The sequence below is a fragment of the Cryptomeria japonica genome, chromosome 7 (assembly GCF_030272615.1).
Source record: "Cryptomeria japonica chromosome 7, Sugi_1.0, whole genome shotgun sequence".
In the NCBI taxonomy this organism is placed as follows: Eukaryota; Viridiplantae; Streptophyta; class Pinopsida; order Cupressales; family Cupressaceae; genus Cryptomeria; species Cryptomeria japonica.
Window position 1 is genome coordinate 328,185,316 of NC_081411.1, and position 144,179 is coordinate 328,329,494.

A 144,179-nucleotide genomic window follows, 5' to 3' on the forward strand; every position below is an offset into this window, starting at 1 on the left:
ATAGACAAAAAAAACAAAAAAAACAACATGCAACTAAAAAGTAACATGAAAAAGCAACATGCAAGCAAAAAGTAAAAAGAAACATGCAACTAAAAAAAGGAATACGGAAAAAAGAAGCATGCAACTAAAAAGAAACATGCAAGCAAAAAGTAAAAAGAAACATGCAACTAAAAAAGCGACATGCATTAAAAAATCAGCATGCAAATAAAAGAAAAAAAAAAACATGCAAGTGAAGAAAATAGACAACTATCTGTAAATTAAAAAAATGCAAGCAAAGAAAGACAACATGCAATGAAAAAAGATACATGCAAATTAAAAAAAAAAAAAAAAAAATGGAAGCAAAGAAAGGTGACATACAATGGAAAAGCTACATGCAAATGGAAAAAAGCAACAAACAAATGAAAAAGTGAAACACAAAAAGAAAAAGAAAAAGAAAAGCCGCTTTATGAATTAATCCCCTAATTTGACTATGTGCAATTTGTCGCATAATTGAAAGATTAATCCAGGCCTAATTATGATCTAAGTGCAATTTGTAGGAGAAATTGAAGCTTAATCCAAGATTAATTAGAGTTTGCATGCAAGTTGTTACATGAAATTGAAGATTAATTTAATCCTAGTTAGATTCTAGGTGGAAGTTGTTGCATAATATTGAAAGTTAACCTAGTTCTAATTAGGAACCAAATGAATTTCTTTTTTTTCAATTTTACGTCTTTGATCAATTAAGTCCTGCAACAAGCACATTAGCTATTTTGAAACATGCACAAAAACAATGACGACCATGGAAACCAAGAAATTTGGTCTTCTAGAACCTGTATCTAATAAAAAATCTCACAAAAAATATTAAATTAGATGCGTGCTCATGTTAGGTTCACCAAGGAATGTGAGGTAGGAATTTCGGCAAAAGAATCATAACATATAAAAATAACCAACCACAAAACTAAATGCTATGGAATGTAATCCTAACATATTCATTGAAAGCATGAAGATAAAATACTAAAAAAAAATGCAAACCAATGTAGGTATCTTCAGTGTTCTTCTTTCTTCTTCAAATTATTGTGGATCTCACCTACAAAGCAAGTGTATTTTGCAAGCAAGATAATGATAGCAAATTGGACAACGTAAGGATACTAGAAGCGTGGTTGTTAAAAATGAGCAATGAGAGCTCAATTTATAGAAATATATTGAGATTGATTGAATGACTAAGATTGAAAAGTTTTTCGGTTAGATTGACGGATCTGATTGAGCTCATGCCAAAGTTGCCATTCAGGGAAGGATGGAGATAGAAGAAAGCAAATGGGAAGATATTATGAGAATAAATAATAAAAAATTTAGTTATCTTCTCATAAATACCAAATTAGCAAGTTGAAAATATCAGAAGATTTTAATAATTTAAAATTATTAAATATCTTCATTCAAAAAGATAAAATAGAAGAATAAAAAAAATCTTTTTATAAGAAAATTAATAAATAAGATATATTAATTGTCTTCTCACAAGAAAAAAATAGAATTTTGAAAATGCATACCTGAGTTTTGAATTTAAAATTAAAATTAATGAGATATTTTTCAAAATAATTAATTTTTGAAAATCAAGGAAAGATATTAGTTTCCAAATTCGAAACTTAGGAGGATTTTATGAGAAGATTTAATAATTAAAAAATATTAAATATTTCCAAGAGATAAGAGAATAAATTGGAAGAATAAAAAAATAAAAAAATGTAGGAAATATTCTCACATGAGAGGATAAATAGAGATAATTAATAATTAAGATTTATTAATTATCTCCTCATAAAAAGAAAATAAAGATGAATTAATAAATAAAATTTATTAATTATCTTGATTTTGGAGGAAGATAAATATGATAAATTAATAAAAATGATTAATTAACTTATTGCTCTTATTTATGAATTAGTCAATGAAATAAAATAAATTTATTTAATTAATGGACAAAGGAGACAAATAAATAAATAATTTATTTTATCTATTTAGAATTTAGAAGAATTACTGGTAAAAGGAGGTTTAATTAATTAATTAAATCTAAGAGGTCAAATTAGTCAAACTGACATCCATAAACCTCAATTTAGTCAAATTAAGTCAAATTAGATCAAATTGGATCAAATTGGACAAAAATGGGAATAATTGGGAGAATTAGGTTAGTAAAGACTATACGCATGATATGTTAAAAATAAGAAACATGGATGTTGACCATTTTTTAGTGTCTACAATAATTATACAAATTTCAAAACCATCCCTCTATTTTTTTTTATATGACCAATAAGATAAGATAAGGCTACATAGAATAATAAAACAACAATCAATGATATGATATTATACAATAACAATGATGTTCATGATATAATGCCTGGTTGGTCTTGACAGCAATAGGGAAATAAACGTATAGTGCATGCTTTCCTAACAGATACATTGTAACTCTCTAGATTAAATCATACAAATTTGTATTGACAGTTTGATGGATTACCCAATTTTATAATATAAAACATATTAAAATTCATATCTCAAACACCGCACATAATCAGCGTGAACAAAGAGATATCATTCGTGGTAAGTTTGATGATATCAAATCGCTACTGGACCTTTTTATTACGTAGAGCCAGGATTAGTCATGTTGAAAGACCTCTCTGAAGTGGATTTTCTAGGACTCTTATCTGGGTACCTGCCACATTTTAGCCCCAATCCCTGATTCCACCAATGCTCTGATTTCCAATTCCTTTTTCACTTTTTTGTCCATAGGCTGGGTCGCATGAAGGGACGTCCTTAAAAAAATAGAGTTGAAGCTGTTAATTTTTTTAAAAAATATTTTAAAGTTGTGGTTCCATAAATTTTATAGAGGAATGTAGTTTAAAATTTAAACTTCTTAAATTCAAGGAAGCTGCTGATCACATTAGTTTTATTTTTTATTTGGGTGAAATATTGTACATATTTTTGTGATATAGAAAGTATTTCAAATACAAGATCTTGTCAATGAATATTTATTGAATTATATCAAGGAATATGAATCTTATGTCATTCAAACACAAAGATAAAAAGTGAGTATATAAATTTCATTTTCTGTATAATCTTTTTTTTTAAGAGCTCATATTTTCTATGAAAAATTTCCAAATAATCCTCTATTAAAAAAAGAAAAAAGAAAAAAGAAAAAATCTTCACAAGACCTCCTATTCCTTAAAAGTGGAAGGTTAAGCTCCACCATGAGACCTAGCCTTATTGATGTTTTGGTCCTTTCCTTTATTAGATGCATGTTTCATATTTTTTACTATTCACCCACCAAGGTACCTCAACAACTTCTCAGATTGCATTAAGATTTTGATTAAGAAATGCAAAACAATTTTCTAAGCATGCTTCTATATGCATTTTTTAAATAGAAAAAGTTGTTTGCTTGTGTGGGCTATTATAAATATAGAAGGAAGCGAGGGCATAGATTTTCAATGACTTGTAATTGCCATTTAAAATATTAGGCGAAAGGATCTAATAGTTAATACCTTAATTTCACACATGTCAATATCCTAGTTAGAAGCTTCAAATCATTCCCCAATTTTTATAGCAGCTTACTTTGTAAGTCCCTTGCTTGTAACTAAGGTTCAAGGCCACATCATCAAATATGATGCCACATCAACATGGTATTTCTTGAGGTGTCCAAAATGGCCGAAAAAAGTAGAGCAAATACTTGTCCACTAAACCATGTTTTATTGGTGTACTGATGTGATATCACATGATTTATTGCCTTTTAGATCTAAGGAATGCATTTCATTCAACTATGATAACTCATCATCAACACTAACAACTTTAAAGTCACAACTATTAATGCAATATTATTAAAAATATTGAACATTGCAACATGTTCAACTATTGAATCCTTTCCCCTCATTCATTTTATATTCAAAAAAATGATTTTCTAACAAATTTTTGTTTGTTTGTTGTGCTACAAATATATTTTAGTATATTAAATGTTACATGTCTAAATAGTAAGTTCTGATTTACATTCTATGAAATATAAATTTTTTTTGTAATGCACATCCTCAATAATATTATGTTTCCAATTATAGTTTCTTGTAATTTAAGAGTTGTCTGATTTACATTCTATGAAATATAAATTTTTTTTGTAATGCACATCCTCAATAATATTATGTTTCCAATTATAGTTTCTTGTAATTTAAGAGTTGACGGTAACAATCATTCCTTGATTGCATATGGGTTACTGCGATGCCATTAAGATTACTAACTATGCATATGAATTAAAATATAATTTTATTGATGCTTCGTTAGATGTGTTCTCTTTCACTTTATTGTTCACGAGTCTACCGTTCATTGCAGTAGAAACTGGTCTATGTTGGTGATGGATCATTATCTTCCACTGGAACGATTTCCATCCTAGTTAACTATAGGAGTAGACTAGAACTTCTTTATATATAATCATGTTCAGTCTGTTTGTACCTTGTCACTATGTATATAATGTACAATGAAATCATTCATGAGATTGTAATGATGCTGATACTTACAGGTGTATGTGCGAAGTACTATAGTCAGTTATATTAGTGATTTTATTTAACTAGTTGATCTTACATATTAATAGATATAAAGGTCCAGTGTAGATTTAGGTATACCTATTGTTATGGTCATCTTATATTTTTATTGGTTTAAATCTTATAATGATAATTCTTATAAAGTTTAAACTGATCTCAAACTGTAAGAGGGACTATCCATTCTCATCAATTGACCTTTTAACTTTAACGGATATTAATTTTGATGATAGACCAATAATTCTAAGATTGATGAGTAATGATTTTGATTATTTAACATACTTTCAAATATTCTCAAATTTTTGGCTAGCCTTAAACCACACACACTAAGCAACATATTAAGTCTAGAGAATATTAGTTAACTCTGAGTGTTTAACACTTTTAAGCTTAGAAGTGTATTATTAGTGTGACCACATGCCTTAAGCAATATATTAAGCCTAGAAAATGTCAGTCAATTCTAAATGTTTAACACTTTTAAGCCTAAAACTTTAAGCTTAGTGTGTGAGATTTAAGCTATTCCCAAATTTTTTCCACGAAACATCCGACCCTTAAAGTAGAACTGAATGAAACAACTGTGCAAGTTACATTTGTTTCAACTGTAAATCAGTATAAAATGGAAACAAATTATATGCTTTTTACCTATTGCTTTTTAAATTATGCAGGTTTACTTTTGACAGGCACCATCAGTGTGACTCCCTCATGAATTTTTCCAGCCCTCAAACTCTAATACCAGTTCTTTTCCTCAAACCGGCAAAACAGTTGGAGAGTTACAGACGGGATTAGACCAGATATGTTGAGTTTAATATAGGCCATCTAATAAACATAGAGAATATATTCAATGAAAAAAGTGTTCTTGAAGAGTGTGTTCAGATTAATTGCACATGTTTTGCCTAGGATGAAGATAATGACGATGTCTTTCTCAGTGGAAAGAGAATAAAAAGGACAATATAAATGTATTGGGAGAATATAGGTACTCTGAACGGAGAAGATAATATTCGTTTGTCGATGACTATCTACCAATACAAATTTGTTTGGTGTACGGGAAAGCTTTCTCACCATAAGAGTTTGCAGACAAACTATGCATATATTTTTCGTCCAGATTACTTGCTGACATGCTTTTGAAGATCTTTCAGACTATTGGATGCTTTTTCATTGTACTAAGTTCGGTGAGATTAAGTGGAAGTGTCAACTTAGTGGATTACAATTTATTAAATTTGCAGCTGTATTAAATATAGGGAAATTTTGGAAGTGGATTTTGGAAGGGTTCAAATTTTTGTACAACAAGCAAATAGAGCAAGTATCTTAAGATATAGAACAAATGTATCAAAAATAAATAAAAAATGAGATACAGCGAAAGCCAGATTACCAAACACAACTCAAAAGTAAGATACAATTGGGTACTTTGGAGGCAAACCTAAACAATACTAGACCTAAAAGCAAGATACAATAGGATACTTTGGCGTTTAATCTAAACAATGCTAGACCCAATCAAATTGAAATTAATTTTAAAATATTTTAATATGAAAGGATTAGGTTATGACATTGATACAATGCTAGACCCAATCAAATTGAAATTGATTTTAAAATATTTTAATATGAAAGGATTAGGATTATGACATTGATACTTTTATAGATGGAAGGTAGTTTAATAAAACATTATCCAACAATTTTGCCCTTATAATATCTTAATGTTCGCAATTTTTGTAGGGATTAGTAGTTAGATAGAACTCAAAGGGAGTTAAATATAAATTTAAATATTATATTCAATTTGTTTTATAGGTCAATAAATTATAATTGATCTTTATATTTTATTAGTTTTTTTCTTATTGAAGAGATGATAATCTTTTCATAAGTATTAAATAAAATTATGATCATGAAATAAAAAATTATACTCTTCATTCTCTATCAATTGCCCAAGGGACATAAATTGCATGTTTTTCAATTTTCAAGGGTAATTTATCTATGTGTAGGTTAATATTTAGTTTTTGATTAAAATATGTGGGGAAGGGTCCCAACCCATTACAAATAAAAAATACAAACCATTAATTTTAGAATAGAATCAAACTAGTATAGAAACAACGAAATAGGGCAATTAGAAAAAACACAACATAGATAGAACCAAAAACAATCATTTCAATACAAACAACTAGACCAAAGAAAGACCATGGTTACCTAAAAGGTAACCAAACTATGACATAGCCCAATTGTATTGAAACAAAACTAATCAAAATAAGCTATTGAGGATCAGAGTTAGAATCTAGGAGTGGGATCAATGGGATAATCAGATATTGTGAGGTAGAGAGAGAGTCAATTCTTCTTTTGTGGCAAACAATAGTCCAAGAAGAACCATGTTTTTCAAAAAATTGAAAAGGAGCAGTGTTGGAGGAGCCATTAGAGGTAAAAACCAAGTCCAACAAGCAAGTTGCCAAGTCTAGAAGGGGAAAATGATAATCTAAAAAAAGGAAGTACAAAACCATGAACGAGATGATACTAGAACGCGAAGGAGCACCATAAGGAGGGAAAGGAATAGCATCAACATGAATTGTCAAAATACGGGCTACATAAGTAATGACAACCAAAACTATAACAATGAAAGCCAACAAGATAGGGACCTCCCAAGTAGAGGCCAAAGGAACAGGGATAACACAATCCACCTTAATAATTAACACAACTAAGGATGGGGAGCAAAGTTTGTAGGAGAACCTAACCTAGAGTTTGAATCCACAAGAAACACCATAAGATGATAACGTTTAGTGTCCTTTCACCAAGTTAGAGAGGAATGAAGGCGGGAGCCATGGCAACACGTAGAAGAAAGATCTCTCCATAATATTTAGTTTTTGATTAAGGGTAAACAGGTTTTGAGGGGACCCGAAACCCCACAGGTTTTGAAGGGACCCGAAAAACTCAGATTTTACCAGGATCTGGAAACTACAGTACAACATTGCTAAAAGAAAAGAGCATCAACATAGCTAGAACAAAAAAAAAATCATTAATTTTAGATTAGAATCAAACCCATTACAAGTAAAAAATGTTAACCATTAATTTTAGATTAGAATCAAACTAGTATAGAAACAACAAAATAGGGCAATTAGCAAAAACACAACATAGCTAGAACCAAAAACAATCATTTCAATACAAATAACCAAACCAAACAAAGACCATGGTTACATAAAAGGTAACCAAGCTATGACATAACCCAATTGTATTGAAACAAAACTAATCAAAACAAGCTATTCAAGATCAGAGTTAAGACCTAGGAGTGGGATCAATGGGATAATATGAGATTGTGAGGTAGAGAGAGAATCACTTCCCCTTTTGTGGCAAACAACAGTCCAAGAAGAACCATATTTTTCAAAAAATTCAAAAGGAGCAGTGTTGGAGGAGCCATTAGAGGTAGAAAACAAGTCCAATAAGCGAGTTGCCAAGTCTAGAAGGGGAAAATGACAATCCAAAGAAAGGGAGTACAAAACTATGAATGAGATGATGCTAGAACTCAAAGGAGCACCATCAGGAGCGAAAAGAATAGCAGCAACATGAGTTGTCAAAATAGGGGCCACATAAGTAATGACATCCGAAACTATAACTATGAAAGCCAACAAGATAGGGACCTCCCAAGTAGAGGGCAAAGGAGTAGGGATACGACAATCCACCTTAATAATTAACACAACTAAAGATGGGGAGAAAAGTTTGTAGGAGAATCTAACCTAGAGTTTGAATCCACAAGAAACACCATAAGGTGACAACATTCAATGTCCTTTCACCAAGTTAGAGAGGAATGAAGGCAGGAGCCATGGCAACATGTCTCCATAATATTTAGTTTTTGATTAAGGGTAAATAGGTTTTGAGGGGACTATAATTCCAGTACAACAGGTTTTGAGGTGACCCAAAACCCCACAGGTTTTGAAGGGACCTGAAACCCTCATATTTTACCAGGATCTGGAAACCATAGTACAATGCTACTAAAAGAAAAGAGCATCGACATACCAACAACCACACCATAAACTGGACATTAAATCATCCCTAACACATAAATAAGGGTTTTACAAGGCTCCCTTAACCTATAGATGTTTCCATGGGTGTATCCAGGCACCCATCACCTTCAACAACATTAGATTACAATAGATCAACACATTCTCACAATCTGGATAAATGGGATTTTGAAGGGCTCCCTTAACCATCATCATGAGTTTTAAACTAGCTCTCAAAACCAACAAGGGTTTTCCCAGGCTCCCTTAACCTGTAACAAAGTATTCAGCCTACTAACAGCACAACTAACCCTTAACCAAAAACCACAACTGGCCAGACTGGGCCCTTTAAAATTGCTAGCATCCAGCTTGCCTGTGGGAAGAACAAGACTCCCACAACCAGCACAAATGGAAAAGAGAAAAAAACTGAAAGCACAAGCAACAAACAACCAATCTGTGGGTTTTACTAGGTCTCCATAATATTTAGTTATATATTACACTTTCGATAATTAAATGTTTTAATGTAAGGTTAATTGACTATTGATTTCAAATTTAATATTTATAAGCCTATATTTTATTTATTTTAAAATATAACCTCTTAATTTTTTCATTAGAGGTGATGTCTTGACCACTTTATCTTAATTGTATAAGTAGCTATAAAATAGATTTGGCCAACTAAGCAGAAGGGATGCTTTATTTTATATGGTGTAGTATTTGTGATTAGTGATAGTGCACAAATGATGTAGTAGATGAAAAACAAAGTGTAAATGTGTCAATTAAGAGTTTTGATGTCATGAGGAAAGACATCATAAATATTTTTTTGTAAGAAGCAATAGAAAATAATGACCACTCTCGATAATGTGGATGGAGTAAATAAGCCAATAACTTAGAAGAATTTTTTTGTATCTAGGAAAGAGTGAAATTATCCACCTAATTATAGTTTTAACAATCACCAGAAAATGACATTGACAAGATTTGTATGGTCAAAGTGAACAATTAAATGATATAATTGCCTAATCTTGAGTACATAAACTAGGAATGCCATAGAGAATTCACAATAAAAGAGGCAAATAGATAATGTCACAAGAAGAATGGGGACCATTGATTGATGGAGAAAAGAGTAAGTAGGAAAAATAATAGAGAATCTTCAGATGATTGGTGGAATTAGTAATTTAGACACACTACCAAATAGACATCCCAATTAGAAGACTCATGGAATTTGAATAGATATAGAAACTTTGAGGAATTAAATCATTTTAAGGGAGAATAAAAATATAAGGAAAAATATATTAGGAGTTGATAAGTTAAGAATATAGCCAATAAAATAATTACAAGGAAGTCCCTGTGAGAGATATATACTTATTAAGAAAGACTAGAATTTTAGACTAGAATCAAACTAGTATAGAAACAACAAAATAGGGCAATTAGAAAAAACACAACATAGCTAGAACCAAAAAGAATCATTTCAATACAAACAACCAAACCAAATAAAGACCATGGTTACCTAAAAGGTAACCAAACTATGACATAGCCCAATTGTATTGAAACAAAACTAATCAAAACAAGGTATTGAAGATCAGAGTTAGGACCTAGGAGTGGGATCAATGGGATAATCTGAGATTATGAGGTAGAGAGAGAATCACTTTTCCTTTTGTGGCAAACAATAGTCCAAGAAGAACCATATTTTTCAAAAAATTCAAAAGGAGCAGTGTTGGAGGATCCATTAGAGGTAGAAAACAAGTCCAACAAGCAAGTTGCCAAGTCTAGAAGGGGAAAACAATCTAAAGAAAGGGAGTACAAAACCATGAATGATATGATGCTAGAACTCGAAGGAGCACCATAAGGAGAAAAAGGAATAGTAGCAACATGAGTTGTCAAAATAGGGGCCACATAAGTAATGACATTTGAAACTATAACAATGAAAGCCAACAAGATAGGGACCTCCCAAGCAGAGGCAAATGGAGTAGGGATAACACAACCCACCTTAATAATTAACACAACTAAGGATGGGGAGAAAATTTGGCAGGAGAATCTAACCTAGAGTTTGAATCCACAAGAAACACCATAATATGACAACATTCAACATCCTTTCACCAAGTTAGAGAGGAATGAAGGTGAGAGCCATGACAACAAATAGAGGCAAGATGTCTCCATAATATTTAGTTTTTGATTAAGGGTAAACAGGTTTTGAGGGGACCCGAAACCCCACAAGTTTTGAAGGGACCCGAAAAACTCAGATTTTACCAGGATCTGGAAACTACAGTACAACGCTACTAAAAGAAAAGAGCATCAACATACCAATAGGGACACCATAAACTAGCAATTAAATCATTCCTAACACATAAATGAGGGTTTTATAAGGCTCCTTTAACCTACAGATGTTTCCATGGGTGTCTCAAGGCACCGATCACCTTCAACAACACCATATTACAATAGATCAACATATTCTTACAATCTGGACAAATGGGGTTTTGAAGGGATGCCCTAACCATCATCATGAGTTTTAAACTGGCTCTCAAAACCAACAAACAAGGGTTTTCCTAGGCTTCCTTAACTTGTAACAAAGTATTTAGCATACCAACAACACAACTAACCCTTAACCAAAAACCACAATTGGCCAGACTGGGCCCTTTAAAATTGCTAGCATCCAGCTTTCCTGTAGGAGTAACAAGACTCCCACGGAAAAGAGAAAATAAATAAAAGCACAAGAAACAAACAACCAACCTATGGGTTTTACCAGGTCTTCATAATATTTAGTATAGGAGTTGAGGAAAAATTAACTCTACAGCTCCCAAAGATCACCTGCATGCAAACCTATCACAGAAGGAGAGAAGCAAAAACCTATGGAGGCCAAAATTCAGAGATCTAGAAAAGAGGAGTCATAATGATTGTGCAACAAGAATGCAATTCAATAATTATAATTGTTATGAAAATACAAGGAGAGAATCCTTATAAAATGATACTTTAAACCCTAAAGGAGAAAACCCTAAAGAATTATAAGATTCCTAAGTTTAGCTTAAGCATACTTTATAATAGAGTCATAATTAAATAAATAATTATTAACTAATAAAAGATTACTCTAACATCCCCCCTTAAGATGAACTTAGGGAGTAGCTAAAAAACAACTAAGGAATAAAAAATAATGTAAAAAATGCAGGAAAGCAACAATGGGTCCCAACAACTAAGCCTAATGAGGTACCTAAGTACAATAAAATCTCTGTAAACTTAAGAAAAAAGAGAAAACCCCGTGGGAACAAAACTCCTCTCCAAAAAGAGACAAAAGCTCAAGTGAAGGATTAAGAAGCCTCCAAACAAGAGTGTTCTAGAAGATAAGAACAAAAAAAATTAATGAAGAACACCACAAAAGCATGAAATAGCTGCAAACACAATCGAAAAGTAACTGCTGATTTGAAGAACCTCCTCTAAAATAGAACATGACTAGGTAGAGAAGACTATAATCTCCGTGAGTGCCCTCAAATGACACTACTCGAATCAGATGGCAAACAAAGGTAAGCAACTAAACTCAAAGATACAGATGGCACGAAACACCAAAGCCTGAAGAGATGATCAATCAAACCAAGGAAGCATTAGAACCAATAGGACAAACCTCTCCATAATGCTGAAAAGGGAGAGGGATAGGTACACTAAAAAGAATGGCCAGCAAGAACTTTGTGACGAAGAACCAAGAACATCAAAGGTGCAGAGAAAGTACATAGTGTCGTGGAAGGAACATTGACTTGACACACATCATGAGGCTAATGTATTGGAAGGAACACTCATGTGACAAAGGTAGATGGAAAACAAAGGCAAACATCAACCCCCCCCATGACACTTCAAGTAGTGCATGTACAATAAGGCACAAGATGTGCAAGATCCCAAGAATACAATGCATGATGGCACTTTATCTCAGTGTGTTTGCATAAATAAAATGTGACAATGATCAGAAGAGAAAGAAGACTGGAAATAGAAAGAACAACCAAAGACAAGACATCCTACTCAAAGAAAGAGGTCCTAAGACCTGAAACATCCAAGATGTTCACTAGAGTGCTAAAAAACAAAAAACTAAATAAAATATACTCGAACCAAAATCTGGAAAGAAAACTTAGATGAATGGAAAGTACACAGTCAATCTTTCCAACGATATAAAGTTTTTGAAAAATAGAGTTCGAATGCTCAAGTTATGTCTCTCAGAGTGTAAAAAAGTATCTCTAACTTTGATAGAAAAAAATGCCATAAAAAAAACAAAATCAAAAGTTCAAACCCCTAGATCTGGATAGAGCTCAGAAAGAGCTTTCCAACGATATAAGTTTTTCGAAAAAGCACCTCCGTATGACCAAGTTACGGCCAAAAGAAAACAAAATCCCTCTTGTAGGGCATAAAGAGGGTAAAAACTGACAAAATTTATTTATTTATTTATTTTTGACGTATTTGTAGGTACAACCGTACAGATTTTTGTGCCTTGAAAAATGTGCCAATAAAAAATCATGCCCCAGATGCCCCTATCACTGAAAATGGGTAAATTATATATCAAAATTCATGGAATCAACCTTCTAAATCCAACTATGAGGTCCTTTTGGCACCCAAATGTACCAAAAAATAAGCTACCCCTAGAATTGAAAAAAAAAACCAACAGCACAAATCCCCGAACACACAGATCTAAAGAACAAGGCGCAAAATCTCTCATGTAGAGAACAGGGGCATGTCGATCTGGAACTATGATACCATATTGGCGTTGAGGAAAAATCAACTCTACAGCTCGCAAAGATCACTTGCATGCAAACCTATCAGAGAAGGAGAGAAGCAAAAAAACTATGAAGGTCAGAATTCAGAGATCCAATTACCCTAAAGAGTTATAAGATTCCTAAGTTTAGCTTAAGCATAGAGTATAATAGGCTAATAATTAAATAAATAATTATTACCTAATAAAATATTACTCTAACAATTAGTTACATATTACACTTTCGATAATTAAATGTTTTAATGTAAGGTTAATTGACTATTGATTTCAAATTTAATATTTATAAGCTTATATTTTATTTATTTTAAAATATAACCTCTTAAATTGTTCCTCAGAGGTGATGTCTTGACCACTTTATCTTAATTGTATAAGTAGCTATAAAGAAAGATTTGGCCAACTAAGCAGAAGAGGGGTGCTTTATTTTATATGGTGTAGTATTTATGACCAGTGACCATTGAAAAATGATGTAGTAGAAGAAAAACAAAGTGTAAATTTGTTAATTAAAAGTTTTGATGTCATGAGGAAAGACATCATAAATATTTTTTTTAAAGAAACAATAGAAAATAATGACTAGTCTCGATAATTTGGATCTAGAGTAAATAAGCCAATAATTTAGAAGATTTTTTTTGTATCTAGGAAAGAGTGAAATCATCCACCCAATTATAGTTTTAACAATCACCAAAAAATGACATTGACAAGATTTGTATGGTCAAAGTGAACAATGAAATGATATGATTACGTAATCTTGAGTACATAGACTAGGAACACCATACAAAATTTACAATAAAAGAGGCACATAGATAATGTCACAAGAAGAATGAGGACCATTGATTGATGGAGAAAAGAGTAAGTAGGAAAAATAATAGAGCACCTTTAGATGATTGGTGGAATTAGTAATTTAGACACACTACCAAATAGACATCCAATTAGAAGACTCATAGAATTCACATAAAGATAGAAACTTTGATGAATTAAATCATTTAAAGGGAGAATAAAATTATAAGGAAAAATATTTTAGGAGTTGATAAGTTAAGAATACAGCCAATAAAAGAATTACAAGGAAGTCCCTGTGAGAGATATATACTTATTAAGAAAGACTATAAGTTGAAGACTACACAAATTGTTAGATAATTTTCCAAAGAATTATAGAATGGATTTTCAAGTAAATATAAGTGAGCTGCACCTAAGAGTAGAAGAATTGAAGAAGTTTGGGTAAGCTTGTGGGGTCTATGATTTGACATACCCATTTGAACTCTATTTTTATTTCATAAATTTGATGTATTATGATACTCTATGTGGTTTTGGTGATTTTGGATGATTATAGACACATATGTTATGAAATATTTTCAATATGCTATTATCCATGATTGTTATGAATATGCACATAGCTTCTCACAGCTATGTACACTTTTACTTATCCAGTTTCCCATGATGAATGTGGATAAATGTGTTAATAAAATAAATTTGGTGAGATGGTAATTTAGATAACTAATCATTTGATTTATTTCATAATCTTGTAATGAGTTGATTGTGAAATTGATAGAATAAGTTTACTTTTGAACATATATGAATTTCTTAATATAGATGTTACTTTTAATTAATTTTGAAAGATTATATTCCATTCAAGCATATAGATGAGATTATCAGTTTCTTTGGCTATTATGTGTTGCATATATTAATGTGCAAATTTGAGTTTGTAGGAATATTATTCCATGGGCCATAGAAATTGAGGACTTCCCAAGATCCTTATGTGTTAACCATGAAGTAAAGACCATTCCCATATAGAAGGGCTAAGGTCTCATATATAATGTGTTTAATTTTGTGATGCGTTGAGCATGTGTATTTATAATGGTTAGAATGATAAAGTACATGTTTGGGGTTAGGGATTTTGTTTTGTCATTTTTAAATCCTTAAATTCAAATGCATACTTTAAGTTGACTTTTGAGGGACTTAGAAAATATCATTTTATGATTTTTTATAATTTTTAAACCCCGAAGTGGATTATTTGTGCTTATTTATGACCGTATCTTGGACAATATTCAAGATATGACAAATCCTAATTTCCCTTCAACGAGGGTAACCAAATTTTGAGCCTTGTCGAAAACATAGAGTATTTGGTTCTATAATTTCATTTATGAGAAGTGACTTGAAAGGATGGAGTGTCCAAGATTACCCATCTTGTTTTAATGATTTGAAGACTTTCTTATTAGAGTGAAGTACACTCTATAACCTTAAATCTCCCCAAAATCTCAAATTCAAGTGTGACTATATTTGGATATTATAGTTTGGGGAGAAAAGTCCAAAGAGTGTAACTTGTCAACCTCACTTTCAAAGTACTCAAACTTGAGTTCCCTATTAATCTCTCATTGGAAGAATGAGAGAGGGTTCATCTTCTCTTTTGCAAATTGTGATTTTCATATGATTGTGGAGACTGCTGATATTGCTTGATTAGGAAGGAAATGTGGAGAACAATTGGCTTGGATCCCTCCATCATTTTCCTATCAGCTTAATGAAGATTTGTTTAGGTAGTTTTTGTGGACTATACTATATTGTGTAATTTTACACGTTATATGTTAATGCATTTGAATGTGATATTGTAAGTATTTTGAATTTGATTTTTGTTTTGTGTATATTGTTTGAAAAAGGGTTGTAGATGACATTCTCATCGATTTTTGGGAGAGTAGTTTGAATGGGTGAGAGGGGAGGACCTTCCACAAAAGAAATCTCTCCTTAGAGAAGGAGAGAAAGTGGATATGAGTACCCCTTTTCAAAATGTGCTTATTGTGGAAATTTGGAGACAAGTGTAACATGGAAATGGAGATGTCATGGTAAATTGACTTATTGAGTATATGTTTACATGAATTCTCAAGGAAGTGTTTTCCACTCCCTCTCCCCATTTATTGATCCTAAGTCGATTCAAATGTTTCAAGTCATTTAGGGATTTGTGTCAATGTGTTGTGTCTTCTTTTTTACTATTGTATTAGTCTGCACTCAGTTTCCCTTTAGTAGTCTCCTGACTTAGTGGTGGTTAGATTTCATCCTAGGTTGGGATGTGACCTTCTTATGGCCTATTGGAAACATCTATTTTTATATTGATGTGTAGATGGATGAAAATTTTAAGTCTTATAGTTTTTTATTAGGGGTAAAACAAGTTTTGAGGGGACTTGAAACCCCATACAATAGGTTTTGGAGGGACTCAAAACCCAATAGATTTTACCAGGATCTAGAACCTAACAAAGTAGGCTACTAAAAGAAATAAACAATGAAAAACTGCAGCCAAAATCCAGTAAAGATGACTAACACCAGCAACATCCAGCATAGTCACCCCACACCAAACAAAGCTACAGGTCCAAACTATAGCACAAAAGAGTAATTATTGAGGGTATAACAAGCACCCTCAACCAACTTTCAGGATTTTGAAAGGTACCCCTAACCTTCATTAACAACACCAGATTACAACAAATATTCATACAATTTGAATCTGGCCAATAGGGGTTTTGAGAGGCTCCCTCAACCTTCAAACTAGGTTTTAAAATGGAACCCAAAACTAGCAACCAGGGGTTTTGCCAGGCACCCTCAACCTTAAATGAAGAGCTTAGAACACCAAACACAAGATTTTCCCCAAACCAAAGACAACAGAAAGATAGACTGGGCCCTTTAAAACTATTAGCAACCAACCTGCCTGTGGGATAAACCAGGAACCCACAACTAGAAAAAGGGGGAACAAAGACCCCAAAAACCATAAGGAAGAAGGCAAAACCAAGAAATAATAAAAAGGAACCAGTCTAGGAGACAAGCTGGGAGTCTGGGAAAAGACCTTCCAGACCCACCCAAGGAGACACCTTTGAGAGAAGAAACATGCAACCATAGCCAACAATAAGAGGAGCACCAAAAGTAAAAAATCACCAACATTCCATCTCTCCACCTCAATAGGAAAGAGCCCCACCTCTATAGGACAAAAAATGAAGCAAAAAGACAACAACCAATGCTCTCTAGTAGCAAGTAGAAACCTGTCCTTTCCCCTCCACCAAATGTCCACCTCCATAGAAAATATAGTCACCTCTAACAAACAAGGAGGGGAAAATAACAAGAGCCAAGAAACCCCTCTCAAAGGTTCACAACAAAGATAACTCTCCACCTCAATAGGAGAATAGCCCAACAAAGAAGAACCAACAAAAGAAGCTACTTCAAAAAACCAAAGCACCAAAGGCCAAAACTACAAAAAATCCTCAGCACAGAGGAAAGGAGAGAACACAAAACAATAAAAGAGCCTCTCCAGAAGAGATCTGCCAGGGTCCGAGATCTTCCTAGTCACCCAAAACACCTCCATCACTACCGCAACCTTCATTCCTTCCCCTGCACCAAACTCCTCCACCCACCATTCCAGCAAAGAAGAGCCACGAAGAGCCCCATCAGACAAAGTTCGTGGCATGGAAGGTGAAAGGAGGAGAGGGAGGAAATCATCCTCATCCGCAGCACCATCTTCCCCATCTTCTGCAACTCCTTTGCACGAAACCCCTCCCGCTCCCACTCTCCTGATCTCCATTTTAATTTTATCGCTAGTTATTAACATTTTAAGTCTTATAGTTGAAGAAGCCAACTATTTTTTTTTTAGTGAGAAATTCATGTGAAAAGAGAGAAAACTTATTTTCTATGTAATGAAGTTGTAAACCATGTTATCAAAGAAGGGAAGTTATGAAATGGTCAATGATATGTTTGTTGTTATTGTATTGAAATGTATGGACATTTTCAAAGTTGAATTATAGTTCCTTCCTTTACATTATAACTATAAAAAAAAAATGAAAAATTGAATTATAGTTCCTTCCCTTACACTATAACTATTAAAAAAACAAAAAATAATCTATTATGTCATCACTTCAAATTCTATATTTAATTTCATTCATAGTATCTATTTTAGAAGAAAAGTATTGAGAGTTTATAAGAAAAGGATTACATTCTTGTTTGAAATATGGCTTAAATTTCACACTAGTACCTGATAATTGTCATTGCAAAATAAAAGAAAATATTAAGATGAAATCTATATTATAGTTAGAACAATGTAAATGATATTAAAAAATTTCAAACACCATCTTTTTGTGAAAGACTACCATTACTCTTTAATAACCATATTAGGAATCTTGAGATCTAGATAAGCATAGCATAATATCCATAGCATAATCTATGTTTCCAAAAAAGAAGAAAAAGAGAAGGTTGTTAATCTAGTTTTGTTCAATTTATTTATGTAAATAGTGCATGGAAATTAGTATATTTTCTGTTTCTTGTTTTTGGTTCTAAGGAAAAGATATAGTATAGTCATACTTGAATTTCCTTATTTATTGAGAAAATATGTTTACCCATTCTATTGGACGCAACACAATTATTTGTTAAAATCTCCTTAGCAGCAAAGTGAGTTTTCTCATTTACATATATACATTACATTAGGAGATGCCTGAAACAAGAATTTCCTCCTGTGGTGAATGAATAATGGTTTTTAAAATGGCTTTATTTATGAATCTTAGAGGGCCACTATTTCCTTATAACACTATATATATATATATGCAAAGTTCATTTCTTTGACCCATAATAGGTTGACCTAGTCAAGATGTACAGGCCTCCCTTTTAACACCTTGCACACACCTCTTATAGTCAAACTTGGAACAGCTTAAATCATACATTAAGCTTACATTTTTAGACTTAAAACTATTAGACACTCAGAGTTGACTGACATTTTTCGAAGCTTAATATATTGCATAATGTGTGTGGTCACACTAAAAATACACTTATAAACTTAAAAATGTTAAACAATCAAAATTGACTAACATTCTTTAGACTTAATATATTGCTTAATGTGAATGATTTAACATACATGCTCACTTAGAACAGGCCGCATGATCTCTTTGGGTTGCAGCATGATGCCACCATTTTCCTGTTCACATCCTCCTCCGTGTGTGGAGATGCTCTCATCTCTACTCAGTCCTCCCTCTTGTCATTTTTTTTGGCAAAGAGATGATAGACTAGGTTTAGTCGATGAGCTAGGAAAAGGGGTGAATGTTCATATGGATTTTAGGTTGGGAGATTTGTCTTAGCGCTAAGATTAGGGCATGGCAGCCTTAATCTAATATTCCACCTATTTTATCTCTAAACCTAGGTGAAGGCGTTAGGGCATTGTCACCTTTTGAGCCGCTGATTAAAAATGAATGGCAGATGTTGAGTTGTGCCCCGCGTGGAGTAGTAGTATTATCTACGCTAGGGGTAGAATAATGCATTATTTTTTTGTTATGCGAGAAACAGGTATAAAAGCTTTTAAATACACGTTGTTGGTATTTAAGTTTAACTCAGATTAGTACCATGGTTAAATATATACTAAAAGATCATACTATGTAATTTAAAATCGAGTTTATACCCCATAGCAATGCCAAGTTGAATCGGGTAGTTTAAGTAAGACTGGTACACACGGTAATTGTTTTCACTCAAGAGGGTACGACCATGATTACTATAAAATTAGTGCTAATGTAAGTACAATAGTATCGCTTCTCTAATATAAGGGTGCTAGGAATAACATTATACTAGCAATAAATAGTACTATTATGGCTAATTATCTTATTTAAGAGTTTAAGTGATATTATTGTTATTAATAATATCTTTGTTCTATCTATACCATAATAATAATTATCAATAAAATCATTTTTAGAATTAATTCCATCCAAGATCATGTCAATTAATTATATATATTATTTTTTCATGACAACTTTTCTTCCTACTATGATCATACAAATAAGGGCTTTGTACCTCAAATTGTTATTGATTTTAGCTAATATTTCAATGCCTTTTTAAAATCATGCAATCCATTCCATCTTACTTTCACACCCAATGTAGTTATGTGGAATAAAGACATGCCAATTCTAAGAACTTTCCACCTTGGTAGTAGCTTTTTTATCAACAGGTTCCTCCTCCTCTTCACCATAACCTTTAGGGATATTGAGCTCCTCTAGGGATGCCTCCAAGTGTGTTTCATAGGGAGGTGAGTGAGATAAGGAAAATTTATATTAACATTTCGATGTATTATAATCTGTATGTTGGATGCATTATATTTTTTAGATTTTTATAGGAATGTTTGGTCTAAAAAGAAGAAGAAAATTTATATTAATATAATTACTAATAGTATGGAGTAAAAACTGATCATTGTAATTTAAACAATATACTAGAGAATATACTATTGTAGTAGACATCATATAAAAAAAAAGGGGGTAAGATTAAGGATACCATTAAGGAACTTGGTGGAATTTAAAATATGTGTAAATTTAAATAGTTGTATTTCCTTTTCTTATTAAGCTTATCATAATTACTTGGTATGATAACATAGGTTTAGGAAGACATAATGATAACTCACTAAAATTTGTACTCGAAAGTGGAATTATAACACATAGGTATATGTGTATAGAATACCTATCATAATATCCCCTCTCAAGTCTCGTAGTTGAGAATGGAGTGAAGTTTAATTAAGCACAAACCATAATAGATCTATAGCCCACATTTTAGCTAATTTAATTAAGATAATATTATATTTGGAAGGTTGAGTTGATAATGTTAAATAATTAATTACTGATAAATTGCCATCAAAGTTTTAATAATAGCTTTAGCTCAGCCAAATCATAGTTGAGACTAGGACATCTTGAGACATAGGTGATCAAATATGTGAGCTGCTATGCTTGTAGCCACCTACCTTTTGGGACCATAGATGGTGTGGAGACCAAGTCATAGCTTGTGGGACTCAATAATACTTTAGGTTAAACACATATATGCAAGGAATGCAAAAGGATGGTTTACATTATACTTATTGACGGGGATTATCCTCTACTTATCGGCATCAAGAGGATCACAAGAATCTTCTCTCAATCAACAATCTTACATTGGATAATTTTTTTGAGAGGTTTAGAGCTTGGTACTTGTCCAAATATTTCAAGCAACATTAGAGAGACAAGTTCCATAACCTTTATTAGAGAGGACTAACAATATCTTAGTTTGAGAAAAAACTCCTAGATTATCTAGAATACGTGGATTGCCTCTAAGATGAGAAGTTTCTTAGCTAATTTATTGGGGTTTTAATGTAGGCATTTTTGGTCCAATCCATATGGTTGATCTAGAGAAATTTTTGGTTTCTATGGAGAAGGCCCTTATGACAGGGAAGATTCAATAAAGATATCATGAAACATGACAGTAGTCTTAGAACCACAAGTACACTCCATAGGCAGGCAGGTTTTGTGAATGTTCACTTCCTTTGAAGGGAGGATTTAGGACTTCCACTAGGCTAAATAGACCATAGAAGCAAGATGGTTTTTAAGGATGCCACTATTGGCCATGCCAATTAGAAGGTCCTTGACATGACTAGCATCTCAAAGTGCATATTGGTACACCATCATGATCATTATAGTCCTTGAAAGGAGGAGATAATGGGTCTAGCAGGAGTAGTGAATATCTATTTAGTAGGACTTGGTTGGTACCGGTTTAGATATGAGGTACATGTTATGTGTGTGGTTCTATTGGTAACTTGGCTAAGAATTGTTTACAAGGTGTTGTACTTGGAGGATAGCATGCACTAGGTTCTAAACCTATAGTGGTTGATAAAGGGAAGTCCTAAAGAGTATCACCTATCATCTATAGTGGAATTGAAAGATTTAGATGAACAACTACCAAGTTGAGCATCATACCATAATTATTAAGGCCCCAAGTATGATAGAAGATACTCATATTTTTGTTCTATTTGAAACTGAGGAAACTAAATCTTTCATTTCCCCATCTATAGTGGAGAATAGTAGGCCAGTGTCATCTTAGTAGGATGATAGGTGGTAGGTTGAGCTAGCCTTAGGAGACAAGGTGGTTGTAGATTTTGTAGTCAAAGGTGATTAGCTGTGACTTTGAGATCTTACCACTATATAGTCAACCATTAATTTACTCCATTAGGCTCTTTTAGAGTAGTTTTAGGCATGGATTGGTTGGATGCACATGAATATAATATTGATTGTCACTAGAAGGCCATCAAGTGTGTAAACAATCATGGTAAACTAGTAGAGATTCTAGTGTAGTAGAGACCCCTTTCTCTTAACTTGATATCTATTATATACTTGAATGTTTCTTGTAAAAGGGGTTTTATTTGTTGCCTATAGTATTAATTACATGGTTGAGGAAGAGTAAAAGACTCCTCTTGATGTTCATAATATTATTATGGATTTTTTTGATGTGTTTCCACCAGTGATTTTTGGTATGCTACCCCATAGAGGAATTGACTTTCATCTTGACCTAGTACAACAAGTCATGCCTATTTTGAGAGAACCATATAAGATGACTACACATAAGATTAGTTAAATCAATCGACAATTAGAGGAGCTATTAGAAAAGAGTCATATTTATTGTACTGTCTCACCTTGGGGTGCTCCTCTCATATTTATTAAGAAGGATAGATTTCCACACTTATGCATAGATTACAAGAAATTGAATAAGGTGACAATCAAGAATATTTAGCCACTTCCTAGTAATAATAACTTATTTTATCATATGTAGGGTGCAAGCATATTTTTGAATATGAAAATTTAGTATAGATATCATTAGTTGGGGATCACAAACTAATATATACATAAGACTTTATTGAAGACTAGATATGAGCACTATGGATTTATAGGGGTATTCTATAGTTTGGCTAATGCTTTTGTAGTGCTCATGGGTCTCATGAATAAAGTATTTTACACATTTTATATTATTTTTTATATTATTCCATGATGTCATATTGATATACTCATAGAACAAAGAGGAGCATGAGGTGCTGTAGTTTTTGTAGTGTTTAAGAGACCAACAGTTGTATGCCAAATTTTTGAAGTGTACTTCATTTTAATCATAGGTTTAGTATATGGGGAACATCATATCTAATTATGATATCTTCATAGATCCATTGAATATTAGGGTAATTATGGATTGGCCATAACCTAGAAGTGTGATAAAGGTTAGGAGCTTCATGGGTTCAACAAGTTATTATCAACACTTCGCTAATAATTTCTCTAGGATTGTACATCTTATTACTTACATTTAGCAGAAACAGAAGAGGTTTGAGTTGACAGAGTAATGCAAGAGTGTTAGAAATGTGAGTTTAGTGTCCTCATTGATCTCAACTTGATATGCATGGATTTATTTTTGATATGTAAAGGTTTTAAAATAGTGTGTTTAAATGTTGTTATGATGTATGGTTGTGATATAGAGTGAGTATGTGGTGTTTCTAGAAGGCGACTATATAGTAAGGTCAAATATGTGGGAAAGAGAATTAAAAGCTTTTATGGGAGAATGATCCGCATTTATCTACTTTTGAAGATGTTGGCTCATGGTTCTAGATTTAATTTCAATATTCTATGAATGTTTCACTATTATGTTTTCAAATCCTTAGCAATTCAAGTGTTTAAGTTGGTTGTTGTAAATTGTTGACAATCTAGTTGACTATTAGGGATAGTCTGGAGAATGATTCATATTTCTCTGCAATGTTGTTTCATGTGTTGTATCTTGGAGGATATGTTCATATTATTCATATAGTGTTCCAATTCAAAATTCAAGTGTTGGTTTGCTTCACAAGTTAAGTTATTGTTTTGTGTTGTTCAATATTATCATTTGTCTTGGACTATGGCTGACTTAGTTAGTTCATCTTATTTATATGATACTCTTTTGGTCTAGATATGAATTTTAGGTTGAGTTAAGTTATTGTTGTGGGTCTTACTATGGCATGTGAAGATTCACATTAAGCAATTTCCATTGGATAATATTTTTTCGGCTGACAAGTTAATGTACTTTACTGTTTGTCTACATGTTTAATTTGATCCCAATTTTGGAGGATGTATAACTATGTGTGGCTCATTGGAATCAAATTAGAAAGATATTTTATGACATATTTGGGTCCACTTTATCTCCTAGAGTGAACTACATTTAGCACAATTGCTCATGGTTGCTAATTTGGTGTAATTTATGTTTATTCTACTTGTAGCCAAACTATTTGAGAGTCTCAATAAATAAGTTTATATAAATAGATGTGTGGATGTGTGAATTGTTGTGTGGATTGATTTAAAATTATGTGGAATTATATGCGGGAAGAAGAAGTGCGAATATTAGTTTGTGATCAACTTTAATGAATATATCTTTTAGTATGATATATTTTTGAGACAACAAATGTGTGTGTTGTGTTTACCATGATATTAGTCACTTGAATAAAAGGTTCAAGGATGATTTCATGATCAAGAGATTTTATCAATAATTCCTCTATGCTAGCAACTCCTTTTGGTAGATTGTGTAGATTTGTATCATGCCTTGGGATTACATAACTTATCCTAAAAGTTTATTGTGTCTTGCCCTAAGATTGTGTGCCTTAGTTTGCAAGTCCAAATTAGGAGAACTAAGGTTCCTTGGTCTTTTTCCTAAAAGGTATATTTAGTTATTTATATAGCGAGTGTGATTCTCACTGTGGTTTTTCCTATATTGATTTTTCCATGTAAAAATATAGTGTTCATGTGTTTGGTGCTTTTTGCTTCATATTTCATTGGTGCTTTTTGCTTCATATTTCATGTAAAAATTTTAAGCATTTGCTCATCTTTTCATCTCCCCTCTCTATCTTGTGGAGTCTTCAAGAATTGGTATTAGAGTGAGGTTTTTCTAGGAAAGGCTTAACCATTTGAGGAAGGTCTAAGATGGTGCAAGATTGTGGTCATAGAGTACCAAAGTTTGGTGGCTCAAATTACTCCTTTCAGAAGAACCAAATGAAATTTAATTTGCATTCTAGTCTATTTGGAATATGGGGTTCTATTAAGAATGGTTATATTTATTCCAATTGGAGGTCCTTTTAGTATGGATGCGAAAGGAAAAAAACACACTTATCATTGATCTTTTTGAAAAAGAATATGCTCTTTTTTAGTTTCTCTAGTCAATATGATCTTTTTGAAAAAGAATATGCTCTTTTTTAGTTTTTGTGGTTTTGGTGGTCTCACTTCTTGTGAGTTCCTCCCTTTGTGTGTCTGTGTGGTAGTTTTGTGATGGTTCAAGCCTCTTCTGATTTTATCTAATTATAACGTTAGGTGTAAAGTGAACATTTTTTATAGTTTTAGAGGTCTGTTAGCCTTAAAAATATTTTACCTTTATTTTCTAATACTTTGAGGAGTTTAATGAAACTTGGGAACCATGATAATGAAAAAATCACTTATCACGATTGATAATTGAGAGTATACCATAAATGATGTTCAACAAAAAGATATAGGGTTACATTCGCATCACTATAATAATAAATTCTTACAATATTTCTTCTATAAAAGAGAAAACTAGAACAACATGATAAATATACAATTAACTACAATACATAAGCATCATTTTTTTTTTCAATAAGAAGATTTAAAGATGAATTATATTAATATAATATAGAGATTACATATGGATATTTAATTACAAAAGTAGTCAACAAAAAATATTGCAATTTTAATATAAGGCTGAAATGTTATTAAAAAAAAAAGAAATTGGTGTAGTCACCAATTAGGAGAGACCTCAAAGAGAGCAATCTGGATCGATCAACAAGAGTAAACATAACAGAAACAAAAGGATATGATGGATGCAATGTAGAACTAAATGAATTATATCATGAAAACTGTTTACAATCAACCGGTAACAACCGGGTTAAAGAGACCGACTCACTGGCCTACTAAAACACACTTGATTACAAAACAGGTCACAACCGGGACGTCAAATCTTCAGATGTATCTTCTATATTCTATCTATTAACTGATCTCCATTCTAATACTTAATTAAAATGATTTATACCATCCAAGGGGATTCGGTCGACCCCAAAAAGGATCAAATGCCAAAGAACAAGATCCAATGTGTAAAAACAAGGTTGACCTCCACCAAAGAAATTCTTCCAGAAAATCCAAAGGACAAAGTGTAGATCAAAGGGAAGGTCAACCATATGCCAAGGAACATCGGAATCAATGCTTAGGGCTCCACAAGCTATGAAAGGGATTCAATAGATTCCTGTAGATTACAAATGCAAATAGGTAGAGGAAACTAGTACTAGAAAACTGTCTCAGAAACTGATAGCGATAACTTGTTGAAAAATGATCCAAATGCTCTACAGTTTCAAAATAAGGGAGATGATCAAGTCCTCAAGAAAAAATCCAACTCCTTGAGATCCATTGAGACAATGCCAGAAAATGTAGAGTGAAATGCTGAAACTACAAAATAGAAAGAAAAACAGAAAGGAAATATTATTTTGGTTGATGGAAGATTTCCAAGAATCAGGGATGCTCTTGCATCAGACATCTGGGGTTGTTGAAAAAAAGTGAGTCTCTTAGTTTGTTGGGGTCAAAGAAAAACCAAGGTGGTCTACCTCTACTATAAAAATTCATGATGAATCTCCAACTGGTCTGCCTTTCCAATTTATTAGATAATCCTTATATTGATTGCTCTGGGTACTATGCCCAATCCTACTATCCAAAATGTCTTTAATATGATCCAGTTCCTTCTAGGGCAACTATTTCTCCAAGTGTGCAATACTGTCCTCACTAAATTCGGGTTGATGATACTAATGTAGGTTTTCAATGTTAAATACAGGTGAAATACTTAGATTATCCAGTAACTCCACTTCATATGCATTTTTGAAACTGAACTTTCACAAAATCTTGCAAGGTCCAAACTTTCTCATCTGCAACTTGTTATAAGTTCCAACTAGGAATGTTTCTTTTCTCAGATACACCATCACTTCATCACCAACTTAAAATTCCTTATGTCTCCTCTTCTCATCTTCTTTCTCCATATACTTTTTATTCATGTCCTCCAAATATAGCTTAACTTCAATATGTAAGTCCTTTATGTGATCTGCAAATTCTTCTACTTCTACACTTCTCTGATCTTCACTGCCAATATCTCTTAATTCTGATATACCTCTGGGGTGTGTTTGGGTAACAATCTCAAAAGGTGTCCATCCAGTACTCCTGTTTACTAAATTATTGTAGGAAAAATTTGCTTGTGCAAGGATCAAATCCCAAATTCTAATTTTATATTCAACTAAGCATCTTAACAAATTTCTGAAGCTCTAGTTAACTACTTTTGTCTATCCATCAATCTGTGGGTGAAAAGTAGAACTGAACTTCAAATCTGTCTTCATCTTCTTCCAAAGTGTTCTAAAAAAATAACCAACAAACCTAGTATCTTTGTCTGAAACTATGCTCTTAGGTAATCCATGTAATCTCACCACTTCTTTGAAAAATAGGTCAACGATATGCACTGCATATGATGTCTTCTTACAAGGTATGAAATGAGCCATCTTCGATAATCTATCTGCTACTACAAATATAGAATCATTTACTCTTTGTGTTTTAGGAAATCCAAGTATGAAAGCCATGTTGATATCTTCCCAAGGTCTCTTCGGTACTGTCAAACATTTATACAATCCCACATTCTAACTACTACTCTTTTCTACTTGACAAAATCTACAACTTTGCACATATTTCCTAACATCCTTACAAATCTGGGACCAACATTAATGCTCACTCACCACTGCTACTATTTTTCCAACACCAAAGTGTCCGGCTAATCCTCCACTATGTTTCTCCTTTATCGGATTCTCCTGCATAGAACTCTTAGGTATTCACAACAAAACTCCTCTGAATAACATCCCATCCTGAATGAAGTAATCCAACCACTTTCTTTTATCTACCATCACCAGTTCTCTACATCCCAAATAGACTAATTCTCCCTTCATGTAAGTAGACTTCTTAAGATTTGTCAACAAGTTTTCTTCTCTCAACCTCTGCAAAATTGTCTTAAATGCAATAAATGCTCCTCTTTTGTTTTTACTGAAAATCAGAATGTCATCTAAATATACAATAACAAACTTACCCAATAATTGTTTTAATACCTCATTCATCAGCCTCATAAAAGTACTTGGTGCATTAGTCAATCCAAAAGGCATCACCAATCATTCATACAATCCTTCATTTGTCTTGAATGATGTCTTCCACTCATCTCGTTCTCTGATCCTGATTTGATGATATCCACTCTTTAAGTCTATCTTTGTAAAGTATTTGGCTCTAGTCAAACAGTCCATTATGTCATCCATCCTAGGAAATAGAAACCAATATTTAAGTGTGATCTTGTTTATTTCTCTCAAATCAGTACACATCCTCCATTCTCCATTCTTCTCAGGTGCTAATATTGTTGGTACTGTGCGAGGACTCAAACTTTCTCTGATCAAACCTTTCTTCAACAACACCTACACTTGTCTATTCAACTGTTCATTCTCTATCGGTGTCATCTGGTGTGCAACTTTGTTAGGTAAACTAGCTTTGGGAATCAGGTCCATGCAATGACTGATACTTCTCACAGGTGGTAATCCATTAGGCACATTATCTGAAATGATATCTTCATACTCTGTTAGCAACTATTTTATCTCTTCCGGTTGTTCTTCTTCATGCCCGAGTTCTTAGTCTTCTTAGGAACTAAGGAAAAACACACATTCTCATGTCTCATTCCATCCAAGAATTTCCTTCTATCCACCAAACAGATTCTAGTATTCATACAAAATTCACTCTTCAAAGGTTCCTCCAAGGGCAACAAAGTTTGTTGCATCCCATTGGCCACAATAGTGTATGTATTCTTCCTCCCATCATATTTTGCCTATCTATCAAACTGCCAAGGTCTACCCAACAAAAGGTGATGAATATCCATAGGCATAATATGACACAAGACTTCATCATGATAATTCCTAATTTTCAATTTCACTAAACATTGCTCACTTACTAACAACTTATGGTCAACCTGAATCCATGCTATCTGATAAAGCTTAGGGTGTTTCAATCTTTCCAAATTCAACTTATTCGCCATCTCTTTTGAAACAAGATTATTTGAACTACCACTATTAATAACAACTTTACAACACTTGTTGGATACCTAACATTTGGTTTTGAATAAATTATTCCTCTACAAGGGCCCTTCATATCCTTCGGTATGACACAAAGATCTCCTCATAATCAACAGTCCTCCATGCTTTGGTTTATTAGTTGATCTGGTGGGGCTTTCTTCTACCACTATTGTTCTTCTGATATTCTCTGTCTTCTTACATTTGAAAGGAAGATGTCATTCTCCGCCACACTTATATAAAGTTCATCTAAACACTCTCTTGTCTCGTCTTTTGTCATCTTTTCCAAAATTCTCATTCTGGTAGCCTTTCAGTTCTCTCCTCTCATAAAAATTTCTATCATCTTTTTGGTATGAATTACCTTATTTTCTTACTTCCTTGTCTTTGTTCTGATCTATATAGGTTCCTCTTCCTCCTTGAGATCTTCCTCTGGAAAACCTTCCACCTCTACCTCTTTGTATTTGATCATGTCATTTGTTCAGCTTCTCTTATGCCTTCAGGGCATATTGGTAAGCTTCTTCAATACTCTACAATTTGATCAAACTAAGTTCATCTTGTATAGACATCCACAATCCATTCAATTATCTTGCAACTTGTTCAACTTCATCATCAATATGTACAGATCTGATATTCAACTTGTAAAATACTTCAGTGTACTCCTTCACACTAGATTCCTTTTGCCTCAAATTCTACAATTTCTGGAACAAATTCACTTGATAATCAACTGGTATAAATTTTGATTTCACCTTAGCAACCATCCGATCCCATGTATTGATCTTCTCTTTACCTCTTCTCTATCTACCAACTTGGAAATTCTCCCACCAAAGATATGCATGACCTTTGAATTGGGTATAGACCTATTTCACCTTTCTTTCCTCTGCAGTGTTCTCAAAATAAAAATATTTCTCCATCTTTGAGATCTAATCCATCAATTCATCTGAATCCAAGTTTCCATCATATTTCGGTGGGGTAAACTGAGGTTTAGTATTCTCCCTACTCAAAACCTTGAAAAACCTTTCTTCATCAGGATCAATTGACGGTGGGTTTTCTTGTTCTATTGGGGCTTCTTCTCCTTCATCTTCACTCACACCTTCAATATGTCAACCTCTTCTCTGGGCTATCTCAACGACTTCCAATCGACATGCCATTCCTCGCAACATTTCCATCACAGCAGGGTTTGCATTCCCATGCACTCCACCATTCCTATTTCATCTTTGCATCGTCTTCCTGCTAGTCCTCTACAGCTATAGGTCGGGTCCACAGTCTGCCACCCTACAATAAAATTTCTCAGGACAATGCAATCTCCGGAATGAAAGATCGCTCTGATACCACTTGGTGTAGTGATCGGTTAGGAGGGACCTCAAAGAGATCAATTTGGATCGGTCAGAAAGAATAAAAACAATGAAAAACACAAGGATATGATGGAGGAAATACATAACTAAATGAATTATATCATGAAAATTGTTTACAATCAACCAGTAATAGCCGGGTTATAGAAACGGGCTCACTGGCCTACTAAAACATGCTTAATTACAAAATAGTTTGTAACTAGGACCTCAAATATTTATATCTATCTTCTATGTTCTATCTCTTAACTGATCTCCATTCTAATGCTCAATTACAATGAGTTATACAATCCAAGGGGATCCGATCAGCCCCAAAAGGATCAAATACCGAAGAACAAGACCTAACGTATAAAAACAACAAGGTTGACCTCTGCCAAAGAAATTCCTCCAGAAAAACCAAAGCATAAAGTGTAGATCAAAGGGAAGGTCAGCCACATGCCAAGGAACATTGAAATCAATGCTTAAGGCTCTGCAAGCTATGGAAGGGATCCGGTAGATTCCAATAGATTACAAATGCAAATAGGTCTCAAAAATCAGTACTAGAAAACTGTCTTGGAAACCGGTAGCGATAAGTTGCCGGAAAATGATCCAAATGCTCTGCGCGCAGTTTGGGAATAAGGTAGATGATCAAGTCATTGATAAAAAATCCAACTCCTTGAGATCCGGTGAGCCCATGTTAGAAAATGCAGAATGAAATGCTAAAACTAAAAAACAGAAAGCAAACCAGAAAGGAAATATTTTTTTGGTTGATGCAATATTGCCAATAATCGAGGATGCTCCTGCATCAAAAAGAAGGCTAAGAACACCTATACATTGGTAGAGTGCAGGATTCCCAACACTCAACTAGCCAAAATAACCTAGATAGAACAACAATAAACAATATAAGCAATCAACTTCAAAAAGGATGAAAGCATCTCCCCCATACAGTTGATGACAAAAAATAGAGCATTATTAAAACTATTTATTGTTCTAATATTTAATGAGAAGAATTTTCATCCTCATCCCCCTTATTTAGAAGTGACCCTTCAATAAAGTAGAAAAGAATAAAATTTCAATACTAAATCAAGTGATAAGATTGATAACTAATAAAAGAAAAATAAATTCATAATCAATGACATGAATTAATTTATGATAATGTAAATATAAATTTATGTTAAAGTAGACCACTAACTCTAAATACATGAATGAATATATGTTTTAAAAGTTAGGGTATGAAAATGTATTGATAGAAGCACATTTTTTATATCATGACCCTAATAGTTAATATAGATTGAAACATTGGATTTGAAAATCATAACTATTTAATAACATATGAAAAAATATCATGATAGGGGGTAAAACCACATCTCTATTTTTCAGAAATATTGATAAAAGGGATCAATATTGAGGGATTAGATAAATAAAAAAATTAAGAAAATGCATGAAAACAAAAGATTCATTGAAAATATAAGTCTAGAATATATGATAGTGTAAAGTTTCAAAGTGTAGGGGTCAAAGGAATAGAATGTAAAGATTTTGGAATGAGAAAGTATAAAATATTGATAATATAAATGAAAAAGGTGAGATGTGAAAAAAGGCATTCATAGATAAGAAATTTCAAAGTCATTACATTTTATGTAATCCTCAAAAGTTTGCTTGAACCAGCCTATAGTCAAAAACCATTTTAGATTTTCACTCAAAATATTTGATAGCAACATGGGAAATAAAGAGAAACAACACTTGGAAAATTTTTACTAACGCAAATTCATTTGATATTTTCTTAAATTGTTTATATATGGAGAGAATAAGATGAAATAGGTAAGAGGGTTCGCAATAATACAATTTTTTTCATTTTTAGATTGAATCATGACATAGAAAACATTATTATCATAGTTTTTAAGAAAAAAAAAAACCTCACCCAAACACATAGCTTTTCCAAGCTTCTTTGATCCTTTTTCTTTCAAATAGTGTTCACTTGTGTTCACTTATGTTCACTTGAATATCCTATGTAGAATACTTTGGGAAACTAGTTAATAATCTGTTTTGTCTTCAGTTTAGTAGTTATTATGTTTGACAATTTGATTTTAGTTATGTCTCACTCTATTTCATTTTGATATGTTGATGGATTTATTCCATATCCGATAGTACTTTTTTCTATTTATTTACTGCTGATATATTATAAAAAAATTTAAACCCTTTCAAAATCAACCTTTAATCAATATAAAAAACACTTACTTCCACTCAATGTCAGCCAACTGAATACAACGAAAATGCTTTAAATAGTCTGAAAGATCATCATTAGAAGCAAACCAGAAGGAATTCAACATTATTTCCTCGATTTGAAGGCTAGACCAGCACAGCAAGTCCATAGATTAGTAATAATCTCTATTCAAAATATATCCACGTGTCTCGAAATTACCATGGTGCAAAAGATTTCCCGTACATGAAAATTGATACGTAGTCATCTTCAAGCGAATATTTTCTTCTCCACCCAAATTACCTATAATCTCTCGCTGCATTCATATCGTCCTTTTTATTCTCCATCCACTGAAAAGGAGATTGTGACTATCTTCAAATTAGGCCATAACTTCTTTTGAGAAAAAAGTAGCAACCAGAGACAAACATTTACTACAACACCAGAAAGAAAAAGATTTACTCGACAGCGTAAAGGACATGTGAATTTTTTAATAGGGTTCATTACATGCCTCTAGACTGCTTCTCAGTCAGCTTTTCTTTTAATGAGAATTTGAATCGACTGCTTTCAATCCGCACTGATTAAAGTACGAGGAAAAGATAAAGTTCCCATAACGCAAAACATGTGCAATGAATCTGAATAAGCTCTTAATGAATTCTTAATTTGTGAGATTTAAACCATTCGATTTTATTTGAGAAAAAGATAAATCGCTGCAATACTATGATTCTTAGTTATCAGAAATGCGACTGGAGACCTCTACGGCTGAAATTCTCAACGGCCGTTTCCAATCACTAATTGTCAGAAGTTTTTATCTTTTCCCAAACTTCGATCAGTCCAGTTTTATTAATGTCAAAAAAAGATACAGTTAGAATTGACGTTAATTTATTGATTTTCAAGAACAGTTAACTATCGCATTAACTTAAGTTTTTTTCTTATAGATTTATTATTTTTCTCATGCGTGCGAGGTATTTCATGTAAATTATTTTAAAATAAAAAAATAAAATTTAAATATTCTTATAGAACGTTTATAACTTTTAATTTTTATTATATATTATAAAGAAAATTAAAATAGAGATGTGTTTTATAATATTTATTTTTAAATTAATTTTATAATATTTTTAAAATTTTAATTCATATATATTTATTTTTGAAATATATATATATATATATTTGCATATATATATTGTTTCTTATACGCAACCTTTCAATATTCCATTCCTCTTCAGTTCTTGTTTCTCATTTCTGGTACTGTGAATAGCTGTATTAATTACAAAAGATCGTACGGAGGCAAGGAGTTGCTACCTGTTTGAAATAAATTTGTATACTCTAAAATTCTATTTTCTCATATTGGTTTGCTATTAAAATATTTTTTAAGGCATCCTTAGCATGTTCACGCAGATGTTGCCTGTCCAAAATAAGCCTGCGTAAAGTAAAATGCATATGATTTGTTAGCATTTTATACCGATTTACATTTTAAACAATTTCAAACAGAACAGTTCCCAGTCGTTTCGCTCAGGTTTGCTTAATGACCGGATATTTTGTGGAGAAACTTTTTGAATATTTGGAAAACTGTTAAATAATAAAACCACTATTCCATAATCTAAGAGTTATTGTTTCAACTTCAAAGTTAGGGGTGTGAGCAAGAAAGTAACCATGAGGTTTATTAATAGATTGAGGAGGGTTAAAGATAAAATGATAAGAATGGGTAGTCTCTATTCAGCCTAACCTCTTTTTGTAAAATTTTGAACTAACAACCTCTTTTTATAAAATTTTGAACTAACAAAAATGTAACATGACTGTTACAAACTGTAGTTATACATAAATGTACACTTATCTTTATATCTATCAATACATCAAGATCAACTAGCTCCATAATATCACTAATATAACTTATTATATTACTTTGCACATGCACTTATAGGTATCCGAAGCATAAGGTTCTCCATGGAAGATTTCATTCTACATTATATACATAGTGATAAGATGCAACCAGAGTGCACATGATTGTATAAATAAGTAGTATATTATTATATATTACATTACAAACCAAGTAGTTTATTATGAACATTACTATTACTGTATGGTATTGTGATCTTATAATCTCCATTTCGCTGTTTCACATGTGTGAAAAGAGCAATTTTTATAGTTTGAATAGTCTAAAATCGAGAGTTTAATTTAGATCTTTTTATTCTCTATACATAGTAATTTGTATATGCTCTTTTAAGGGTGATTTTGTTGTCATAATGATTCCATTTAAAACTTTTATTGTTTATTATCGATTTTGAGTTATTGATTCAAATATGTCAATGCTTCGCATATCATACCATTGGTCACTAGTTTATTATCTAGTGTAGCCTTATTCTATGCATTATTATATTTTTATGTTCATTGACAAAATAGAATGGTATATACATGTAATGGTAAAAATTGTATGGTTATGCTTTGATTAGATAACACTAGGAGAGGCCCAAACCATTACAAAATTGCCACGCAAGTGCACAAGTGGGAGGAAATCACAATCAGTGAGACCACAAAGACCATAGAAACCAAAAAAAGAAACCATTTTTTGAAAAGAGTAATCAACTAATAGGGACAAGAGCCCCGACAACACAAAATTACATAATCAGAAGAGGGATTAGGAAATCACTTGGAACCATTTTCCTAAAAAACTCCTTGCACTTGATCTAAAGAATCCTAGGGAGTAGACTACTAAGAGTGAGTTTTGAAAGGCTTCCCACAACATTTTACTCAAAATATCACCATAAATAAATTTCTCAAACAAAGACCACAAAGATATGAGGGCACCTAGGTATCTTTTGACAAGAGAATCACCTAGCCATTCCATAAATGCATTAAATAAAATTACCAGTGAATAAAAATAGTACAAAACAACCCAAAGGGTTTTGAAAGACATCCCTATTCCTTGAACTAGTAGAAATCCCTACAGACAAAACATCATTGATCACCTCAACAGGTCCACTATAAAAAATACCACAAGGAATCAAAAGCCCTATAGGAGAAAGCATAGGGAAAGAGGTCTCGTAAAACAATGGAGGTATAACAAGAATCATACCCAACCACCAAGGCGTAAGTGAAAAGGGCTTCACCACAAGATAACTCGGTAGAGGATGTGGGAGAAGGAGGAAAACATAGATATTCAAGAAGAAAAAAAAAACCACCAAGAAAACCTGGTGATCAAAATAGAAGAAAGCACACCAGATGAAAATCCCTCTAGTTAATCCCCCCTAGGGTAACTAGGCCTCAATACACATCCCACACAAACTTGCAACCTCCAACCAATACCTGAATCCAAAAGAAGTGTTGTGTTCCACCAACGAAGAGATTAAGGGAAGAAACCCTATCTTCCAAGAGGGAAAGCACATTAAAAACATCCTTATCACTAATGAAAATCCTCTTACCATTCTCTAACATCAACTACCCATACACAACACCAACAACACCCAAAGAAATGAAAAAAATCCCCATTGCAAGGAGACCCACTAAGACTAGGGGTATCAAAACCTATCATCCCCTAACAATAAAGGAAAGAATGCCTTAGAAAGAACTAGGTCTACAACACCCCAAAAATATTGTAGGAGAACCTATGAATGGGAATTTACAACAAGACACATATAGAAAAATAGTTCTCATTACAACAAGGGAGAAAACTATTACAGAGCTCCCAAAGGCATAGATCCAATTGATTCCAAAGCCCCTAGGACAAATAAGGGCCAAGATATCTAGAAGGACCCAAAAAAATTTTGAGCAACAAAAGGTCATAGGACCATGAAAGAAACCCAAAACCAAAATCAAGGAGGGACTTCATAGAAGGAGTAACCATCTTATAGAACCCCACTAGTTGTTACCAACCAAGCCCACCAAAACAGAGACCAAATTTGATGGTGAAGAGGAAAGTACAACACAAAATGAGAGGACCACAAAGATCTTACCAGAGAAAAATAGGAAGCTTGAAACCCATGCGAGGATCTGGACAAGGGGAAAACACCCACAACCCATCCATATTATAGACAAGAGTTCCACACTTTTCCATATAATAGACCCATCTCCATCTGGGTTATTCTCGCCTTCTCCCTTTGTATATCCCACAACCATCAAAATCCTACCACAAACCTCAAACTGCCTCTTTCCTATTTTTTACTCCTAGTTCTTGTAAAAGGCCTCATGGATGCCTGCACCTCCTAGTTTTTATTGTCCAAGTTAATGTTCAAGGATATGTCAGATCTCGCCATATGAGCTTTCTAGAAGGCGATTTCCTCATTCACTCTTTTGAGGCCTTCAATACTATTATACTTTCCTCCTTACTAACCTCCACCAAGCCCTTGAGTTTCCCCTTTAAATCCTTGATTTCATTCTCCATCCTCTCAATCCTAGCCTCATGCTCTATCTTGATGACCTTAATGTCTTCCACAATTGTTTGGGATAGCTTCAGGAGTTTATCAGTTTTATTAGATTTCGTATTGTCAATGAAAGAGCCAAGAATTTTCTCGATCCCCTCCTTTAGGAAATTACTTTAACCAAAAATCCATTAGAAGCATTTCTCCTGATTAGCAAATGAATTACCCAAGAGCTTGTGAACATCCATTATTTTGTGACATTTAATCTCATTAGGTTCCACATTAAGAGGAATATGAAGTTTAATTTCATTTTCTCCTTTTCCTTGAATCTCCCCCTTTTTTTCAACCTTCTTCTTTTTAATATTTTGCAGGCCCAAATTTTGGGGATGATAAACAAGGGATTTCAACTATTTCGTAGCCCATCTAGGTGGATTTTTCTTGCTACTATTTGTGCCAAGTGTGGGCTTCTGCGAGGGACACTCATCCTCCAAGAGCTTGTATTCTAAATCATCTGAAAGATGGATGTCACTCTAGTCCATAGCCATTCCATCCTCCGCCTCACCAAACTCTGTGTCTCAAACATCATGCACCTCTTGGCTTGCTAAGGATTTAGGGTTTCTCAGAACAGGAGAGGGTTTCACCTCATGAGCCTTAGCGTACTCCATAATTAGGAGGATTAACACCTCATGCAGAACTGGGTTTTCCTCATTTTCAAAATATTTTTGAATTGAGTGCTCAAGAGATGACAACAAATAAAATGGAATTGAAATTCTTTTATCATTCCTAAAGTGATTTAGAATAGTGAAATGGTAGGAAAAAATACTACCAAAGTGGCCATTGAGGGTTATGTACCTCATAATGAGCTCCACCATGTTCACCCAGAGGTTTAGAAGATCTTTTTGATTCTAGCCTCCATCTGGGCTCTTCTTGTCTCTACTTCTTTTACTCCTTTTGTCCTAGAAACTTGAGAGGGCTTCTTCCGAATTTTTCCTCTCCAGGTTGTAGAATTTAATACCCTCCATGTGAAGCCTAGTAATCTTAGAAATGAAGGGTTCATCAACCCTAAACCCCTTCCCATACATGCTTAAAATCCCATTATTCTAGTTTTTAACATACATATCCATGAGCTTGTGGTTCTGGCTGTGGAGTTTTCTAACAAATGGTTCCATACCCCCATCCATGACTTCCCTCTAGACCTCTTCATTTTTCTCCCAAATCTCACATGAAGATGACTCCATTCTATTCTAATCTCCTCCCATTAGGTTGATACCTCTATAAGTTTTTCTAGTAATACTAGAACCAGGTTTCAAATAGACAAAACAAACCATATTATTGTGAATATTCAATTATAAATGAGGGGGTGGGGGTGAATCAAAGATAACAATAAATTGCAATCTTTCACCAATCTGCAAAATACTTCACAAAATAGTTCATAACAAGTACCAGTTTCCACTCAATCAATCACTTAAAGCACATTTACCAAACTACTCATTCATATGTTCATCAATATTTAAGTAATGAAATGATATCAAAACCACACATAAAAAAATCAACCACCATATGAACACAAGAATTTTTCACGTGGAAACAAAAATGGGAAAAACCATAGTGGGAATTGGTACCCACAAGATTTGCACTCTTTCAAAACGCACCCTCTTGAAGGCCTAGCCTAGTTAGAAGCTTTACAATAATGCCCAGTTAAGAGAAGACCCTTTTAGGAGTCACCTCACTGGACGATTTAAACCCAAATTAAAGAGCCACACGGTGAAGAGATTTACAACATCAGGCCTGTTAGAACCTACCTGGTTAAGGGATTTTAATCCTATTGCAACTATTAGGAAATAATAGAGAAATGATTTGGACTCATCACTTCATAGCTTGCTAGTACAGATCCTCTTCAACTCCCATCTACATCTCTCATGCAGACATCTCAATCTGGTTCGACACACACACTTGTTTGATCATCGACACAATAAACCTTTTAAAAATTGACCTAAATAGACTTTACAATTAGGTTGATTACATAAACCTAACCTACAATTAATCTACATCATAGATCATATCAAATCATTACAAATCATTACAGATTATCATACTGATCATTACAATAAATTACAAGATAATTATAGCCATGGAATGATCATAACTCATCATTGCACATCGATCTGATAAGTTGTCAAACCCTTAACACATTCTTCTAAGCACTTCATTGTTTCCCAAGAAATTCGATCCTTGTATGCACCAAAACAACATCTTATCTCTTCACATGAATTTTGAAACGTCATCATCAACTTGTGAACATGAAAAGAATCACCGCCAAACCATAAAACATCACTGGTCAAAGATCTTGTTACCGATTCTCAAACCCTACACTAAATGTACAACAGTCAATTATAAACATGACTTCCAGTTCTCCAAACATGATGTGGTTCAATTAATAGACTCATTACAATGTCATAAGCATACATTGCAAACCGCAACAGTCAACTCAACATGGATTTCTACTGCAACCATCTCCTTGTCTGTTCCTTCTTACCAGTTCACTGTCACTTGGCCATTTTGCTTTGCAACTCAATTCAATTCAAGCCATTACTGGTTACACTTAACCAATAGACTTAGATGACATACCAAGCATAAAAAAATATCGACAAACATGGTTGCCATCAATGACAACACAAATAACTAATCATCATGTCATAATTATATCATCACCAATAGTCCTTTACTGGTACACAATCATCTCCATTAGTTATGATATGCCAACAAACCAAACCCAGAAGAAAAATATGGAAGGTCGTCACCACTTCTTTCTATGAATATCTTTACACATGTGAAAAGTTGTCACATAATGCTCAATCGGGGAGATATTTTTGGCATCGTCCCTCGATGCTTCACACAAATGAAATCATAAGGACTCTTCTTCCCACCACCACTTTTCATCATTTCTAGCTATGCTGAGATTTACCACATGGTTTTTTGGCCTATTACCCTCCCTCAAAACATACTTTATTTCAATTGCCTCAAATTTGGTAATCATATTGAAGCACTCCTACATTAAATAATTAATCAACAAATACTTCTGCAATCAACATCTTGTCTCCTTCAGTCTTCAAATAAATATTGCTATCCTCACAAGTTCTCTAAAATCCTATCTTTATCAGATGTGCATGAATTCTTTCAAACCATCCCCTTGGTGTTTGCTTCAAACCATATAATGCCTTATGTAGTTTTCATAGTGTATCCTTATCTTCTGACAATACAACCCATCTGGTTGTTCAATATACACCTCTTCTTCAAGAATACCATTTAGAAATGCAAACTTTACATCCATTTGATAGACTTTATAACTTTTAAAATATGCAAATGCAAGTAGCATTCTAACTCCTTCAAGCCTAGCAACTGATGCAAAGGTCTCTCTGTAATCTTCACCTTCTTCTTATGCATACCCTTTGCATACTAGTCTTGCCTCTAGGAATTATTTTTGCTAATAGAGCTTAAAAATCCATTAGATTATCTTCATCATCCATATCAGCCTTTCCACCGTCAAGATGACTTGACTTGCATTCATTACTATGACAAAGACATTTGTCTTTTTTGACCGGTACACTAGATACATATGCTTTAAAAGAAGATTCTATCTTAGGTACATTGTTATCAAAACTATTCAACTCAAAAGCATTGATCTTACCAATCAAAGAATTGATAATAACTTTATCATTACTAACTGACCTCAACTCTTGAATAACAAACACTCTAATGGCATAGACACGCAAGAAGGTTTTAAGCATTTTACTCACCATAATATCTTCTTCTATAGTACCACCAGCACTTTTGATTCCACCAACAACTTATTTTATCCTTTGTCCATACTGAGTAACATTTTCACCTTCCATCATTCTCATATCATCAAACTTTCCTCTAAGACTCTCTTCTTTAGCCTTTTGAACATGCTTATCACCACCATAGATTAATTCTAACTTCTCCCAAACTTGAAAAGAAGTCACTAAACCATGGACATCAATATATTCAGTATCAGACAGTGTACTTACTATTGCTTCCAATGCTTGAATGTTTTCTTGTTTCTTCTTCAACTGATCTGCAGTTAGAGGACTAGTAGGAGGTACATACTGAGTAATAGCATGCTGCCAAAACTGAGTACCCATGTACCTTTGATGTAAATCTTCATTATATCACTCCATATCCAGTAGTTGTCCTTAGTGAATTTGGGACCCTCCATCTTCATCATCTTCCTTGAATCTTTTCCTCAAGCGGTTAAGCTTCTGCACAAAGAGGACCTAATGCTCTTCTACCAATTTTTATTGTGAGGATCTGGTTAACAGTGCGAGGGCGGGGTGAATCGGTGATAACAATAAACTACAATCTTTAACCAATCTGTGAAATACTTCACAAAACATTTCATAACCAGTATCGGTTTCCACTCAATCAATCACTTAAAGAAGATTTACCAAACGACTGATTCATATGTTCATCAATATGTAAGTAATGAAATGATATCAAAACCACACATAAAAAAATCAACCACCATATGAACACAAGAATTTTTCACGTGGAAACCCAAATGGGAAAAACCATGGTAGGAATTGGAACCCACAAAATTTGCACTCTTTCAAAATGCACCCTGTTAAAGGCCTAGCCTAGCTAGGATCTTTACAATAATGCCCAGTTAAGAGTATAACCTATTAGGAGTCACCTCGCTGGAGGATTTAAACCCAAATTAATGATCCACATGGTGAAGGTATTTACAAGATCAGGCCTATTAGGACCTTCCTGGTTAAGGTATTTTAATGCTTCTTCAACTATTAGGAAACCATAGATAAATTATTTGGACTCAACACTTCATAGCTTGCTATTATAGATCCTTGTTAGCTCTAATCTTCTTCTCTCATGCAGATATCTCTATCTGGTTTGGCAAACACACTTCACTAATCACCAACACAATAAACCTTCTAAAACTTGACCTAAATAGACTTTACAATTAGGTCAGTCACATAACCCTAACTTATAATGAATCTATGTCATAGATCATACCAGGTCATTACAAATCATTACAAATTATCATAAAATTCATTGCAATAAATTACAAGATAATTACAATCATTGAATGATCATAACTCATCACCGCACATCGATCTGATAAGTTGTCAAACCTTTAACACATTCTATCAAGCAGTTTGCTATTTCCCAAGAAATTTGATCCTTGTATGAGACAAAACAACATCTTATCTCTTCACACAGATTCTAACACATCATCATCAACTTATGAACATTTAAAGAATCACCACCAAACCAGAAACCATCAGTGGTCAAAGATCTTGTTACCAGTTCTCAAACCCTACACTGAATATACAACAGTCAATTATAAACATGACTTCCGATTCTCCAAACATGATGCGGTTCAAGTTATGGACTCATTACAACATCAAAGCATACATTGCAAATTGCAACACTCAACTCAACACGAATCTCTACTGCAACCATCTCCTTCTCTGTTCCTTCTTACCGATTCACTATCACTTTGTCATTTTTCTTTCCAGCTCAATTCAATTCAATCTATTACCGGTTAGACTTAACCAGTAGACTTAGATGACATACCAAGCATAAACAAACATGGTCAAACATGGTTGCCATCAATGACAACACAAATAACTGATCATCATGTCATAATTATATCATCACCAATAGTCCTTTACTGGTACACCATCATCTCCATCAGTTATGATATGGCAACAAACAAAACCCACAAGAAAAATATGGAAGGTTGCCACCACTTGTTTCTATGAATATCTTTACACATGTGAAAACTTGTCATAGTTAATGCTCAATCGGGGAGATATTTTTGACATCCTCCCTTAGGAGTTCACACAAATGAAATGGAAAGGATTCCCCTTCCCACTTCCACTTTTCATCATCTCTAGCTACGTTGAGATTTGCCATGTAGTTTTTCGGCCTCTTACCCTCCCTCAAAACATACTTTATTTGAATTGTCTCAAATTTGGTAATCATATTAAACCACTCCTACATTAAATTATTAATCATCTAGCCAGAGGTAGTCTTTTTAATCAAATGGTTAATTATATTTAGAAAATCACTTTCCAACCAGACTTTCTTGAATCCTCCACAAATAGCCATTTTAAGCCTAATGTAGGCTGCAATTGCCTCAATAAAATTGTTTGTCTGAATGTTGAGTGAGAGTGCCACTACCGAGATAAGCCTAGCATTGTAATCATGAGTAACTCCCCCACACACTTGCTAGCCCAGGATTTCCTTTGGCCACCCCATCATCATTAATTTTGATCCATCCTTTGGGAGGAGCAATCCAAGCAATGTTGGGTCTGATGTGCTTTGTTTTAATAATAGGTCTTGAAATATCCCAATCAATGTGCCATCTATTAATAATATCCCAGTCCAAATTGGAGGGTTGAATGGTTGGATCAAGCTTATGGGAAGGACAAGAAGTAATGAAATTATCCTTAATAGAGGTTTGAATATGTCGAGCAACCATTACAACTAAAGAATCTTTGTCCCTAAAAATTTAGTTATTCCTTTTCTTCCAAATACCCTAGGCAACATGAGGAAGCATAAATTTGCATAAAACACTAAGAGATTGATTATTGAAGAGGCAGGACCATTAAGACCAACAATCCAATAGGCTAGAGGGGAAACACCAACTAACACTCTAGAGATCAAAGAAGTGAGCCCAATTTATACAGTCTATTATTTTTTATTAAATTTTAAATTTATTTTTATAAAATGATTCAATATAATTTATATTAATAAATGGTACCATTTCTCTTATAAAATTTATATTAATACATGTCTAAAAATAAAGGGATTGAATAAACACAAATAGGTTGACAAGAAGAACACATTTTGATTAGTCAGATGAAGATGAGATATTAAATAGGCCAAATCACAAAGAGATTCCACCAATTGTGACTAGCACCTATCTATTTCCACAAGGATCAAACCAAGGAGGTATTTCAATGAATAGATGCTAAAACATATGAAAGGCCAGCCAGAATGAGTAAATTTATAAAAGTTACATAACCAAAATTTCAAAGGAAAAACTTTGACAAGTGCTCCATTGTTGAGCCACTAAAATTTTTCTAGTGTCATACACCCCATTTGTCTATTATTATAGGAACTAAATATTGAAATTAATTAATATTTAATTTAAGATTATGAGTCTTATTTCACTTTATTGCATCATCACAATACTATTTGGGGCTTTGATTGTAGGTGTGACCTACATATTTTATTATCTCAATTTATATTAAATCTTACCCCAATTTTAAATTCCAAAACACATTTCAGATATATACATCATGTTTTGAGCCACTGAGTTGGAATTCACATTAAAACCCTATTATCTTGCATTCCTAAAATGTCAAGAAAATGTTATCAAGACAAGGATGATCACACCCCCTTTACTATGTGTTTTTTGTCCCAAATTATGGGAGGATCATAAGAAGATCCTACCTATTAAAATCTAGCTCCATGTGAAAATACACCAAATCTAAGTCACTATAAAGGTGATTTTGATTACAAAATCCCTATATAATCCATCCCTCTAACTTTGTTTAAAAAATTTAGAACATCTAATCTTATTCTAGAATTTTCATCCAGTTCAAAAGCAATTCTTCTTGTTTGAGAGTATATCTGATTAAAAGATTACTAAACTACAACGAGAACCCTTAATATTATATTTCAATTATGATTTCATTGTGAATTTTATGTGATTTATCATATCATTGTATCAACACATGGAAGAATTATCTTAATAGCATTACATCACCTATTAAATTCATAATCATCTACATTCAAGTATTTGAATTTAAAACCTAGCCCTGCCCTTAAAATTCAATCTTTTACAATTCAATTCAAGTTCAATTTCTATTTCAATTAAAGTTAATTCAAAACTTGTGTTTTGGCAAGTTATGAAAACTTGTACCCACAACATCCTATCTTTCCTCTTGTGTGTAGATAAAGATACATATTGGAAACATGGAGACTAGATCAACATTAGAAAGTAGGTATAGGCTTGTTCCCAAAATGTGTACCTTATTTCTTAAGACCTAGGTAGCAGGGGTGCCCTTGTCTAGGAACAAGGTAGTCATGGTGTCCCTATCCTCAATTTTTTTCCACCATATTGACAAGGATATTCTAGGTTGTCTTGGAGTGTACATTTCTATACATTGGCTTATACTCTATTCACCAGGGCACTTTGAGTATCCCGATTCCACTGATTTAGCTTTGGATTGTAGATTCAAGTTTATAGTTAGATTTTCTATCTATTTATTTATCTTTTATAGAGTATTTGTTTGTTTATCAGCCAATTACAACATTTCATGTTCTCATTTACTTCATATTTTAGTCATAGTTTCACATTTTTTTAATATATCTCTATTGTTGAATCACTTTCCAAATCAGCAAAGGAATAGAAACTCTAGAAGTATCATTTGACTCTCTTCTACAAGAGTTAGTCAAATATGTCATAGTTTCACATTTTTTTAATATATCTCCATTGTTGAATAACTTTCCAAATTAGCAAAGGAATAGAAACCCTAGAAGTATCATTTGATTCTCTTCTACAAGTGTTAGTCAGAGATAATCACTCCTTTAGGTGATTTTATATTCCAATGTATCTATTAAAGTGGATCTTCATCTTAGTCCTACCCAGTTCCATTTTCATCCTTTACATTTTGGTGAACCCAACTATTCCTACATTTGCATATTTTTGTGATTTAAAAAAAATTATTTTTTTAAATTTCATTGCATACATTGAGTGAACATTTCTTTGGTTGCATCTTTAATATGGCATATGAGTTTCTTGTTTCATCATAAGTGCATATGGAGTTGTTATCTTATTTTTATAGTTCAATTTCAATTTTTATTCAAGATCTCCATGATATTCCATTTCATACATATGATGATAACTTAGCCACTCTATTTATCCATAGGTGCAATTTAACCTATAAAGGATTCTCCTACCCATGTGGACACATTATTACAAGAAGATATTATTAACACTTGTTTTAAAACTCTCTTTCCTAAGGATGAAATTTTGATAAATGGTTTTGATCTTTCTCCTAAAATGTACCTCTCTTAGAAGGATATTCTATAGGAAGAGGATGATACCATGAACACCTTCCTTAATGTCACCTTACTTTCTATATGTGGTGTTTTCCCTAAAGATTAAGCATTGATGGATAGTGTTAGTCCTTCTCTCAAAGTTTTTCTTACCCATAAAGATACCTTTGAGTAGGAGGATGAAATCATTATCAATTTTCTTGATGCTCTACTTTCTAAAGATGAATTGTTGGGAAAAAAAGAGCTACATCAAGTCTTGTACTATTCATGTTTCTAGTAATGAAAAGCCTAAAATTCTTAAACATCATACTCAAATGCAAAACCAACCCACAATTAATTATAATAAACCAAAGAAATCTCTCAACAATATCCTAAAATTTGCAAAATGCACATGTAAAAGAGGTGACATGGAAAGACAATTGGAGAAAAAAATGGCCTTGAAATACATCACAAATATAATGTTATTTACAAAAAGCAAGATACCAATATTTTTCTTACTTCTCTTTCTTCCCCCCCTCATCCTAAGAAACATGTTGATAAGGAACATAATGTTTTAATGATAAAGTCCATGATAACTTATCTAAGATTTATTTTTGGCAATTGATTTAAACTTCACCTTCATCACATGGGTTAATTCAAGAATCCTTACAAAAGGTGGTTCCTTGTCCTTCTTCTAAATCATATGTTATAAATTATAACAAGATGAATTTCCTTATATAAATATAAAAGATAGATACGATACCCTTATGATTACTCCTTGCATTTATGAACAAAATATAAGAGGTACTTTTACTGATAATGGGTTAGCACTTTATACTTATTGTGTTAACTTATTAAAAAAAGATAAATTAGGATTATTGTTTCGTTCAACCCAATCCTCTTTGTATTCATGGCTTTGATAATGTTGTAGAGAGTCCCTCAGTATAGTCATATTACCTAAGTCACTCAGTATAGTCATATTACCTATGAAAGTAGGACCTGTGACTTTACCTACTCCTATTCATGTCATTCCCAACAATATTGGTTATAACATTCTTCTAGATAGATCATGGATGCATGCTCTGAAAGTGGTCCCTTCTACTCTTCATCAAACAATAAAATTCATATATGAAAATAAAATTCACACAATCATGGTTTATTCTAATCCTTATTATTATTTTTTATGATGAAGTAGGATGCATAGCTTCCTTTCACAATATGATTCCTTCAACAACATAGTCTCTTATGAATGATTCTTCTTTAACAAAGAATTGTGGTACACACTTGTCTAATGGATATAAGATCTCTCAATCTAGGTGTGAAGCCTTGAAGGAGCCTCATGTGTAATTTATGCAAGATTCTTTTGTTCCAAGTTTTTATTTCAACACATCTCTTGACAATGATAAGGAATCTTTAAAACTTGAAACTAAAAGTGAACCCTCTCCTCTACACATTTCAACACCTATATCTAGTTTTAATCATCAATACAATGGACATGGTTTAGGATGTGTACAACAAAGTTTTAATGGTCATGAGAAGTCTACATCACACTTTTCGAAAGAATGTTTTGGTTTTCAAATTCCTCCTATATGGGCATTCCCTTCCCCATTGTCTGGTACATCTATGTCTTTTTACAACTTCTCATCATAGTAACATAGTATTTTGTATGAGTTTCTTAATGGCAACTTTATTACTCTCCCTATGAAAAATGAAAGAAAGAATCATAAGAAAAATAAACACAATTCTTTATTTTGCAAATATCGTCAAATCCATGGCCATTCCTCCAATGAGTGCCTTGATTTGGGGGATAAAACTCAAAAGCTTATTTTAACTTGTATTATTCAAATACTTAATGACAACAAGTTGGAATTTCATCGTATTCCTTCCAAATAACATTTAAGCTCCTATTATGTGACATTTCTATCTTTATTACCATGGGCTCATTGTCTTTCATGGTGGTAAAATTTCAGGTCCAATTATACTTAATGACCAACATAATAGTCTATTTATTTTTGTCTATGTGCTTTGGGGCAGAATAGCCTTTTCAATCATTATTTATTTCTAGGGATTCACTTTTCCTTTATTGAGCAGCATCTTTTTATAATTTAGTTTCATTTTTTGGATCAAATTATCCTTCATGCAAGTCCATGTGTGTTTCTTGTTTATGACTTATTCTTCCTAGAAATGGTATATCTTTTATGAATAATCTCTCATTTGTGAAAGTGTTCAATCCTTTACTAATAATTCACTTTTTATGAGCATTGGAGAAGGTGTGCATTTTTAGCATCCTTCTCATTTCAAAGATTTCATCTTAATACAAGATTTCCTCTATTTTTGGAGGTTGATATGTTTTGGTAAGGATCTCTTCCTCCTTGTATCTCTCAATAGGATCCCTTTACACTTATTGCAATATACCTCTTTTACAACTATCTATTCCTTACCTTAAAAGAGTTTGGCTTGGATGGTATGAATATTGTCACCTAAAGGATATCTCCTTGGTGATGAAGGTGTTTTTCATTTTTCTTTTATACCTTAAGACATCAACATAGGATGATGTTGATGTATTAAGGGGGGAGCATATATGTGACCTAATTGAATTTTCAATCATCAACTATTAGTTTTGGAGTATTTCATACTCATGTTGTATCCCTTTTTTTTCTATCATTTATGTGATTATTGCATCCTCATGTTTAGTCCTAGTTTTACCTACCATTTATGGGATTGTTGCATACTAATATTTTATCCCTATTTTATCTAGCCATTTATAGGATTATTGCAGATATGCATCATCCTCATTTTATACACCATTTGTCTTATACAAATTGTTTCATCTTCATGTTACATTCCCAAAACCAGACATTTTCTATCATACATCTTATAAAAGTTGTTGCATGCTCAAAAATATACTAAAGACTTAGACGAGGTGCTTCATTCTTGAAACTAGACAACATTATAGAATGATGATATTTTATTAGACCATCCTACATTTATTAAAGTATAAATGTGATAGCCTAATCCTTTGGAGTAAAAAAAATCTAAGTTGGCGTAAAGAAACTTTTATATATAAACTCCCTATATAAGGCATCCTTCTCAATTAATTTCTACTATCTAGAACATCTAAACTCATGCTAACATTATCATCCAATTCAAGAGAAATTATTCTTCTTCAAAATCAAATTTGATTCAAGGAGCAACAAATTACATCAAGAAAAAATGGCAGAGGAGAATTTGAATTTGCAATAGGCAGGAAGGTGCAGAAATGGCGAAGGGAATGCAGACAGTGTCTTGAGGGATGAGGATACGAAAGGGAAAGATGATGGAGGTAGAAGTGAGATCTAGGATGACAAGACTTCAAGTTCCAATGTGTTGCAATGATGCTTTTTATGACAAACTTGACATTTGGCATGTCTCTAAGGGACCCAAGGAATCTTCCAGTTGTTTGGACTCTTCTTCAATCTCTGACTACAATAGGAAATGGTTTGCCCTATTTGGTATGCATCCTAGAGGTAAGTCATTCTCTCTAGTCTCCCACATTGCAGACCTTGTTTCTGGGATATGCTCTATTACGATTATGAATTGCATTATGGATAAAACTATGACCAATATGGCTTCTAGTCTGGTTGGAAAATTTGTGGGGGCCCAACCTAATATTGAGTCTATTCGAGCTTGGATGGCTAAAAAATGGAAAGGCAAAGGCCAGATTGAAGTGGTTGCGATGGCCAATGACTTCATCTCCTTTTCTTTCAATTGTGATGAAGATTTAAAATTTGTGTTGGCTAGGGGACCTTGGATATTGGGTAAATCCTCTTTGGCATTGAAAAAATGGGCACCCAGCTTTAACCCCAAGGACTGGGAGTGTAATGAGGACCCCATTTTGGGTCATCTACCTGGCATATGCTTGGAATATTGGGATAGGAAATTTTTAGTGGGTTGGCTTCTTTTTTTGGAGAAATTTTGTCCCTGGATCCTATGATGGGGACTAAACAAAGAGTAGTTTATGCTTAGATTTGTGTGAATATCAAACAATTAGTGGACCTTCCATTAGAATTAACCTTTACTTTCAAGTTAGAAAAATGGGTCCTAAAAGTGGAATATGAATCCATACATTTTGCTTGTTTTCAATGCAAGAAGGTGGGGCATTGGGCTAGGGATTGTGCTACGAAGCAACCTGCAAAAAAAGCCTAGAGGAAAAAAGATAATGATTCAGCCCCTCCTATGGAGAAGCTTGTTAACCTAGTGCATGGTGGTCAGCCATCTGAAGTGGTGGAGATGCCCATTACTCTTGCACATAATGGCAAGCCATTGTAGGAAGTTCTCAATGATGATAATCAAGCCTTAGCTACTTCTGGGAGTGGTCTACAAGATGAGTCATATATCTCCTTAAATCATGATAATTTTCCTCTTCAGGTAGTGATGGAAGAGATTAGAACTTCTCTGCAGGAAAAGAGTGAGAATCTGGTCTTGGGAATCTCTTCTTCTCCTAACTCGGAAGAGCAGGTCCTCAAGCTAATTGTGGATGTGGGTAATTCTTCAAACCTCTTGAACTTTCAGAAGGAGGCTCTGTAGTTGGAGAACTCTACCTCAAAGATAATGCAAACTAAGTCTCTGATTAATTTGAATCTAGATAATGACCCAGTGATCGAGGGCTCAAATCCTTTTATTCAAGTTAAATCTCAAAATCATCGGCTTAGTTCTCCCTCCCCCTTGGGAACTGGTTTGGCTTCAGGTTCTTTTGGGGATAAGACCAGGGACAAACAAAGAGCTAATTGTGGCTCAGAAACAAGAGGAGTAAGAAGACCCACAAATATTTTTAATAGGGATAACAAAAACAAAGCTGAGATTGCTGATGACTCTCAGGGAACCTTATAGGATATGGTGATTGGCTCCCTAGGTTGTGCTAAATGAAGATCATTTCCTAGAATATAATGGGGATAAACCACCCCCATAAGCATGATCTTCTTTCTAAGTTGGTGAGGGATCATAGACCTTAGATTTTCCTTATTCAGGAGACTAAAATGTTATCTGATAAACTTTAAAAAATGAAGCTCACAATCTTTAAAGGCTGTGGTGTTCATTATTGTGATGTGAATGGTACATTAGGAGGTATTGCTATCTTCTATAATCCTTGGGTGATTCAAGGTACAATTGTTGTGACTAGTCCTAATCACATTGCTAATCGATTCACTAATCTTTTTGATGGTTCTTCTTGGGTTATTTCCAATACTTATGCCCCTAATAGTAAGAATGCTAGAAAGTCTCTTTGGGATTCTATGGTGAATTCTAGACATATTTTTTCTTGTGAGAAGTGGATCCTGATTGGGGATTTTTATACCCCTATCTCTAATTTGGCAAAGATGGGTGGGCCTCCTATTTTTGAAAAAGTAAACAAGACCTATTAGATTTGATTAATTCTTTGGGCTTGCTTGATTTGGATCTTGGGGGATCTAAGTTTACTTGGTTCAATAGACATAGTGGTTCATACCTTGTCCAAGCCAGATTGGATATAGGTCTCCTTTCTCTTGATTGGGTGATTGAATTTTCTTGTAATCTATCTTCTTTATCCAAGATGGGTTCTAATCACTTCCCGATTTCTCTAAGTATCTCCTCCCTGAGTAGGAGAAAGGATTTCCCTTTCAAGTTTGAAAATATGTGGACCCATAATCCTGAGTTGTATGAGAAAATTGTAGAATGGTGGGATATTAACATCCAAGGAATGGCTATGTACAGAGTAGCCAAATAATTGGCCATTGTTAAAGCTAATGTCCAAAAATAGTAATAAGTCCTCTTTTGGGAGATTTTTCAAATAAAAGATACACTAAAAAGGGAGCTTGACAATATTCAATAGTAGATCAAAAACCATCACTACAATTCCCAAATTATGGATAGAGAAGTGTAAATCCTCTTGAAAGTTCATGATATTATATCCAAAGAAGAGGAATACTAGAAACAAAGATCTAGAGATATTTGGCTCAAAGGTAGGGACCAAAATGCTAAATTCTACTAGATGACCACTCTAAAACACATAGCCTCCAATAGAATTAAGAGGATCTCAATCAATAATCACTGGGTTGACAAGCAATAGGAGATGAGTCTAGAAGCTGTTCATTTCTTTTCTTCTCTCTTGGCTGATGAAGGCCCTCTAGATTTGATTGTGCGAGATGAGATTCTCAAAGAGATCCCATCAAGTATTTCCCAAGTAATGAATAAAGAGCTCACTAAAATTTCCTCAATGGAAGAGGTCAAGGAGGTGGTGTTCTTGTTTGAAGGAAATAAAGTCCCAGGTCTGGATGGGTTTCCTATGTTTTTCTTTCAGCTTTTCTGGAACATTATGGGAGAGGATGTTGTGAATGCGGCAAAATAATTTTTTGGCTTCTAATATCTCCTTAAAGAGATAAATTCCACTTTAATTGTGTTGATCCCTAAGAAGCCAGATGCTAGTTGCTTTCATGAGTTCAGATCCATAAGTCTGTGCAATTCTATCTATAAGGTGTGCTCCAAAATTTTGGTTATCTATTTAAAAAAGTTCCTTCCTATTTTAATTTTTGAGCAAAAAAATGGTTTTTTTCTATGACACCAAATTTTGGACTCTATTATTTCTCTCCATGAGAATATTCATTCACTCTCGATTAATAAGAAGCCTATTTTTTTCTTAAAGATCGACCTACTTACTTAGGCTTATGACAAGGTGATTTAGCGATTTCTGATCATAATGATTCAAGCCTGTGACTTTAGTGACCAGTTTGTCCAATTGGTGATTAATGTATCCATACCTCCAAATTCTCTATGTTGATTAATGGTTCTCCATCAGGTTTTTTCTCAGCTTCTAGAGGTCTTAGACAAGGGGACCTCATATCTCCATTTTCTTGCATACTTATGGGAGAATCTCTCAGAAAAATTATGAATAGAGATGTCAAGATTGGTAGGTTCAAAGGTCTTCAACCCTCTTCAGGTATCGAGGTCTACTCGCATCAATAGTTTGATGATGACACTCTACTACTGGGTGAAGGACTAGTGTCGAAAGCTAAGATTTTGAAGCAACTTTTATCTCTTTATGAAAAAGGTTCTGGCCAAAATATTAGCCTTCCTAAAAGCTATATATTCTTCCTCAATACCCTTAACCATAGGCAGATCAAAATTTCTAAAACTCTAGGGTGTAAGCCGATCTCTTTACTTGATATTTATTTGGGGATACCCCTTTGTTTTAGGCCTTCTGCTGACTCCTTTTGGTTCAGTCTAATTGATCGATTCCAAAACAAGCTTGCTGGCTGGAAAGGTGCTCTTCTAAGTCAAGTAGGTAGGCTCCAATTGATCAAAGAATCTTTTCAAAATTTACCAATGTATGCTATGAGTCTATTTAAGATCCCTCTAAAATTTGCGGATCAGATGGATAAAATCCAAAAGTTTTTTTTGTGGATGGGTACGGAGACCAAACATTGTCTCCATCTGGTTGCCTAGGATCAGGTTTGTCTTCTAAAGAAGTATGGGGGTGTGTTCATCAGAGACATTTGAGATTTTAACAAAGCTCTCCTAGCTAAGCAAATGTGCGGATATCTTACGGAGTCTAATAAGTGGATCTCAATCATTTGAAACAAGTATCTTGGTCCTTTTTGTTCTCTTCAACATGTGTTGGAAAATCATAGTTTCCCTCAATATTCTTTGGCCCTTTGGATGAATATTCTAAATACAAAATCCTTAATTTTAAAAGGTTGAAGATGGAATTTAGGAAATAGCCATTAAATTCATTTCTGGGAGGATTGGTGGGCGGGTGATGGTCCTTTGATTGACAATCATTGGGCTACTCGATTAAAAAAAAATTATGTAGATTAGATTGGCCTCTAGGTCATTGATTATATTCGAGATGGCCGATGGATTGACCTTATCAAAATTGGTCCTATTCCCTCCTTCTCTACTAAGGATTCCTTGGTTTGGGGTGGTTCTTCCTCTGGTGGTTTCTCTATTTCTCAGGCATTTTCTCTACTTACAAGATCTTTTGTCCCTTCCCCTTTTTGGTCTTGTCTCAAAAACAAAATGTTGGTGCCCCTTTTTTGGCTTTTCATGCAAGATAAGGTTCATTTTGTTGATAATATGTGCAAGAGAGGGATGCCAATGCCTAATAGATGCTTTTTGTGTAAGGAGTTTTTTGAAGATGTCACCCATTTTTTGATTTATTTCTCTTTTGATCAAGATATTTGGGCCTACTTCCTTGATCTTTGGGGGATTAGGTGTGAGATTTTGCCAAGATCTAGAGGCAATGGAAAGAACAAATAAGAGAGACAAAATAGATGATAGAAATAAACTGTATTCTATCAAGAGAAAATACTGATCAACTAGATCATCAGTCATTATTGTTACATACAATGAATATGAGCTTCTTATATAGGCAAGGCTATATGGATATGTGAGAACACAAACATGACATGTGGCTCAATAAGAAACAAGGGTAGGTAGGAAATAGGTGTGGGTAGGTAGGAGAAACAATATAACATTCCACATGAGGTGGATCACCCATTGAATGTAGAGTGTAACAACAAGATAAGTCCACGAAAGGTGGAAATTCTCCTACACACATTATCCCAATGTGACACAAACACCCAAGTGTCTCATACCCAAACTACTATTAAATGCATGTACCTAAATAAACTTATGTAAAGTGTAATAATATCCATGATGAATAATTATTTACACCAACACCCCCCCTTAAGTGCAACTTAGGGGAATGAACTTAAGTCTCCAATTCAACTAAGCAATGCAAGATGGGTCCCGACTACTAGGCCATGTTAGGTACCCATGTACAAATGCAAATGCATGCAAACCAATGCAATGAAATCTCTCATAAAGTGAGGAAAGAGAGAAAAACCCAATGGGAAAAAACCCTCCCCCAAAAGAGAGATGAAAACTAGATACAAAGAAATCTCATAGAAGTATGTGAAGGATAAAACCCCATGTGAGGTAAATGTCCCCCCCATATGAGAGAAGAAGAAGAGAGACTAGGAAGCGCCCCCCCTCAATGTGGAATTTGTACCAATGATAGAAGCTCGAAGATGAATGAAGAAACTGCTCCACAAATGTCGAACCATGTTCTGCCCCTTAGGAAGAAACAAAACTAAAGGTGTATCCAAAAATTATCCCCAACCATGAATGGAAGATAAACCAAAAATACTCATGATGAAAGGAATCTCTAAAAATTGCTCAAGTGTCCCCATGTCGATGCTGAAAGTAACCTCCTCCAAAGGTGGTAAATTGTGCCTCACTACTAAAAAAGGCACTCCAAGATCTAGTGGAGATTAATGTAGAACAATGTCCAAAGACTCATATGTCTCCTCAAAAGATAAAGAGACCTCCTCCAAGTGTTGTACAAAAGTATCCACAATCATGTCAACCTCTAAAGATTGATCATGTAGAGAATGCATAAGAGGGTCAGAGTTATCTCTCGCAACAATCGAAGAAGGATCATCTTCATCAAAAAGAAGATGAATGTCATCAATGGTGTCTCCCAAATGTGTAATGTAGGACTCCACAAACAAACCTGCAATGTCTGTCAAGTAGGCATCCCAATCAATTGAAGCTAGAAGACATGAAATATCCTGCTGCACTAAATCATAAGAAGGCAAAACTGTTGCACTAGCTGCATCATCAAGTGCAATAGGCGATGTGATATCAATAGAAGGAGATGAAATGCAAGGCTCAAGAACGGGGTCACATGTGAGAATCCCCAAGTTCAAATGCCCAAAGTTATCAAAATCTGAATCATCAACATATGTAGAATCAACATCATCAATAGGACCAAAATCTGAAAAAGAGTACAACCGAGATGAATGATAAACCACCCAGTCACAATGATATCTCCACTCTCCAAGTCACTAATGATAACTGAACCAGGTGTGAACTCCACAATTTTCTTAGTTGCCCCATGTGTGATTTGATAGATGGACAGAAGATTATTTGTCAAGTGGGGTACACACAACACATCATTAAAGGAGTTATCCCCAATGGCAATACATCCTTTCCAAATCACATCCATGTATGTATGGGGTTAGTGCAAGAAGCTGAGTCCACTTTTTGGCCAAAAAGTGGAAGCGTTTTCTCTGATTTTCAGATTTTGTCTCATTTGAGCTTAAATTTTGAAATACTTAGAGATTGAATCTTGGAAAAATTCAGTAATATAAAAGATAGCCCTCTGAGTCTACTTTCCAAATATGTAATTTATTTTAATACCCATATAATAAAAAATAACTTTTGGAATGGAGTTCTAAAAACTATGTTTTAAAAATGCCTGTTTCAGGACCATACCATGCATGTGTATGACCCACACTTTTTGACACAATTAAAATTATTTTATCAAACCATCTTGGGAAATAGTTTGTAACTCAACTGAAGATTGATGAGCATATTTTTCTATATTTTTTTTTTTAAATTATTTTTTTAATTAATTTTTTAATGACCATAATTATGTTTTTAAAAATTTGACATGTACAACCCACATAATTTGATGTAAACTTAACATTTTAATTTTTTATTTTTCAAATCAAAAAGAATTTTGTGTAGATTGATGACAAATAATTTTTTTTCAAAATTCATTAAAATAAAAAAGTTCCTAAATTAACAAAATTAGTTAATATTTCAAGTTTATGGACCCGATTTAGTATAAATGAAATAAAAAATGGTTAAAATAATCAATTTTTAAATAAATTTACATACTTAGAATCTCGATAGTATAATCTGAAATGGGTTTTAATTTCATATAAAAAAGCTCTGATTACATGGATGTAAATTATTTCAAAAGATCATATTTGTGCTTTAATTCATGGAGATTTGAATTTGTAGGGCCATGTCTTAGGTGCGGCCATCCCAGGCCTAACCCTGGCCTAATCCCGAGCCAAGTGGTGGGTTGTGGAATCAACGTTCGCAGAACGGGCCCTCATTTTCAAACAAGGGCGGCATGTGGAAAAAAAAAGAAAAAAATGATTTAGAAATGAGGAAATAGGCTCCTATTTTTAAAAAATGGGCCCCTGTTTCTAAAAATGGGCCCCTGTTTCTAAAAAACGGGCCCCTGTTTCTAAAAAATGGGCCTCCGTTTTGTTTAAGGGCCCATTTATTTTTGCTTCGGGCCCCATTACCTTTCGGCTCGAGAGCCCAAAGCATAAATGGGCCCTCATTTATAAGAGCACGTTTTCCAATGCATGGACTTCCATGAACTTGTGACTCATTACCTTGCACTTTCCCTATGATTGCCCATCAAAATCTATGGCATGTGGCAAGGCTCAAATGTAGAAAACATAGATTGTGAAGATACCATATGATGAGAAGCCCCTAAATCTAGAAGTCATCTCCCTGAATCATGACTTGTAGTAGCATAAAGAGCTTGTCCCTTTCCTTTATCTGTCCCAAAAGAGTGATCCTTTCCTTTATCCTTAGATGAAGAAGCCCATGTAGACATTCTAGAAGGTAGGTTGATTCTATTCTTCTCAAGAAGATTCTTCAACTCATCAATATCCTTCTTATAACAATGATGTTCATCATGTCCTGACTTCTTGCAATATCCACAAAGAAGATTATCCTTATATGATTTCCTCTTAATGGTTTGTAACTCACTGAAGATTGATGAGCATACTTTTCTGTATTTTTTTTTAAATATATTTTTTTAATTAATTTTTTAATGACCGTAATTATGTTTTTAAAAATTTGACGTGTATGGCCCACATAATTTGATGTAAACTTAACATTTTTCAATTTATTTTGTTTAAATCGAAAAGAATTTTGTGTAGATTGATGACATATAATTTTTTTCAAAATTCATTAAAATAAAAAAAGTTACTAAATTAACAAAATTAGTTAATATTTCAAATTTATGGACCCGATTTAGTATAAACTAAATGAAAAATGGTTAAAATAATCAATTTTTAAATAAATTTACATATTTACAATCTAGAAAGTATAATTTGAAATGGGTTTCAATTTAATATAAAAATTGTCTAATTACATGCACGTAAATTATTTCAGAAGATCATATTTGTGCTTTCATTCATGGAGATTTGAATTCGTAGGTCCATGTCTTAGGTGTGGCCATCCCAGGCCTATCTCGGGCCTAATCCTGAGCCAAGTGGCGGGTTGTGGAATCAACTTCCACAGAACAGGCCCCCATTTTCAAACAAGGGCGGCATGTGAAAAAAAAAGAAAAATACGATTTAGAAACGGGGGCCTATTTTTTAAAACCAGGGCCCCATTTCTAAAGACAGGCCCCCATTTTTCAAAAATGGATCCCAATTTCTAAAAACACGCCCCCATTTCTAAAAAATGGGCCCCCGTTTTGTTTAAAAAAGGGCCCCCATTTTAGAACAAAATGGGGGCCCGTTTATTTTTGCTTCGGGCCCCAGTTACCTTTTGGCTCACGAGCCCAAAGCATAAACGGGCCACCATTTTTTGAAAACGGGCCCCTATTTATAAGAGCACATTTTCCAATGCGTGGACTTATGAGAATTTGTGACTCATTACCTTGCACTTGCCCTATGATTGCCCATCAAAATCTGCAGCATGTGGCAAGGCTCAAATGTAGAAAACATAGACTGTGAAGATGCCATATGATGAGAAGCCCCTGAATCTAGAAGCCATCTCCTTGAATCATGACTTGTAGTAGCACAAAGAGCTTGTTTCTTTCCTTTATCTATCCCAAAAGAGTGATCGTTTCCTTTATCCTTAGAACAAGAAGCCGACGTAGACATTCTAGAAGGTAGGTTGATTCTATTCTTCTCAAGAAGATTCTTCAACTCATTAATATCTTTCTTATAACAATGATGTTCATCATGTCCTGACTTCTTGCAATATCCACAAAAAGGATTATCATTATATGATTTCCTCTTAATGGTTTGTAACTCACTGAAGATTGATGAGCATTTTTTTAAAAAATATTTTATTTTAATTAATTTTTTAATGACAGTAATTATGATTTTTAAAATTTGATGTGTACAACCCACATAATTTGATGTAAACTTAATATTTTAATTTTTTTTTTTGTTTAAATCAAAAAGAATTTTGTGTAGATTGATGACATAATTTTTTTTCAAAATTCATTAAAATAAAAAAGTTACTAAATTAACAAAATTAGTTAATATTTCAAGTTTATGGACCCGATTTAGTATAAATTAAATGAAAAGTGGTTAAAATAATCAATTTTTAAATTAATTTACATATTTAGAATCTAGACAGTATAATTTGAAATAGGTTTTAATTTTGTATAAAAATTCTCTGATTACATGCACGTAAATTATTTTAGAAGATCATATTTGTGCTTTCATTCATGGAGATTTGAATTTGCAGGTCCATGTCTTAGGTGTGGCCATCCTAGGCCTATCCTAGGCCTAATCTCGAGCCAAGTGGCGGGTTGTAGAATCAACTTCCATAGATTGGGCCCTTGTTTTCAAACAAGGGCGGCATGTGGAAAAAAAAAGAAAAATATGATTTAGAAACGACCCCTCATTTTTAAAAAATGGGCCCCTGTTTCTAAAAATGGGCCCTCGTTTTGTTTAAAAGCGGGCCCCCATTTTAGAACAAAATGGGGGCCCATTTATTTTTTCTTTGGGCCCCCGTTACCTTTAAGCTCGGGAGCCTGAAGCATAAACGGGCCCCCATTTTTTGAAAGTGGGCCCCCATTTATAAGAGCATGTTTTCCAACACGTCGACTTCCTTGAATTTGTTACTCATTACCTTGCACTTGCCCTATGATTTCCCATCAAAATCTGCGGTATGTGGCAAGGCTCAAATGTAGAAAACATAGACTGTGAAGATGCCATATGATGAGAAGCCCCTGAATCTAGAAGCCATCTCCCTGAATCATGACTTGTTGTGGCACAAAGAGCTTGTCTCTTTCCTTTATCTATCCCAAAAGAGGGATCGTTTCCTTTATCCTTAGAATAAGAAGCCGATGTAGACATTCTAGAAGGTAGGTTGATTCTATTCTTCTCAAGAAGATTCTTCAACTCATCAATATCCTTCTTATAACAATGATGTTCATCATGTCCGGACTTCTTGCAATATCCACAAAAAAGATTATCCTAATATGATTTCCTCTTAGGTGAGAATGGTGTATCACCTTGTTGTGGAGAGGAAGATTGTGCTCCATCTTGTTGTGGTTTTGACTTAGGTTGCTTGTGATTCTTGCCTTTTCCTTGATTACTTTGATTCCCTTTATTATCCACCAAAGCTTGTGACTTTGAAGATTTGAGAATCCCCATCATGGTCAACTTAGATTGCTCAAGTATCAACATCTCTATGAATGAATCAAATGAGGGAGAAGTGTATGAGGAACCTTGAGCTAACCTATGGGTGTGAAAGCTAGATACAAAGGCTGCATAATCTGAAGGAAGCTTGTCCAACAAGTTGTAAACCAATTGAGTATCCTTTTTGTCAATTCCACAATCCTTTAACTTTGCTCTTAGCTCAGTTAATTTTGTGACATAATTTTGGATTGTATCAAAATCCTTGGGATCCAAAGTTGTGAGTTCACTATCAAGCTTGTAGCCCTTAATCTCATCAACTTGACCATACAATTTCTTAAAAATATACCAAGCCTATTTAATTGTTGTACACTTATCAATGTGAAAAATAAGGTCATATGATACATACTTTCCAAGAGTTCCAAGTTCCATAACATTCTTAGTAAGCCATTCAATTTGAGCATTGGGATCAGCCTTAGGATCATGTGGTGCTATAATAGTTTTATTTACATAATGAATGAGTCCTTTTTCCACTAGTATACTCCATGCCTTAATTTTCCATGGTGCATAATTATGAGGAGTTAAAAGTGGAAATTTAGGAGAACCCATAACACCAAAATGAAAAAACACAAGATAGAGAGAGGCACAATCACACAAGACACCCCCCCAAAATACTCAATCAAGAAACCCCCCCAAAAAAAGGTGATTTGGCACTTTATACATAGTGCCTATACAATGGACCACTTGCAAAACAAGGAAAAGTGGACTTCTTATTTCAATTTACAATTTCTCAAAATGAGATATAAGAGACTTCAACAAATACTGCTAGTGATCTAAACTGAGATCCAAGCAAAATGCAAGTACCAAATATGCCAAGAATGGCCAAATACTGAAAGTACAATTTCTACTCACTTCAAAAAAAACAGTGTCTGAAAAGGCATCCATATGAGCCCAAATGAAGCCTCAAAAGTTGTAAAAAATTGGGATTTCACGATTTCTGAAAAACTTGTATCCGAAAATCAGAAAAATCTTGCGCCATTGTATAGATCATGAAATTATACCCCAAAACAAAAAACCTTGCTCAAAGAAAGGAGTCCGGATGAGTGAGATATCGCTATTTGAAAATTGCCTGCAAAATTATAATTTCTGGAAAATTCTTGCCTCAGTTTCAAACTTCAAATGTCTCTAGATTTGGCCTCCAAAGTCTGATTTGGATGAAACAAAAGGCAAACTTGACTTTCTTGGACCTCCTCAATCTAGTGGTGATCTCAAATTTGACCCATAAAGCTTCAATAATAACCTCTAATAGAAAGCTCCAAAATGCAAACCCCAAATAGCATCAAATATCTCTCAATTAGCAAACCAATGACACTCTAATGGCTCTTATACCATGTGAGACATGGACCAGCTCTGATACCATGTGATATTTTTCCAAGATCTAGAGGCAATAGAAAGCACAAATAAGAGAGACAAAATAGATGATAGAAATAAATTGTATTCTATCAAGAGAAAATATTGATCAAATGGATCATCAATTGTTATTGTTACATACAATGAATATGAGCCTGCTTATATAGGGAAGGCTATATGGATATGTGAGCACACAAACATGACATGTGGCTCAATAAGAAACAAGGGTAGGTAGGAAATAGGTGTGGGTAGGTGGGAGAAACAATATATTATTCCACATGAGGTGGATCACCCACTGAATGTGGAGTGTAACAACAAGATAAGTCCATGAAAGGTGGAAATTCTCCTACACAAAGTATCCCAATGTGGCACAAACACCCAAGTGTATCATACCCAAACTACTATTAAATGCATGTAACTAAGTAAACTTAAGTAAAGTATAATAATATCCATGATGAATAATTATTTACACAAACATTAGGTGGTGTTTTCCCCTAAGCCTTTTCGATTGCTGGACACAGTGGATTTGTCCTTCTGATAATCCCTCTCTTAAGGAGTTATGGAGTTTCATGCTTCCTCATATTGTGTGGGGCATCTGGAAGGTAAGGGACAACCATATTTTTAGGGACAAAGAATCATTTTCCTTCTTTGTGGCTCATCGTATCCACAACTCTATCAAGGAGAATTTTGTTTCATTTTGTCCTCACCGGCTTGACCCTGCTATTCCTAAACCTGATCTGGATTGGGATATTATTAATAAATGGAATATCAATTGAGATATTTCTAGACCTACTATAAAGAGGAAGCAAAATAGACCTAACATTACTTGGGTTGCACCCCCCAGAGGGTGGATCAAAATTAATGTTGATGGGGTTGCTAAGGCGAATCCTAGGAAAGGAGGTTGTGGGGGAGTTTCTCATGATCACAATGGTAGGCTTGTCTTAACAATGACATTCCCACTGGATACTCAGACAAACCACTTTGCAGACCAAAATGTAGCTTGCATTGGGCTTCAACTTTCTATTTGTGGAGGGCACAAAAAGGTATAGTTAGAAACTAATTCACTAAACATCATTAATTGTCTGATTAAATAGATGCCTCCTAGCTTGAAAATCAAACATTTAATCCAAGGGGGTCTTGTTATGATTGGAAAACTAGATGAAATTTGAATCTCACATTTTTCGAGAAGGTAATATGCTTGTGGAAAATTTGGGTGTGGCGTATGAGGAAATCAAATGGTGGATGGTAAGGTAATCCTTCCCAATTCACTTGTGTCAGCTGACACAAAGGGATGGTGAAAATCTTTCCCAATGGATAAATATTAATGATGTCATCCTTTCAAATGAGTAAAGTCATTTTGTGTAATAAGTGGAGCCAATATTCCAGATTGTTCTTGGTCATCTGGTGTTGTATCTACTAGTTTGGGTTTCGAGTTAATCTGGTGAATATCTAAATTTTCAAGAGCATTTCCATTATGGGGGGATATAAGAATAGAATGGTGATGTCATCATGCTAGAAGTGGAAACAAAAAAAGGAGCTATGGACTAAAATTTTGGATGGCAGTGTCATGCCATACCTCAAAAATTTGCACAACCATGATCCCAAGATGACAGAAGAGTTTGCGAATGGCTGGCATAAAGGTATTCTCAGTGTTTATAAAGTGGAGTTTAGAATTGATGAGCCTTTCATAATGAAGATCACAGGTTTAGAAATGGAAGGAAAAAATTTCTACAGAGAGAGGAAGGTGATCTAGGAAGTCCTATAGGTTTTCTTCGACCATTAGGGCTTCATTGGCTAGGTAATATTATTGTTGGCATTATACACTCATATGAGAATGGTGGATGTTTTCATTGATGGCAACAAGGTTCCACAGGTTCAACCGGCTATAGACTTCACCAACTAGCACCGGAAGATGCAACAAGGCTTATTCTCACCGGCATCCAGTTTACACCGGCAGAAGATTGTACCGGCATTCCAGGCTGACTTGGCAATAGTATTGTTTATGCAAAATGAATTGTGATGTAAATTATAATTGTATGGTCGACATGTTGTATTGTAAAGACTTATATATTTATGAGCTCTTGTAGGTCATTTGAAATGTATGCAAGAGATGATATGAGATAGGATAGAGATATGATAAGAATAGTTGTATATGCATTTTGATGTATTTATTTTGGAGTGAATAAGAAGTAGAGCTGAGCGAATATTATTCTGTGTAAGTAGAATCATTTGATAGCATACCAGCTAGGGTTTTTGGCAAAGGCAGAATTGGTATCAGACAGAGCATAACAACAAACTCACCCAACATTTTGATGCAAGTTGTAAGAGTTCATTTTATGTTTACATAAATGTGATGTTGTAGTCAGTGAGACTCCCCTTTTTTTGTTGAGCAGTGAGATCTAGGTAGTTGGCCTTCCTACATGTGTAGGCCCCTTTTTGTACTAAGTAATATTTATTCATATGGTTAGTGAGTAAATATTGTGGGTCACAAATCCCACTGAGGTTTTTCCCTTACTGAGTTTCCTTGCCAAAATATTTGTGTTATGGTGTGCATTGATGTTGATTCCTTTGTCTCTCTTTACTGCATTATTATTTGTTTACCAGTGTATTAATCTCACTTACAGAATTGCAAATAAGTTTAAATATTTCATTAAATCGTCTAGCCAAATCTTCTTGGTTCTTCTTTCTATCTTCAATATCCTTACATAGTCTCATGGTTAAGTCTTGCATCTCATTCTTCATGTTACTATTCTCTTGTCTTAGTTTCTGTACAATATCTCTAAGAGTTTCTTTTTCTTCATCATCTGGTTTTACAGTTGCACATGTAATTCTTTTCTATTATTCTATGCCATGACAAGGTTTTCTTGAAGTGCTTTGATGAATTCTTGAGCAGATCTGTGTTCTTCTTCCAGTTTGATATTCTTTAATTTTTTTGCATCAAAATCTTCAAGAGCCCCATCCAACTATTGTCTCAAACTTTCCATCGGTACCAGTTTCAGAATCTTCCTCAAGTTGTTACGCTTTTGCAAATAAAGGATTGGGCTCTGATACCAATTGTTAGATAATTGGTTAATCTCAAAGACAGTGAGAGGGGGGATGAATCAATGTCAGACAGGTATATGAAAGATTTAAGCTTATTTACAATTTTGTAACTGACATTAATATAATAGTAAACAAATAATAATGCAATAAAGAGAAACAAAGGAATCAACCTCAATGCACACCATAACACAAATATTTTGGTGAGGAAACTGGGTAAGGGAAAAACATTGGTGTGATTTGTGACCCACAATATTTACTCACTGGCCATATGAGTAAATATTACTTAGTACAATAAGGGGCCTGCATATGCAGGAAGGCCAACTGCCTAGAGCTCACTGCTCAGCAACAAAAGTGGAGTCTCACAGACTACAACATCACACTGATGTAAACATAAAATAAAATCTTACAACTTGTATCAAAATACTCGATGAGTTCCCTGTTATTCTCTATCTGGTACTAGTTCTATCTCTATCAAAAACCCTAGCCTGTATGTTGTCAAATGATTCTTCTTACATAGAATATTCTTCACTCAGCTCTGCTTCTTATTCGCTCCAAAATAAACACATCAAAATGCATATACAACTATTCACTATCATATCTCTATCCTATCTCATATCATCACTTGCATACATTTCAAATGACCTACAAAAGCTCATAAATATATGAGTCTTTACAATACAACATGTCAGCCATACAATTATAATTTACATTACAGTTCATTTCGCATAAACAACACTATTGTCAAGTCTTCCTAGCACGCCGATACAATCTTCTATCGGTGCAAACTAGATGCCAGTGAGAATAAGCCTTGTTGTATCTTTCGGTGTCAGTAGGTGAAGTCTATAGCTGGTTGAACCTATGGAACCTTATTGCCATCAATGACAACATCCACCATTTATCATAAACTCTTCAAAATTCCCTTTAGGTATACTAACTAAGCCTACCTTCCCATATCTTTTAGAAAAGGCTTCAACCCAATCCTAACAAAAAATGCAAACCTCTCAAGTGACTTAGAACAACATGGTGGAATAAATCATGTATTGGTACAAAACCTTCGGCATGACTCAGTGATGAAAACTCCTCACTAGGTGTCAATCCTTGTAGCCCTTCCAAATAGGTTTTTGGGGTATAACTTTCTGTATAAACAACTTCAAATAGAAATGAAAACATTTTTGAGTACCCATTTAGCCATTGTATAAGATTTATAGTTTGTGGCTATAGTTACTTGGAAACACAAGGATCAATAATTGATTGGTAATTATATCCTAAGGCCTAATTAGATAAACAACATGTGTATTTTGGCTATAAATTTCAAATAAGAATAGATCTTCTAGAAAGGAAACATGATTTAAATACCCATTGGGATAAACATATGTCAAAATGGGATAGGGTTTCTTTGGAAAGTATGCCTCAAAAATGTAATGTCCCAGTCTCAAATAGGCCAAATTAGGTCACTTTTGTAAAGCAAGTGGCAAGAGTCTTAATCCCAACACTTAATCCTTCACTCTTCGGAACTAAGAAAGTTACAAAAGGTATGAACCATCAAGTTCTATCCCTTGGAAAATTCCACAATTCACCATTCAACAGAGCCCTTCTACTAATGCAAAACAAGCCTAATACATAGAGATATTAGGCTAGGGTATCACCGAAATTGCCCCCAACACCTTCCCCTACCCCTACAACCTTATGAAAATCCAAATACATGAAAAAAATTGAATTCTACTTATTTTTAGAATTTTCCATCTGTGGATTGGCCCTATTTAATATTTTTTCCTCTCCAAACCCTCAAAACTAGGGTTTGAGGGTGTTTTCATAAAAAAAGACTAGAGAATGAAAAACATGCAATGAAAATTGATGAGACTTGGACTAAATGAAATTATTTTCACCCCTCTTTCAAATTCACCCATTTTCAAAGCATAATCCTTTTGTACAAGAATGTAAAGATTTATGCAATAGAGACCAAACTATTAAAATGGAAGAAACAAGGCAAAATTTTATTGCTTATCACTCCAAAGTGACTGATGGTATGATGAAAGAATAAGTATCCGATCAACTACTGATGGGGGGGGTGAATTAGTAGATAGAAAAACTAATAATAAAATTCACCAATAAATCTCTCAAAGTAAACTTAGAATAATAACTCTGTCAAGATAAAAACTAATCTTTGTTACAACAAATTAATAGTAAACAACTTCTTCATATCTCAATGCTTTTGGTTATCATGACTTATCAAAAATAGTTAAGTAGTTAACTAAATTAACCATGAAAACATAACCACAAAAATATTCACCACTTGACACAAATATTTTTGACGTGGAAACCCAAATAGGTAAAAACCACGGTGAGATGAGACTCACAAGATAATATCTGAACTATTCTAAAGTTTGACCTATTAGGAGCCTAACCTATTAAAGCTTTACAAAAAGTCCTATTAATAACTGATCATGTTAGGAATCACCCGGTTAAGGGATTGACTACAAATGCCTTGTTAGAAGCAATGCCCTGTAAGGAGTAACCTCGATAGAGGATTTTAAAATCTAATCTAATGGACTACCTTGTTAGAGAATTCGAATAGCACCAAGCTTGTTAGAGCTTACCTGGTTAGGGGATTTCAATTCTACTATAATTGTTAGAAAACAACAAGAGTTTGTTGATCTGTCTGAATAGAACTACACTTGCTTGATCAGATCCATTTCATGCTCCTATCCACCTTTACTCAAACTGTAGATAAATCATCTGGTTCGGCAACCACACACTCAACTGAACTATGTCTATCTCTTTTCCAACTCTCTTAAAACTAAACAACTTCATCGACCATAAATACAAATCAATCAGGTCGGTAACACAACAAAAACCTAACTCTCATTGAGATTAAAAACAAATTTGATTCAAGTATGAACATTGGATTACATAGCAATCTCTGCACATCAATCAAGAAAACCTTGACCACTCCTTAATTATCGCTTCATTGAACTTATTAACTCATCATGTGCTTTGCATTAGATGCAATACATTTTCCCATTCCCTAGACAAAAACTGTTACAACAACCCGCCAAAATATCTTGGAATTGTCTTCATACAATAATCATGCATGTCATCATCATTACCGCTCATCATCAGATCATAAACCAATATAACCAATTCACCAAACTTAATGGGTTAGGTTTTATCAAAAACAATAGGTAGGGTTTACTGGTTACAACGATAGATAAGGTTTACACCGGTTACTGGTTTACTCCACAAATTTATCCTACTGATTACAGTAACAATATTACAATAATATCAACAATATCTTTACCAGTTTAATTGACATCAATGACAACATAACATATCATTAATGCAATCTTCATGCAAATGCCAACAATCTCCCACTTTGGCATTGATGGCAATACAAAGATCAACAACATTGATTGTTGTATGATTGTGATTAGGAATCCTAGTTTAAATTACCAAGTATTCACCATGCTTACTATGTCTTTAGCTTGTCATTGGTTCCCCTTCCCATAATCACATAATTCTTCTCCCCCTTTGATAGTAATGCCAAATTGAAAGTAAAACATGTAATGTCAAATTTCACTGTGCATCATTAGTAATCTACAACTTGATGCTTCCCCTATGGAATAAATCCACTTTTACACCAATCCTCCTGTAAAATTCTGCAAGTAGCTCCAGGACTAATGTAATCTACATCATACTTATCTAACTTCATGAAGAGGGACAACCCCTAAGTGACTTCTAAGATACTCAAAAGTAGACTTAGGCATAGGTTTACTACAAATATTTGCAAGCTGCTCCTCGGTAGAAACATGCTCCAAGATAACATCTTTACACTAAACTTTTTCCCTCAAGAAATGATACTTCAATTCAATATGCTTGGTTCATGCGTGCAAAACAGGGTTCTTGGAAATATTTATGGCACTTGTGTTATGACATAAAATCTTTATAGGTTCTGAAATCTTCATCTTAGAACCTTCCAAAATGTGCCTCATCCATATAGCTTGTGTGCAATTCATGTAAGATGCAACATACTCAACTTCAGTAGTAGATTGTGAAGTACAACTCTACTTCTTACTACTCCATGAAACAAGCCTTCCTCCAAGAAAAAATGCTCCACCAGTTCTGATTTTCCAATCATCAACATTTCCTGCCCAATCTGCATCTGTGTACACCTTCAACTCAAAATTTATTCCATATGGATACCATAACCCATAATCAACAGTACCTTTCAAGTATCTAAAAAATACTTTGGTTGCTATCAGATGTGCTTCCTTAGGATTCTTCTGTAATCTAGAAACTATGCCAACTGCATGAGCTATGTATGGTCTGTTGTGAACAACATACTTCAATTTTCCAATCATTGACCTGTATTCCTTCTCATCAACAGATTTGGACTCATCTTCCTTAGACAACTTACAACTTGTAACTATAGGTGTCCCAACTGGTTTATAGTCACTCATGCCAAATGTCTTCAAGACCTCTTTCACATACTTAGACTGTGTGATGAAAATACCATTCTTCATTTGTTGTATTTGCAGGCCTATGAAATTTTTTATTTCCACCACTAAAGACATTTCAAACTCATTTTTCATTTCATCTGCAAAACTGTTGCTAATGTCATCATTACCTCCTAATATGATATCATCAACAAATAATTCACTGACTAGTATTTTATCTCCTTCAGATTTGAGATATATGTTACTATCATCAATGGTTCTTAGAAAGCCTACCTTCATCAGATGTGTATGAAGCCTTTCATACCATGCTCTAGGTGTTTGCTTTAATTCATATAAAGCTTTATGCAATCTCCATACAATGTCTTTCTTATTAGTCAAAGCATAACCATCTGGTTGCTCAATGTATACTTCTTCTTCAAGTATCCCATTCAAAAAAGATGACTTAACATCCATCTGGTATACCTTGAATTTCTTGTGTGCTGTAAATGCAAGTAAAGTTCTGACAACTTCCAGTCTTTCCACTGGTGCAAAAGTCTCACCAGAGTCTTCTCCTTCCTCTTGTGCATAACCTTTGCAAACCAGCCTAGCTTTATTGCGAACCACAACACCATCTTCATTCAACTTGTTCCTGAAAACCCACTTAGTTCCTATCACATTTTTATTTATCAATTGGTGTACTGGGGTCCATGTGTTGTTCTTCGCAATTTGATCTAATTCCTCCTCCATAGCTTTAAACCAATGATCATCACCAAATGCTTCCTTAGCAGTTCCTGGTTCTCTAGTGGAGATCATGTAAGAGTTTTCTTTGACTCTTCTTCTAGTTAGTACTCTAGCATCCTTTTCTCCAATAATTTGTTCAGGATTGTGATTCAATCTCACATATCTTGGACTAACATGATCATTATCTTTAGGTTCAACTTCTTCATTATCATCATCTTCTTCTCAATTTATCTATTCCGGTTGGACTGGTACATCAATATTTGCTTTGCCAGTTTCAGATTTCACAGTTTCTTATTCGAAAAACAAAATGGAAGGATCTTCATCCTTTTTCTCTAAACCAGTTTCCTCTGAGACTTCAGGGAATTCATCCACTCAAACAACAGGAATCTCAACAATTCTTTGTGTTTGGTTGTTAAAATATTTGTAGGGCTTACTCTTGGTGGAATAGCCAAGAAATATACCTTAATCACTTTTAGCCTCAAATTTGCTAATATAATCACCTCTCTTAATAAAAGAATTTCTTCCAAATATTTTGAAATAACTAACATCAAGTGATGTACCATACCAATATTCATAAGAAGTCTTGTCCTTACCTTTCTATACCAAAATCTGGTTCATAGTGTAGACAGTTGTGTAGATAGCTTCTCTCCAGAAAGTTTTTGCTACACCTCCTTGTATCAACATCATCCTAGCAGCTTCAAAAATTGACCGATTGTTTCTCTTTGCAATACCATTCTGCTATGGTGTCCTTGGTGCAGAAAGCTACCACCTGATACCATTTCCTTCACAATACCTAGTGAATTCCTTAGTAAATTCACCATCCTAATCTGTCCTCAGACACTTTATCTTCTTACCACTCTCTTTCTTAGCTAAGGCCCTGAATGCCTTGAACTTACCAAAAACTTCAGTCTTATCCTTCAAGAATGTGACCCACATCGTCCTTGAGCAATCATCACTAAAGATCATGAAATATCTGTCAGCTTGGATACTTTTTGTTCTTATTAGTCCACAAAGATATATATGAACCAAATCTAACAAATGTTCCGCTGAAAAAGATTTGCTCTTGAAAGTTGAGGATGTCATCTTTCCCAACTGACATTCTTCGCACAGAGCATTAACTGGTTTGTCTAACTAAGGCAAACCTCTCACTATATTGGACTTACTCACTTTAAAAATGTTATCAAATTTTATATGACAAAATCTTCTATGCCAAAGACAACTATCATCTATCTTTGCAATTAAACAGTTGCTGACTTTAGGATTAAGATGAAACAAATTACCTTTAGTTTGTTTCCCAGTTGCAATCAGTTTACCTTTATTGCCATAGATCTTGCACATACCATTTTTAAATCCCAATGGGTATCCTTTGTCATTGAGTTGTGCCACACTCAAAAGTTTATGCTTTAGACCTTCAACCTAGTAGACATCATTTGCACTACTCTTTCCATTAAGAGAAATAGTTCCCATACCTTTAACCATGCAGGGTGAGTCATTACCAAATCTTCCAACTCTGCCATCAAATTCCTTCAGAAAAAGAAATTTTCTCCGATCACCAGTCATGTGATGTGAACAACCACTATCAATGATCCAATCATCAGAGTTATCCATCCTGAATACTAATGCCTTCTAGTCTAACATCTCTTCTTTAATGGCTACAAACACAATGTCTTCATTAGCATCACCATCAGATTCCTCATCAGTGATACCACCATCAATAGCAGTAAGACAATCTCTTTTTCCTTAACCCTTGTACTTCTTGAATTTCTCTCGTTTGTTCTCATTATCACCATTAGGACAATTAGCAACAATGTGTCCAATCTTGTTGCATGCAAGACATTTCAAAGGTAATTTGCCTCTATATTTACCTATACCTCTAGGCAACAGCTTGGCCAACATTGCTTCAAGCTCAACTAAACTGTCTTCATCATCAGCTTCTCTACTGGATCTAGATTCATAACTATGACTGGCATCTCTACTTTTCCTCACATATAAGTTAGAAATAGAAGCTCTAAATGTAGACTCATATTTCTGTACACTACCATCATAACCATTTAATTCAAAAGCAGTAAGCTAGCCAATGATGGAGTCAAGAGTTACCTTAGTTTTGTCAATGGACTTCAGCTCTTGAATAGCGGCAACTCTGATAACGTAGACTAGTAGAAGGATTCTCAGTACCTTACTGATCGCTGTGGAATCTTCCACTTTACCTCCTAAACTCTTAATTTCACTGACTATCTCTTTTATCCTTTGACCATACTACTGGATATTCTCACCTTCAACCATCTGCATGTCATCAAACTTTCCTCTTAGACTCTCCTCTTTAACAATCTTAACATGTTCATCACCACTATAAATCTCTTTAAGTTTTTTTCATACCTCATATGCAGCTTCAAGACCATGAGCATCTACATACTATGCATCAGACAAAGAACTGATAATAGCCTCCAATGATTTATAATTTTCTTGTTGCTCTTTTGTCTGATCATCAGTCAATATCCTAGTAGGTGCAACATACTTAGTATCGACATGTTCCCAATACTAACTTCCCAGACTCTTGATATAAATTTTCATTTTGTCACTCCATTTACTGTAGTTCTCTCTATTAAACTTTGGACCTTCCTTCTTCATCATGATCAATAGATCTTTACCTCAATTTGTTAGGATTAGACCTTAGAGGATCTGAATTTCTCTAATACCAATTAATGGTATGATGAAAGAATAAGTATCTGGTCAACTACTGAGAGGGGGGGGGGTGTGAATTAGTAGATAGAAAAATTGATAATAAACTTCACCAATCAAACTCTCAAAGTAAACTTAGAATAATAACTCTGTCAAGATAAAAACTCATAAGATAAACCGGTTGTTTGTTACAACAAATTAGTAGTAAACCACTTCTTCATATCTCAATGCTTCCAGTTATCATGACTTATCAAAAATATTAAAGCTATGAGATTTCCATAATCCATTTTGTATTCTAATGTACTTTTTTGGATTTGATTGTGTGTATTTTTTTCTCCATCAATGTTTTGAATCACACTCTGTGATTCATCATCTGGATGAAAAGATTTCCAAATACATGATGAATCATGGAGTGTGATTCAAAACGTTGATGGGGAAAAAAATACACACAATTGAATCCAGAAAAATACATTAGAATTATCAAAAATAGTTTAGTTAATTAAATCAACCACAAAAACATTCACCACTTGACACAAATATTTTTGACGTGGAAACCCAAATAGGTATAAACCACGGTGAGACGAGACACAAGATAATACCTAAACTCTTCTGAAGTTTGCCCTGTTAGGAGCCTAGCCTATTAAAGCTTTACAAAAAGTCATGTTAAGAATTGGCCCTGTTAGGAATCACCTGATTAAGGGATTGACTACAAATGCCTTGTTATAAGCAATACCCTATAAGGAGTAACCTCGATGGAGGATTTGAAAATCCAATCTGATGGACCACCTTGTTAGAGGATTTGAATAGCACCAAGCTTGTTAGAGCTTACCTAGTTAGGGGATTTCAGTTCTGTTGTAACTGTTAGAAAACAAGAAAAGTTTGTTGATCTGTCTGAATATCACTACACTTGCTTGATCAGATCCATTTCATGCTTCTATCTACCTTTACTCAAATTGTAGATACATCATCCAGTTCGGCAACCACACACTCAACTAAATTGTGTCTATCTCTTTGCCAACTCTCTTAAAACTAAACAACTTTATTGACCTTAAATATAAATCAATCAAGTTAGTAACACAAAAAAAACCTAACTCTCATCTAGATTACAAAAAAGTTTGGTTCAAGTATGACCATTGGGTTACATAGAAATCTTTGTACATCAATCCAGAAAACCTTGATCACTCCTTAATCAACACTTCATTGAACTTATTAACTCATCATGCACTTTGCATTAGATGCAATACATTTACTCATTCCCTAGACAAAAACCATTACAACAACTCGCCAAAATATGTTAGAATTGTCTTCATACAATAATCATGTGTGTCATCATTATTACTACTCATCATTGGATCATAAACCAATATAACCAATTCACCAAACTTAATCGATTAGGGTTTATCTAAAACAATAGGTAGGGTTTACCAGTTACAACAATAGATAAGGTTTACACCAGTTACCAGTTTACTCCACAAATTCTTCCTACTAGTTATAGTAACAATATTACAACAATATCAACCATATCCTTACCGATTTAATATCCTTACTGGTTTAATTGACATCAATGACAACATAACATATCATTAATGCAATTTCATGCAAATGCCTATAGTGACACCAAGAAACCCTTGGTCAATGAATACAAGGTATATATATGTTCTTACATCCTCTCCAATATTTAAAAATAAACTTTTGAATTGTATCGAAAAAAAAAATGATTATGTTCATAATGGCAACATTTACAACAAAAAGTTGCATGACAACTTTTCACTTTTTCAGCAACTTTTGCCAAATGACTCCCTAAGATTCCTAATTGACACAACTCAATTAAAAATGTCCTAAAAGGCCTTATTCCATGGTGAAAACATGAACACAAAGTATTTTTCACAAGTGGGCTCCTTGACGCATCAATTTCACTAGGTGCTCTTGCACCATACTCCTAGGGTGAAAAAAATCTCAAGTCCCTTGAGAATTGTATTGCAACTTGTCCATGCCATCTCTTTGATTTTCCAAAACCCTTCCATCTGTTACTCCTTTCTAATGAGTAAGGAATTAAAAACATGCACCATTTGTGCCCTTTGACTAGTTCCTTCCTTGAGAATATTGTCCTCCACTAAATAATTGTTGTCTAACTGTCCTTTCATTTGGAAATTTTACTAAACTTATATTCATACCTACAAATATACCCTTTCTATTCTTTTATTGGACTCCCCTCCTCTTTACTATTTATATACATCTCAATTCACCTATTTGGCCTTGCCATTCATTGTTACTCACTTCATCTTTTTCCTTCATCTCTCCCTTTAGTTTCTCTTCCCCTAGAACCTTTGTGTTATCAAGTTTACAAACTTGTATACTAACATAATTAGACTACTTACCAGCCTCTTTTGAAATCATGGGACAAAGCACCTCTCCCACCATGATCTCAACATGCTTCTCTACCCAATCTTGTATTTCCATAATCAACTCATCTTTGACCTTCTCTTTATAAGGTTTTGACACCAATTCATCGTCTTTTGTCATCAAAATTGAATCATTTTCCCAACTCACAGTCTTAGCATCTCCAAGCCTTGAAGTGGCTACAACCTCCTCATGTTTTCTCTCCTCATACTTCACAAACTCCTTCTTAACCAGCATCATCACCTTAACTTCCTTGGTCGGATCCTTAAAATATTCATGCAATGGTATTAAAGTAAAGGTGTTTCTATCCTTTTCAATAGTATAAGTATTGTGTGTACTCAAACTTCTATGGTCTTCCAAGTAACAAGTGGCAATAATCCATAGGAAACACATCACAAAGTAATTTGTCTTTATATCCACCACTGTTAAACTTAACCCAAACTTTCTCATTCACCAAAATAGATTGAATTTCATTTAGCTAAGACACTTTATAAGGTGTTTCATGAGGTATCTTTTCCAACTTAATTTTATCAACCATTTCAATAGACACCATGTTATCAGTAATTCTAGAGTCTATTACAGCTTTACATACCTTTCCTTTGCATTTGCAGGTGGTCTTGAATAGTGTTCTCATTTGTGTTGATTCTTTCTCTTTGGATTCTTTCAGGAGTGTTCTTCATACCATTAAGGAATCTCCCACTTTTGTATCGATAATTTGATTAGGAGAATAAACACTCTTACAATCTTCCTCTTACACCAATTGAATTCTTTTATCACCATGACTTGAAGTAGAAGCTTGTTTATCTAGACACTTCCATGCTTGATGGGCAAACTAATTACAATGATAACATCTCCCTAAAAATGCACTTGAACCTCTACCTTTTCCACCAAGTCTTCCTCTAAAGCCTCTAAACCCATCTCTCTAACCAACAACTTGGTCTTTTCTTTTACTTGTGTCTTCTTTGTCTTCATAGGACTACCTTGAACCTCTTCCTCTATTAGTGCTATCTCTGCCCCTATTTTGTTTGTCTTCCTTCCTCCTTATCTTATCCTCAACTTTGATTTCTAGTTTATAGCACTCCTCCACTATCCTTGGTGTGGTGAGACTCAATTCATCTTGGATGTTATAACTCAGGCCATTGAGATACCTTGCCACCATTTCTTCTTCATCCTCTTCATGCCCTATCCTTATAATCAACTTATAGAATTCTTTTGTGTATTCTTACACATCCATCTCCTTTTGTTTCAAATTTTGGAGTCTTTTGAACATTTGAATGTGATAATCATTTGGTAGAAACTTCCCCATTTTTCCACCATTCTGTCCCAAGAGGTTATTTTGGACTTCCCTGTCTTCCTTCTCTTAGTCTACACAAAATCCCACCAAAGCAAAGCATGTCCTTTTAGCTTTGATTTTGTAATTTTTACCCTTTTATCTTCTTGCACATCTTCATAGTCAAAATTGTTATCAAATGCTCCTATCCAATCTATGAGTTCCTCTTCATCTAGCTTCCCTCCATACATGGGAAAATCCACTTTTGTCTTAGGTTCATCCAATTTTATTACCTTCAATAGTCTTACCATCCTCACATCATCAAGACTCATTTCCTCCTTGGATCCTTCTTGCGAGCCTTCCTCTTCCCCTTGGTAACTTACTTACCCTATGACATCATCTATTCTATGGTTTGATTCCAAGGCAGGAATCCTCTCGCTTAGTTCTCTCAACTCTCTAGCATGTCTTTGCTTCGACTCACTCACTTCCCTAGCAATGACATTGCCCTTTGGAGGCATCTTCTCTCTTCCAATTTAACCCTTTCCTTCAAACTGTTCCAACCTATGCTCTAACACCACTTGATGCAGAGTAGGGGTAGGTTGAATTCAAAAACATCACAAACTGATCAAGTTTCACAATTATGGGGTTTGGTTTGATGGTCCATCATAAACTCTTTAGAATTTGTTTTGGGAATACTAGACCAAGCCTATTTTCCCATATCTCTTAGAAAAGGATTCAACCCAATGCTAACAACAAATGAAAACCTCTCAATTAACTTATAAAAATAAGGTAGATTCAATCATGTACTGGTTCAAAACCTTGAGCATGACTCAATGATGAACACTCCTCACTAGGTCTCAATCATTGTAGCCCTCCAAAATGGGTCTTTGGGGCATAAATTTCTATATGGATAACTTCAAACATAAATGAAAATATTTTTGAGTACCAATTTGGCCATTTTCAAACATATCCAATTTGTGGCTAGGGTTACTTTGGAACAAAAGGCTCAATAATTGACTGGTAATTCTATCCTAAGACCTAATTAGAAAAGAAACATGTATATTTTGAACATAACTTTTAAATCAGAATGGAGCTCCTAGAAAGGAAACTTGATTCAAATACCCATTTGGGATTTATATAAAATATGTAAAAATAAGATAGGGTTTCTTTGGAAAGTATGCCTAAAAAATGGACTATCCTAGTCCGAAATAGGCCTAATTAGGTCAATTTTACAAAGCAAGTGGCAAGATTCCTAATCCTGGCTCTCAATCCTTCACTCCTGGGCAATAAGAAATTTAAAAAAGGTCTGAACAAGCAATTTTCATCCCTTGGAAAACTCCACAATTCACCATTCAACAAAACCCTTCTTCTACTAATGCAAAACAAGACTAATACATAGGGATATTAGGAGAGGGCATAACCAAAATTGCCCCCAATGCCTTCCCATGCAACTACAACCTTATGAAACTCAAAATACATGCAAAATAATTCCATAACACTGATTTGTAAAATTTTCCATCGGTGGAATGGTCCTATTTCATGATTTTTTCTTTCCAAACCCTTAAAACTAGGGTTTTTGGACTCTTTTCAGAGAAAAGTTTGTAGAATGCAAAATAACCAATGAAAATTGATGACAATTGGAAAAAATGAAATTATATTAACCCCTTTCAGATTCACCAAGTTTCAAGACATAATCCTTATGTACAAGAACATACAAACTACTACAACATAGACTAAACTATTTAAATGAAGAAAATAAGGCAAAATTTTATTGCTTATCACTCCAAAATGACACAAACCAACCCTTGGTTGATGAATAGTATATATATGTTTTTTACATTCTCCAAAATGATTACAATCCAACTTTTCAATATAAAAAACATGATTATGTTCATAATGGCAACATTTACATGAGAAAGTTGCATGACAACTTTTCACTTTTAGACAACTTTTGCCAAATGACTCCCTAAGACTCTTAATTGACACAACTCAATAAAAAATGGCCTAAAAGTCCTTATTACATAATGGAAACATGAACAAAAAATATTTCTCACAAAATGGCCTCCTTGAGGCATGAATTTCACTAGGTGCGCCTACACCAAACTCCCATTCAATTTTCTTGGTATTCTCTTATTTATTAGTTTCATTAAAGGTTACCTTTGCAACACTACTATGGATAAATTTATGAAGAAAATGGAGTATTGGAAGGGATAGTGTCTTACTGTTAATGGTAGAGTTACAATGGTCAAATCTATCATATCTATAATAACTATGTACACTCTTTCATAATTGGAGCTAACACTAGAAGTAGAAACAAAGCTATATGTACATAGGAACAAAAATTTGTATGGAAAGGTCCAAACAAGAAGAAATCAATTCCATGAATTTCATTGGACAAACTCATATCTAAGAAATCAAATTGGGGCATCCACATCCATGATTTACATCTACAAAACATAGCCTTTGGTGACAAGCTTAGTTGGAGGATCTTTGAAAGCCCTAATATTTGATGGAACTAATTCTTTAGGAAAAATGACATGGATGATGAGAACCCTAATTAGATTCTTAGTATCACTAACAATCCACAAGGAACAATTGTTTAGAAATTCATTACCAAATTCAAGGATATCTTTACAAATGATCTAACATGGAGAACCTAGAAAGGTAAATGTATATGTTTTTGGTATGGTTCATGGAATGGATACCACCATCTAGATAGTGTAAACAAATTTATAAATGCAATACTTCCAACCACCAAAGTATATGGTGAGAAACTATGTCACTATTTCATGGTTATACATATAAATGGACTTCCTTGATCCATTTTTGAAGAGTTCAAAATGTCATGTAATCCTTCCAAGGATTTTCAGAAAGAATAATTGGAATAGTTCTAGCCACTGCTACCAATGAGATTGTTTGGTGCACTAGCAAATTTAGATACTACTCTATCAATTGTGATATATTATCACAAAGACAAGCAAACATGGCCTAAGGAGCTATAGTAGGGTCCAAATGTTCTTCTAAAAGTTGAGGGGTTCCCTTGGGCTATGCTAGACAACTAAATCTTGACCAAGGATACACTGCAAAATAATATGTATTAGTGGCCCTCATAGATGCATATTATACAAAGAAGGTGAGGAAACCATGAATCATTTTCTTTCTCAATGCAAGGTAGTGCAATTGTGTTGGTCCCAATATTGCACCAAATTAGGATGATCTTGACCTCTCCAAAATGATGTCATGGGTGTATTCACTAAATAGCCTCACATCTATCAATGGATCCCTTAGAAGGGCTTATGGACTAAAATACCAATACAGATTATTTGACAACATTGATAGGAATGAAACAAAAGAATATTCAAAGGATAGAATTCTCTGTCACCATAGTTATAAACAAAATAAAGATCAACATATGCAAACATTTAAATACAAAGCTAAACAAAAGACTATGCTAATATTTTGGTTCCTCGGATGATAGGTTGTGTAGAACCTAGTCCCATCTCATAAACCTAAAGGAGACTTAATTAAATCAATATCCAAGAGGGGTAGTTCTTATTGGAAGATAACCCAATTGAGTAGAAATTTTGGTGGGTTTAAATATTTCCTAGTACCGATTGATAAAGATGATGTTGTTTGGGCAAGAGAAATAAAACTACCATTAGGCAAGAACAATGATTCGAGTGAGTAACTCTCCACAAGGGGCTCAAACTATGTATGGATTTGAATATTAAGTTGATTAATGTAGAAGGTTACTCAATGATTGTCATCAATGCATTGGCTAAACACTCGACTCCTTGTTGGAAGTCAAGTGCTTGGATTGATACGATAAGCTTGTACTTGGACTAGATAGAAAATTCTTCCATATCACATGAGTACCATGATGTGAATGTTATAGCATACTTCCTTTCAAATCATGTCATTGATCAGGTGCAGATAGAAGCCATGTTGAAAAACACAAGAGATTTAGCAGGACATAATATCTTCATTGAGTAGTATGTTTTGATGACATGTAGGTTTCATAACCTTATAGGTTATGTTCAAAATGAGCCCAGACATCATCTTTAGATTTATGTCCCATGAGTCGATCACCATTAGTACATCCTCCTTTTGTAGTGATGGCCCCCAAAACCTACTCATAGTATTTTGAGCTTTGGACAATATGCTCTTTGATGGCATTCTCTCTGCCCACTACATTTCAAAGCTAGATGAATTATTTTCTTATTGTTCAATACAAGATTTGATCACTCTCCATAACTAACCAATAAAAGGTACTATGGCAGGGCTTGAATCCTGTCATTGGTGCAGATGCAGGACTAGTAATTTAGGGTACCTGAGATGCACCCTGATGGTTGGTATTCATTCCTACTCCAAAATGGACATGGAAATAAGCCCTACCACGATTTCTAGCTGAGACCATGGTAATGAAAAAGTGGAATACCATTTACTGCTCGAAAAAGACTCCTTCTTTGAGTAGGTTGGGTATCTTCACTGCTCTACTCCATTATGACTCTTCTGAGCATAAGGGATTCTCCTTGCTCTAGTGTACAATCAGTTTCGGTAATTTCACCTTCTGGTTCCTCATTTGCCAAAACTTCTTGCCATTCTTTGCTTACATTCATAAAATCTATGTCCGGTTTCTCCATACTTGAAACATTTGCCGGCAATTTCTCTGCTGGTACTGCCACTGCCTTTCCTCTATGTTTTTTGATCCAGTTCTTTATTCCATGTAGGCTTTGATTCATCTTCCGCATTCTGCTTCACTATACTCATCTGCCCCTTGAATCTCTCCTTCCCTCTAGGGTTATTCTGTTGTCTTCTTCCCACCTTCTCCTCAGTCTTCAAAGCATATAGGTAAGCTTCTTCAACTATGGAAATCATCAATATACTCGTCTCATCTTGAATGTTAAATGCAAGTCCATTTATGTACCTCGCCACCTTTTCTCTATCCATCTCTCTATGTCTAGATCTAATCATCACCTTTTAGAATTCCTTGGTATACTCTTTCACACTCATGTTTCTCTACTTCAAGTTTTACAACCTCTTAAACAATTCCAGCTCATAGTATCCTGGTATGAACTTGGCCTTAAATCTTGCAACCATCTGTCTCCATTGGGTGATCTTAATTTCACCATTCTCGACTCTGTCTCTCCACAACTCATTCCACCATAAGGCAACATGCCCCTTCAACTTAGTCTGTGCTAACTAGACTCTCTACAGGTCCTTGACATCCTCAAACTCAAAGTAATCCTCCAAATCTCTGATCCAATCAATCAAATCCTCTAGGTTCAGTGTTCCGATAAAGTTTGAAACTTTCACTTTATGAACTTTACTCACTTGCACCACTGCCTTTAGAAATATTTTCTCTCTTCCATCTTCTGGTCCTTCAACCTCTTTTGCCTTGAGCTCTTCTCCAGGTTCTTCATATTCATCCTTAGACTCTAGATTCCTTTGCAAACTAACCAATGCATTTCGGGTCTTGTTCCTCATCTTATTCTTGAAATCCTCCATCATTTGCTCTACCCTCTAGGGGTTCATCCTTCTAGGTGGCATCTCCTCCTCTACTCCAATGAACTACCTAAACTTGGTGATTTGACTACCGATTTCAATTGCATCACACTCAATGATCTATTGAACACACTCGTAGTCTACCTCCACTTAGCGATCTGTTCACCCAAAGGAATGTCTCAAGGTTTGCAACTAGCTTTTCTACCAACTCCCTCATAACCAACTCTAATACCAATTAGTGCGGCCATAACCGGTGAATCATCAAAAAGAGAACTGATTGACTTATGTAGCAAGAGTAAAACAATGAAAGAAACAATAAAACACAGAAAGATTACAGAAATAGGTCATATTATTATCTTAGAACCTCCAGTAAACAACTGGTTATCATCATACAGTCATCATAGAATATTCGGTAGTCAACCGGTTACATGCAGGCTAACATGCCAAATACAATCCATTTGAAACTCTCAAAGTCAACTGGATCTCTAATCACGAATCTAAATCCTTATTTTGGTATCTGTTTTCCTATAAATGATTACATAATACCATATATATACCCTCCGGAACATATCTAGGTCGGTCACAAAAATTACATTTACCAATGTAGGAAAATGAAATGTGTAAATCGGTCGGCCCCAAGATTGAAAGAAATTCCTCTAGAAAAGAAGGGTAAATGTACAGAGTTGGGTCCTAATCCCGTGGAAGTCCATGGGTTGGGAAATGAGCCCGCTAAAAATCGGGCACTTGTTTAGCTTCGGGTGCCTGAGCCTACAAAAAATTGGTGTTCGTTTAGCAATGGGTGCCCGAAGCTAAACAAACGCCCATTTATTTCAAATCAGGCACCCGATTTGGAATAAATGAGTGTCCGTTTTTGAAATGTATTTATTTATTTTTTTTAACCATTTTCCCATCATTTTTACTATTTGAAAAATGGGCAGGCGTTTCTGAGGAGCACGGGTACCCGTTTTTTTCACCTCAGCTGACCCCCTAGACCATTTTTAGCTCCTTCCAGGTATTTAGCTTAATTTTTTATTTTCTATTTTATTTATTTTTATTGTTTTTCATAAAAAAATGTTAATGTATTGTTATTTTTTAATTTTTATGTTTTAAAGTTTGAAAATCGTCTTTTATTTCATGTTTAAAATAGTTTTAAGTTTTCAAATATTGCAAAAAACATGAATAGTAAAAACCGTAGGAAAAAAACAAAAAACATGAATAGTATTTAAACTGTAGGAAAAAAACAAAAAACAAAAAACAAAAACGTAAACGAATAGTAAACATTAGATGCAAAAAATAGACAATAAACCCTGAACAGAAAAATGAATAAACATTAGACGCAAAAAATAGACAATAAACCCTGAACAAAAAAATGAACAATAAACATCAGATGCAAAAAACAAACAATAACCCTGAATAGAGAAATGAACACTAAAATCTAAATAGAAAAAAATGAACAAGTCCTAGGAGAAATTTGACTATCTTGGTTGATTAACCATAAACCCTAAATTAACCCTAAATTAAATGGTGCTTAGTGATCAGTGTTTTTCCTAGTAGTGTTGTATCAAATGGAACATATATTTAGTTTTTGATTGGAGATTTTAGAGTTAAATTTAGTTTTTTTGGGTTTTCAGTCTATCATAATCAACAAAGGTATAATAGATCATCATTCATCTCAATGTAACTACAAAATTACAAATCACCATAAGGCGATCCAACACATCATGGGTCCAAAGCAATCACAAAACATATATCAAACTAAGCAAACAATAAACACTCAGGGGCATACAATGCAACAAATGAAGCATCTAGAATAAGATCAAAGTAAAACTGAAAGATTTACATTCAAAATGTAAATGGCACAATCATACGCACATGGCCAAATCCACATCAAGAATGAAGAATGCAAATGAGTAAAAGGGATTGGCATTAGAGGGGCATAGAATATAGTGAGGGAAATGTTGAGGAGCCCCTGAATTTTATCCATGTCATTGTGTTTAGGTGACCTCTCAAGATTATGCACCATCATTGTGTGATAATGTGTCAAAAATATATTGGTTAGAGTATTGAACTAAGGCCTATACAAGTATGGTGGAAGACTGTTGAGGGTAGTGATAACAACTAATAATTAAGACCTCATGTATAGGGCATGGTGGTCCATTTTTTTGCATGATCAAGAGGATTGGCTATGATTAGAAATGGGTCATTGTAGATAGTGTAGGAATTGTCTAGGCTACAAGTGGATATCAACTAATACAATCACTACATCATTATGTTTTCATACATGTCAATATAAGGGTAGGCCATGAAAGTGTATGTTATAATTATTTGGTTTATCTTATACCAATTTGTAATAAAATGTAATTTGTTATACCAATATCTATCACTAGGAAATAATCACCTTGTAATTCTTTAGTACATAGTTTGCACAATGGTGGGAATATGTAATTATTTTAGATGAAATAGAATTATTATCAATTGTGAAGTATCATGTTTATAATCCATCACATGTTACTAAGAATTATGAATAAGCTCCCAACTACCTATGATGCTTGAGACAAGTATGGAGGCAAATTTTTTAATCTAAGAGGGGTTTTTCTTCAACCTAATTATGTTCATTATTAATGTAGGCTTATGAAAATGGATCTTAAGACTCCTTTTAATTATGGACATGTAAATTGTTAAGGGAGAATCAAGGTAGGGTTGTCTAAGAAATGTTTGTTGATTTCTCGAAAGGATTGGACTTAGTGACCTACTTGCCTCAAATGGAAAGAAAGAAAGTATAAATAGAAGGTGTACATCAAGAGTTTGAGGTATTGCAATCTTATTGTAGCAATATTAGTAGAGTGTGTGCTGGAAGTGAATGTATTATAGAAGAGTGTGTGTTGGAAGTGAATGTATTATATTATGTGAAAGCACATGAAAATAGTAGAGTGTGTGTTGGAAGTGAATGTATTATATAATGTGAAAGCATTAATTGAAATAGTATAATAAGAACCAACAAGAAGGGAGAGTTGAGGGTGGTGTCTATATAGGGTAGATGAGTTATGTATTCTAATATATGACAAATTTTCTTGGATAGGTTTCATTATAAACCCCACTAAATTACTTAAAAATTTACACGTCTATATAAATTTATTTTGCCAAGTATATATTAAATTAAAGAACTGATTATATATTTATATGTGTATGTATCATTTTACATTTAGAATGAATTGATTCTAAATTTTTTATGATAATTGCTTGTATTTCATTACCAAATGTTTATTCTAATTGATATAATTGATGTACATAATTAAAATATATTTTGAAAAGTATTTAATATGTAAATAAAAGTTGATCTTAAGTAAATAAATTATTTAATATGATATAATGAATTTCCTCTTAAGTATCACCTAAACAGAATATCCAAAGTGTGTGGGGGAAATCAATATCCAATGCAATACACATAGAATCATGATCTTGATACTAGATCAAATCACTCCTACATGGTCAATGATGTTACACCAAGATTATATATTTTCTAGTGTTTCTAGTTTAGGTATGACTCCATACATAAAAGGAAAATGATTAAACCACCTAAAACTTATGAAGAGACCATTTTACAAAAGAATCATAGTTATCCCTTTCTAATTTTACCACAAAAGGATGAATAGAGAAACCTATGATGCCTCCTCATGTTTGTAATTGTAATTGTAAATTTTCAAGTTTGTAATTTAAAATTAGAAAGGGAACACTCACATCGACAAACAAAAGGGACTAGTTTGATTATAATAGTAAAGAGATTGGATATTATTTTTATATTTCCCAAATTGATTGAGCATAATGATTTTATAAAATTTAAAATAATTATATGCTTGGTTTTAGATCACCTCCTTTGACTTTACAAGTCATGGAAGAACTTCTAAAGCCCAAATGCACCTTCAACTTTAAAAAACTATGTAGTTTTATGATCAACCCTTCATATATCTTGTCAAACATTGATGAAGTGAGCTTCTAAAAATAAGAATAACCAATACATATGCTCTACTAAAAAGATCATAATCCTAATAATTCTTCCCTTAAATGTCTTTTATAAATTTTTGATTAATCTCTGTTTGTAACAATCTATATAAAATCCTATAAAAGTAATCGAAAATTTAATGTTTGTAATTGTAATTGAAAATTTTAAGTTTGTAATTGTAAATTTTCATGTTTGTAATTGTAATTCTAAATTTTCAAGTTTGTAAATTTTCATGTTTGTAATTGTAATTGTAAATTTTCAAGTTTTCAAATTTTCATGTTTGTAATTGTAATTGAAAATTTTAAGTTTGTAATTGTAAATTTTCATGTTTGTAATTGTAATTGTAAATTTTCAAGTTTGCAAATTTTCATGTTTGTAATTGTAATTGTAAATTTTCAAGTTTGTAAATTTTCATGTTTGTAATTGTAATTGTAAATTTTCATGTTTGTATATATATGCAGATTATTTTCACATGATGGATGAGTTTGAGATAGATGAGCTATTAGGTATAGTACCACCTCCACCTCCACTCCCTCCACCTCCACCTCCACCTCCACCTCCACCAGAGCAGTTGTGATAGACAATTAGGACAAATATTGATGCTCTGATTAGAGATATTCACACTATTAGGCGTGAGCCTCATCCACCCCCTCAGTTGTTACACCTTGCAGATAGTATGCAAGGCATTGTACAGTCTATGAAAGCATTAGATAGCGAGTTAGATAGCTATCGTAGTTGGCGTGAGGGATTGCGTGCATTTTATGCAGATGGCCTCACATACAAACAAGTTAATGATTTAAAAATAACAAAAATAGATTTGAAAAAATATTTTGTGAACCCTAAGATGGGTGAAGAGATAGATTCGAAGAAGCCACGGATCTCTATTCGATGGTGTAAGCTCCCAGGCATTGCTAGCCACTTTTGGGAGAGGTGGTGGATGGTCTCCAATCACGAGGTCCCAATGTATTTTTTGAAGAAATTATGGGCAGAATTTGAATTGGGCAAAAAGCCTAATTACTTTGATATTAGATCTTTTCAGGGGGTTGGGAGAGGCATGCCCCAGGATAGGCCAGGAGCAAAATTAAGCGACAGGGTTAGAAACTGTGTGCATGATGATCCATTGGTTCCTCTTCCATCACCAGTTGTTCCAACACCTTCCCATCATCAAGCAGTGGATTCTGCTCTAGGTTCATTGAGTGTCTTGTCGGGCAATTTGGTATAGCAGTTGCGGGAGGTGAGGGTTGCCCTCTACTTAGCACATGTTTGCATGAGTTGTGGGGATGTATGTAGGGGTCCACAGAGTGAGGCTACCCCTAGAGGAGATGATGATTTTGATGATGCTGATGCCGCCCATGGTGGTTATGATGATGCTGAGGAGGCTGCACATGCTGATGCCATCTCTTCATATGTTGATCTCCTGTGGGTAGACGATGATTAGCCTAGAGAGGTACAAATTTATTTGTATAATTTACAGTGCAATATTAAATTCCTTATATATACACATATGAACCATAATATGAGTCAATTTTTTCTGAATAGAGGATGGATCACACCACATCATTGAGGAACAGACAGCATGTTACCTCAATACCTAGAGATGTTGGTGCCCCATTTATGGTATGCACTTTCATCTAGATAGATTGTATTAATATGTACATTTAAAATAAACAATAAATTTTTTAATGAAATGATTTACATATGATATGTTTTTTCAATTTTGTAGGGTGCTTCATGTAGCACTGAGGTGGGTACTTCTTTAGGTGACCCATGGACCACTGAGGCTCAGGCTCATTTACAACTAGTATGTTTTTCATCCATTAATTTGAAGTGTTTACATGCTTACTAATTTAAGTACAACTTTGATTCATGTTCATTATTTTTTTCAATTGTAGGCTTCTGGATCGTTTGATGGCGCATCACATGTACGCCTTCGACCATCAATTACTTTCCTTGCATCACATGTATGCTTTTCTATGATAATCTTGTAGTCTCTCTCTCTATATATATATATATTGTTTCTGGTGAAAATGGATAACAATAACAACAATATTGCAAGGCTAAATGAATCCAACCACTAAACCCTAGCCTAACAATGAACAAAGATCCACCATAACATATGAAGATTACCTAAGACAATGCAAAATAACTCAAAATCATAAAGATTATACCATCACATGTCCAATAGGGTTTTGATCTCCATTCTTCCTATCTCCATTGATCTTGCTTGATATATTTGCTCTCAGATTTTTATATGCACAAGAGCTCAACAAAGAATGGAATGTGGTTGCAAGTGGAATTGTAGTGTAGCCAAGTTGCATGAAAGATCATTAGCATGAGTGATTAGGATGATTCATTAGGGTTTGATAATGAAGGAAGCATCTCCTTATATAGAAGACACTATATGAAATGGAGAGATAAGATTGAGAGGTGTAAAAAGAGAGGTCGGCTAGGATTAGAGGGTAGGTAAAAGAAATACCAAAATAATGAAAGAGGTAGGTAGTGTATGAATTAAGAGATGAATGACATGTGTCATGTGTAGAAAAAGATAATGAATTAATTAAATAAATAAAGATTTATTTAATTAATAGAAGAAGTAGGACAATTAAATAAAATATTTATTTAATTTAGGAAAGGGATAATTTAAATAAATAAATGTATTTATTTAAATGAGAAATAAGGCTAGAAGAGGATAAATGATTTAATTAAATAAATAAAAATTTATTTAATTAATAGAATAAATAAAATATTTATTTAATTAGACATGACAATTTTGAGTGTCTACATTTTTCCCCTCTTTGAGATAATGTGGCTTGTCGCGTTGTTTCAAAGAAGATAAGATGAACTGATACAGAGTTGCCCCAAGATGGGAATTATATGCCCCCTCGAGAGATTGGATGAAAATGTCTGAAAAGATTGCAGACAATCTCTCGATAAGAAAGACGGGATAGAATGGACTGATCGGATAAAGCGACAAAGTCACAGGATGAAGAATACTGACTCGGGAAAATGAGGGCGAGGGCTAGGGTAGGCTATAAGATAGACCACGGGCAAAAGACATCCTCATTGTCATCCACACCCTTACAAGATCACAGTGCAGAGCGAGAAAAGAGCAGCAGCAGTCAGCAGCGATGGCCTTCATTCATAGATTCGATCGCGTTTGCCGATTTCAATGACCAGTAGATGCAGGAGAGCTGGTAAGTACTCAAAAACCTCCTTGTACTTTCATGCATTTCAATTTTTTGTCATTAATGCTCAATAGGTAGCAATAAATGCGCTAGGAATAGGGTAGTTAAAAAAATGCAAAAATGCGCAACCGCGTCTGTGTCAGTGCCAGGCGCGTCTGTGTCTAACAGGCGCGTCTGTGTCTGGTCCAGACGCGTCTATGCCTGGGACCACGTTTGTGATGAATGCGGGCGCGTTTGCGAATTGTAGAGGCGTTTGTGTCATGTAGGGACGTCTATGTTCCCTGGACGCGTGTGTGAATGATATAGGCACGTTTGTGTTCAGAAAGCGCGTCTGTGTTGCAGAAGCGGGTTTGTGCAGTCTATAAGCGCGTTTATGAGTTTAAAGCGCATTTGTGTGTCAAAAATGCATGGTTTTAGTCTTCTAGGTCAAATCGGCAGTTCTGTGATGAACATACGCTGTCGATTGGATAAGCTACTGAGAGGATACACTCAAGCAGGTCCTCTAGGAAGACTAGAATAGGTCAAGGCACTTTGTGATGAACAGTGAGTACCAAGATAGGCAGCACTTTGTGATGAACAGGGAGTGCAAATGTGAGTAACACTTTGTGATGAACAGGGAATGTCACACACGTAGTACTTTGTGATGAACAGGGAGTACTACTAGGATAGATAGCAACACTTTGTGATGAACAGTGAGTGTCACTAGGATAGATAACCATATGCATTTAGATAGCAAGTAGCATTTTGTGATAAACAGTGAATGCCACGATAACTGACATGATTGACTGGTTGACTGCAGGAGTATCTGCCTATGTTGGAGTCACGGGAGAGATTCCCGTCGACACAGAGATTGCGACCAGAGTTGTCGATTCAGGACAGGATTGCTATTGAGGAGATGGGTCTCAGACATGTGCTATATGTGCCCGAGTTTCGGGCAAACATGGGTTTGCTGACTGCACTGGCGGAGAGATGGCACTCCGAGACTTGCACGTTTCACTTGCCTATGGGGGAGATGACAGTGACCCTCGAGGACGTCTACAGGATACTGCATATACCGATCAATGGAGAGCTGATTCCATATGATCGAGATGGAGACAGAGAGGCACTGAGACGGGTATTCCAGGATCCCGGGTTGGAGATGAGAGCAGGGCACGTGGCATGGGATACCATGACCACGACAGGTTTAGCATTACCGGCTGTTATTGGAGGAGCCATCAGTGGTTTCCTATGTCTAGACAGGGCTACACGGGAGTTGGCAGTGGGTTGGGGAGGAGCACTAGAGACACTGGTGACTAAGCACACCAGATATGCATGGGTGCCATGTGTCTTGGCGCATCTGTACTATGAGCTGCATCAGTTTGTGTATCATGGATCAGTAGGACTGAGCTGCGGAGTGACTCTGTTACAGGTATGGGCATATGAGCACCTTCCTATCACACGGCCTATCCACTTCAGAGGCAGAGGGCATGGATGGAGTTTTGTACACCTATACGATATGATTACGTCACAGCCTCGGATTGGTCGACTGGAGCACTGGAGGCGGGTTATAGATGATATTGATATGGTCATCTGGAGGCCGTACCTGGGGTGCAAGGAGTGGGAGGATGATGCCTTGGAGCTACCATATACATTTAGGAGCAGATACCTGATTGGGCGGATGCCCTACATTTTGGAGAGACAGCTGGTAGACAGGATTTGTAGACAGTTCGACCGGATTCAGAGGATGCCGCGAGGCTCGGGCATGTATGCCCGTACAGTCAGGGATCAGGCACAGTTCGGACCACTGTTATCATATGATCAGGCTGTGACACAGATAGCAGAGATGATGCCACTACCTTGGGATATGTGGCCGGAGGTAGAGGATGTGGGGATGGACGCAGAGTACTCTGCATATTGGGCAGAGCATCCATTTCCACAGTTGACAGATTCGGGAGAGCTGCTAGAGGGAGAGGTTGGAGGGGATGATGATGATGATGGTGGAGGGGATGGAGGTAGGGGCCGACGGAGGCGGAGGGGAGTAGTGGGGGAGAGGCAGGTGGCACCTCGGAGAGAGGGAGGACAGGAGGGAGCAGCCCAGGTGGTGAGGGGTCGAGGTGGATTGCCCCTACAGGTACCAGCAGCACAGGGTCCTAGAGCACAGGGACCTAGACAGGGACAGGTGTAGGGACAGGCACAGGTGCAGAGATAGGTGCAGATTCCCAGACATGGTCAGAGATAGGCACCAGTTCAGGCACCTAGACAAGTACAAGGGGAGGTACAGGAGCAGGCACCTGTAGAGGAGGAGCCAGAGGCAAAGGCTGAGGGTGGAGATCCTGAGGAGGATGAGCTGCTAGAGCTGAGAGAGATCTGCCAGGGCCAGGCAGACGAGATTGCAGATTTGGAGCAGGAGAGGGATCGTCTCAGGATCAGGCTCAGGGACACAGAGCGAGAGAGAGACCAAGCCATCCAGTGATATACTGAGGCTGAGGCAGCTCTGAGGGCAGGGAGGCAGGTGGCAGAGGATGTAGGGGCAGGCTACGCATATGTGCTGCGAGCCGGAGAGGAGATTGGTTATTGGAGGGATCTATACTATGGTGACGTGCTAGCGGATCAGTGGGCGAGGAGCTTCCATAGATCATCGCGTACAGCGACGGCTATGGGAGGGAGTCGGAGGAGGCAGGCATCTAGCGGTGGGGTCATGGGTCCTCCACCACCACCAGATAGACAGGGAGATCCTAGAGCGGATCCATCTACAACTCAGCGTCCGTCGAGGCCAGGTGGCTCCGAGGGAGGGAGTTCATCATAGCCATAGAAGGCTCCCCTTTGTATCAGTATATGTACCATTTTTGTATTATAGACACCTGCGGGTGATTTTGTAGCCATATGATTTTTGACATCATTGTATCATGATACATTTTGATTATATATGAGAGATGATCCATTTTTGCGGCAGCTATATGCATGTGTACCTTATGTGATGAAATGTTCTTATGTGATACATGTTTTATGATATGGATGCTTATATGATGCAACGCAATATATTTTTGTTCTTTTATGTTGTATATGTGATCCATGATGCAAATGTGAATGTATGTAATGCAAATGAATATGATAATGCAAATGATTATTTACATAATGAAAATGTGAGATGTACTAACATGTGTTGTATGCAGGATGTGATGCAATTGTGATATCTATATGTATGTATGAAATGCTTATATGTGGTGATGTAGGTGTAACTATATGAAATGCAAATGTTTTTGGTGTGTCATTATACTCAGTCATGTGATAGCGGGCTACGGGGACTCGAGAAGGACAATGGAAGTCAATCAAGAAAGAGGGATGGAAGACAGAAGATATGAAAGTGAAAGAGCTTCTTGTGCGTTATCATCATTGAGCTTTATTATGGCAAAATAGGTTATGACAATCGAGGCATTTGTTCGGCCCAAAAAGTCATTGTACCTGTTTGCATGGAGATAAGACAGTCACAAGCAAGGAATGCCCCAGTTCATACTAGACTCACAGTGTCCTCATATCCTTGGACAAGTCATAGCATTACTAAAAGACAATCCACAGACAACAAATGCAAATAGGTGACGATACCCCATCCTCGCCTTTCTAGTCAAAGACATCCTGGAGATAGAATCTCTAGTCAAAGACATCTTGGAAAAGCTAAAAGACATGTCACCAAAAAGATAAAATCAAAAGAAAACCAAGACTCGACACCAACATCCACTCTAGTCCTCAAGTTTAGTGTCTCTTGTCACTTGTTTAAGTCTTATTCTATTGTGGTCACAATGTTCACTTTCACAAAAAGGATAGATAGCACTGAACCATATGTTGTCTGAGTCTGTTGAAAGATTTGATTTTGTTGAAGCTCATTGTTGCTGCTGTGTCTCATTTCAAACTAACTAAATCCATGAAACTGATACTTTATTGCGGAGAAGACGAACCTTTATTGTGGACTGGCGATGCAGATGTTGCTTTATTGCGGATTGTGCGCAGATAGACTTGAAGGAAGCTGGAAGAAACTGTACTCCTCAAAATATGTGATGCTCTCAATTCCACACCCATTACTAGACGTAGGATTTGCCTTAGCCACAGATAGGATCTGATTTATTATGGATGGAAAGGGACTGAAAAGGGAGGGTTATGGATGGGTAACCAATCTTAGGTAGATCAATAACAAGCCATGATGGGAATGGGTAAGTTTATTGTGAATGAATAGGTTGTGAGTGTGTGCAAAGTGAAAGATGAAAGAGAATCTTGAAAGAGGGAGGAGCAAAGTCTCTACGCATGGCGCTGGTGACCCAGTTTTCACCATGGTACTTGCCCAGGGCGCCACCGAAGTGGTTTTCACCGTTGGACGAAATTATTTCTCTTTACTTTTTTCGATTTTTCAATTTTTTTGTGTCACAAGGCGCCTGTTTGCCAGGTTTTCACCAAGTAACGATTTTTTTGTTTTTATTATTTTTTTTGTATTTTTGAATTTTTTTGATTTTTTTGTATTTTTGAATTAAGATATTCCAAAGAGCTTATGTGTAGAACCTGTGAAGGTGCATGCTGTTGATAGGATCCTCCAAGGGTTCACCTTCTATAGTTGAGAGCTGATATGCCCCAGATCCATATACCGCTATAATGCTGTAAGGACCAAGCCAGTTTGGTTCGAACTTGCCGTTCTTATCTCTATCTTGCTGATTCTTGGGGTTTTCTCTGAGTACTAAGTCACCTACCTCAAATGTGCGAGACTTGACTTTGTGATTGTAGCTGCGACTCATTCTTTGTTGGTAAGCCTTGAGATGATTAAAAACAGTGTGTCGTCGTTCCTCCAGCAGTTCTAGTTCTTGTAAGCGAGAGACCCTGTAGTCTTCATCGTTGATTATATTTCTTAAAGAGACCCGTAAAGAAGGTAACTCGACCTCAATAGGCAAGATGGCTTCAGAGCCGTAGACAAGTGAGTAAGGTGTAGCTCCTGTAGGTGTGCGGACACTTGTGCGATAGGCCCAAAGTGCAGGATTAAGTTGGATATGCTAGTTATGGCCAGCGTCGTCGACTGTCTTTTTAAGGATTTTAAGAATTGTTTTGTTAGACGCCTCAGCTTGGCCATTACCTTGGGGGTAATATGGTGTGGAGAAATGATGGGAAATATGGAAGTGGTCATAGAGTTCACGAACATCCTGATTTTTGAAGGGACGCCCGTTATCAGTAATAATGGAAGTAGGAATCCCGTATCGGCAAATGATGTAGTTCAAGATGAAGGTAGAGATTTGTTTCCCAGTAACTTGTGTGAGAGGCACGGCTTCAATCCACTTTGTAAAATACTCTGTGGCTGTGATAATGAATTTATGACCATTGGAAGAAGGAGGGTGAATCTTGCCTATGAGATCAAGTCCCCACTGACAAAAGGGCCAAGGAGATGCAAGTGGTTGTAGTTCTTGTGCTGGTGCATGTATGAGGTCTCCATGAATTTGACACTGCTTACACTTCTTGACAAACTGATATGAGTCTTTTTCCATAGTAGGCCAGTAATATCCAGTCCTGATAAGTTTCTTAGCCAAGGTAGGACCACTAGTATGCAGACCACATATCCCTTCATGCACTTCTCGTAATGCAATCTGAGCTTCGTCACTCTCTAAACATCTAAGAAGGGTGCCATCTAGACCTCGTCGGTATAGGATATTAGCTAGAATGACGTATCGAGAGGATTGGTGAATGAAAGTACGGTGTTGATTGTTCGATAGATCGGGAGGTAAGATATTGTCGCGGAGGTATGTGAATATGGAACCATATAACTGGGATTCAGGACCAACAACACATATCATTTCCATATGAGTGATCTCATATGATGGAATCAACAGGTTGTCTACCAAGAACTCATAGCAGGTCTCATTTTGCGGTAGATCAATGAGCAAAGCAATTGTAGCCATGGCATCTGCAACACGATTTTGTTCTCTTGGTATCTGCTCAAAATCTATCTTTGTGAAGTGCTGTTTTAGATCATCTACCAATTGTTTGTAAGGCATTAGCTTTTCATCTTTTGTTTGATAATCATCAGTTGCTTGCCGGATGACCAGTTGAGAATCCCCAAAAACATGAAGTTCCTGGATCTTCCACTGAACTACAATTCTTAACCTAGTTGTTAATGCCTCATATTCCGCTATATTGTTAGTGCAAGGAAATGATAAGCGGTATGACTTTGGTATAGAATCTCCTTGAGGAGTTATAAAGAGTATACCCGCTCCTGCCCCGTGCTGTGTGTATGAGCCATCAAAATATAGTTGCCATGGCTTTGCATGTGATATTGTTAGAATGGACTCATCTGGAAATTCTGACTGTAGAGGAACATCATCTATCATGGGAGCATCTGCCAATTGATCTGCAATCGCTTGTCCTTTGATTGCTTTTCTATCCACATACTCGATGTCAAATTCACTCAGGATCATTACCCACTTGGCTAGCTGCCCAGTAAGTGTAGCTTTGTTGAGAAGATATTTTAGTGGATCAATTCTGGCAATCAACTTAGTCTTGTGAGTGAGCATATAATGGCGTAATTTTTGTGAAACAAAGACCACAACAAGACATGCACACTCGATTGGTGTGTAGTTTAGCTCATATCCTACCAATGTGCGACTGATATAGTATATTGCCTTTTCCTTGCCGTCATCAACCTGTTGTGCTAGGAGTGCCCCCAGTGCCGTTGGAGTAGCTGATATGTAAAGTAGCAACGGTTGATCTGGAATTGGCGGCATCAAAACTGGTGGGTTCAAAAGATAGTCTTTGAGTGTCTGAAAAGCCTGTTGACAATTCTCATCCCATTTGAACTTGATGTTTTTGTGTAGCAGGTGCTGGAAAGGATTACACTTATCTGCAAGTTGTGCTATGAATCTTCGTATGGACTGGAGTCTCCCTTGTAAGGACCGAAGTTGACTGATATTTTTAGGTGGCGGCATGTCCAGGATAGCCTTGACCTTTGCTGGATTGGCCTCGATTCCTCTTTTAGACACAATGAATCCTAGGAGCTTCCCAGAGGTTACTCCAAAGACACATTTCTTTGGATTTAGTCTTACCTTGTATTTTTCCAGCCGATCAAAGACAACTAAAAGTATGTCCAAGTGTGTGTCTCTGTCTATTGATTTTCCCAAAAGATCGTCAACATAATCTTCCACTGTTATGTGCATGAGATCATGAAAGATAGTGGTCATCGCTCTTTGATACGTAGCGCCTGCATTTTTCAGCCCAAAGGGCATGACATTCCAACAAAAGGTTCCCCATGGACAAGTAAATGATGTTTTATGTTGATCTTCAGGTGCAATCCTGATTTGATTATATCCAGAAAATCCGTCCATTAAAGATAACATTTCATGACCTGTTGTGAGATCAACGATCAAGTCAATGTTTGGTAATGGGAAATCGTCCTTTGGACAAGCCTTGTTGATATCTCTGAAGTCTGTACATATTCGGATGCTGCGATCCGGTTTGCTGACAGGTACTAAATTGGAAATCCATTCAGGATAATCAATTGGGCGTATGAACCCGACATCCAATAATTTCTCCAGCTCTGCCTTGACGAGTAATGCCACTTGTGGGTGCATTTTCCTTAATTTCTGTTTTACTGGTTTTGCCCCCGGTTTGACTGTCAAATGATGCATTACCAAATCTGGATCTAATCCAGGCATATCAGCGTATGACCATGTGAAGTTGATTTGTCGTTCCTTAAAGAAGCTTATGAATTTTGCTCTCTTGGCCTCTGTCAATGATTGAGCCAAAAATATGTTGTGTGGAACTTCTTCTGTACCAATGTTTGTCTTTATAGTCTCCTCTACCAACATGGATGATTTTTCCTCATATGATGCTGGGAGAATGTCGAGCCTTCCATCTTCGGGTGCCTCAGAGAGGTTTTCACCCTCAGATACGTCCTTTCTTTTTACTTTTTTGGAGTCAGATAGCGCCATAGTGTGGTTTTCGCCATAAGACCCTTGTTTTGTTTTTACTTTCATATTTTTGTGACTAGAAGGCCCAACACCCTCACCAAAGTATGCCATGTTGTTGAGCTCTATGCCGTATCCTGCTTTATGGTCTCCAGGGGGAAGATCATCTCGAATGCCAAGATAGTCGATAATAGCTTCGTCATTTTGAAATGTATCAAATTGTGCCGGTCCTTCATGATCCCAGTCAATGAGTTGGGGGTGGACAAGGGGAAGGTCTTTAATGTTTTCAGAATTTGCTGGACGAAGAGTGAAGATGTCGTTATATTCAGGTATGTCAAGGTAATCGTCGAGGTCATCGATGGCACCCTCCTCATCAGTTTCGATCGTGAGCGAATCCAAATTGTCATCACTAGTAGCACCTTCTAGGATAGGTGTCCTCATCCTATGTGATTTCAACCTAGGGCCTTGAAACGAAGAATGTGCGGGATCCTTATGGTTTGGTTCTTGACCCACTCTGAATTTTTTGTAAAATTCCTCCTCCTTTGTAGGTTCGTCTGGCTCTCTGAAAGTCTCGGTGAGCTCATAGTCACTAGAGGATTTGTCTGAACCCCATTCCCATTCATTGGAGTCTGTGGAATACTAATCCTCTTGTTGAACTTCAGCGACTTTGATTTGTGAGGTCCTTTCTATTCTTTTATTGTGAATCTTAGAATTCAGAAAACCAAGTCCTTTTGAGCGTTCCCTTCTTGTAGTTAATTCAGGTTGTAAGGGTTCCATGACACCTTTCCGTAATCCGAGAGGGCTTTTTCCATCATACCCGAATCTTTGCAGAATTTTGAAGCCTTTACCATAGTTCTCACAAGGTATAATAATCTGATCATGTGTGTCCTCTTCAATGTCTTTATAGAGCATTTTATATAAATTTTCTTCTTCTAGTTCACCCCATTTTTGAAAGATGGTAGGATCCCATTTGAGTATCATGATGGAGATTTGCTTGTTAGGATGTGGCCTCCCATATTCTTTTGGAGAGCTCATGACTTGTCATAAAAACATTGTCTGATTCAAAGTGTATTCTCCCATGCCTTTGTCTTGAAACTTTCCTCTAAGTTCACCTTGTTTGGATGTCGAGGGCTTTAATGACTCAGGTTCAATGTATGCCGATGAAGGAATAGCCTCACGATTGCTGGGAATGATAGTCTCAGTATGTGGTCTCAAGTTGTTACAATATATGAATGGATTTGGATCACCATTGACTATTACCTCGACTCCATTATGAGGAAACTTAATGCATTGATGATATGTTGATGGGACTGCCCTCATTTCATGAATCCACGGACGTCCTAGAAATATGTTATATGTGAGATCTAGATCTAGGACTTGACAAACCACATCCTTTGTGACTGGCCCTATTCTTAGTGGTAAGGTAACTGTGCCCTTGGACGAGCGCTCTTCATCATCATAAGCCTTGATGGTGATTTGGTTTGTAGAATTCACAGCCCTGTCAGAATATCCCAATTGTCTTATGGTACTCAAGGTACAAATATTTAAACCTGCTCCTCCATCTATCAGGACTCGCTTTATTTGATGTTTATGTATGAAAGCTTCAACATGTAAAGGTGCATTATGAGGCTGACTTATGGAGGCGTCATCGACTTTTGTGAATGTGAGGGAGTGTGGAACGGATAGGTATCCCACCATGGCTTGAAACTGGTCCACATTCAGATCAGTAGGGATGGCAGTGTCTCTCAAGATTTTGTCAAGGATGGCTTTATGTGCAGGGGATATACGTAAGAGCTCAAGAATGGAGATGAGCACGGGTGTCTTCCCTAACTGTTCTACAAGGTCGTACTCAGGCTTGGTTGATGAAGGATTGGTATTCTTAGTAGAGGCACCTAGAAATGTAATCTTACCTCGACGGGTTGTAATATGGCATTCAGAGGTAGATTCGGAAGAAGATCCAACACCTCTTAGGACAATCTTGGGTCTCTGAGAAGGATTCTCAGGATTTTTGTTCTTGATAGTAATAGTAGAGATATGATTGTCCATTGAGATGTGATTGATAGTAGAATCATAATTGTAAGTTGCTCTAGTGTAATTGGCTTGATCATTTGTGACTTTTCCCTTTCCTTTGTCATGTTTTGGGAATGGTTCCTTAAACACCTCATGCTCTTGATTAGATGAATGTCCCTCAATCTCAATATCTCCTCTATCAATGAGATCTTGCACAATATTTTTCAATCGATGGCAATTACTTGTCTTATGGCCCTTGCTCTTATGAAACTCACAAAACTCATCATCATTCCACCAATTTGGTTTGAACTTTGGTTCATATGGGGGAAAGTCTGGAACTGTGATCACTTTGTTTGCTACAAGCTTTTTGAATACTGATTCAAGTGGTTCTCCCAATGGGGTGTACTTCCTTCGTGGTTTAGAAGTTGTTTGATTGTTCACTTGATTGTTGGTAGAACTTGATCTAGAAAAGACGACCTTGGGTCTCACTGTATTGGCATCAACAACACCATCATTAACTGTATTCTTGTTCTTGTTCCAAAATTTTGGCTTGTCTTTTCCTTTAAAGTCCTCTTTGTTTTCTTTGAATAGCTTGATAACTCCTTGTTCAATTAAGACCTTTTCTGTTGCTCGGCCCTTTTCAATAACATCCTTGAATGTAGACAAACAAGCTTTTCTGAGATCATAGCCAATAGCCTTGTTAACATTTTGTGTGAACATTTCTACCATTTGTTTCTGCGGGATTTCGCTAGAGCATCTGCTAGCTAGATTTCTCCATCTCTGTAAAAATGTTGCGAAAGATTCTCCTTCCTTTTGTTTCGTATTGCACAAGGTAGTAACTAAGACATCTGTTTCTATATTGTAAGAAAAATGCTGAATGAATGCCTCTGCTAAGTCGCCCCATGACTTAATACCGGGAGGTAATTGAGAAAACCATTCCATAGCCTGATCGCCTAAGCTCTGGGGGAACAACCTCATCAAGTATGTTTCTTCTGCCGCTACCTCAATGCAAGCTATGAAGAATTGTCTTATATGTGCCTTGGGGTCTCCTCTCCCTCTATATTTGTCAAATTTTGGTGTCACAAAGTGTGGAGGAAATGGAGGCATTGGAATGCTCTTATCGAAGGGATAAGGACATATATCTCTCATAGTGTATGTAGGTTTTGATGTACTCATGTCCTCCACTTTCTTTTCTAGATCTCTAATTTGTCGCTCCAAATTATCTTTGGGAGGAGATTGATTTCTTGTAGCATACCCCATGTTTGAAACACCCATTTGAGGAGGAACTTGTTGCATGTATGGATGATACTGATTGTAGACATGTCCATATGGAGGTCTATATTGTTGCGACATATATGGAGCACTTGGCATAACTTCTTGTTGGGGAACCCCATATCTGTTTTGTGCATATGTACCATATTCAATAGGCCTTTCATTTTCCATTGTGTTGCCCCCAATTTTGACATGAGGTCTCCTTGTGTCAAAATTTTGAGGATGTCCTTGAGTATCCACTTGTCTTGATTGATCCATACCTTGAGCATGTGTTTGAGCATAAGGCCTCCATGATGGTCTTTGAGTGTAAATATCATATGTTTGAGCTTGTGTATGTGGAATTGCTGGTTTTTGAAGCAAAGCTGATGGCGACTCAGGCATCACATTCAGTCCTCTATTTCCTCCACTATTTGGTCTCCTTTGATCCATGTTGGGTTGAGTTTTTTGGGAGGGTCGACTTTCCATAAGTTGAGATAAGTCAAAATCATGCGGTATTTTAGCTCCACTTTGTGCCATTATATGTAAAAAGTATTGTCGATCTCTCCTCATTATCTCTTCAACCAATCTATTGAAATGAGGATTCAGTATGGATTCTTCTATGTCTGCTGATAGTATTGAAGAGTTGTCCACATTGTCATTGTGTGTAGCATTGTTGTTTATAGCATTTGTGTTTTCCACATTTGGATTGTTTCTATAAACATTCATGTCTGGTAATGTAGTGTGCTCAGGATTGTAGAATAAGTCATTCTCATACTCATAAGAACTCATGTTTGCGGATTCTTGAGCTTCTTTAGCTATTCTCCTAGATTTTTGAAGGCGTGTTTCAACCATGAACTAGGTATTTGACCAAGATGTGAGAGACTAGATGAAAAATGACAAGAGTATGGAAGACCAAGAGTTGTATGAAGTGTAAATGAATCTTGAGGTGTACTTGCAATGTCCAAAGTGTAAGACCAAGTATGTAAGTAGTAGAGTAGGTGTGACTTCCAAAGAGAGGATCGTTTCTCTTCATGAGGTAAGCTGACCTTGACTCTAAGTAAGACCAAGTGAGACCCAAAGGTAAGAAACCTTGATGAGGGACCACTTAGCAAAGTGTAGTAGTATGTAGTGTGTTGAAAAAGTATAGTGAGGACAAGCAAGTGACCTTTTTGACTCAAGTTTTAGATAAGTATGAATGTAAAATGAGATGTGAAGCAATGATGGACTGTATGAGACCTTAGAACAGGCTGAATGCTAGATGAAACCTGAAGAGACAACCTAGGAAGCTCAAGTATGCCGAAACTGATTTCTTTTGTTTGCTTGACTGTTAAAGTTTTCAATTCCTGACACATACGCCTCTGTATACTTCACAGACGCGATTCCCAGACACAGACACTTCTTTGTTTGACGCAGATGCTGTTAAAAACATAGACGCTATTCTGTCCTTCGCAGACGCGCTTATATGACGCAGACACGGTTAAAACAGACATAGACGCGCTTCTGTAAACTTAGTGCAATTTTTCCGATCTGTGAAGTTGTTTTGTTGTGACCAAATCCAACTGTTTGACTGTTTTTCATGACAAGAGGACACAATGTTGATGACCCAATGTTTGCAAACTGTTTAGACTCCAAAAGTGTGTTGTTTGATGTAAAAAGTTTTGCATACACTTGAAGACACAAAAGACACAATGTTTTTGTTGTTTTGTCTTGAATGTTTGAGTGTTTAGCATAAGACAAGCACAAATCTTAGGGCTAGCCAAGACAATAGTTGTTGATCCCACATAGGGTTTTACCCCCGAGGCTATGCTATTCAAAGCGGATACTTAGATGCTTGACCTCACTGGCTCCACCCTCGGCACTCACTTCTCGGGTCAGCCAAGCATTAGTCCCCATGAAAACTCCCCATGGCGAACTTTGTATCTCTACTAAGAACTGTATGTGTGTGGGCCGCTACCAGAGCTCCGACCTCCTGCCTCAACAACTAGAAGGATTTGGGCTTCTAAAACAAAAAGGTGCTAGTAAAGGCATCCGCTCATGTGGCCATACATGCGGCACTTTCAGCTCTGTAAATACAGAAGGCTCCCAGTCGGTAGGGGTTACGCCCTACAAATGATCAAATAAATTTGATCAAACGGGTTTATGGGGAGACATAGTGTCGGTATGAACTAATCAGCACACGTTATTCATAGTTTTCACCATGAATACATTTGATTATAGTGGCTCGGAAGAGGTGGGTTTTCCTCGCTACCACTTGGGTCGTTCTCTTCTCACTAGTAGTCCTAATGACCACATAGGAAGACAGGCCCTCTAAAGATTAAACAAAAAGAGCCTATTGCTCAAGACACAAAAGACAATGATTCAATTTTAGTGCACCAATGGAAGTGTTTGCTAATCTATGAAAACAAGGCACACAACAAAATTACAAAACCCTAGCTAAGGCCCTGCAACAAAATTGTTAGTAGTTTGGGTTGTTTCAAATGATCAGCCCTTCCTGCAAGCACACAAGTTAGGTAAATTTTAGAAAACCCAAAAAGACTTTGTGAAAAGGGGCCTTCAACAAAAACGTTTTTGCCTCCAAAGCAAGCTGCACAAACCAGGTTAGCTAGATCTACAAGGGTTAGCCGAAAATAAACCAGATCTGAAACTCTAAGTATGAAATCCGAAAACCCGAATCAAAGAAAAATTAAAAATTGCAAAATAGAAAGCACAGACGCTTCTATACCAGACACAGACGCGTCTGTATTACACAGACACGGTTCTGTGATGCACAGACGCGCTCATAGACCGCAGACGCTTTTAAATTACACAGACGCGATCTGATGCAGCGCAGACGCGGTTCAGAATCACAGACGTACCTTTCAGAAACCTGCAAAATAAAAATTGGCAAAAACACAGACGCGATTCTCGAAAATACAGACGCTTCTGAAACACAAAAACGCGATCCGAACCCTCGCAGACGCGGAAAAACATGAAAATATCGTCGAAAATCGTCCGATTTGCAACTTCAAAAATGCAAAATCTGCAACAAAATGTTAAATGTAAAGGGACAAGGGTCCCACCGGGTGTGCCAAAATGTTTATGGTGAAAATGGATAACAATAACAACAATATTGCAAGGCTAAATGAATCCAACCACTAAACCCTAGCCTAACAATGAACAAAGATCCACCATAACATATGAAGATTACCTAAGACAATGCAAAATAACTCAAAATCACAAAGATTATACCATCACGTGTCCAATAGGGTTTTGATCTCCATTCTTCCTATCTCCATTGATCTTGCTTGATATATTTGCTCTCAGATTTTTATATGCACAAGAGCTCAACAAAGAATGGAATGTGGTTGCAAGTAGAATTGTAGTGTAGCCAAGTTGCATGAAAGATCATTAGCATGAGTGATTAGGATGATTCATTAGGGTTTGATAATGAAGGAAGCATCTCCTTATATAGAAGACACTATATGAAATGGAGAGATAAGATTGAGAGGTGTAAAAAGAGAGGTCGGCTAGGATTAGAGGGTAGGTAAAAGAAATACCAAAATAATGAAAGAGGTAGGTAGTGTATGAATTAAGAGATGAATGACATGTGTCATGTGTAGAAAAAGATAATGAATTAATTAAATAAATAAAGATTTATTTAATTAATAGAAGAAGTAGGACAATTAAATAAAATATTTATTTAATTTAGGAAAGGGATAATTTAAATAAATAAATGTATTTATTTAAATGAGAAATAAGGCTAGAAGAGGATAAATGAATTAATTAAATAAATAAAAATTTATTTAATTAATAGAAGAATTAGGCTTAGATAATTAAATAAATAAAATATTTATTTAATTAGACATGACAATTTTAAGATGTATGCTTTTCTATGATAATCTTGTAGTCTCTCTCTCTCTCTCTCTATATATATATACTTTATAATTTATGTATATATACAAGTTTGATTCATGCTTTATATATGTTGTTCAGGTCCACACCACTACCAATATTGGTATGGCTATGGGGTTGAGCCAGATGCAACCATCGACATTATCATTTGAGGCACGATGATTACAAAAATAATTTCTAATTTGCTTATACCGTGTACCTAGCTTTTATATGGATTATCAAAATTGATATACAATGTTTTTTTTTGCAGGGCTTGGCTACGACCACTTTTCTTGTTCATGATAGTGGACCTCCACGTATTAGTGAGGGCATTGTTGAGCACGGTTGTATGGTAATTTATTTAAAATTTTTTAGTATTTAATTACTTTATAAGTGAATTATGCAAGTAACTTCTTCTCATGTAAAATCTTTTAATAATGCACAGGACGGTGCAAACATTGATATTGCACAGACACAGGATGGTGCATCTCAGGACCACGTGCAGCAGGATGATTCATCTCAGACACCTTCACATGGAGTGAAGAGGACTGTAGATGAGATGCACGCGAGTTCTTAGATTGTATATTTTAGATCATGTCATGTTATTGTATTGTGGACATTTTATGATGACACTTGTTATGTTATCTCAGGACTTTTTATTATGTGATTATATATAGGACTTGTTGTTATGTGTTATGTGATTATATATAGGACTTTTTATTATGTCATTTCCTTGCTATTATGAAATCAGATCGTGTTATGTGATTTGGCGCACTCTAGTGATTATATATGTGATACATTGTTTTGTTATTATGTTATTTGGACTTGTTTTAATGTCCTTTCCTTATTAAATTATTATTTCAAGACTTGTTATTATAGTGCAACAGTTTATAATTCAATGTGCACAAAATAACATTAAGAATAAGATAACTAATACAATATTGTTTATGAAACCAAAATTGTATCAAATGTAGACGAATACAATGTTAAAGGGACAAAGAAAAACAATTATCATGATTAAATATTTAAAAGAGTTCACACAAGTATCAACTTATTAATTATAAATTAATCTCATAGAGGAATCGTGATTTTCATGATTATATAAAAGGATTATTAATTATAAATGGATCTCATAGAGGAATCAAATAGATTGATGGAATTAAGGCTAACCAAATTATTAGGAAGCTACAAACATAGTATCGACTTTACTCTTAAGTTGACCACACTACTTTACTAGTATATTGATGGTTTATTAGTGCGGATAGTAGTGGTATGAAAAACATGTACTTCATGGTACTAAAATAGAAAACTACACTATAAATATAGATTTTTCATACAATGATAAATATAGAGTCAGGTCATATTTAAGACATAATTCTATCTTACATGCATATAAATTTGATTCAACCCAATGTACCATATGCATCCTCTCTCTTCTGCAATGTGTCTATGATTGCCTCATGCTCTTCTACTGAAAGTGTCCACAATACCTTATTAGCAGGTCTACCTTTGTATCTTTCTAATTTGATGTTTGTTGCCACCACCAAATGAGAATAGTGTATAATCTTCTTTTCTAATTGGTAGTCTTCATAAGCTCGTAAGCCATTCCTTCTTGTTAAGTATTTGCATAGCCATGTACCAACCACCACAATAGACCCAACTAGATACTGAAAACCATCATCATCTACTTGATCACATATCAACTTTTTCTTAGGTTCTAGACATCTATTTAGCCAATACTCAACCTGCTCATCATTGTCCTCAGGTGCAACAACAACATACACATGTCCTATAAAACAAATTTAAGTACAATGTGTAGAAATAAAACTTGTTAGAATTTATAATTCAAATATGTAATCATAAATTATATGACAATATATAAAAATATATAATTTAAAGTTATAAACAATAAATTGAATTAAATTACTAGGTTGTATGAGGTCTGAAACATGATCATAATCTTCTGATGCAAATGCATGATTGAGGTCTTCATTTCTTCTAACATCTTCATATAGTGTCTTAGTAGGTGTTAAGGATTTGTGTTGCCATTCTTCGACCCATTTCGCATTCTCGCTTTCTTCCCATTCACCTGCAACACAAAATTGACAAAAACATGCAAGCTCTCTAGTCCATATAGTCCAAGTGTTAGAATTAGAACTCTTAAATGAATGCCATCTAGCTGACCCATTTATTGTATCACAATCATATCTTGGAAGGATATTCTCCTCTTTAACTAGCCATAAGAAACGTCTAATTGTAGAGTTCTGACTTGATCCTGTGGATAAATTTGCACTACACCAATCCACAATTGCACTTGCATTTTTAAATTTAGCCTTTTCCTCAAATTTGAGTTGCTCTCTACAAAGGGCTCCCTTAACACATGCACCAACACCGTCATGTTCTCCTTTCCCATGTCCAGCCTCAAAAAAACTCCAAATGTGTTCGATATTAGTTTTTTTATGAATCCTACTCAACCAATAAAACATTCTAGCATTCTTGAATTTCCCTGTGCAATTATCAGATCATATTAGATGTTGTGTCATCTGAATTTCTCTCTCCCTCAAATTCTGAAAAAAGGTCTTGAAGCAAAACTGGACAAACTCAGATGAGTGTAATTTATTATCACTCATATAGAAATGGTACTCTCTCAAAATTTTGTGATCCTCTTGTGTACTATCTGGTGCATGCCTATAGACAATATGGACAAAAATTGATACCTGCACTGAATTGTAGTATTGTGATTGTACCTCATCTTGTGGTGCAAACGTGTAGTTCTCTGCAAAGTCAACAACCGAAAGTATACTACCAACAAGAAATGTATCCTTACATATTCGAAACTGACCATCGAGCCATCTAGCATTTTGAGTGTGTTTAACATATTTAGGTATGATGTTACTCTTGAATTCATTCATAAATGCATGAACACTAACTTTTTCAGTGATTAGATCGCATCGTTTTCCAACCTTTCCATCCTTTATTGGATGCTCAATAGTTTTAAATCTTTTAACATCAATTAATTGTTGTCCAAAATCATTTGAAAGATTTTCATGCAAACATTCATCCAACAATGCAAGATTGCCACATATATCACATACACTAGAAAAACATGCATTGAAAAGGAAATTTTGTTCATTTAGTGGGTTGCAAAACAAACTTGAAATAAACTCCTTTATAGTTTCAGGTGGTATATTTATACCACATTCTTGGAACATTCCATTACTATGCATGGTAACACGTATATATCAAAATACATCAAAATGGTAGCAAAATTGAACATGAGTTTTGCAACAACATGTGACTCTTTCCTTGTTAATTCAAACATACCAAGGTTTACACTTTTCAAAAGACCTTTGAAAAATGCTAATAATCAACACTTTATCATCCAAATTTTTTTTATACAATTCAATTTGAGTCATGTCCAAATAGGTGTTTGGATGTGGATCACAAATTTTTGACCCAACTCTTAATTTAAGAACATCTCTAACATTAGGTGATACTCTCGTATTATCGTGCTAGAATTTTTTGATCAAATTTTTGACTTCACCAGTAAGTTTCATATTAGACTTTGGTAGTCTACCACTAAAAGTCCACAATTTGTTTGCTGGATCACTTTCAAAATTAACTCTTCTTTCTATAGCTCTTGACAATTTTTTGCGATGAATATTAAGATATCCACTTATGTTACTCATCATTCTTTTATTAGAAGTTGTTTGACTTACTAAAGCTATTGTTATTGCCCGTTGTGTCGCATTTTTATCTTTAGAACGACTTTTCTTTCCAATTGTATCAAAGGTGCTAGCAACAGTCGATACAACTTGTTTTAAAGACTCCTCCTTCTTCTTAGGTTTGACATAAAAGCCTAACTTCCTCATCACTTTTCGCATTTTAGTCATTTTAATTAGTTGTACCATTAATTGACATTGAAACCCAAATTTCTTATTATAAAAAAAATGTCTAAACAATCTATTTGCATGTGTCCTAATCTGTCTCCATGAAACCAAGCCAGGAAGGTTGTCTAGTAGATCACTTTTAATTTCAAATTTTTTATTCATTTGATTATCATTCAAACATGTTTCATTTCCAATTGGTGTTTCCATGTCTACATACACATTATTGGTTTTAGTTGCAGGTGGATTTTCAATTTCATTTGGAGTTTCAAATTTGGTTTCAATTTTAGTTTCAAGTTGAAATCTAGTTTCAGTTGGGGTTTCAATTTGGATTTCAATTTCATTTTCAACTTGACTTCTAATTTCATTTGGGGTTTGATTTTCAATTAGAATTTCATTTAATAAGTAACCTGCTTCTAATAAATCACCAATTTCTTCATGAGAAAAAACATGGGGCTATGGAGACATACCTGTATCCAATAATGGATTAGAAGATGCACCTGAATTAAATGGTTCTATTGTGTTTCCTTCGTCAGCATTGATGGTCTCATTGATGTTCTCCTCTTCTAAAATGATTGTCGAACTTGAAGCTCCTTGTCTCATTCTTGATCTTCTCTCTTGTTGACGCATTGCCTCCTTCTCCTTATTTGCTGCAATCTCCTTAGTTGTCAGAACCTTCCTTTGCCTCTTCCTGCATTGATTTGATCCCATGGCTACACCAAAATTTGAATTTGAATCAATCTCCTTACCAAATCGACAATAAGACAAACAAAGAGAATGATTAATCAAAACATTCTCTTTGCAGATCATACCCTTCAGCCAATGATTGAAAAATCATTCAATCATTGGGATTTGTGCTTATGGGCCAGATTTTGGCCCAATGGATCTTTTCAAAAATGGACGCCCATTTTTTAAAACGGGTGCCCATTTCTCTTTCAACGGTATAGAGTGAAACAGGTGCCCGTTTTTTGAATTTAAAAAACAGGCACCCGTTTCTTAAAATTAGGGGTGGGAAACATTCCTTATATTTTTTTTTTGCTTCGGGATAGGCTTGGTCTCACCAAGCCTATGCTTGGACCTCCAAAAAAATGACTAAGGTAAATCGACATCAGATTTCTACCTTGGCCTAATTTTTGAGGGCCTTTCTGATTGAATTTTTTGATGAAACAAAAACCCATTAGAGTTTTCAGTGTCCTAAATTTAGAAATGTAAATTTTATAATGATAAGATTAATTTTACTATTTTTGTATTATTTATTAATCAAAAGTGGAACCTAAACCTAAAATACCAAGGTTCACTAAAACTTTAATAACTTTTTGGTTTTTAGGATTTTAGAAAAATAAATTATATGACATCAATGTACATAAAATTCTTTTGAATATTAAAAAAAATGGAAAAATATTAAATTTTCATCAAATTATGGTGGTCATACGCCTGATGTTTTGAAAATATACTTTATTGTCAGTTAAAAATTAATAAAAGAATATATATTCAATAAAAAAATAAGCAAAATATTCTCATCAATATTTCGTGTCTTAGGTATCATTTCCTAGAAGGATTTACAAAAGTTCATTTATTTGGATCAAAAAAGGGTGGTCATACACATGTGTGGTATGGTCCTGAAATAGGCATTTTGAAAAAATTGTTTTTAAACATGCCTACTAAAAAGGGATTTCTACCATGTGGGTATTAAAATAAATTACATATTTGAAAAGTAGACTCTGAGCACTACATTTTCTATTACTGAAGTTTTTTGAGATTCAATCTCTAAGTGCACCAAATTTTGACATCAATCGACATAAAATTTGAAAAACAGAGAAAACACTTCCACTTTTTGCCCAAAAGTAGGACTCAACTTCTTGCAACCACCCAGAACAACTGAAAAGTGTGGATCAAAAAGAAGGTTGGCCAAGCACTTAGGAACATTAAGAAACACTCAAAATAGATCCACACGCCAAGAAACCACTCCAAAAAAGAAGAATCGCCAACTAGTAAGCCCAAAACTACTCTAAAACCCAAAAACAATCAAACCAGAAGCAATATCTTGCCGGAAAAGAATCCAAATGGACTACAAATATGGAATTAAACACATAAACTAGCCTCAAAACCGAAAATATGATTTCCAATGAAAAGTAAGCCACCACTGGAACATACCGGTATGAACACAGAAAATTGCACACATAATTGAACAAGATCTAAATCGAAATGAATTTTTTTTTTTGGTTCATGCAAGATTGCTCATAGACCGGGGATGCTCCCGAATCACACATATATGCTTTAAATCTACAAAACATGGTCTTTGGTGACAAGCTTAGTTGGAGGATCTTCGAAAGCCCTAATACTTGATGGAACAAATTTCTTACCAAAAATGACTTGGATGATGAGAACCCTAATTAGATTCTTATTATCACTAACAATCCACAAGGAACAATTGTCTAGAAATCCATTACCAAATTCAAGGGCATCTTTACAAATCATCTAACATGGAGAATCTAGAAAGGTAAATGTATATGTGTTTGGTATGGTTCATGGAATGGGTACCACCATCTAGATAGTGTACACAAATTTGTCAATGCAATACTTCCAACCACTGAAAGTTATGTAATCCATTTTTGAAGAGTTCAAAATGTTATGTAATCCTTCTAGGGATTTTCCGAAAGAATAATTGAAATAGTTCTAGCCACTTCTACCAATGAGATTTTTTGGTGTAGTAGAAAATTTAGATCCTACTCTATCAAGTTGTGATATATTGTCACTAATTTGGATACAGACAAGGCGACATGGCCTAAGGAGCTATACTATGAAACAAATGTTCTTCTAAAAGTACAGGTGTTCTCTTGGGCTATGCTACACAACTAAACATTGACCAAGGATAAACTACAAAATAAAATGTATTGGTGGCCCTCATAGATGCATATTATACAAAGAAGGTGAAGAAACCATGAATCATTTTCTTTCTCAATGCAAGGCATAGCAACTGTGTTGGTCACAGTATTGCACCAAATTTGGATGATTGTGACCTCTCCAAAATGATGTCATGGGTGTATTTACTAAATAGCCTCACATCTACCAGTGGATCCTATAGAAGGGCTTATGGACTAAAATACCAGCACAGATTATTTGACAATTTGACAACATTGATAGGAATGAAACAAAAAAATATTCAAAGGGATAGAATCCTCCATCAGCATAGTTATAAACAAAATAAAGATCAACATATGCAAACATTTAAATACAAAGCTAAACAAAAGACTATGCTAATATTTTGGTTCCTCGGATGATAGGTTGATAGGTTGTGTAGAACCTAGTCCCATCTCATAAAACTAAAGGAGACTTAATTAAATCAATATCCAAGAGGGATGGTGCTTATTGGAAGCTAACCCAATCGGGTAGAAATTTTGGTGGGGTCACATGTTTCCTAGTACCAATTGATAAAGATAATGTTGTTTGGGCAAGAGAAATAAAACTACCATTAGGCAAGAACAATGATGCCGAGTGAGTCCCCCTCGAGGGGGCGCAAACTATGTATGGATTAGAATATTATATTGATCCATGTAGCAGGTTACTCAATGATTGTCATTTATGCATTAGCTAAACACACGACTCCTAGTTGGAAGTCAAGTGCCTGGATTGATACGATAAGCTTGTACTTGGACTAGATAGAAGATTCTTCCATCTCACATGAGTACCACGATGCGAATGTTATAGCAGACTTCCTTTCAAATCATGTCATTGATCAGGTGCAGACAGAAGCCATTTTGAAAAACACAAAAGATTTAGTAGGACATACTATCTTCATTGAGTAGTATGTTTTGATGACATGTAGGTTTCAGAACCTTACAGGTTCACGTTCAAAACGAGCCCAGACATCGTCTTCAGATTTATGTCCCGTGACTTGGTCAGGATTAGTACATCCTCCTTTTGTAGTGATGGCCCGCAAAACCTACTCACAGTATTTTGAGCTTTGGACGATATGCCTCTTTGATGGCATACTCTCTGCCCACTACATTTCAAAACTAGATGAATTCTTTCCTTATTGTTCAATACAAGATTTGATCATTCTCCATAACTAGCCAATAAAAGGTTTACTATGGCAGGGGCATGTGGGTCTAGTTATGCGAGTTCAAATGAAAATTTTCAGTATCGATAGTGTGGAAGGTGTGATTCGAAGGATTGCGACTGAGAGTCTCATGGCTTAGGCCGACGTCCAACACTGTATAATTGTTGAGAAGTTCATTTACAATATTATCTATACATTCAGAAAAGTTCGAATGGCGAAACAAAGTGGTCAAAATAATAATGAAACTAGCTCACATGGCAAGTATCTTCGCTACTCTCCGTCACAAAAGCCAGAACCTGACCAAGTGTTTGGTTTGATAATGTCCAACAAGATATCACCCTCTTGCATGAGCGATTTGAGGAAAATATGATGGAAACATTTGCATATTTGTAAAATACCATGAAAACTTGTCCTCTCATTTTGAGAGGATCTAGGAGGTTGTAGAATGGGTATGAATTTTAATTTTCTCTCATTGGCTAGCAGATATGTACTCTAATTTTTTTAGTTGAATGAAAGGGATGTGTTCCCTACCATAAGAATTTTCCTTCTAAAATGGTACAATTTTGTGTAAAATGTGATTCATTTTATATTTTTTTATCTATTTTTATTTACTGCTTGGAAAAGACTCCTTCTATGAGTAGGTCTGGTATCTTCACTGCTCTGCTCCATCACGACTCTTCTGAACATAAGGGATTCTCCTTGCTCTAGTCCACAGTCAATTTCGGTAACTTCACCTTTCGGTTCCTCATTTGCCACAACTTCTTGCCATTCCTTGCTTACATTCATAAAATCTATGTCCGATTTCTCCACACTTGAAACATTTGCCGGGAAATTCTCTGCTGGTACTGCCATTGCTTTTCCTCTATGTTTTCCATTCCGTTTCTTTATTCCACCTAGGTTTTGATTCATCTTCCGCATTCTACTTCTCTATACTCACCTGCCCCTTGAATCTCTCCTTCCCTCTAGGGTTATTGTGTTTCTTGTTCCCACCTTCTCCTTAGCCTTCAAAGCATACTTGTAAGCTTCTTCAACTGTGGAAATCCTCAACATTTTCATATCATCTTGAATGTTAAATGCAAATCCATTTATGTACCTCGCCAACTTTTCTCTATCCATCTCTCTATGTCCAGATCTAATCATCACCTTGTAGAATTCCTCTATATACTCTTTCATAGTCATGTTTCTCTTCTTTAGGTTTTGCAACCTCTTGAACAATTCCAGCTCATAGTATCCCAGTATGAACTTGGCCTTCAATATTGCAACCATCTATCTCCACCAAGTGATCTTCATTTTACCATTCTCCACTCTGTCTCTCTGTAATTCTTTCCACCATAAGGCAACACGCTCTTTCAACTTAGTCCATGCCAACTGAACTCTCTATGGGTCCTTGACATCCTCAAACTCAAAGTAATCCTCCAACTCTCTGATCCTATTAATTAGATCCTATGGGTTCAGTGTTCCAATAAATTTTGAAACCTCCACTTTATCAACTTTACTCGCTTGCACCACTGCCTTTAGAAATCTTTCCTCTCTTCTGTCTTTTAGTCCTTCAGCCTCTTCCACCTTGAGCTCTTCTTCAACTTCTTCATATTCATCCTCTGAATCCGGATTCCTCTGCAAACTAGCCAATTCATTTCAAGTCTCGTCCCTCATCTCATTCTTGAAATCCTCCATCATCTACTCTACCCTCTCGGGGTTCATTCTTCTAGGCAGAATCTCCTCCTGTGTTCTAGTGAACTACCTCAACTTGGTGATCTGACTATTGGTTTCAATTGCATCACACTCGATGATCTATTAAACACACTCACAACCTGCCTCCACTCCATGATCTATTCACCCAAAGGAATGTCTCAATGTTTGCAACTAGCTCTTCCACTAACCGGTTCATAACCAACTCTGATACCAATTGGTGCAGCCATAACCTGTGAATCCTCAAAAAGAGAATTGATCGGCTTATGCAGCAAGAGTAACACAACAAAAGCAACAATAAAACATAGAAAGATTACAGAAATAGGTCTTATTATTATCTTAGAACCTTCGGTAAACAACAGGTTATCATCATACAGTAATCATAGAATATCCAGTAGTCAACCGGTCACATGCAGGCTAACATGCCAAATACAATCCATCAGAAACTCTCAGAGTCAACTGGATCTCTAATCATGAATCTAAATCCTTATTTTGGTCCTTGTTGTCCTACAAATGATTACATAATTCCATATATATACCCTCTGGAACATATCTGAGTCGGCCAGAAAAACTACATTTACTGATGCAGGAAAATGAAATGTGTAAATAGGGCAGCCCCAAGAATGAAAGAACAACCAAGAAGTGTGGATCAATAGGAAGGTCGGCCAAGGACTTAGGAACATTAAGAAAGACTCAAAATAGATCCACATGACAAGAAACTACTCTGAAAAAAAAGAATCTCCAACTAGCAAGCCCAAAACTGCTCCAAAACCTAGAAACAATCAAACCAGAAGCAATATCTTGCCAGAAAAGAATCCAAATGGACTGAAAATATGGAATTAAGCACATAAACTAGTTGCAAAACCGAAAATATGATCTGCAATGAAAAGAAAACCACCATCAGAACATATCGGTATGAACACAAAAAATTACACCCAAAATTGAACAAGAACTAAATTGAAAGGAAATATTTTTTTTGGTTGATGCAACATTGCTCAAAGATTGGGGATGCTCCTGCATCATACATCCATGACTTACATCTACAAAACATGGCCTTTGGTGACTAGCTTAGTTGGAGGATCTTTGAAAGCCCTAATACTTGATGGAACAAATTCTTTAGGAAAAATGGCTTGGATGATGAGAACCCTAATTAGATTCTTAGAATCACTAACAATCCACAAGGAACAATTGTCTAGAAATTCATTACCAAATTCAAGGTCATCTTTACAAATCATCTAACATGGAGAATCTAGAAAGGTAAATGTATATGTTTTTGGTATGGTTCATGGAATGGATGCCACCATCTAGATAGTGTACACAAATTTGTAAATGCAATACTTCCAACCACGAAAGTATATGGTGAGAAACTATGTCACTATTTCATGGTTATATAGATAAATGGACTTATTTGACCCATTTTTGAAGAGTTCAAAATGTTATGTAATCCTTCCAAGGATTTTCTGAAAGAATAACTGAAATAGTTCTAGCCACTGCTACCAATGAGATTTTTTGGTGCAGTAGCAAATTTAGATCCTATTCTAACAAGTTGTGATATATTGTCACTAATTTGGATAAAGACAAGGCAACATGGCCTAAGAAGCTATACTATGATCGAAATGTTCTTCTAAAAGTTGCGGCGTTCTCTTGGGCTATGCTAGTAAACTAAAAATTGACCAAGGATACGCTACAAAATAATATGTATTGGTTGCCCTCATAGATGCATATTATACAAAGAAGGTAAAGAAACCATGAATCATTTTCTTTCTTAATGCAAGGTAGTGCAGTTGTGTTGGTCAGAGAATTTTACCAAATTAGGATTATCTTGACCTATCCAAAATGATGTCATGGGTTTATTCACTAAATAGCCTCACATCTATAGTGGATCCTTTAGAAGGGCTTATGGACTAAAATACACAGATTATTTGACAACATTGATACAAATGAAAAAGAATATTCAAAGGGATAGAATCCTCCATCGCCATAGTTATAAACAAAATAAAGATCAACATATGCAAACATTTAAATACAAAGCTAAACAAAAGACTATGCTAATATTTTGGTTCCTCGGATGATAGGTTGATAGGTTGTGTAGAACCTAGTCCCATCTCATAAACCTAAAGGAGACTTAATTAAATCAATATCCAAGAGCGATAGTGCTTATTGAATGCTAACCCAATCGGGTAGAAATTTTGGTGGGGTCACATGTTTCCTAGTACCAATTGAGAAAGATGATGTTGTTTGGGCAGAAGAAATAAAACTACCATTAGGCAAGAACAATGATGCCGAGTGAGTCCCAATCCACAGGGGGCTCAAACAATGTATGGATTAGAATATTAGATTGATCCATGTAGCAGGTTACTCAATGATTGTCATTAATGCATTGGCTAAACACACGACTCCTAGCACGACTCCTAGTTGGATGTCATGTGCCTGGATTGATACGATAAGCTTGTACTTGGACTAGATAGAAGATTCTTCCATCTCACATGAGTACCACGATGCGAATGTTATAGCAGATTTCTTTTCAAATCATGTCATTGATCAGGTGCAGACAGAAGCTATTTTGAAAAACACAAAAGATTTAGCAGGACATAATATCTTCATTGAGTAGTATGTTTTGATGACATGTAGGCTTCAGAACCTTACAGGTTCACGTTCAAAATGAGCCCAGACATCGTCTTCAGATTTATGTCCCGTGACTTGGTAATCAGGATTAGTACATCCTCCTGTTGTAGTGATGGTCCCCAAAACCCACTCAGAGTATTTTGAGCTTTGGGCGATATGCCTCTTTGATGGCATACTCTCTGCCCACTACATTTCAAAACTAGATGTATTCTTTCCTTATTGTTCAATACAAGATTTGATTATTCTCTATAACTAGCCAATAAAAGGTTTACTATGGCAGGGGCATGTGGGTCTAGTTATGCGAGCTCAAATGAAAATTTTCTCAGTATCGATAGTGTGGAATGTGTGATTCGAAGGATTGCGACTGAGAATGTCTTGGCTTAGGCCCACGTCCAGTACTGTATAATTGTTGAGCAGTTCATTTACAATATTATCTATTTATCCAGAAAAGTTCGAATGGGGAAACAAATTGGTCAAAATAATAATGAAACTAGCTCACATGGCAAGTGTCTTCGCTACTCTCCGTCACTAAAGCCAGAACCTGACCAACTGTTTAGTTTGATAATGTCCAGCAAGATATCACCCTCCTGCATGAGCGATTTGAGAAGAATATGATGGAAACGTTTGCATATTTGTAAAATTTCATGAAAACTTGCCCTCCTCTCATATTGAGATGATCTAGGAGGTTGTAGAATGGAAATGAATTCTAATTATCTCTCATTGGCTAGAAGTATGTACTCTATTTTTTTTTTAAAGAAAGGGAGCTGTCCCCTATCATAAGAAGTTTCCTTCTAAAATGGTACTATTTTGTGTAAAATGAGATTCACTTTATATTTTTTTTTATCTATTTTCATTTACATTCATTCTTATATATTTAAATTTTTTTAATTTATATATATTCTTATACATCATCATTATGCTGGTGTATTTACTTACTCTTATGCATTAACATGTCCCCTTCAAACTGTAAAAGTTGAAATTCAAAATTATTAACATATATTCTATCTCCATAATCATTTAAACACAACTTTGTGCATAGTTTTGTTATAAATCATTGTCAAGTAAAGATTAGAAAAACTAAAAATTCATAATATTATCGAATATATTGATTCAAATGTTGTGACAAGACCAAAATCTACTTATTACACATGAAACTTCTATTAGTTTTATGTGAACATCATCACAAGTATACAATATGTGACTATAAAAAATGGATTAAATAAGATAATATTTATTAAGGCTCACTACAGATGATTATCTTGTTAGTTGAAACCTTATTCAATCGTTCATGAATATATAAAAATGATAAGCACTTTGTTTCTAGGTGCAAAGATTAGTTAGAGGGTTATATATCATAAATATGGTTTTCAAATTAAGCTAAATACTATAAAATACATTGAATCCATAGTTTGGAATTTTACTTGCAATTGATGACTATGTGGTTTTATTCATTTTTGACAATTGAAATTTTATTTGAAATATATTGTCTTAAGATCAACAATGGGTTTGAGGAAGAAGAATAATCTTGGAGTAATTCAGACAATCAAATTGGGTTATTAATAGCATTTTGGGAAGCTAAAGAAAATGATAACAAAAACTTGAGGGAAGTACCAAAATTTTGGGCTTATAGTATGGTTTTTTTTTTTAAAGTTGCACTAAAGGATATTTTACAAAGTTTGAAAATCCATGGAGATGCCAACTCTTTTGTCCATTTAACAACTATCAAATATTTTGATAATTTTGAAAAGTTAAAATTATTTTAAGGATTTTACCAATTTACTAATTTGATAATGTATAATGCTTAAAACTTCTAGTTGGAAAACCTTTTTCAAAATTTTTAAACCTTTTTCAAAAATTTTATGATTTAATTAATATATTAAATTACAAAACTTTTAAAGATCAATTTCAGAAGTTTGTTAGCCATAAAAATACTATTGAGAAGTTTAATAAAACTTAAAAACCATCCTTAAGAAAAGGATCACTTATCAAGATTGAAAATTGAAAGTATTCTATAATAATTAATTAATAAATGTTTAATTATAACAATAAATACATCAAAATAAAATGGAAAAGAATAAATTTTCATTATTAAACCATGTAACTAATAAGAGAAAAATAAATTCATAATTAGTGATCTTAATCAATTTATGATAAAGTAAATATAAATTTATGTTAAAGTACATCACTAACTCTAAATACACAAATAAAGACATATATAATAAGTTAGGGGATGGAGATATAAATGAATTAGTACTCAATGTACTGAAAGAATGACATTTTTTATACCATGACCTTACTAGTTAATATAGATTGAAATGTTTTGTCTGAAAACTATAACTATTTAAAAGCCAATGAATGAAATATCATGATAGGGTACACCCACATCACTAATTTAAAAAAATATTGATAAAAGGGATCAATAATGAAAGATTATGTAAATCAAGAAATTCACACAAGAATACATGAAAATAAAAGAGTGACTAGAAATATAACTCTAAAATCTATGATAGTGTAAAATTCCAAAGTGTAGCCTAGATCAAAGGTAAAAAATGCTAAGATGTTGGGATGAAAAATTATTAAATATTGATAATATAAATGAAAGAAGTGACCATGAGAGAAAACACATTCATAGATAAGAAATTTCAAAATCATAACATTCTATGTAATCTTCAAAGTTTGAGTAGAATCAACACATTGTTAAAAACCTCGAGTACTTCAAATATTTTATATTAACATGGGAAATAAAGAGAAACAACAGTTGGAAAAGTTTTACTAAGGGCCATTTGGTGTTTTCCTAAATTTTTTATATATTATGGGAAAATAAGATGAAATAGGAAACAAGATTAACCATCAAGCAATTTTTTTCATTTTTAGATTGAGTCACAACATAGAAAACATTATTGTCATTGTTTTTAAAAACAAAAATGCCTCACTGAGACATATAACTTTAACAAAATTCTTTGATCCTTTTTCCTTCAAGTAGTGGTCACTTATGTTGACTTGAATATCCTATGTAAAATGCTTTGGAAAACTAGTTAATCACTTGTATTGTCTTCATTTTGATGTATCCTTAATAGTTTGTAGATCTATTATGGTCTCACTTCTAATATATTATAGACTATTCAATTAACTTACTAAATCCTAAATAATAAATAATTTATCTTAGATTTTCCTTCTTGAAAATGATTTAATCACTCCAAATTTCTAACTTTATGTGGATTGTTAGATTTTTGTAACTAAAATTTCTCTTTAGTAGTGTTTCTAAGTTACTAATTCCACTCTTCATCAAATGTTTCCTATCATTTTACCAACCAACCCTTGTCCACCAAGTCCAAATCACTTTATTTGTGACATTCCCTAAACACCCCTTTCTTTGCAAATTCTCTAAGGTGGGCTTATTTTATGTACTCAATCTTATGTAGTAATATCATTTCATTCTCCACTTGGAACACATAAATCTTGTAACAATATAATTTTTTCTTTTCTTAGTAGTGTAATTGGGGTTAGTTTCAGTCTTTTCTAGATACAATTTGTTTTTTCTTTAAATTATGCACTTATTTACTCCAACAATATTATTATTGGTAAGTATTTTTATTCTTTATCATAGAAATCAGTTTTTTTTGTCTTGCCTCATGACATCCGAAATCTTAATTGACACATCAACATTTTATTTTTCTTCTATTGGGTCAATTATGCGCGATCACTAATAACTAATCGCAGACCTTGTGAATCAAAGCATCCCTCCTCTTAGTATTTGTTCAAATATATTTTTATAGCTAATTATACATTTCATATAAAGTGATCAATACATCACCTCTAATGAATAGTGTGATAGGTGATATTTAAATATAAAGAAAATACAAGCCTATAAATATTAATATGAAATCAATAATCAAATAAATTTACATTGATACATTTATTATCAAAAGTTTTTAATGTAACTAGATGTTAACCTATACACATAGTCAAATTACCCTTGACAATTGACAAACATGTCATTTAGATCTCTTGTACAATCAATAGAGAATGAAAATTATAGTTTGTTATTTCATGAACATAATTTGATTTAATTCTTAAGATACATTGTATGACATTTTCAATAAGAAAAAGCTAATTAAATATGAAGATAAATTTTGATTCATTGATCTATAAAATTAATTGAATATAATATTTGAAAGTCAAACCTAATTCTCTTAAGATTCTATCCAAATGTTGATCCCTCCAAAATTTGGGAAACATAAGATATTGCAAAGACTACATTGTTGGATATTTTTGAATTAGACCATTTATTTCTAGTAGTGTCAACACCACATCCTCATCTTTTCATATTAGAATATTTAACAATTACTTTTTGATATGGTTGTGTCTAGCATTGTCTAGGTTAGACCCCAAGGTACTTTGTTATATGTTACTTTTATTGTTGTGTTTGACAATTTGATTTTAGTTGTGTCTCACTGGATTTCATTTTGATAGGCTGATTGATTTATTCCACATCTTAGAATACTTTTTCGTATATATTTGTTCCTGATCTATTATACAAAAAAATTGTGCCCTTTCAAAATCAACTTTTATCAATATCAAAACAACACTTCCACTCAATGTCACCAAGTGAATACAATGAAAAAGCATCATCACGGGAAGAGAAAAAAAAAAAATCACTAATGTTTCCTCGATTTGAAGGTAGGATGACCATAGCAAGGCCATAGGTTAGTAATAATCTCTATTCAAAATATATCTATAGCTGTCTTCGAATTCCCATGGTGAAAAAGATTTCCCGTACATGAAACAAAGTTGTATAGATAAATAGTCATGACAAGCGAATATTTTCTTCTTCACCCAATGTACCCATAATCTCTGAATGCTTTGATATCGTCCTTTTTATTCTCCTTCCACTCTGAAAATGAGATTGTCACAACGGATTCTTCCAGAAAATAGTAGCAACCACAGACGAGAATTTACAAGCACAGTGAGAAAAAGATTTCTTCGACAGCGCAAAGGATATGTTAGTACTTGGAACTTTTAAATAGGGTTCATTAGATGCTTCTAGAATTCTTCTCAGTCAGCTTTTCTTTCGCCGAGAAATTGAATCGATAGCTTTCAAATCGCATTGATTAAAGGAGGAGAAAAAGATAAAGCTGCCATAACGCAAATCGTGTGCAATTAATCTGAACACGCTCTTCAAGAAAAGTTTTTTTCATTAAATATATTGTATTTGTTTATTACATGGCCTATATAAGGTGGCCTCAATATATTGGGCTCCTTCAACTGTTCTTCTGGTTTGATGAAATGATGAAATGTTACTACAGTTCGAGGGCTCGAGAAATTCATGAGGGAGTCTTGTATAAGAGGTGGAGCGCGTTACTTAGCCAAGAATGATTTGCCCATATAATATAATGTTATAGAGGACAAATATTATGGGCAAGTCATTCTTGGCAAAGCATCCGCTGTGCTTCTGCTGCTAGACCCTCCATGATTGATCATTCGTATCAATTATTTCTCTCGCTATAAAATAACCTGCACAACACTCTGACCAACCTGCGCTTTGTTTATCGAACCCTCGTGGTCACGTCTGCACATAGAGAAAGATGGCTGCATTCATTACAGAGTGTTGTAAGGAGGTAACAAGTTGTTACATGTCTGAAATGGGATGGCTTAAATCATAATCATTAAGTATTGATTTTTAGATTTAAAAATGTTAAATATTTAAAATTGATTGACATTCTTTAGATTTTATATATTGTTTAGTATATGTGATTTAAGAAGAACTGTTTATATTCTTAAAATTTTTATTATTTTATATTGCTTTCTTGTTAAAATAACCCTACCCTGTAAGCATCCTTAGTGTGGTCTCGCTGATGTTGCCTGTCAAAACTAAGCCTGCATAATTCATTTTTTTTAAAGTTAAAAGCATATAATATCTTATGATTTTATAGTGATTTACAGTTTTAACAAATTAGGCGTGAACAGATCCCAGTCGTCTTGCTCAGGTTTCCTAAAAGGATAGATCTTTCTTACAGATGAGAATATGTGAAGAAGTGATAAATAATCAAAGCTATTACTCCATAACCTTAGAGTTACTGTTCTACGTTCAAAGTTAGGGGTGTGAGCAAGAAAGCAAACATGGGGTTCATTAAAGATTGAGGAGGGTTAAAGATCAATCGATAAGAATGGGTACTTTCTCTTACATTTTGAGTTCAGCTTAAACCTTTTTTCGAAATTGTCATAAGATCTTAAAACGATAAAAATCTAGTATGACTCTAATAATCTGTAGAGATACATAAGTCAAGATCAACTAGCTACATAATATCACTAATATAGCTTATTATATTACTTTGCACACTCACGTATAGATTTCTGCACCATTAGGATCTGTATGGAAGATTTCAATCTACGCTATATGCATAGTGGTAAGGTGCAAACAGAGAGGACATAATTGTATAAATAGGAACTACAAGTCCTAGTCTACTCTTATAATTAACCAGGATAGAAATTATTTTTATGGAAGATAATTGACGATTGTAAAAATGCACCATTTTCTATTTCAAAGAACAATAGAGCCATGAATAATAACCAACAAAATCATATTTGCATTCGTATAAAATCAGAAGTTACATTTCATTGAGTATACATAATAAATTGTAATGGAATTGTTGTAACCCATATGCAATCCAGGAATGATTGTTACGGTGATCTCTTATAAGGCACATTATTGGAGACATAATATTATAGATGTGCAATGTAAAACCCTTTTATATTCTATAGAATATATCTGACCATTTAGAATTCAGATATGTAACATTTGCTATTATTAAATACATTTGGAGCATATCAAACCAAAAATTGAGTCAACAATCAATTGTTTAAATATAAAATGAACTGAGGCAGAAGATCTCATAGTTGAGAATGTTTCAATAGTTGTTATAGCATTTCTTGATTCAATGTCTAATATTTTTAATAATATATCATTAATACTTGGGACTTTAAAGTTAGTGTTTATGATGAGTATTCATAATTGAATCTGTTGGTGTAAATAATTATTGATCTTGGATATTATTTTACTTAAGTTTACTTAGGAAATGCATTTCATAGTAGTTTGGGTATGAGACACTTGGGTGTTTGTGCCACATTGGGATAGTGTGTGTAGGAGAAATTCCACCTTTTATGGTGTTGATCTTGTTGTTACACTCCACTCTTGTTGTTACACTCCACATTCGGTGGGTGATCCACCTCATGTGAACTATTATATTATGTCTCCTACCTACCCACACCTCTTTCCTACCTACCCTTGTTTCTTATTGAGCCACATGTCATGTTTGTGTGCTCACATATCCCTAGCCTTGCCTATATAAGCAAGCTCATCTATATTGTATGTAACTATTGAATCATTATTATTGATCATTTTCTATTGATGAGAATATAGTTTATTCTTGTCCTATATTGTGTCTCTATTTTTTACATTTCATTGAGCTCTTGATCTTGGCAAAATCTCACATGATATTAGAGCCATTGGGGCTTCTTTGATTCATCTTGAAGAGGCATTATTGCGACATCAAGAGGCAGATCTAAAGAGAAGTATCTTTTGGAGGCGTCCTAGACTAGATCCGGCCTCGCCATTGCATCCAGAAGGCCGTTTCCATGAATTTTGGTTATAAAGTCGGCCTATTTTGGTGAAATTTTTTTTTTTTGCCAATTTTGGTACTATTGTACGAATTTCAGAGTTTTTTTATTATATTTTTCGAAAAAAAAAAATTCATTTTCTGAAAATATTTTTCAAAAATCATAAATAAAAATAAAAATTGAAAAATAAAAAAAAAAGAATCAAAAAAAAAAAGAGGCAAGTTTTTGGGGAGTCTGCAGACCCCTCGCCCCGTGACCTCCCATACCTGCGTGTCGCAGGTTGCAGGTCTATAGCTCTGTTCCTGCACCGGACGATGCACCTGTACCTGCACCTGTACCCTGCAGGTTTGCAGTGTACCTCCCGTCGGTCGAGACCCTGACGCTACTCGACTCTACTGCCACCCACGTCGTCGCGCTGGCTCCTCCTGACATAGTCCGCCCGCCGGCGAAACAGCTCTCCCTGTCGGCCTGCACTCACCACATGCCCCCGACGCCACCACTGCCCGAGCACCTCAGCTCCACCAGCGCCATCCTAGGCTTCCAGTCTACCTCCGGCAGCCTCCTCCCGCTGGCGTCACCTAGACCGGCGAATCCCGCGTCCGCCACGTGGTAGGCGACCACTAGCCTATGGGTTGAACCATACGACACGCAGGCCCTCCGTACACACAGTCATTATGACATGTCATCCGTACGACTTGCACAGTCATCTACCACGTCATCAGTCTATACAGTACGGATGCCCAGTCAGCAGTAGGTGAAGTTTTTGCGACGGTCATACGACTGTCAAATTTAACATAGTGATTTGCTAAAGTTAGCGCCACGTCATCATTTTTCAAAAATTTTGCAGGCCCCTCTCATTGAGCTTTTTGATTTTGTAGTTCAACTTCAAATGGCCATAACTTGCTCATTTTTGCTCCTTTTTGGATGCAATTTTTTTTGAAATGGGCTAGAATTTCGTGCTCTCCGCAGTGGTGAAGAAATTTTTTGATTTTGATGCAATTTTTTTTTTTTTTTTTTTCAAAAAATGCAGTTTTTGGTGACTGTACCTAAGTAATCCCAGTTTTTGCAACTTCAGAGGCTTCGTTTGGGGTCATATGACCTCCTTTTCAGGTGCTGTTTTTTTTGAAAGTGCATATTTTTTTGTCTACTTTCATATGATTCTATTAGATTGATGCCATTGTAAATAGAAATTGTACTTTCAGATCTAGGCTATTTTTTGGCTCTCTTAGTACTTGTATATTTGCTTGAATCTCAGTTAGATTCATTGCACTATTGATTGAAGCCTCTTGTATCTCATTTGAGAAGTTGTAAAATTTGCATCATAAGTTCACTTTGCCTTGTTTTGCAAGTGGCTCATTGTAATCGCACTAAGTATAAAGTGCCAAAGTCATCACTTTGGGGCGGGTACTTTGATTGATTGAATTTGGGGGTGTCTCTTGTGCTTTTGTGCTCTTGTGTTCCTTCCTTTTTGCTGCTATGGGTTCTTCTAATTTTCGTCTCTTAACTCCTCATAATTATGCTACTTGGAAAATTGATGCATGGAGTAAACTTATGGAAGAAAGACTAACTCATTACATTGATGGAACTATTGTTGCTCCCGGTGATCCTAAGGTTGATCCAGTTGGTCACTTGGATTGGCTCACTAAAAATATCATGGCAATTGGTACCTTAAGAAAGTATGTATCAAAGGATCTCATTTTTCATATTGAGAAGTTTACTCTAATCAAGGATGCTTGGCAAAAGTTTCAAGACATGTATGGTCAAGTTGATGAGATTAGGGGATATCAAATTGATAGTGATCTCACCATGTTAGATCCTAAGAACTTTGATACTATACAAGATTATGTCACTAAGGCAAATGAGTTGAGGGCACAACTCAAAGATTGTGGCATTGATAAGAAGGATACTCAATTGATATTCAACTTGATAGGCAAGCTTCCACAAGAATATGCAACATTTGTTTCTAGTTTCCAAACCCATAGGATGACAATGGGTTCAAGCTACAAAATGCCTACATTTGATGCTTTCAATGAAATGATGATGATGGAACAAACTATGTTGATAAGCATGGACATTCTTAAGGCTTCTAAGTCTCAAGCATTAGTGGCAAATCAAGGGAACAAAGGAAATCAAGGAAGGGATAACTCAAACAAGAAGAAATGGCAATCAAAGTCTAAGGAAAAAGCACCATCTTCTCCACAACAAGGAGATTCATCCTCTTCCAAGAGAGATAATTCACCAAAGAGGGAGAGACCTACTTGTGCTTATTGTAAAAAGATTGGTCATGAGGAGCATCATTGCCATTCTAAGAAGATTGATGAGCTCACACATATCATCAAAAAGCATAACATTGATTTGCCTAAAGTCTACAAGAAGGATGATTCATCAACTTCCACTTCCTCACATTCAAAAGGAAAAGGAAAAGCACTCATGGCTTCTACAAGTGGGAAGACTCACTCTTTTGGAACAAGAAAAGGAAAAGCTCTATGTGCTACTATCAGTCATGATTCAGAGAGATGGCTTCTAGATTCAAGGGCTTCTCATCATATGGCATCTTCACAGTCTATGTTCTCTACATTTGAGCCTTGCACCATGCCACAGATTTTGATGGGCAATCATACATACATGGATGTGATTGGGAAAGGATCTATTGACATTGGGGATAACTCCTTCAATGCTGTGTTGTGTGTACCCCACTTGACAAACAATCTCCTTTCTATCTATCAAATCACACATGGCACAACTAAGAGAGTTGTGGAGTTCACACTTAACTCAGTTTTCATTAGAGACTTGGAGACTAGAGCTATCATTGCAACTGGAGTGGTTGATCATGCATCTCGGTTATACTCCTTTTCAGATTTTGTTGATGATGATGATTTCACATTTGATGATTCTACACATGTTGATCACACTTATTGTGATGGTTCAGATTTTGAGGAGAACTTTGGACACTTGAACATGGGGATTCTCACATGTAACCCCATTCTTGAGTCTTGTATTTCATCTCCTCATATTGATATCACATCACTTATTGCACTTGATGATGCGAATAGTGCGACAGTTTTGCCTTCATGTGATTCAGTGTAACAGGTTATTCATTGTCTTCCAGCTTCAGATTCATGGGATGATTACTTGACAGACATTGCAAGTTTATTTATGGAATCCTACATTGCAGATTTGGGAGACATCATTGATGACATTCATCTTCTCTTTGATGAAGATGATCCTTCTTCGATTGTTGCAAGGGCACACTTGGACCCTCTTGTTCATTCTCTACGTGATCATTCTTTCAAGGTTGACATGATTGTGGATACTTATGTACAACAGTTGGAGGAGGTCTCTTTATTTTTTGAGGAGACATGTGAGTCTTTGGGACATGTTCTACATCCATCTCCACTAGATCTTGGAGTGCCTTTTTCAGTAGTGTGGCACAGTTTACCACCTTTGGAGGGGGTATCTTTCAGGATCGACATGGGGAGACTTGAGCAGTTTTCAGAGATTCCTTTCATCATGAGTTTTCTTCATACATCATCCCTTCATGATTGGGGAGACTTCATGGATACACCTTTGGCTTTGTTTCTTCCTAAGGGGAGGAATGTTGTTCGACGTTCATGGAGTAGTTTCTTCATACATCGAGCTTCTTCCATTGGTGTAGATTCTCCATTGAGGGGGGGTCACAGTTTGACTTCTCTTCTTCTCTCATATGGGGGGGACTCTTTCCTCACATGGGGTATTGTTCTTCACATTCTTCTATGAGAGTTCTCTTGTATGTTTTTTATCTCTCTTTTGGGGGAGGGTTTTTTCCCATTGGGTTTTTCTCTCTTTCCCCACTTTGTGAGAGATTTCATTGCATTGGTTTTCATGCATTTGCATTTGTACATGGGTACCTAACATGGCCTAGTAGCCGAGACCCATCTTGCATTGCTTAGTTGCATTGTAGACTTAAGTGCATTCCCCTAAGTTGCACTTAAGGGGGGGTGTTGGTGTAAATAATTATTCATTTGGGATATTATTACACTTTACTTAAGTTTACTTAGGAAATGCATTTCATAGTCGTTTGGGTATGACACACTTGGGTGTTTGTGCCACATTGGGATAGTGTGTGTAGGAGAAATTCCACCTTTTATGGTGTTGATCTTGTTGTTACACTCCACATTCAGTGGGTGATCCACCTCATGTGGACTATCATATTATTTCTCCTACCTACCCACACCTATTTCCTACCTACCCTTGTTTCTTATTGAGCCACATGTCATGTTTGTGTGCTCACATATCCCTAGCCTTGCCTATATAAGCAGGCTCATTTACATTGTATGTAACTATTGAATCATTATTATTGATCATTTTCTATTGATGAGAATACAGTTTATTCTTGTCCTATATTGTGTCTCTATTTTGTACATTTCATTGAGCTCTTGATCTCGGCAAAATCTCATAGAATCAAATGTATTCCTTAGATCCAAAAAGCAACAAATCATGAGATGTCACATCACTGCACCAATAAAACACACTTTAGTGCACAATTATCAATCTAACTTTTTTTTGCTTTTTTGGACACATCAACAAAAAAGCATGTTGATATGGCATCATATTTGGTGATCTGTGCCTAAAACCTTTGTTATAAGATGAATACTTGCCCAATAAGCTAATTTAAAAAATTAAGAGTCATTTGAAATTTCTACCTAAAATTTTGGTAAGCACAAAATTAGAGCACTCAACTATTATATCCTCCTAATATTTAAATGGAAGTTGCAAGTCATGCCTTACTGCCTACAAAAATTAGCTTTAGATCTGGTAATTTAAAAATATATATCTTTAACCACTGGCCCAACTAAAATTGGTAAAGTCGTTGTTCCTTTAGATGAGTGTTCTGCATCATCATAAGATTTGATTTTTATAATTGTCTTTGAGTCTACAACTCCTTCAAATAATTGCAATGCCATAATTATTTTCAAAGTGAAAATGTTCAAACCTACTCCTCCATCTACCAGGACTCACTTTATTTGATGTTTATGGCTAAAAGCTTCAATATAAAGGGGTGCAATGTGGGATTGTTGGGGGTATGAATTATCTTGTTTTGTAAAGGTAAGGTGATGAGGTGAAGATAAGGCCCAAGGGTCCCACCATGACTTGAAACTAATGCACATTTAGGTTGGTAGGTACAAATTTTTCCTGCAATGTTTCATCTAGGATAGCCTTATGTGAAGGAGATATGTGTAAAAGCTCAAGAAAGGAAATGTGTGCTTGTGTTTTTCTAAGTTGGTCAATAATTTCATATTGACTAGATGATAAAGTAGGTTTGTACCTAGTACCTTGTAGGGTGAGTTTACCCCAACAAGTCGTTACATTACATTCAGGGGTTTTGTCTTTGATACTTATGGTAGAAACATGATGTTCCATCTCGTAAATGTCATTAACTATATACTCATAAAAGGCACTAGGTCTTGGGAGCTTTTCCTTTATCATGTTTAGGCAAGAGATTGTTAAACACTACATGTTCTTCATTGGATGAATGACCCTCAAATTCAATTGTATAGTTCCCAATGATGTCTTCAATAAGGTTCTTAAGCTTATGAAAGTTTCTAGTCTTTTGGCTTTTTCTTCTATGGTATTGACAATTCATTGTCATTCCATTATGAAGGCTTGATCCTTGGTTCAAAAGGCTGATTTTCTTTTAAGGTAATGAGCTCATTAGCAATTAGCTTTTGTAATGCTAACTCAATTAGTTCTCCCAAAGTTGTGTATTTCCTTTGTGTCACAGGCCTTGTTTCCCTTTGGGTATCTACTTGATTTCTTAAAGAACTAGTCCCAAAAAATATTACCAAAGGTTTTTCCATGTTTGCATCCACAACCCCATCATTAATAGTATTCTTATTCTTGTTCCAAAAATAAGGTTTTTCATTTGAATTAAAATGAGTAATTTTTTGTTTGAAAATTTTGATAATACCTTTTTGAAGAAGGACCTTTTTAATAGACAGACTTTCCTCAACAACTTCTTGAAATATGGTCAAACATAAGTTGTGAAGCTAATATTTAATTCACCAATTTAGGTTCTATGTGAGTTTTGTGGAACATGACAAGGGAAATGACTAGCTAAACTTCTCTATCTTTATAAAAATAATGTAAAAGGCTCCCCATTAGTGTTTGGTGGTACATAAAGATGTCACTATGACCTCATACTCGATGTTGTAGGATAAGTGTTGAATGAATTTCTCTGCCCAGTCACCCCAAGAACTATTCCCAAGAGGTACTCATGAAAACAAATCCCTAGCTTGTCCCCCTAGAATACATGGGTAGAGATACATTAGGTAAGAATCAACATGAGCAATGTCTATACAAGTGTTGAAAAATTATCTAATATGTTCCTTAGGATCACCTTTTCCCTTCTACTTATTAAAATTAGGCACATCAAAATTAGAGGAAAGGGGTGGCATCATGGGTATAATCCAATCGAAAGGATAAGAAAAAACATCCTAAAATATGTACTTCTTGATAGGAGTACATATACTAGCCATTTATTATTATTATTCCTTCACTCTTTGCAAATCATAGTTAGGTGTTTTCATAGTCCTTCAATTGATGCCTATGCCTGAGCCACTATGTGGAGGAGCGGGGATGAAACTATTGTAATGACCACTGGGAAGAGGAACATAAGCATGATATCATGTACTAAGTGAAGGAATGTAACTATGTGGGTGGTTAAGTGGTGGTGGAGGAATCTATTTGTTGTACTGACCACCTAGGATATGACTATGGTATTAATTATAAGGCCTTGAATTGGTGTGAGCATCATGACCATGAGTATGATTGGTATTTTAAGTATGACATTGGTTGTGATCATCAAATAAAACATGAGGATGTCTAGTGGAAGCATGACCACAATTATGACCTTGATTGCTCGATCTTGACATTGACCTTGGTTGTGACCTCAATTCTGACCTTGGTTATAACCATTGTGTTGGGCATTACTATACGTATTAAATTTATTTGTACATGAAGGATATTGGCATGACATTGTCTAAAACTACCTCAAGTAGCTTATTGAATTTGAGCTGGACATGTGATATTAAAGTTTATGTGAGGTCAAGGACTTATAATCTAAATCTTGCACACTACTCCAGTTTTCAAGATTCGTGGTGTTATAAAACTCATCCTCATCATAGTATTCCATGTTTTGAGATCTTTGAGTTTATTGGGTTTGTCTTTTGAGTCTTTGGGCTCTATTTTCAATCATACAAGGGAAAAGGTTCGACTTGAATGAATGGAAAGATGTTAAAGGGAAATGATGGAGCTAAAATATGATAGGTACTAGGATAGAAAAAAGTTAGGAGTTTGCCTTGGAAAGGTCCTAGAATGAGGTTCCAAATTATTATATATTTATGACTATGATAGATAGCAACAAATAAATAGCTTAAGAAAGACATGACTTCCTAGGAGATCACAAATTTCAAGGTAAGTTGTCCTAACTTAAGGGACTATAATAGTGTCCTACTTGGAGATGACAAATCTAAGCAAGAGACCACCTAGTGCTATCAAAGTTTGATTCAAGATACTAAAAAAAACAAGGCAACTTTTTTACTTTAGAAAGGTTGATGTTTTGAATTGAGGTCTGATGGCATTAAAAATGAAAAGACTAAAATGTTGACTTGATGGTTGACTAACTAGGAATCCTATAAAATCAATCGAGAATGTCTTTAAATGTATTTAATCAAGCACATGGAATGATACAAGGGACTTTATTTTACTTATCATAGACATGATTTTAGTATCTAGATACATAGTTTTTGTGTCCAAATATTTGATAATATGAGCTAAGAATGCATATTTAAGAGTCTACATAACTGAAAATAGGCTATTAAAATATGATAGAATGTGCCATAGACATAAGAGGATGTCTCAAAGATGCAACAAAAAGTGCCACAAACATGACAAGATTCTTAGAGACGTGTTTCTAATGTAAATTGTTTTTCTTACTATTTATCTAAGTCTCTATTTCCTTTTTGGGTATCAAGTGTGACCAAATCTAATTGTTTGATGATTATTGTGACAACAAAATACTACAAATGAGAAGACACATTCGTTGTTGCATGATTAATGATAACAAGGGTATGGCCTAGTATCCTCGAATCCCAAATTTCTATTGGTCTTATCACAACAGAAGACACACCAAATACGTTTTATGCCTAAGGTCAATGTCCAATGATAGTTTTTGATAAATATAAATGGGTTTTACATGGACCCGGAACCAAAAGTTTTATAAAATCCAACCATCAGCCAAATAGACATGAACCATCAACAAAATAGGGGAGCACCCACGAATAGTCACAGAAGAAAAAGAGACACAGACAAACAAGACAAGATGAAAGAAAAACACTCAATTAAGAGAGTGCACCAATTCCTTGTTCTTTTGGATGGAAATCTTGTTGATTTCTTCGAGGTCCTCCATTATGAGTCTGGAGGTACCCTTATTACTACTCTGGCTTCTGGTTCTGGAACTAGGACCAGTGGTTTGGTTGTCTCCAAAAGCCATATCTTCACCTCCAAGGTCTTTCACCAGTTCACTATGATAGGATATGTAATCTGTAACCATGACATTGATCTTTCAAGCCCCTCTATACTATTGTTCATGGCTTATTTTCTTATGTCAATGAGGTTTTTAAGGTTTTTCTTTATCTCTTCCATAGACTGTTCCACCTTTTCAATTCTAATGTCCAATGATATTTAACTCAAGCCCACACTTGGAATCTCTTTCAAATAAACTGGACATCACCTTAAGGAGTGCATTTTCATCTTATCCTTATGAGTGAAGGACAGATAGGGTCCTCTAATACTATAAGGATGACCCAACCGCCATCTCCCTCACAAACTACATTTATCTTTTTCAAAGTTGGGAATTTCTATCTCAATTAAAGAAAGCCTTATATTGAGAAACTTCAAGGTGTGATGCAACAACTTTAAATTGAGCAAGAGGCCAAAAAAACTCAATCAATAGGATGGACCTCTAAAATAAGGGTTCTAGTTGTTGCTATGGGACTTTACACCTTGCTAGCACCCAACAAGCCACTTAAGGATCTAACCAATCCTACTTGGAGTACTATATACCTCACACAAATGTGGATACCTCCCTTTTTAGATTGGCACCGCTAGCTTGGTACTCAATAGTTAGCCTTGGCTTTCACCTTAAGCTTTTAGCTAGTGGCCCGAAGGAAAAACCAACTTGAGTTGTTTCTCTTGGAGTGATTACTTCTTTAAAGGTACACCCTCTATAAAATAAAAAGAAGATATTTAGTGTTTTCTCTTACACTCAAGATCCATGAAGGCAAGAGAATAGGATACTTTCACAAATTTCTTAGGGTTCTACAACATAAAACATCCAAGCACATGAGAAACCATAAATAAAAGTCATTTTTAATACACCAAATACAAATGTGAGCTAATCTATGAAATCATAAACACACACCTAGCTACCATAGAAAAACCACAAATCAATACTTTAAATAATAATCCCCAACCTATAATGCAATGATTAGAATAAAGATAATAAAAGAAGAAAGGAAAAGGGGGGCTTCTACAAGCAAATGAACAACTACACCCTTTCTAGAAACTTAAAATAAAATTAACTAGTAACCTACAAAATTAGAGAACCAAGCAAAACCACATGTGCAACATTATCTAGCACACACACATTAGAAAACACCATATATGTAATAAGTTCTTACCACAGATGAGACAAAAAATGTTATAGATGCGGCATAAACTACCACTCATTGTTAAAAATAAGTTCAACAAAACTTATTAGAACTAATACGTAACCATAGATATGACTTTATTGACCACAGATGTAATAATAGATACCATATACATGGCAATCAAAATCCAATATGTATTGAAACAAAAAAATAGTTTGATTTGCAAAAGGACTAATCAACCATAGACGTGGCAAAAACTACTAAGGAAATGTCGACAACAACCAAGTATGCGACAACAATAAATTTTAGTAGAAGACATAGATATGCAATAGAAACTATCAAAAATAATAATTTATCAAAGATATAGCTTTCATGTTCTAAAAAATGCTACAAAATTGCACCAAATAATTAGAAATAAAAGTGGACAAGTGTAGCCCTATTGTAAACCATATGCTAAATTGTAACCCTATAGTAAACCCTATTTTAACCCTATTGTTAGGTTTACAATAGGGTTCTAATCCTAGCATAAAACTACCTGTGCTGATTTGTAACCCTATTGTAAACCCTATGGCTCGAACCAAAAAACCCTAGATCTACAATGAAATTCAACAAAGCATCAACGTAGAACCATCAAACATGAAAAATCATAAAAGGAACCAAATGATACCTTCACACATTCAATGGGTTTGATATTCATTGTTCTCCTATCTCCATTGATCTTGCATTGATGGGTTGATCTTAGATTTTAATGCTTGCACAAGAGATCAATGAACAATGGGTGTGGTTGTGATATTTTAAATTTGTTTGTAATGATGTCCTTGTTCTAACCAAAAAAAAAACTAAATTTTGATTCATACAAAACAAGTTATGCTTGATATAGTTTCTAACAATTTAGATTAAGAAATTTAGAAGCTCTCAAAGGAGGAAAACTTGAATTTGAGGATCTCAAGGAATCTATAAGTCAAGTAGAATCTTCTTTAGTCTCTGACTGCAATAGGAAATGGTCAGCCTTGATTGATATGAGCCCAATAGGTAAGTCAGTCTCTCTTGTCTCTCACAGTGCAGACCTTGTTTCTGGTATATGCTCTATTTCAATTCTGGATTGCATTGTGGATAATACTTTGGCCAATATGTCTTATGTACTAGTGGGAATCTTTGTGGGGCCTTGTCCTAATATTTAAATAGTGTTAGCTTGGGTTGGTTGGGAGTGGAAAGGAAAAGGGCAGATTGAAGTGGTTGTAATGGCAAATTGTTTTTGGATTGGGAGTGTAATGAGGGTACCATTTGGGTTCATCTTCTTGGCCTCCCCTTTGAATATTAGGATGAGGAAATTTTTTGTTGGTTGACTTCTTATTTTGGAGAGCCTCTATCCCTGGATTCGATGACGATGACTAAACGAAGACTAGTCTATGCTAAGATTTGTGTGAATAAAAAATAGTTGGTGGATCTTCCCCATGAAATCACTTTCAATTATAAGTTGGAAAAATGGATCAAGACTGTGGAATATGAATTTATTACCTCTGCTTGCTTTCACTGCAAGAAGGTTGGTCATTGGGTTAGGGACTGTACTACTAAACAACCTGCAAAAAAAGTCTAGAGAAAAAAATCTTTTGATTCAGCCCCTTCTATGGAGATGTCTATTTCTTAGGTGCAGAATGGTCTTCCCTCACAAGTGGTGAAGGAACCTAATATTCTAGATAAGAATGGCCAATAGATGGAGGTGTAAATGATTCTTGGGATGGTGGAACTCTTCAAGTTCCAAAGTGCTACAATGATGCCTCATTCGATAGACTTGATGGTTTGCATGTTTTTGAGGGTCCCAAGGAATCTACTAGTTGGGTTGACTCTTCTTTAATCTTGAAATAGTGCGAGCCTTGTCCTAATATTGAAATAGTGTGAGCCTAGGTTGCTTGGAAGTGGAAAGGAAAAGGCCAGATTCAAGTGGTTGGAATGACAAATGGTTTTTCTCCTTTTCCCTCAATTGTGATGAAGATCTAAACTCAGTGCTGGCTGGAGGACCCTAGATGTTGGGTAAGTCATCTTTGGTGTTAAAAAAATGGGAGCTTAGCTTTAAACCTAAGGACTGGGAGTGTAATGAGGATCCCATTTGGGTCAGTCTTCTTGTCCTTCCCTTTGAATATTAGGATGAGGAATTTTTTTGTGGGTTGACTGCTTGTTTTGGAGAACTACTATCCCTCGATTTGATGATGGCGGATAAACAAATAATAGTCTATGCTCAGATCTGTGTGAATATAAAAAAGTCAATGGATCTTGCCTAGGAAATCACTTTTAATTATAAATTGGGAAAATGGATCAAGACAGTGGAATATGAATCTATTCCCTTTTCTTCCTTTCATTGCAAGAAGGTTGGTCAAATTAGGCTAGTGACTGTACTACAAAACAACCCGCAAAAAGGGTTTGGAGGAATAAATCTTTCGATTTAGCCCCTTCTATGGAGATGCCTATTTCTTAGGTGTAGAATGGTTCCTTCACCACTTGTGAAGGAACCCAATTTTCTAGATCAAAATGGCCAGTAATTGCAAGTGGATTCCATTAGTGATCATTAGCCCACTATTTCTATTGGATGCGCTCCCCATATTGTGTAGAGTATTCTAGGAAATCTCCTTGACTAGGAGTCTTTGGAAATGTCTCAATCTGTTTTGGATGACTTGAGGGAGTCAATGGTTTTGTGCAAATCTGCTTCACCTATCTTGGGAGAGCAGAGTTTTTGGATGTGGGTAAGTAGTTGGTGACCTCTTCCTCAAGGGTCTTTCATCCTAAGTCCCCCAATTATCATTCTTTAGAAAATGATTCGATGACTAAGGTTCAAATCCTTTTATTCATGTCAAATCTTGGCACCATTGGTGAAGTCCTCCATCCCCTTTGGGATGTGGGGTGTCTTTGAGCTTTGTTGGAGTGAAGACAAAGAATAGACAAAGAGCTGACTATGGTTTAGAAATAAGAGGAGCTGGTAGACCCCCAAATTTTTTTAATTGAAATAAAAAAAGTAAGGCCGAGGTTGTTGATTGCTCTCAGAGGACCTTATAGGATATGGGGATTAGATCCCCAAGTAATATTAAATGAAGATAATTTCCTAGAATATAAGGGGGCCTAACCACCCCCATAAGCATGATCTCCTTTCTAATTTTGTGAGGGATCATAGCCCTGAGATTTGCCTTGTTAAAGAGACTAAAATGTTGTCTAACAAACTTTTGAACATGAAGTTACCAGTTTTTAAAGTTTGCGGTGTTTGTTGTTGTGATGATGATGGAGATTCAAGAGGTATTGCTACTTTTTGGAATCCCAAGGTGATTCAATGATCGACTATGGTTATGAGTCCTAACCATATCACTGCTAGATTTTCCAATATTTATACCCCTAATATAGAAAGAATATAGAAATCTTCTTTGGGATTCTTTGGTGAATTCTAGACAAATGTTCCCTAATGAGAAGTGGATCTTGATGGGGGACTTTCATGGGGAATTCACTAAGTGAACTTAGGTTATAGCACATGCGTTCATGACATACTAAAGAATCCCCCTATTTTCAAAAAATATTGCCCTAAACTCATTTTTTTCACCCCCTCCCAATACACAGGTTGAATTAAAAGCCCCTATATTTCTGCCAAATATTAGATTTTTTCATAGCTCAAATTTAAAATCCCCCCATTTTCATCGATAAGCAATATATTGTACCCTATGTTTTTGGGATATTAAACCCCCAAATATGGATGAACATGATATAATATTTCCTAGCGAGTGAAGCCCCCGTGGGGACTTTAACACCCCTATTTCATGTCAAGAAAAGATGGGTGGGGCTCCAATTAGATTAATTATTTGGGACTGCTTGATCTAGATATGGGTGGTTCTAAGTTTACTTGGTCCAAAAGATGTAGTGACTCAGAGCTTATCCAAGTCAGATTGGATATGGGTATCCTTTCTCCTAATTGGTTGAACATGATTAGTCCTATAATTTATCTTCTTTATCTAGGATTGGCTTTGACAACTTCCCAATTGCTTTGAGTATCTCCTCTTTAGGTAAGAGAAAGGCTTTCCCTTTTAGGTTTGAAAAAAAGTGGGTCCACAATCTTGATTTGTATGATTAAATTGTAGAATGGTGGGATATCAATGTCCAAGGACTATGTACAAAGTGGCCAAAAAATTTTCTAATGTTAAAGTTAATATTCAGAAATGGAACAAGTCGTCCTTTGGGAATATTTTTCAGATGAAAGATACACTTAAGAGGGATCATGATGATATTCAATAGAAGATCCAAAGATATGGATATTGCCCCCTGTAGACATCTAAAATTAATTAAACTAATATTCAATTAATTAAATTTTGGTGGTCCATTTCTTCTTAAAATTAATTAAATCAAATTTAATTAATTTTATCACTATAGTCTGATAATTAATTTGCCAACAAATTTATTATTTCCCATTTTTCTAAAGTCATCTCAATCATTAATTCTTGTAAATTCCTTTAGGTAATTAATTCTAATTAGTTAACTTAAGTCATGTGATTCCTACAAATCATTTCTTCCAATCCTTAATTAATTAATTCTTCTAGAAGCATGATTATCATTATTCCTCAATTTTAAATTCCTCCACTCATTATCTCTCCTCATGTCACATCCTCCAAACTTTCCCACTTGCACTCTAATTCACTCATTAAGCCACCTAATCAATCCCCTTAATCATTTGCACATCCCTAAACACCTTGATTAGGGATGGGTCAACTTTGATCCTTTCAAGGAAATTCAAATTCTTTGAATCTCCCCATACACCCTCTTCCCAAGGAATTTTTAATTCCTTTTTTCATTTAGTATTCCCACACATCCTCTTATTTTGGAATTTTTAATTCCTCTCCCCTTTCTCCAAGGAATTTTAATTCCTTTTTCTCTTCCCAATGTACTTGAAAGCTCTTTCTCATGTACCTTGAGGAGTGTGGAGACAAGAAATGCCTTTATGACATATCTCTTGAATCCCACACTTTTTCCTCTCAATACTCTCCAATTCTTTATTTCAATCCTAGCCCTTCATCTCAAATCAATCTTGGCCCTCCATTTTGGCATCCTCAAATCTATAAATTGGGGTCTCCTCCCCTAATTTCCATATCCACTTTTAATCCAATCTTATGATGTCCATTTAAGATCCAAAATCATACACGCATATCATCATAGTGCCCAAATATTCCCTCATCCATGCCAAATCCTTCTCATCCATCATCATCATTCAAGTCCAAGTCGAATCCAATCTTGTTGTGTAATGGAGATAAATCCACAATCCACCATCAGAGGAGAAAATCAAGTAGAGCAACGAGGTCACCTCTATTTCATCAAGCTCAATTCAAGGAAAAGTAGAAGCTAAGGTATAATAGTTTATTTGTGTATTTGAATACATTATTTTGTGTTTTATTTGGTTTATACACTAACCATTAGGATTTATATTTTTCCCTCTTCATTTTGGCACGCTCGGTGGGATGCACGTCCATAGAAACTAATTACTTTGTGAGTCTTTGGTGATTTTATTACGCAGGTTGACATTTCAACATTTTGCTTACCCTTCAACGTTTCTGCCTAGTTGTTTCAATGTTTCTGTTGGTAATCAACATTTCCATTTTGAATTTGAAAAATTGACCTGCCTCTTTGCAGGTTTTAGCTACTTCAACGTATACGTTGGCATTTGATGTTCCTGCACTGTCTTTAGACATTTTAATTTAGAGCTTTAATTTTAATCTTTATTTCCATTTCTAATCATTAAAATCACAACAACATTTAGAAAAAGGATAAAAAGAACAAAAAAAAAGATAGGGTAGTTTTCTTATCTTTGTTTTTCAACAAATTTTAGATTTATTTTTTTCGGGTGTCAGGCGGATCAATGTCTGCGCAGACCTTTCAACACCTACACAAACATTTCAATGCCTATGCTTTGGTTCAGTGCCTCCACTGAGCCAGACCTCCCGCCCGAATTTCAAAATTTTAACTAACTGTAACATGCAATTAATTTTGTGCTTCAACGCTTGCACATACACATCACCATCTGCACTAAGCATCAATGCCTGCGCAGAAGGTAAACCTTAAAATCCAAACTTGAATTTAATTTAAATCTGTATTTCATGGTTTTTTCTATCAAGTAGCTAGGTGTAACTGCTTCAATGTTTGCCCAGACACATCCACATCTGCACAGGCATTGTAACACCTGTACTTGTGGATCAACACCTGTACTGTTTCCTTAGGTATTTTTTGTTACTAATTTAATTTTGAAGTTTTTGCAGTTCCATTTTATTTTCCCAAGCCATTACGCTAAGACTACTATCCTCTCCCCTCACCTTCGTGGATCTTGGGTATAAGATAACGAGTGATCAACAACACCGTCTTTTTTCATTTTCATAATTGAGGGGTATTTATTGATTGGGAATTTCATCACTGCATAAGAGTATCTCCAATTGGGACACGTCGGGGATATTGACTCTACCAGCATGATCTCAAGTGGGTTTTCCGAGCTGCTATATAAATAAGCTAGTTAGGTGGCTGGAGTGCTGAGTCAATTCGATGTATGTGGGGGACTTCCCTGCACTGATAAGTTCAGTTAGAACCTTAAGTGTCTTGCTTTGAGAATCTATCATTAGATTGGTGATCCCTTGAAAATTACAATAAGAACCCTGTTGTAGTAGCCCAAATCCAACATTCATAGTGCAGGGGATACAAATCGTACCTCAAAGATACTTCTCATGTACCCACTCAAGATGAGACCGAAATTACACATATATTGGATCCTAGGATCTTTGGGGTAAGAGAATCTGGTATGTCTGAGAAGTGAGTGTGCTGTAAGGGGGAGCCACTACTACCAAAATCTCTATCTTTCTGCTTGTTTGAGGTGTCACTTCTATGAGAGGCCTATTGAATGGTTTGCATCTTCCAACCTAAGTTGTATGTTTGATAAGGGTCTTCATTTTGTGCAAAACCAATGAAAATTTGTTTAAGCTAATCTAGGCCCCCTTCACTTTCACGCTTTTTATAAAGAGTTACCTTGGCCAATGTTCTTGTCATTGTTTGATTTCTCTTGCCAAGAGTAGATAACATACAAATCATTCCCAAATTCGACCAAACATTCGACCAAACTCTTCAATTTTCACTTTGTCATTGTCAAACCCCTATTTCATCATATCTATTCAAGTCAATTCCCAAGTCAATTTTCATCCATCCAAACAATCATCAATCCCCAACTAATATATCTATACAGTCATAAATCCAATCTTGGGTAACCTTCCCCTTCTTCTTCTTATCATCAATTCATTCTTCCATAATCATTTTCCTTCAACCTTTGAGGACTTAGCACATCAACTTAATCAATCCCAATCAATCTTAATCAATCCAATCAATAAAACTATCCAATCAGTCAATCAATCAATCAACCTCATCCTAAGGTCAATACTTTGTGAAAGTTTGATTTAGACCTTTATCTTTAATCAATCATCAATTGGCTCTTGTGCTTGGGAAAGAATCTATCCCAAGTACCTTTGCTTAATCATTTTGGGTTGATCAAAACCCTAATCCTTTTACCCTCTTTTTCTTAGGAACATAAGGTATCCTAATTAGAAGAAGGCTTGATCAATTGCATCTTAATGCAAGGGTCTAAATTTTACCTAGCTTCGTTGTCACCTTCCTTTGTGGTCCACATCATCAATTTCATACCTCATCTAAGTTCTAATCCAAGGGCTAAGGTATTATCCTAATCAATTCAATCTTTTCCAAATCTAAGGACCAATCCAATCCAATCGAATCCAACCCAATTCAATCCAAGAAAATCAAATCAAATCAAATCAATCCAAATCAAATCCCAAGTTGCTAAGTCCTAATCCCCATCTTCATCAAACATCATCTCATTACCTTTCTTGACCAAGTCACATTCATCCAATTCCAATTTATCACCTACATATGGTTACCCAAAGAGTTGCATTTCTCGATCACAATTCTTATCAAAGATATTCTTCAACCCAAATCTAAAATCTAAGCATCAAAGATTGCAATGAGAAAATTCTCATGGAAGTTCATGGATGACCTTGTCAATCATGCCTGCCCCATCCCTCTTACCAAATTAATCCTATAACCTCCCATCCATCTATCATATCTTCCTCCAGTCCACCTCAACACATTATATCCATTCCTAGTCCATCTCATATCTCATATCCTTCCCCTACCTTTTACAAGGGAAATCCATCTTACTCCCCATCCATGTCTTCATATTATCCTTCATCTACACACTTCTCCTATACAACATCTATACCTTCATCTTCTACCCTATCTATATCCCAATCCATCCTTCCATCTAATCATAAACCTCCACATATTCCTCATCCTCCAAAATACACAGCATCCCCATCCTCCAAGTCCTTTCTCTTTAATGTTATGTAAGAAATACTAGCAAAAGAGAAAAAATCCCCACCTCCAAACAAAGTTTCCCAATCTCCCCAAGTCCTTCATCCACGTCCATCCCCTCCAAATCAAGACAAGTCCCAGTTCCCTAAGCCTCATAATACCACCATCCCTCATTCTACCCAATTTGAATAAATCACCTCCTCCTCCATCACACCATCCACCCAACCCCAACCATGTCAAGCACTTGTTCCAAATCATGCTATAATAGATTCCTCTCCACCTCAAGATCAAGGAATCCCTCCATCTCATGATACCTCTACAACTCAAAATCCTTGTCTACCCTCCACTCCATCTCATGATTCCTTTCCATTTCATGATCACATCCCCTCCACTCAAACTCAAGAAAAAATAATCCCTCCATCCAATCATCTCCTTCCATCTAATGATCCAAACATCCCTACCACTCCACCACATAATCCCCTGCCAAGTTAGGATCAAAGTATTCCTTCATCTCCATGTCATGATCCCAATCCATCTCACAATCCTAACATTCCTCCTAAACCCCTACATGATCCTAACTCCCCACAAGATCCCAATCCTACAAAAGATCCCATCACCCCCATCCAAGATATCCATGGATCCCATACCTATAAACTTGGCTCTTCCACATTCATCCATTCTGGTTTCCTCCAAGAGCTTACAATCCCTCCCATATCCCATCCCCCTCAAAATGGACTCACATCTTGTTTCCAATATAATAAGTATCCTATTGGAATAATAATTTATCAAAAAATGAATTATCAAGGCAAAGGGTTACGCCTCCATGAACAAGACATATTGGAACCCATCAAGTAAAAGAAAATGAAAGTTCATATGGCCTTGGCTACAAATCTCTTGCTCAAGATGTTGGTATACCTTCCATATCTTCTACATATAAAATCCCTCCATCTAAATCCAAACATTTCCATCACCCATTTTCCAAACCCCTTTTGGGTCCTTATGTCCTAAGGTCCATTCCTTCCTCATCCACATCCATTTTGAGTCCTTATATTCCCAAGTTAAACCTTGCATCCCTTCCATCCATTTTGGGTCCTTACATCTTTCCATCCACCACCTCACCATCTCAATTAATTCCTAAGCAAGATAGACAAAGGAACATATCCTTGAATCCCTTCCAACATTCTCCCTCCATCATTCCATCCATAAAACCTCCAAGTCATTCATCCTCATGCACCCGCACCATTTCTATTGGAAGCAATTTGGATGCCAAATCTAAAATACATAAAGCCAAAAATCCAAGGACCAATATGTCCCCTCATAAATACATGCTCAAGTAAAGAAAAATATGATCCAAAAGAAAGAAAAATCCAAAAGGCCACAAAGGCCCAAAAAGAAAAAATAAAAAACCATGTGGATTTCTAAGGAACTCATAGAATAAATGCATCTCAAAGAGAAATAAAAATTGGCATCCAAACTTGCTAATACAAAAATTCCCTTCACTCATAAGTCCTCTAGTCTTCCATCTAAAAAATCCTCCATATTCAAAATTCATTTTGGGTCCTCATGTCCCAAAATCCAGTATCTTAAGCCCCTCATCCCTTTCATCTATTTTGGGTCCTCATCTCTCAAAAACCATATTCTATTCTCCATCTACTTTAAATTCCTCTCTGTCATGACTTCACCACCCTTCAAGGTGTGTGCCAATACTGATCCTCCTAACATCCCCATCCATTTATCCACAAGTCTTCCACAACCCCATCCATTTTCCATAATCCCATCCCTTTAATTCAATATTTTGCATAAATCCTTATCTTCCTCCATCTTCCATCCATTTCATCTTCCCATGTATTTCTACCAATATCTATGAGCACACCTCTAGTTATCTTGGTTCAATATAGCACATCTTTAAAGGATACTATCCATGGAACTAGATGCTTTAGTCCTCTCTCCATCTCCCCTTCATGAATCCATTATCTTCCACATCCACTTATCTTCATCCCTATCCATCCAAACTATTTCAAAAAAAAAATTCAAAGGAAAAAAAAAGAAACAAAAAAAAATAGTAAAGAGAAAAAATCCGTTTAATGGTAAAAATCACTTCTATTGGTGACTTAAGTAAGTACCATGATGAAAAATTGGTAAAAGATAATCATATGTAATCCCCTCATCCTCTTGCACTCTACACTTGGGGGC